General features: G+C 38.7%; 1 protein-coding gene across 8 annotated transcripts; it reads right to left on the bottom strand.

Moving 5' to 3' along the window:
• Positions 1–22,307: 22,307 nt before the first annotated feature.
• On the bottom strand, positions 22,308–103,263 carry casz1 (castor zinc finger 1). Of its 8 annotated transcripts, none has more exons than XM_028451909.1 (19): positions 102,806–103,263; positions 58,629–59,186; positions 51,819–52,719; positions 49,496–49,561; positions 47,045–47,141; positions 44,700–44,864; positions 42,452–42,624; positions 40,515–41,383; positions 35,546–35,678; positions 35,161–35,224; positions 33,682–33,836; positions 33,321–33,443; positions 32,556–32,876; positions 32,265–32,463; positions 31,412–31,583; positions 29,221–29,369; positions 28,213–28,447; positions 25,604–25,963; positions 22,308–23,772 (listed from the first exon to the last, which is right to left on the bottom strand). In XM_028451909.1, exons 1-19 carry the CDS (start codon positions 102,852–102,854, stop codon positions 22,493–22,495), a joined length of 6,069 nt encoding a protein of 2,022 aa, XP_028307710.1. In that variant the 5' UTR covers positions 102,855–103,263; the 3' UTR covers positions 22,308–22,492. The 8 variants fall into 8 exon arrangements, with proteins under 8 accessions (XP_028307710.1, XP_028307711.1, XP_028307708.1 ...); XM_028451910.1 differs by having other exon boundaries at positions 47,051–47,141; XM_028451907.1 differs by lacking the exon at positions 102,806–103,263 and adding an exon at positions 74,852–74,992.
• Between the last annotated feature and the right edge of the window lie 35,912 nt (positions 103,264–139,175).

Genomic DNA, 139,175 nt, shown 5'->3' with positions numbered 1-139,175 from the left:
TAGTTTTTAGGCTCTTGTGATGGCCTTATCTCAAAAAAAAAAAAAATTAAATTTTTTTCAGATTTTTTGCCTTACTATAGCCTTACTTCTGATTGGGGGTGTTTGTCACTTTTTTTCTCATTTTTCATGCCTTACTGCTTTTTCAGATCAGATTGAGTGTGAACATTATATTTGCACTAGTTTGTCGGCTCTCGTGATGGCCTTATCTAAAAAAAAAAAAAAAAAAAAATTTCAGATTTTATGCCTTACTATAGCCTTACTTCTGATTGGGGGTGTTTGTCACTTTTTTCTCATTTTTCATGCCTTACTGCATTTTTACACCAGTTTAAGTGTGCACATCATATTTGAACTAGTTTTTAGGCTCTTGTGATGGCCTTATCTCAAAATAAAAAAAAATTAGATTTTATGCCTTACTATAGCCTTACTTCTGATTGAGGGTATTTGTCACTTGTTTCTCATTTTTCATGCCTTACTGCATTTTCACACCAGTTTAAGTGTGCACATCATATTTGAACTAGTTTTTAGGGTCTTGTGATAGCCTTATCTCAAAAAAAAAAATCCTAATTTTTTCAGATTTTATGCCTTACTATAGCCTTACCTCTGACTGGTGGTGTTTGTCACTTTTTTCTCATTTTTCATGCTTTACTGCATTTTTACACCAGTTTAAGTGTGCACATCATATTTGAACTAGTTTTTAGGCTCTTGTGATAGCCTTATCTCAAAATAAAAAAAAAAAAAAAATTAGATTTTATGCCTTACTATAGCCTTACTTCTGATTGGGGGTATTTGTCACTTTTTTCTCATTTTTCATGCCTTACTGCATTTTTACACCAGTTTAAGTGTGCACATCATATTTGAACTAGTTTTTAGGCTTTTGTGTTAGCCTTATCTCAAAATAAAAAAAATTAAAAAAAATAGATTTTATGCCTTACTATAGCCTTACTTCTGATTGGGGGTGTTTGTCACTTTTTTCTCATTTTTCATGCCTTACTGCATTTTCACACCAGTTTAAGTGTGCACATCATATTTGAACTAGTTTTTAGGCTCTTGTGAAGGCCTTATCTCAAAAAAAATAATTAAATGAAAAATTAGATTTTATGCCTTACTATAGCCTTACTTCTGATTGGGGGTGTTTGTCACTTTTTTCTCATTTTTCATGCCTTACTGCATTTTCACACCAGTTTAAGTGTGCACATCATATTTGAACTAGTTTTTAGGGTCTTGTGATAGCCTTATCTCAAAAAAAAAAAAAATCAAAAATTCTTCAGATTTTATGCCTTACTATAGCCTTACCTCTGACTGGTGGTGTTTGTCACTTTTTTCTCATTTTTCATGCCTTACTGCATTTTCACACCAGTTTAAGTGTGCACATGGTATTTGAACTAGTTTGTAGGCTCTTGTGATGGCCTTATCTCAAAAAAAAAAAAAATTAAATTTTTTTCAGATTTTTTGCCTTACTATAGCCTTACTTCTGATTGGGGTGTTTGTCACTTTTTTCTCATTTTTCATGCCTTACTGCATTTTCAAACCAGTTTAAGTGTGCACATCATATTTAAACTAGTTTTTAGGCTCTTGTGATAGCCTTATCTCAAAAAAAAAAAAATCCTAAATCTTTCAGATTTTATGCCTTACTATAGCCTTACTTCTGACTGGTGGTGTTTGTCACTTTTTTCTCATTTTTCATGCCTTACTGCATTTTTACACCAGTTTAAGTGTGCACATCATATTTGAACTAGTTTTTAGGCTTTTGTGTTAGCCTTATCTCAAAATAAAAAAAAAATAAAAAAAATTAGATTTTATGCCTTACTATAGCCTTACTTCTGATTGGGGGTGTTTGTCACTTTTTTCTCACTTTTCATGCCTTACTGAATTTTCACACCAGTTTAAGTGTGCACATCATATGTGAACTAGTTTTTAGGGTCTTGTGATAGCCTTATCGCAAAAAAAAAAAATCCTAAATTTTTCATATTTTATGCCTTACTATAGCCTTACCTCTGACTGGTGGTGTTTGTCACTTTTTTCTCATTTTTCATGCCTTACTGCATTTTCACACCAGTTTAAGTGTGCACATCATATTTGAACTAGTTTTTAGGCTCTTGTGATAGGATTATCTCAAAAAAAAAAAAAATCAAAAATTTTTCAGATTTTATGCCTTACTATAGCCTTACTTCTGATTGGGGGTGGTTGTCACTATTTTCTCATTTTTCATGCCTTACTGCATTTTTACACCAGTTTAAGTGTGCACATCATATTTGAACTAGTTTTTAGGCTCTTGTGATAGCCTTATCTCAAAATTTTTTTTTTTAAATTTTTCAGATTGTATGCCTTACTATAGCCTTACTTCTGATTGGGGGTGTTGATACTGTGTTTCACTTTTGTAAGTGTTGCTAGTGCTGATGTAGCTCAGTGGTAGAGTTCATGCTTTGCATGAACAAGATTCTGGGTTCAATCCCTGGCATCTTCATGAAACAAAAGATTGGAGCAATTTGTAAGCTGTTTTAGCCTTACCTCTGATTTGGGCTGTTTGTCATTTTTCATGCCTTACTGCTTTTTCACACCAGTTTAATCGTGCACATCATATTTGCACTAGTTTTTTGGCTCTTGTGATAGCCTTATCTCAAAAAATAAAATCCTAAATTTTTCAGATTTTATGCCTTACTATAGCCTTACCTCTGACTGGTGGTGTTTGTCACTTTTTTCTCATTTTTCATGCCTTACTGCATTTTCACACCAGTTTAAGTGTGCACATAATATTTGAACTAGTTTTTAGGCTCTTGTGATAGCCTTATCTCAAAAAAAAAAAAATCAAAAATTTTTCAGATTTTATGCCTTACTATAGCCTTACCTCTGACTGGTGGTGTTTGTCACTTTTTTCTCATTTTTAATGCCTTACTGCATTTTCACACCAGTTTAAGTGTGCACATAATATTTGAATTAGTTTTTAGGCTCTTGTGATAGCCTTATCTCAAAAAAAAAAAAAATCAAAAATTTTTCAGATTTCATGCCTTACTATAACCTTACTTCTGATTGGGGGTGTTTGTCACTTTTTCTCATTTTTCATGGCTTACTGCTTTTTCACACCAGTTTAAGCGTGCACATCATATTTGCACTAGTTTTTAGGCTCTTGTGATAGCCTTATCTCAAAATAAAAAAAATAAAAAAAATTTGATTTTATGCCTTACTATAGCCTTACTTCTGATTGGGGGTATTTGTCACTTTTTTCTCATTTTTTGATGCCTTACTGCATTTTCACACCAGTTTAAGTGTGCACATCATATTTGAACTACTTTTTGGGGTCTTGTGATAGCCTTATCTCAAAAAAAAAATCCTAAATTTTTCAGATTTTATGCCTTACTATAGCCTTACCTCTGACTGGTGGTGTTTGTCACTTTTTTCTCATTTTTCATGCCTTACTGCATTTTCACACCAGTTTAAGTGTGCACATAATATTTGAACTAGTTTTTAGGCTCTTGTGATAGCCTTATCTCCAAAAAAAAAATCCAAATTTTTTCAGATTTTATGCCTTACTATAACCTTACTTCTGTTTGGGGTGTTTGTCACTTTTTTCTCATTTTTCATGCCTTACTGCATTTTTACACCAGTTTAAACGTGCACATCATATTTGCACTAGTTTTTAGGCTCTTGTGATAGCCTTATCTCAAAAAAAAAAAAAATCAAAAATTTTTCAGATTTTATGCCTTACTATAACCTTACTTCTGTTTGGGGGTGTTTGTCACTTTTTTCTCATTTTTCATGCCTTACTGCATTTTTACACCAGTTTATATGTGCACATCATATTTGAACTAGTTTTTAGGCTCTTGTGATAGCCTTATCTCAAAATAAAAAAAATCAAAAACTTTTCAGATTTTAAGCCTTACTATAACCTTACTTCTGTTTGGGGGTGTTTGTCACTTTTTTCTCATTTTTCATGCCTTACTGCATTTTCACACTAGTTTAAGTGTGCACATCATATTTGAACTAGTTTTTAGGCTCTTGTGATAGCCTTATCTCAAAAAAAAATTTCTTAAATTTTTCAGATTTTATGCCTTACTATAGCCTTACTTCTGATTGGGGGTGTTGATACTGTGGTTCACTTTTGTAAGTGTAGCTAGTGCTGATGTAGCTCAGTGGTAGAGTTCATGATTTGCATGAAGGAGATTCTGGGTTCAATCCCTGGCATCTTCATGAAACAGAAGATTGGAGCAATTTGTAAGCTGTTTTAGCCTTACCTCTGATTTGGGCTGTTTGTCATTTTTCATGCCTTACTGCTTTTTCACACCAGTTTAAGCGTGCACATCATATTTGCACTAGTTTTTTGGCTCTTGTGATAGCCTTATCTCAAAAAATAAAATCCTAAATTTTTCAGATTTTATGCCTTACTATAGCCTTACCTCTGACTGGTGGTGTTTGTCACTTTTTTCTCATTTTTCATGCCTTACTGCATTTTCACACCAGTTTAAGTGTGCACATCATATTTGAACTAGTTTTTAGGCTCTTGTGATAGCCTTATCTCAAAAAAAAAAAAATCAAAAATTTTTCAGATTTTATGCCTTACTATAGCCTTACTTCTGATTGGGGGTGTTTGTCACTTTTTTCTCATTTTTCATGCCTTACTGCTTTTTCAGATCAGATTGAGTGTGAACATTATATTTGCACTAGTTTGTCGGCTCTCGTGATGGCCTTATCTAAAAAAAAAAAAAAAAAAAATTTCAGATTTTATGCCTTACTATAACCTTACTTCTGATTGGGGGTGTTTGTCACTTTTTTCTCATTTTTCATGCCTTACTGCATTTTTACACCAGTTTAAGTGTGCACATCATATTTGAACTAGTTTTTAGGCTCTTGTGATGGCCTTATCTCAAAATAAAAAAAAATTAGATTTTTTGCCTTACTATAGCCTTATTTCTGATTGGGGGTGTTTGTCACTTTTTTTTCATTTTTCATGCCTTACTGCATTTTCACACTAGTTTAAGTGTGCACATCATATTTGAACTAGTTTTTAGGCTCTTGTGATGGCCTTATCTCAAAATAAAAAAAAATTACATTTTATGCCTTACTATAGCCTTACTTCTGATTGAGGGTATTTGTCACTTGTTTCTCATTTTTCATGCCTTACTGCATTTTCACACCAGTTTAAGTGTGCACATCATATTTGAACTAGTTTTTAGGGTCTTGTGATAGCCTTATCTCAAAAAAAAAAATCCTAATTTTTTCAGATTTTATGCCTTACTATAGCCTTACCTCTGACTGGTGGTGTTTGTCACTTTTTTCTCATTTTTCATGCTTTACTGCATTTTTACACCAGTTTAAGTGTGCACATCATATTTGAACTAGTTTTTAGGCTCTTGTGATAGCCTTATCTCAAAATAAAAAAAATAAAAAAAATTAGATTTTATGCCTTACTATAGCCTTACTTCTGATTGGGGGTATTTGTCACTTTTTTTCTCATTTTTTGATGCCTTACTGCATTTTCACACCAGTTTAAGTGTGCACATCATATTTGAACTAGTTTTTAGGGTCTTGTGATAGCCTTATCTCAAAATAAAAAAAAATTACATTTTATGCCTTACTATAGCCTTACTTCTGATTGAGGGTATTTGTCACTTGTTTCTCATTTTTCATGCCTTACTGCATTTTCACACCAGTTTAAGTGTGCACATCATATTTGAACTAGTTTTTAGGGTCTTGTGATAGCCTTATCTCAAAAAAAAAAATCCTAATTTTTTCAGATTTTATGCCTTACTATAGCCTTACCTCTGACTGGTGGTGTTTGTCACTTTTTTCTCATTTTTCATGCCTTACTGCATTTTTACACCAGTTTAAGTGTGCACATCATATTTGAACTAGTTTTTAGGCTCTTGTGATAGCCTTATCTCAAAATAAAAAAAATAAAAAAAATTAGATTTTATGTCTTACTATAGCCTTACTTCTGATTGGGGGTATTTGTCACTTTTTTTCTCATTTTTTGATGCCTTACTGCATTTTCACACCAGTTTAAGTGTGCACATCATATTTGAACTAGTTTTTAGGCTCTTGTGATAGGATTATCTCAAAATAAAAAAAAATCAAAAATTTTTCAGATTTTATGCCTTACTATAGCCTTACCTCTGACTGGTGGTGTTTGTCACTTTTTTCTCATTTTTCATGCCTTACTGCATTTTTACACCAGTTTAAGTGTGCACATCATATTTGAACTAGTTTTTAGGCTTTTGTGATAGCCTTATCTCAAATAAAAAAAATAAAAAAATTAGATTTTATGCCTTACTATAGCCTTACTTCTGTTTGGGGGTGTTTGTCACTTTTTTCTCATTTTTCATTCCTTACTGCATTTTTACACCAGTTTAAACGTGCACATCATATTTGCACTAGTTTTTAGGCTCTTGTGATAGCCTTATCTCAAAAAAAAAAAAATCAAAAATTTTTCAGATTTTATGCCTTACTATAACCTTACTTCTGATTGGGGGTGTTTGTCACTTTTTTCTCATTTTTCATGCCTTACTGCATTTTTACACCAGTTTAAGTGTGCACATCATATTTGAACTAGTTTTTAGGCTCTTGTGATGGCCTTATCTCAAAATAAAAAAAAATTAGATTTTTTGCCTTACTATAGCCTTATTTCTGATTGGGGGTGTTTGTCACTTTTTTTTCATTTTTCATGCCTTACTGCATTTTCACACTAGTTTAAGTGTGCACATCATATTTGAACTAGTTTTTAGGCTCTTGTGATAGCCTTATTTCAAAATAAAAAAAATTAAAAAAATCAGATTTTATGCCTTACTATAGCCTTACTTCTGATTGGGGGTATTTGTCACTTTTTTCTCATTTTTTGATGCCTTACTGCATTTTTACACCAGTTTAAGTGTGCACATCATATTTGCACTAGTTTTTAGGCTCTTGTGATAGCCTTATCTCAAAAAAAAAAAATCAAAAATTTTTCAGATTTTATGCCTTACTATAACCTTACTTCTGTTTGGGGGTGTTTGTCACTTTTTTCTCATTTTTCATGCCTTACTGCATTTTGACACCAGTTTAAATGTGCACATCATATTTGAACTAGTTTTTAGGGTCTTGTGATAGCCTTATCTCAAAAAAAAAAATCCTAATTTTTTCAGATTTTATGCCTTACTATAGCCTTACCTCTGACTGGTGGTGTTTGTCACTTTTTTCTCATTTTTCATGCTTTACTGCATTTTTACACCAGTTTAAGTGTGCACATCATATTTGAACTAGTTTTTAGGCTCTTGTGATAGCCTTATCTCAAAATAAAAAAAAAAAAAAAATTAGATTTTATGCCTTACTATAGCCTTACTTCTGATTGGGGGTATTTGTCACTTTTTTTCTCATTTTTTGATGCCTTACTGCATTTTCACACCAGTTTAAGTGTGCACATCATATTTGAACTAGTTTTTAGGCTCTTGTGATAGGATTATCTCAAAAAAAAAAATCAAAAATTTTTCAGATTTTATGCCTTACTATAGCCTTACCTCTGACTGGTGGTGTTTGTCACTTTTTTTCTCATTTTTCATGCCTTACTGCATTTTTACACCAGTTTAAGTGTGCACATCATATTTGAACTAGTTTTTAGGCTTTTGTGATAGCCTTATCTCAAAATAAAAAAAATAAAAAAAATTAGATTTTATGCCTTACTATAGCCTTACTTCTGTTTGGGGGTGTTTGTCACTTTTTTCTCATTTTTCATTCCTTACTGCATTTTTACACCAGTTTAAACGTGCACATCATATTTGCACTAGTTTTTAGGCTCTTGTGATAGCCTTATCTCAAAAAAAAAAAATCAAAAATTTTTCAGATTTTATGCCTTACTATAACCTTACTTCTGATTGGGGGTGTTTGTCACTTTTTTCTCATTTTTCATGCCTTACTGCATTTTTACACCAGTTTAAGTGTGCACATCATATTTGAACTAGTTTTTAGGCTCTTGTGATGGCCTTATCTCAAAATAAAAAAAAATTAGATTTTTTGCCTTACTATAGCCTTATTTCTGATTGGGGGTGTTTGTCACTTTTTTTTCATTTTTCATGCCTTACTGCATTTTCACACTAGTTGAAGTGTGCACATCATATTTGAACTAGTTTTTAGGCTCTTGTGATAGCCTTATTTCAAAATAAAAAAAATTAAAAAAATCAGATTTTATGCCTTACTATAGCCTTACTTCTGATTGGGGGTATTTGTCACTTTTTTCTCATTTTTTGATGCCTTACTGCATTTTTACACCAGTTTAAGTGTGCACATCATATTTGCACTAGTTTTTAGGCTCTTGTGATAGCCTTATCTCAAAAAAAAAAAAATCAAAAATTTTTCAGATTTTATGCCTTACTATAACCTTACTTCTTTTTGGGGGTGTTTGTCACTTTTTTCTCATTTTTCATGCCTTACTGCATTTTGACACCAGTTTAAATGTGCACATCATATTTGAACTAGTTTTTAGGCTCTTGTGATAGCCATATCTCAAAATAAAAAAAATTAAAAAAATTAGATTTTGTGCCTTACTATAGCCTTACTTCTGATTGAGGGTATTTGTCACTTTTTCTCATTTTTCCTGCCTTACTGCATTTTCACACCAGTTTAAGTGTGCACATCATATTTGAACTAGTTTTTAGGGTCTTGTGATAGCCTTATCTCAAAAAAAAAAATCCTAATTTTTTCAGATTTTATGCCTTACTATAGCCTTACCTCTGACTGGTGGTGTTTGTCACTTTTTTCTCATTTTTCATGCCTTACTGCATTTTTACACCAGTTTAAGTGTGCACATCATATTTGAACAAGTTTTTAGGCTTTTGTGTTAGCCTTATCTCAAAATAAAAAAAATGAAAAAAAATAGATTTTATGCCTTACTATAGCCTTACTTCTGATTGGGGGTGTTTGTCACTTTTTTCTCATTTTTCATGCCTTGCTGCATTTTGACACCAGTTTAAATGTGCACATCATATTTGAACTAGTTTTTAGGGTCTTGTGATAGCCTTATCTAAAAAAAAAACAAAAATCAAAAATTCTTCAGATTTTATGCCTTACTATAGCCTTACCTCTGACTGGTGGTGTTTGTCACTTTTTTCTCATTTTTCATGCCTTACTGCATTTTCACACCAGTTTAAGTGTGCACATCATATTTGAACTAGTTTTTAGGCTCTTGTGATAGCCTTATCTCAAAAAAAAAATCCTAAATTTTTCAGATTTTATGCCTTACTATAGCCTTACCTCTGACTGGTGGTGTTTGTCACTTTTTTCTCATTTTTCATGCCTTACTGCATTTTCACACCTGTTTAAGTGTGCACATCATATTTGAACTAGTTTTTAGGCTCTTGTGATAGCCTTATCTCAAAAAAAAAAAAAATCAAAAATTTTTCAGATTTTATGCCTTACTATAGCCTTACCTCTGACTGGTGGTGTTTGTCACTTTTTTCTCATTTTTAATGCCTTACTGCATTTTCACACCAGTTTAAGTGTGCACATCATATTTGAACTAGTTTTTAGGCTCTTGTGATGGCCTTATTACACAACAAAAAAAAATTTAATTTCTTTTCAGATTTTAGGCCTTACTATAGCCTTACCTCTGACTGGTGGTGTTTGTCACTTTTTTCTCATTTTTCATGCCTTACTGCATTTTTACACCAGTTTATATGTGCACATCATATTTGAACTAGTTTTTAGGCTTTTGTGATAGCCTTATCTCAAAATAAAAAAAAATAAAAAAAATTAGATTTTATGCCTTACTATAGCCTTACTTCTGTTTGGGGGTGTTTGTCACTTTTTTCTCATTTTTCATTCCTTACTGCATTTTTACACCAGTTTAAACGTGCACATCATATTTGCACTAGTTTTTAGGCTCTTGTGATAGCCTTATCTCAAAAAAAAAAAAAATCAAAAATTTTTCAGATTTTATGCCTTACTATAACCTTACTTCTGATTGGGGGTGTTTGTCACTTTTTTCTCATTTTTCATGCCTTACTGCATTTTTACACCAGTTTAAGTGTGCACATCATATTTGAACTAGTTTTTAGGCTCTTGTGATGGCCTTATCTCAAAATAAAAAAAAATTAGATTTTTTGCCTTACTATAGCCTTATTTCTGATTGGGGGTGTTTGTCACTTTTTTTTCATTTTTCATGCCTTACTGCATTTTCACACTAGTTTAAGTGTGCACATCATATTTGAACTAGTTTTTAGGCTCTTGTGATAGCCTTATTTCAAAATAAAAAAAATTAAAAAAATCAGATTTTATGCCTTACTATAGCCTTACTTCTGATTGGGGGTATTTGTCACTTTTTTCTCATTTTTTGATGCCTTACTGCATTTTTTACACCAGTTTAAGTGTGCACATCATATTTGCACTAGTTTTTAGGCTCTTGTGATAGCCTTATCTCAAAAAAAAAAAAAATCAAAAATTTTTCAGATTTTATGCCTTACTATAACCTTACTTCTTTTTGGGGGTGTTTGTCACTTTTTTCTCATTTTTCATGCCTTACTGCATTTTGACACCAGTTTAAATGTGCACATCATATTTGAACTAGTTTTTAGGCTCTTGTGATAGCCATATCTCAAAATAAAAAAAATTAAAAAAATTAGATTTTGTGCCTTACTATAGCCTTACTTCTGATTGAGGGTATTTGTCACTTTTTCTCATTTTTCATGCCTTACTGCATTTTCACACCAGTTTAAGTGTGCACATCATATTTGAACTAGTTTTTAGGGTCTTGTGATAGCCTTATCTCAAAAAAAAAAATCCTAATTTTTTCAGATTTTATGCCTTACTATAGCCTTACCTCTGACTGGTGGTGTTTGTCACTTTTTTCTCATTTTCATGCCTTACTGCATTTTTACACCAGTTTAAGTGTGCACATCATATTTGAACAAGTTTTTAGGCTTTTGTGTTAGCCTTATCTCAAAATAAAAAAAATGAAAAAAAATAGATTTTATGCCTTACTATAGCCTTACTTCTGATTGGGGGTGTTTGTCACTTTTTTCTCATTTTTCATGCCTTGCTGCATTTTGACACCAGTTTAAATGTGCACATCATATTTGAACTAGTTTTTAGGGTCTTGTGATAGCCTTATCTCAAAAAAAAAAAAATCAAAAATTCTTCAGATTTTATGCCTTACTATAGCCTTACCTCTGACTGGTGGTGTTTGTCACTTTTTTCTCATTTTTCATGCCTTACTGCATTTTCACACCAGTTTAAGTGTGCACATCATATTTGAACTAGTTTTTAGGCTCTTGTGATAGCCTTATCTCAAAAAAAAAATCCTAAATTTTTCAGATTTTATGCCTTACTATAGCCTTACCTCTGACTGGTGGTGTTTGTCACTTTTTTCTCATTTTTCATGCCTTACTGCATTTTCACACCAGTTTAAGTGTGCACATCATATTTGAACTAGTTTTTAGGCTCTTGTGATAGCCTTATCTCAAAAAAAAAAAAAATTAAAAAAAATTAGATTTTATGCCTTACTATAGCCTTACCTCTGACTGGTGGTGTTTGTCACTTTTTTCTCATTTTTAATGCCTTACTGCATTTTCACACCAGTTTAAGTGTGCACATCATATTTGAACTAGTTTTTAGGCTCTTGTGATGGCCTTATTACACAACAAAAAAAAATTTAATTTCTTTTCAGATTTTAGGCCTTACTATAGCCTTACCTCTGACTGGTGGTGTTTGTCACTTTTTTCTCATTTTTAATGCCTTACTGCATTTTCACACCAGTTTAAGTGTGCACATAATATTTGAACTAGTTTTTAGGCTCTTGTGATAGCCTTATCTCAAAAAAAAAAAAATCAAACATTTTTCAGATTTTATGCCTTACTATAACCTTACTTCTGATTGGGGGTGTTTGTCACTTTTTTCTCATTTTTCATGCCTTACTGCATTTTTACACCAGTTTAAGTGTGCACATCATATTTGAACTAGTTTTTAGACTCTTGTTATAGCCTTATCTCAAAAAAAAAAAAATTAAAAAAATTAGATTTTATGCCTTACTATAGCCTTACTTCTGATTGGGGGTGTTTGTCACTTTTTTCTCATTTTTCATGCCTTACTGCATTTTCACACCAGTTTAAGTGTGCACATCATATTTGAACTAGTTTTTAGGCTCTTGTGATGGCCTTATTACACAAAAAAAAAATTTAATTTCTTTTCAGATTTTTTGCCTTACTTTAGCCTTACTTTTGATTGGGGGTGCTTGTCACTTTTTTCTCATTTTTCATGCCTTACTGCTTTTTCACACCAGTTTAAGTGTGCACATCATATTTGCACTAGTTTTTAGGCTCTTGTGATAGCCTTACCTCAAAAAAAAAAAAAAAATCCAAAATTTTTTAGATTTAATGCCTTACTATAGTCTTACTTCTGATTGGGGGTGTTTGTCACTTTTTTCTCATTTTTTATGCCTTACTGCATTTTCAAACCAGTTTAAGAGTGCGTATCGTATTTGCCCTAGTTTTTCGGCTCTTGTGATGCCTTCTCTCAAAAAAAAAAAAAAAAAATTCAGATTTTATGCCTTACTATATTATGTCTGATTGGGGGTGTTTGACACTTTTTTCTCATTTTTCATGCCTTACTGCATTTTCACACCAGTTTAAGTGTGCACATCATATTTGAACTAGTTTTTAGGCTCTTGTAATAGCCTTATCTCAAAAATAAAATAAAAAAAAACAGATTTGATGCCTTACTATAGCCTTAATTCTGATTGGGGGTGTTTGTCACTTTTTCTCATTTTTCATGCCTTACTGCATTTTTACACAAGTTTAGGTGTGCATAGCATACTTGCACTAGTTTTAAGGTTCTTTTGATTGCCTTACCTCAACAAAAAGAATTCCAAAATTTTTCAGATTTTATGCCTTACTTCTGATTGGTGGTGTTTGACACTTTTTTTTCTCATTTTTCATGCCTTACTGCATTTTCACACCAGTTTAAGTGTGCACATCATTTTTGCACTAGTTTGTTGGCTCTTGTGATGTCCTTTTCTCAAAAACAAAATTCCAAAATTTTTCACATTTTACTCCTTTCTTTTGATTGGGGTGTTTTTCACATATTCTCATTTTTTATGCCTTACTGCAGTTTAAGTGTGCACATCATGTTTGCACTAGTTTTTAGGGTCTTGTGATAGCGTTATCCAAAAAAAATAGTTTATTAGAATTTATGCCTTAGTGCCGTTTTTGTTCACTTTTTCAGTTCAAATGAAACCAAGCCAATCGGGGCCATCCTGAAAGAATGTCATATATCCTGCACCAAGCACTGTCAAATCAAACATTGCGCCCACCACGGAGAAGACGTTTCGATATGCGCTCTTCTTGGTTTTAAAAGACCTGGATATATTGCTGAAACGACAACAAGAAGAGGCTTTAAAACCATACGTTTTCCCTTACTGGCTCCGTTTAGGGAAAAAGGTCACCCTGCTACATTTAATGGTGCTCAGTGGTATTAGAATAATGAATTTAATGATGATTGGAGAGAGGAAAAATTAAAACACAATACTTGTTGAATTATGAGAAGAAGAAAAAAACATCCTCTTCCTGTCTTTCGCACGTGTTTTCCTCCCTGTCCTTAATTGTTGACTGGCCACAGATGAATCCAGTCTTTCTTGTTTTTGTGTTTTTAAAGGTCATCATAAACAACCTTTGTTTGCATTTACTCGCTCAATGTTCCAGCAAAACTGTGAGAAAAGGCTTCTTTGTTTTGAGAAGAAAAAAAAAAAGCATTGATAGCGGGAGATTTCTAGATATGGTTCCATGCAGAGTTGTGATGTGTTAATGTGTTTATGGAAAAAAAGAAGAAAAAAATTCAACCAGACCAGAAAAACACACACAGGTGTTTCACAATAGATTCAGATCTGACGAGTACATAAAGAAACTGAAAAGCGCTTTTGAAGGATAATCATTGATCTGTTCTTTTGCATGAACCATGAAGGAGAACTATGTTAATATTGAGTTCATACATATTTGAGTTTAAATGTGAAAAACGCCAAATGAATTGAGCTGCTGTTAATCCAGCTTTAATGCACAATTTGCCTCTGATTTTCTCTTTTTTCCTGAAAAGCAAACTTTTCATTACGCCAGTGGTTCTCAAACGTTTTTGGCTCAAATACCCCCTTTCTTTTATTTCTGAATCCAAGTACCCCCTTTGTCTGACTACAACATTTTGCTTAGAAAAGCCTTTAAAAACAACTATAGAGTATAATGATGGAATAAACGAGTGAAAACCCATTAAATAAGTGAAAAGAAACATTATTTAATGCAGTGGTTCCCAAAAGTTTTTGGGTCGTGACCAAATTTTAATATCGTCTGGCGACCCCAAAGACATTTTTTTTAATGAGCATTAATTTTTTAAGATTGAGTTTTCATTTTAAAAAAAATTAAAAAAAAAAAAAAAAGAATAACAATAAAAAAAAAAAAATCAAAAATCTATTTTGATTTTTTAGAAATTTCAGACGACCTCATTTAAACTCCAGGGAACCCCACATGGTGTCCCGACCCCAAGGTTGAAAAACAATGATTTAGTGGCTTCTGAATAGAATTATTTCTATAGTTTGGTAGGACCAAGACTGACATTTTATTTGTAATTTTTTCAACTTTCTCTCACTGAAGTACCCCCTGTAGTACCCCTAGGGGTACACGCACCCCCATTTGAGAAACACTACATTATGCAGTCATTATTTATATGATAACGAAGCAGCTTTTTCTTTGTTTGATAGACACAAGATGATGCTGTTATCCAACTTTGATCCAGAATGACGGATGTCAATGGTATCCAACGCCCCAGTCTCACCCACACATCCACTGAGGAGAAACAGCAGAATGCTTAAACAAAGCCACATAAGGCAAAGTCACATGTTTCCAAGGCCCTGCATCCAATAAGGTCTTGTTAATGGTAAATTGGATGAGTGTGTGTCCAATTCTTCCATTTCCTCTAAGGTGTCTCAGCTGCAACAGCTGCTACCAATGGTGGAGAGGTTTTTTTCCCCCACACACACCTCGTTTCTGCAGTGTGACTGAGGGCTTTCCGAAATAAGCTCATAGACATGCAAAAATAGATAAATGAGCATCTATTGCAAAGGGCACAGGATTCAAAGAGAGGTCCCACCATGGTGGAGTGCTGGCAGAGATGAGGGAAACCTCTCATTCAAAAACGTCAACTCTAAATGAACCAATGAAGCAGTAAAATAAGCAGCACAGAGATGTCATATAAAAGGCGAGACATGATGTATTGTACACCTGCTGGGCCCATCAACAACCAGTTTAACTTATGGCTCCTACAACACACTGGAGGTTATTCATTTTATGCAAAAGGCTTCTCTGCTTATGGCCTGAGTCTCACAGGGTGACACAGTAATAGAAGTAATAGAAGAACTTTTCTTTGGTTTGAGTGACGGCAGTGAACCAGATAAACATCAACAGGTGGAGTTAAAACTGCAGCTTGTCTAATCTCTGGAACTCTTACGTTTATATGCAATTTCAGGACAATTAACCCTCTTGATTGTGAAGCGTCATTATTGTTTCAATGTCACAAATGACAGTTTTTGCTGATTGCTTACACACTGACACGTGACTTTAGCAACTCTGGCGACTCTGGCGACTAGATTACATTCAAATTCATGTAAATGATGCAACATCAAGCGACCTCCATTCAAGCGACGCAACTCACGCGATTCCAGTGACTTTCTTTTAGTGAAAGAATAAAAACAGTTACGTTCGACACTAGTGTCATGACATTTAGACAGTTTAGTTCAGTTTAGATGGCAGAGCTTGAGTTTGTGGTTTGTTCTTTAGTGTAGTGTGTAGTAGTGAGCATGTGTGTAGAGTTTTGGCACTAAGAGTCAAACTTTGGAGGTTTCTGTTAAAGCAATCAAAAAAAAAAAAAAAAAAAAAACTGTGATAAAATGAACACAAAAAAAAAGTTAAAAAGGTATACTTTGATCATCCACAACATGAACATCACAGTGTGTGTTTTTCATGTGCTATCAACAGGAACTGGTAGCAGTGTTGCCTCAGGGGAAAAAAAGTTGTCTGTGTGTGTGTGTGTGTGTGTGTGTGTGTGTGTGTGTGTGTGTGTGTGGGTGTGTTTAATTTATCATTTGCTGTTATGTCACTCATGTTTAACAGTATCATAGTTCATTTAGAATAGTTCTTCATTCCATTCTGAGGAACATCACTGTACACCTTCATGCCACATTTTTTTACTTGGAATTTGTCTAGTGCGTGTGCGTGTGCGTGTATGGTGATCAAGCCAATCACAGCCAGCCATTTGATGAAGCTGCCGTTCTGAGATGGTAAACAGAGAGTTTAACAGCAATGAGTGAAGTGTGAGTAAAGTGACAAAAAACGAGCAACGAGTCGCAAAAAATTGTCCAAAAGTGGCAAAAATTGACCAACAGCAGTCAAGAGTGGCCAAAAAATTGACAAAAAAAGAGGAAACAGGTGGTATGTATTCGCAAAATGTTGCTTAAATGAATAAAAGGTGAAAAACAATAGTAAAAAAGGGCAAAAATGTGGACCAAAAAGAGGAAAAATGTAGGGAAAAAGGTAATAAGTATTATCTATTGGGCAAAGGTAGCTTATTTGGATGAAAAGCGGCAAAAAAATGGTTAAATAATCAACAAAAATTTAGTGTGAAAAAGAAAGAAAAAGGGATACTGTATTTATTGTCAAAAGGAAGCTAAAATCTGAAAAAACAAAAAGGGGCAAAAATGGGACAAAGTTAAAAAGGGATTAAAAGTTTCCTCTTTTTAAGGTTTTCTGGGGGCATAATAATTAAAATTAAAACATAAAGAGCCACATGTTGAGCATTACTGACTTAATAACAGCTTTATCATAGTTTTAGTAAGGTTTAGTAGGTTGCCCTACCCTTAGAAGACCCTCACTTTCTCCACCCCTGATTATTGCCACATTCTAGCACATTGTTTTATTTTCAAAATCCAGCCACACGCTTTAAAACAAGTGTTGTTATAGATTACATCACACCTCCACTCATCACCCCAGTATTGGAGAACAGGCGGTGGGTGAGTCCAGGCGAGGCAAATCTCCATAAATCCTTCCACAGTGGCTTCCTTCCTTCTTTTAGACCCTACTGTAAAATATCAGTCTTCATCTAAAGAGAGCACAGTCCCCACCACCTGCTTTTCCTCTGTTCACCCCCCTACCCCCCACCCCTCCACGCTTTGTGAACTTAATAAAAGCTGCCATTAAGCAGCGCTTCATCTGTTTGGGCCTTAATCTGCCTTATAGGCATCATGTGACCACATATGCAAGGCACACCTGTCGTCAATGTTCCAGGCCTTCAACTGTTGCTCCTGCACACACTGCTTTCACTCTCACTCAACCTGTTCCTGGCACATCAACCGACAGCACGTCAGTGGCGGCTGGTGCACAAACACGCACACCAACACACACACACACACACACACTTAAACACAGGAAGTTGTTTGCAAACAGGAGACAAACCCTTTTGGGTTTTTTTTTTATTTCAAAAACAATGTAGACACTAGCAACACACCCAAAAGTTATTCAGTCACTTTTTTTTTTATTCCACTGGAAGCTTGATATTTGCATTAAACATGCATAAAACAGAAAGAGAACTACAGCACATGAACAGCACTGCATCAGAAGAGAAAGAAGCAAGAAATTCAAGCTACAAAAATTGCTTTATTCGTCTCCTTTTCATATTAAAATGTTCCATAGATGGCTTTTAGTCCAAAGTGCAATACATTTTTACAAAGTCTAAAATGTTGCTCCGTTTACTCAGCATTCTGCGGCTTTCCGATGACATTTTTCCCGGCAGTGGAGATGCGAGTGTTTATTTCCTCTCAGCTTTTTTATGCCGTCCTTTTGACTCTGTTAATTAAAGCAGTAAAACGATCCGTCGTTTCAGCAGCAGGATTTGGAGGTCGTTTCCGTCTGGTTTTTGTGTAATATAATTTTCATTTTGATTCTCTTTTTTTCTGGTAGATTATATACAGGATACCAGCTGGCTGGCAGATGGTGATGCCTTTACCAATGTGTGTTTTTTTTCCTCTTTCTTCTTTTTCCTTTTTTTTAATTAAAAAAACATCACAAGGAATAGAAGGAGGAAGGACAAGAACAGCTGGAGCCCAGGGGACAGAGGCGATAGGCTGACCGCTGTGGGCCATGAGGGGAAGTAGCCTCCATCTAATGGTTTCACAGCAACAAAAAAGTAAACATACTATCAAGAATTTGATAGTTTGCTCCTTTTTACGCTGAGTTTTACCCCAAAAAGTGTGGAACTGGTGACCCCAGCATCAAATATTGTCAATTCCTTTACCTGCGTAGATCTTTGTTTTAACAACCTTCGATTTTGAGGTTGCACAAACGGACACAGGGGTCTCAAACTCAGTTCCTGGAGGGCTGTAGTTCTGCATGGTCTGGATCAGGGATGTCTTATTAACTTATTCTAGTTCAAAGGCCAAACACGGACAGGTTCTATCACAAGTGGGCCGCTGGTTTTAGGCGGGAAAACAAACAATTTCAACAATAATGTGCCCAAGTTTGTACTTCCAGTTATACATTAGACAAAGTATGGAAGGCATCAACAATATATGAGCAATTAGTTATTTATTCATTTACTTATTTATTTATTTATTTTTTAATCAATTTTGTTCTGATTTGGGGAGATTTTGTGGATTGAATTAAGAAAAATTGCATTTTTTTCAACACTGAATTGAAAATTGGTAATTCACACAATGATTAATGTTTTCTCTGTCATTTTCTCTTTCTCCTGGGGCCAAATTGGATACTCTGAAAGGGCCTGATTTGGCCCCCGGGCCATGAGTTTGACACATGTGGTCTAAATCAAAGACTCCCAACCTATGATCCCAGGCCCAAAAATGTCTCAAATCTTCTTTTAGTTGGAATTAGAATAAAAAGATTGCTGGCTGGACTTAAATTTTAAATTTGTTGATTTAATCTCTCACAGAATATTGGCATATATTATTTCTTCTATCAATATGCAGCGATAATTTGGTCCATAAATACATTGTGTTGTTTCAATGTTTGAAAGAACCATTTGATTTTGGTCACAGCTTGTTAATAAACAGGGGATCAAATGCCAAAACATTTGAGAAGCATTGATCAATATATTTACCTGATACAATGCACTTTCATAGAAACTAAAATTCATCCCTCTCTTTTTAACAGAGGGATTCATTGTTGAAAAAGTATTGGTCCAGTTATATTGATTGAATGGTGATTAAGCCAATCAGATATTTGACGAAGCCGCCGAAGGTAAACAAAGAGTTAACAGAGATGAGTAAAGTGTGAGTGGCCAAAAGTGGCAAAAAATGTGGCAAGAAAAGAGTGACAAGTGACTAAAATGGGCCAAAAGTAGTCACGAGTGGTTAAAAAAAAACACTGACTAAAAAGAGGAACCAGGTTGTATGTACTGTACTGTACTGTAATGGCAAGGGTAGCTTAAATGAACAAAATGTCACAAATAATAGTGAAACAGGGCAAAAATGTGGAACAAAAAGAGGCAAATTGTAGGGGAAAAAGGAAAAAACAAGTGATATTTATTGGGCGAAAGCTAGCTTATTTCAATGAAAAGTGGCAAAACAATCATTAAAGAATGACAAAAATTGGATAAAAGGGATTTTTATTGGCAAAAGGAAGCTGAAATCTGAAGAAACAAAAAGGGGCAAAACTGGGACAAAGGATGGTGCAAAATGTAGGGAAAAAACCAAACAGAGAAGTGATATTTATTGGACAAAAAGGTAGCTTATTTATATGAAGTGGCAGGCAAAAAATGGTTAAAGAATCTACAAAAATTGGGAAAAAGTTAAAATCTGAAAAAAACTATTAATTTTTTTTGGAAAAGGGGCAAAAATGGGACAAAGAAAATTGCAGAAGGGGTTCAATAGTTTCCCTCTTTTAAGGTTTTCTGGCAAAAGAATAACTAAAATGAAGACATAAAGAGCCACATGTTGAATACCACTGACTTATTCACAGCTTTGTCATTGTTTTAGTAAATTTATTTCATACAGTAAATACAGTAAAAGGTTGCCCTATCCTTAGAACACCCTCACTTTTAAAATCGCTGCTACACCCCTGGCTGCAGAAGCCTTAATAACAAGCCACACCCACATTAAAGAAGAGAAACTTCTTTAATATCAGGTTCTGCTGCTCTCGAGGAACTGGATTTGTTGCACGTGGAGCCTCAACACCTTTGTGCCCCCCCCCCCCCCCCCCCCCCCCCCAACACCCAACACCCAAAAAAAAGAAAAAAGTCCTCAAGCCGCACTACCACACACTGCATGTGTTCTGTCATTATAATAATAGTTTCTTTATTTTCAACTTTTTACAAATCCTGCTATTTTACATCCTCACAGACTCACACACATGACACACACACACAGAGTGAATTCAAGTGCACTAAAGTCTCCCGGCTCCAACAGTTTAGCTCAGCGAGCGATGAGAAAACAAACCAAAATGTCGCCGCTTTTGCTACAGAGTCCCGGGAGACGGTCGAGTCTGTGAACCAACATGCTCACAGCAAAGTCAATACAAACCAAGCCTCTCAGTTAATGAGAAGAAAAAAAACAAAAGCACGCACACACACACACACACACAAAAATGACAATGAGTGAAATAAATTGATAAATAAACAGAAACGTCACTGAGTAAATTCTGAATACCCAGGAATAAAGTCTGTTACTGCAGATGGTGGAATCTGAACCATTTCTGGTGTCTTTTAATAAATTAAAGTCACACACAAGCAAACTATCATGAGGCTAGTTGACTTTTTACCTTTTTATTATTCATTTCTCCTCTTTAACGTTTTCTTTTTAAAGGAAGCTGTTCATCAAAGAGCATTTTGTTCATATATAGTTAATTTTACAGAGAGAGAGAGAAAATACTGTACAAACCTTTTTTTTCTTCTTCTCAAAACAAAACCTGGAGTAGTATAATCAACACTTCTTTATTTCCTCATTGTGATGGTTTCCATTACCGTTAAAATCAGTGAGTAAAAACCAGAGCATGGTCTGACAGTTATAATTTAGAACTACAGTAAGAGAGCGTTGCAGTCCATTTTAGTGTTTGTTTTTGGGTTTCCTTTTTTCTTAAACCGTCCGATCACAGAAGAAGCAAAAGAAACAAAAAAAACAGTTCATAAATAAATCACAGAACAGCAGTTCTTTTTCACACTAACATCTATTTGTGCATCAAAGCAAAAGTGAACTAAAACAACATCTTTAAAGCAAATTCCCTGTTCAAAGTTATATATCATTCTTTTACTTTTTTTTTTTGTTTTATTATCCGACGGTAAAAATTAACCTAAAAAGTGCAATAACACCCTAAAAATGTTTTCTCATCAGAAGGTCACATAAATATTAAATAAAAACCGTTACAATAGGAGCTCAACCACAGCCATAGTCAATGGAAAACAAAAAATGCTGTCGAGACATTTCCCGTCTGTACATTTTTTTTTTATCACAACACACTCTCCTGTCATTTCCCCCGTTATGGCCCCGCCCCTGGCCCCGCCCTCTCAACTGATGACTCATCATTCATCCAACCCACCCCCCAACCCCCCGATCATCACATCTTTACATCGATCGATTAGCATCTCACTGAACAAAGAGAAAAAAAATGATGCTTTAATGCAAATGGTAACAAAAATAATTTTAAATATGATCATGAGATCTTATTCGGTTTCTTTTTTGTTTTTGTTTTTTTTTTTTATTGTCCTAGTTTTGCTAAAACAAAAGTGCAGCGTTCACGCACAAACTTGATCCCCCTCCCACAGACGGAGGAGGGAGCAGTGGGTAAAAAAAAAAATGACAGGGCAAAGCTTGGTTGCAGTGCTACGTGAACTGAATGTTGGAGAGAAGTTACTGGTCCATTTCACATACGCATGTCGCAGAAAATGGAGAAAAACACACTGAAGAGACAGCGAGTGTTACCCCTGCTCTCTCTCCGCTAACAATGATTATAATTATTATTATCGACCAAACTGACGGGAAAACATCCCAGTTCCCCTTCCGTAGTGATTCATGTTTGTTTTTCACATATTCACGACCGTCCGTTTCCTTTTTATACATTTTCATTCATTCACACAGGCATACACAGTTCTATATAGAGATTTTGTTTTTGTTTTTCTAACATGTTTTTTTTTTTCCACACACAAAAAAAAACGTGAGAAACAAAATAATAAATTAAAGTCAAACATGCACGCACACAAAAAAGACTGATGTGTAGTAAAATGCTTTACATTGCTGCCCGAGAAGTAAAACGGGGCCTAAATCTGTGTCTTCGTTCATACATTTAATGCATAATTGAATTAATAATGTTGGTCACCTTGTAAACATTGTCATGAATCATTTCAGGCCATCATTTTCTTCTCCACGGTGGTGTTGGTTGGTGTTTTTTTTTAAAATGTTGTCCAAAGTCTCTAAACGTGATAAATGAGGCCACTTTTGTTTTTGTTTATTCATAGTACACAGGGTTTCTCTGCAGTTGCTACAGTCACAGTTTCTTTATTCTTATGGGTCAGTGTCTTGTTTTTCCAGTTGGGAAGTATCAGTGTGGTTAACGGAAGCATCAAAACTGCCATTGTCCTTGTTGTCGCCGTCCGGTTCCGCCGTCGAATCATCGTTTGAGTCAGAATTGAGGTCGTCCTCTGCCTCCTCCCCTTCCTCTTCCTCCTCCTCGTCGTCCTCGTCTTCCATGTGTCCCTCGTCCTCTGCCGACATGTCATCGTCGGCCTCTCCGGACGTCCCCGTGGTGTCGTCCTGAAGGGTCCCCGGTGGGGTGTCGTGGTTGTTGTGGCCCGATCGAGCCGTGTCGTGCTGCATTTTCTTGCTGAGGTCCAGAGAGTCGTTGAGGCCGAGACCCGCCGCGTTCTTCAGGAAGAACAGGGAGCTGCTGGTGTCGGTGCCCAGGTTCAGGGAGTTGTCCAGGCTGATGGAGGACGGTGGGTACGGTGAGTGGTTGTAGTCGGAAGCGATAGCAGCGGTTGAGTAAAGCATAGAAGGAGGGGCGCTGCTGTTCATGTTGTGGGACATCCCGAGGAAGCCACCAGGGGAGGAAGTGGAGAAACTCAGGGAGGACGGAGGGACCGCAGCCACATTTCCTCCCAGGTGGTGCGCCCCTTCTTGTTTAGGGGAGATGGAAGGAAGTTCGCCACGCTCCTGCTTCTCATGTTTCCTCTTGTGGGAGTCCATCTGCGACATGCCCACGACCGTGTGCTTACACTCGGGGAAGGTGCAGTGAAAGTGCGAACACTTGAGCTTATATTTGCAGTCGGGAACTTCGCAGTCGACGCTGGAGCTGAACTGGCAGAATCCAGCGGCGCTGATCACGTCTTGCTTGCCGTGGTGCTTGCGGTGGGCCGTTACTTTGGTGCTGTCGGTGCAGCGGAAGCCACAGCGCAGACAGTGGAAGTGGGTGCTGTTACCCGAAAACTGGCAGTCTGGGAAGTTGCAGCTGAGCGACGACTTGAAGCGTTTGAAGTCGTCCAGGACCAGGTTGTCCACGCGGTCGTGGTGCTGCGCGTGCTTGTACATGTGCGTGCGACCGCAGAACTTATAGCCGCAGTTCTCCCGGGTGCAGTGGTAGTGGGTGACCTTCAGGGAGAACTGGCAGCTGGAGTCCTTGCAGTTCTCGTACAGGTCGTAACGCCTGAAGCCCTCCAGCATCATCCCCTCGTCCAGCATCTTACGCGAAGATGGAGTCTTGCGACGCTTGCCAAATGGCGACATGTCTTCGATGATCCAAAAGCGCTTCTTTGCACCAGTGGCGGTGGGAATGGAGATGGTGTTTCCTAAAAAAACCACAAGAATGGACATTAAAGAACAACCCGCTGAATCAGAACGTAAAAACCCACAAAGTGCAAACCAAAGCCTGTCCTGGTGGTATCTCTAATGTCCAACATCACTCAGCAGGAGTGCTTCAAAGCTGAGTAAGCAAAAAAGAGCCGCAAGTTTTTTAATTTGTAATTCCCAGAATGATTAAAGAAGAAAGGAAATGATAGATTAACTGTTGGACATGACACTTTTACAGGGTGTCTCCAGCCTGCGTACAAAGGCGGAACTGTGAGTCTTAACCAACCCTCTTATCTCCATGTTGTTTTATGAGGTTCACCCACGTTTTGCAACACCCTGGGGTCACTGTTAATGATGTGATCCCCGTTCAGTGAGACAGAAAGCAGTGAGCCTCGATAAAACTTGAGGCGTGATTAAAATGAGGGAGTGCTGATGCAGTCTTGGTAATGGATGCTAAACAAGGCCCAGGCTTTGTGGAGCAAGTGCCACGTTTAATGCTCCCTCTGTCTAACCTTTTTCTAGTTGTGACCCCATTTTTTATTAAACATTTCTGGTGACTTTTTTTCTCTAAAATTCATTTTTTAACATGCTTATTATACTGTGTTACAAATACAGAATGGCCAGGATTAGTGCACAAAGCGGCAATATGTGCAATTTATTTGAACGAGATTTATATTTGGAAAAAAGTGAAAGTATAGAATACAGTTATTTGAGATTGTGTGTGATATTTTAATTTAAAAAAAGAATAATCATTTTATAATATTTAAGCTATTTGAGCTTTCAGACTCTTCCTGCACTGTATCTAATTCTGTTTTTTTAATTGTGCAAAACAAATAAACACAATTTTTTTTTTTAATTATTACTAGACATTTCAGGCAACCCCATTTTATTTCCAGGTGAACCCACAAGGTTGAAAAATGAATGTATAAATAAAGACATAAGTGACGCAAATGAACACACATTCTACCTGAACAACTTTAAGCATGCATTGTGAAACACTTTAGGATTGCTCTCATTTTGCTCACTAAACAGCCTCTAAAAAATATTTATTTATTCATTTATTTATGATTGATGATTTGAACTATGTCTAAAATTGAAATAAAGTGAAAGTATAGAATGCAGCTGTTTGAGATAGTGTGTGGTGTTTTCATTTATTATTATTTTCTCATATGTACTGTATATAATATTTAAGTTATTTCTTATGCCTCTTCCTGCACTGTATCTATTTCAGTTAAATTATGTATTGTTTTTTTAATTGTGCAAAATAGATAAACACCAAAAAAATATATAAATACAGTTTAAATATATATATTTTATCATTACTAGACATTTCATTGCACTACTTGCATATATGTGTATATATGTTCATATCAATCCTTTATTATTATCATTATTATTATTATTATTATTATTATTATTATTATTATTATTATTATTTTCATTATACTGTTTTTGGTTTGTTTTTCGCACCATCTACCAAGTCACATTCCTCGTATTGTTTTAAACTTTACATGGCCAATAAAACTTTTCTGATTCTGATTTCAGGCGAGCCCACATGGGATCACGATCCCAAGGTTGAAAAATCTAAATCCTCCTGACACTGAGTGAAACTATAAACAATGACATAAGTGAAGCAAATGAACACATTTTTCACTATAACAACTTTAAGCATGCATTGTGAAACACTTTAGTATTGCTCTCTTTCTGCTCTCTGAACAGCCTCTAACATCCTGCAGAGAAAGGTTGGCTCACACAGTTAAACGTTGCACAGGACTCAGTAGTAATGGAGAGTGACAGCTGCAGTGTTGGTTTTGCGCCGGTTATAAGTACCTGCAGCATCCTGCACTATAGGGACGTCATTTTTAACTGGAGACGGAGTGGCAATGATGGGGCTGAAAGCTGGTGTGTTGGTTGGCATGACAACACTCCGAGTGGCTCCCAGAGAGGCGCTGAGCAGAGAGTATGACAGACAGGATGGAGAGAGGAGGTATGGGAGCGAGGGAAGAGGAGGTCGGAGTAGAGCAGGGGAGAGGGATGGGACCTGGGACTGCAGGCCAGGCTGAGGAGCTGAGTGTGGAGGTGGAGGAAAAGGAAGAGGAAGAGGAAGAGGTGGAGGAGTACAGGAGGAGGAAGAAGAAGGTGCGTTTTGAGTTGCACTAGTGTCAGCAGGGGTGGTGGGGCAGCCTTGTCCTGGAGAGACAGGTTGACCACAGGCAAGAGAGGGAACACACACACACACACACGCACACACACACACACACGCACACACACACACACGCACACACACGCACACACACACACACACAGAAGGATGGGAGGTAAAAAAGAAGGGAAAGATAAAAGATAAGAGAATGATACAAAATGAGGCCCATTCAAGACAAGTAACCCCCAAAACAACAACGATGACAGCAGTGAATACAACGTGTTGAAATGTGAAAACAGAGATTCAGAGAAATATCGGTGAAGCATTCTTTTATAATAATAATATTCTATTCTCAGGGTGTCAAACTCATTTTAGTTCAGGGGCCAAATAAGGAGTAGTTTGATCTCAAGTGGGCCACAGATTTTTCTTTTTTGAGGGAAAAACAAGTAATTTTAACATTATTGTGCTCTAGTTTACACGTCTACGTATACATAAAATACTAAATAGGTAAGAAACTGACTAAATCCAAGCAATATGTGACAGATATCAATCCCAACAGGATCTTTACTTTAAATTTCCTAGATTTTGGGAGCAATTTCTATTTAATAAAGGGAAATATTATGTCATAATTTAAGGAAAACTTAAGTTTTTTCAACTTTTAACGTTACAGGAAAAACTGTGTTTCATTTACACAATGATTCATGTTTTCTCTGTCATTTTCATGTTCTCCTGCAGGCCAAATTGGATGCTCCAAAGGGCCGAATTTGTCCCCCGGGCCATGAGTTCAGAGGCCAATAATGGAACAGTTTGATCTCAAGTGGGCCACAGAGTATTTTAGAAAAAACGGGTAATATCAACATTATTGGGCTCTAGTTTGCACTTCTACATATACATGAAAAACTAAATAGGAAAGAAAGTGACAGATATCAGTCCTAACAGAATCTTTACTAACATTTCCTAGATTTTGTGACCAATTTCTATTTAATAAAGGGAAATATTATGTCATAATTTAAGGACATTTTAAGGATTTTGTAAGAACGTTAAAAATGACAACAATTGCAGGGAAAACTGTGAGCCCGTGCAAATATTACAGAGTTTCATTTACACAGTGATTCATGTTTTCTCTGTGATTTTTACTTTCTCCTGCGAGCCAAATTGGATGCTGTAAAGGGCAAAATTTGTCGTGTGAGTTTGACACATTAGTTCAGTTTTAAAAGATAAGATTATGTCTTTTCTTTGTCTTAATCGTACAACTCAAGGTGTCTCAAGAAAGAAAATGCCGTAAAGTACATAGAATGCAGTAACTCATAACACTGAGTTTTAATGAGGATGACAAGGCAAACAATTCCCCAACAAAAGAACACAGCTTTGTCATCAAACTCATATAGTGAGACTGTGAGGACTGAATCATGAGAGCCGTGACTGATGATGAATGAATGAAAGGACAGGGAGTCGCTGCCTTTTCTGGGTAAACTAGGTGAATTTGGATTGAGTGATGAATTTAATGTCAGGATGAAAAGCTTCAATTCGCCTCAGGCTGAACCAGGGTTGTGGTCAATTATAATTGTAATCGTGTAATTGATAATAACAATTATGAATGTAGTTAGAAAAATATGTTGTTACTGAAATCAAAATTAAATTGTAATTGAGTTTAGATAATTGACTTTGTAATTGCAATTGGCAGAGAAATTCTATAAAAACTGTCATTTGAAATTCAAACATAAATCTGTGGGACCATGTTACAGTTCTATGGCTTACACATACATAGTTAACAATTATCAAAACATGTTTCATATCAAATATCACTATCATTTCACCCGTTAGAAAATAAAATAAATAAATCAAGGGATATACTGACAAAAAAGACTGACGCCCACACAGAAAATATTAATACCAATATGTTCATGGATAAGGAACCATAACAAGGTAAGAGATGAAAAACAAATTAAATTTTTGTGTATTTTACAGCTGTGTTAAGACATGGGTCCAAATCGGCCCGTGCTAACAGAAAGCTAACACAAGTGGAAGGTTTTGGTTTATAGGCTTATTTATTAAAGGCTCAGTAATTGTGATTTTTTTTAATTGAAGTAATTGTAATTGTAATTGTAATTGAGAATGTAATTGTAATCGACTTTCAAGGGGAAAATAATAATTGTAATATAATCTTAATTAATGAATTAATCATAACTGAGTTGTAAATGGACATGGATAATTGAAGACATAATTGTAATTGAAAAATGTAATTGACCCCAACCCTGTACTGAACACGTCGCTGAGCTGTGTGCTGGCGTCTCACCTGCGGGGGAGCTGTCGTTTCCCACAGGTGTGCTGGTGCAGCTTCGGTCCTGGGTGGAGGACTCAGAGGAGAGGCCCAGTGGGCTCCCCCCTCCACCCATGTAGTCCATGTAGTCGTCAGTCTCCTCCATGGTGGTGGAGGAGAAGTTGGAGTTGGGACCCGGCTGGTTTCCCATTAGCCCTGATGCCATTCCAGATGTATGCTGATGCATCTCATCTGCCCTCTGGCCCATAACCTGCAAAACAAACAACTGTTATTGTACAGAAACAGGTGAAACACATACTTTGCGTTATAAAAGTGTTATTAATGCAGGTGTTGGCTCTTGGCGTGCAACCAAGCATGTCTCAATACGTCAGAGGTATTTTAAGGAGAATGAACAATGTTCTTTATACTGTTGTTTTTTTAATGACAGCCTTCGTATAATGACAGAGGACGAGAAAATCCGCATGTTTCAGTTTGTGTGTTGTAAAACACAAAGCACAGCAAAGGTTAGGTAAGGAAACGGCGAAAACTCCACTGCAAAAATGTTCTTTAGAAGAATGACACAAGGTTTATGTCATTGAGTGGTATGACAGGATATGAGTGATACTCTCTTCTTTAAACACAGAAGTACAAACCACCAACCTGGTTGTCTTTCTCTTAATCTGACTCACTAAACAGGAAACAACAACAGATGAAAAAAAAAAAACACACAAAAAAAGATTCTATACATTTTTAAGTTTTGCCTGCAGTGTTATTTTGTGGCAAGATTTTCTTTCATTTAATGAAATATGTTTAAGGAATTTAAAGCATGACTTACAGGCAATCAAATAAAAGGAAGAGCGAGAAAAAGAAAACAATGCACACCTGCTATATAATTTTCTGATTAAAAGGGCGGCTTCTGTGTTAGCGTGCGTTTCATTATATTGTTTAACACCTGTAATAGTTCAGGGAGGCGTTGACGGTTATTTTTCACATAATTATGTCTTTAAGTGCAGCGTCCACGTGTCACAGCCATTTCATGCATACCTGGGATGGTACTCTGTCAAAGTTCTTCCCCAGCATCCGCCTCATGTGTTTGCGGGCATGAGATGTCATCTGGTGCTTGAGCAAGAAGGAGAACTGGCAAGCCTCACGTATACAATGGAAGTGGCTGTTGACCTGGTTGTACTTGCAACCTGCGACAAAACAGAAGCAGCTGAAATGTTTTGCGGCCCCTGATCAGTTGGTTGTGATCGGATTAAACAGAATATGGAATATTTTTAAGACTTTTAAAAAATGCATGATTGATATAACTCTAACAGCGGTGGGATTGAGTTTCAGGGTGTTTTGGAGTGTACATGGAGGAGGAATATTAGATCACTTTGGCCTCACACTGAGCAAGTAAAGCCTTCTGTGCGCTAAACCTGTGGAGCTCTTTTATTACTCTGACATGCTTTATTCAATTAAGAATTTACATAAATAAATTCTCATTTTCTGTGGGCCAATAATGCACACACCCCTGCAAACCAAAGTAAATATACAATTATTAGCATATTAAATTCATTTTTCAAAGTATGTCCATTGTCATTTTTCTTTTGTTCTCGCTGCGATGCTCTCTGCTGCTTTTTTCTGCCCATTCTTTTCTCCCCATTTTTACACTGTTGTATAATTGCTTTATGATTTCAAATTAAATGAAGGATCTGTTTTGTGCCTGTTAATCAAATACCATTATATAAAAGCAGGCTGAAATAATTGAAAGAGTAACATGCTGGGCAGGTGCTAGCATGTCAGTAACCATGGCACCCGGTTTAGGAGAAAAACACGTGTGTGTCATCACATAGCTTCTGCGCACACAATGTTTTAAACACGCCAAGTTGAGCAAATAACAGTAACCTCTGTGACACGGAGGCCCCTTTGTGAGACAGAAACCAGGTAACATCATCGGCCGCGTTCAGTTTAATGTTGCTGCCATGGATACTGGCAAGCCATCAATTCTTTATGACTGGAGAGTGAGCGATGGTAATCCTCTCTGTTTTCCCCCCCGTAGCCCAAACAATACAGTTGGCAGATCAGGCCGGGGACAAAAAACAGCTGTTTAGGGCTCGGTTTTGTTTGCTTTGTCTCTGTGCTCTGAAAAGCTTGTGTAACTGCCTAAAAAAAAACAGATCACTTCTAATTCATTTCTGTGTGATGGCAGCGGTGACTGTGAGGCACAGCTTCACAACACAAACAGGCTAAACCAGACAAGCCAGATAATTAACAAACACAAACCTAATTGCTCATTTCTGACAGGGGCAGAAGCAAGAAGAAAACAACCTGGATGTGATTGCCCTCTTTGACATTATTGCTCGTATCGTAAGGGCGAGACTACCTTTGGGATTTCAGATGCCATTGTGAATATGCAAAATTGCAGCAACAAAAGCTGCGAGAGGGACTTGTTTCATGGCTCTTAAACCACACACAATGCACAACACTGTGTTTGCAAACACCGGCCTCTGTTCTTTTGTACAACAGCCAATACATATCAGCCCCTATGTTAGACAGTGTAATGCTGCGTTCACACCGAATGCAGCGCAAATTCTCGTGATACTGGCACCGCGCGAATGCTTCCACTGGATCAGAAAACGTTTACCCCATTTTCGCTTCATATGCGCGTCTGAAGCAAAAATAAAAAAAACGCCAGTCAGACTCCATTTGTTTTCACCATCAACTATGGAGGACCTCCAGTAAAATCGCTGCTCTTTACCTTCTGTGGAAGCTGAAGAGCTTCCACAGAAGGTACGTATCTACGTATCGTAGAGCTCCGGGTAGTTACACACCGCCACGATTACTTCTCCTCCATGCTAAAATGGGTGTAAAGACCGGTTTCCGCGTCATTGACAACAAAGACTCTGATTGGCTTTTGCCTGCGTGTCACGCAAAATATTCACTAAAGTTCAATATTCCAACTCACGCGAATGACGAATGTCACGAAAAAACGGGAGTGCGCATGCAGCGGCCAACGCTCTTGCTGCGCGGATCAAACCACGCTGACCAACAGAATAAGAATTTGCCTTTTGCCACATCTTCCCATTGACTTTGTATGTAATCTGGTCACGCTAACATTTTGCGCCGCGTCCGATGTAAACGCAACATAACATTTCTCTGAAGGCCAAATGACCAGAAATGGTTTCTGTTCAATTTTAAAATTGAAAAAAAAAATCATTCCAGAATCAGAAGCTTTTATTATCGTTCTTACCCATTCTTCCACACTCCTCCCTCTTGGTGAAGTACTTGAAGCCATTGGCCGCTCTGCGCTCTGCCTTCTCGTGCTTCTTGACGTGCCACGGCAGCTTTGTGGTGATGTTAGTGACAAAGAAGCAGCCGGGTCGGAGACAGTGATAGTGGCCCCTCAATCTGAACTCGCAGTGCTGTAGTGGATACACACAGGTTTCCAATTGCATAACTTAGATGTGGTCACAGTGTTTGATTTCATCCCTTTAGTCTATTTCTTTTATTTTTGGAGCATTTACTTCCCACAGACACTGTTCCTGTCTAACATGTCTGTACACCTTTATCTGTTTGTGAAATAAGATCTACGGTACTTAGTACAAGAGATGAAGACTAAAGGGAGAGGAGAGAAAGAATCTTGGGGGGGTGGTGGGGTGTGGTGTGGTGGGGGGACTGTTCGTGAGAGGGGTGATTTTCGACACATTAATGAATTCATTTAAACCGTTTTCCAAATACGGGCTCATGAGAGCAGGCAAGAGCTGCCATTTAGGTTTCATTTGCCAAGCATTCCCCTGATTTTTGCCCTATTCCAGACAGCCTTGTTTACTGTGCAAGTGACAATGATTTATTGGGTAATATCAGCTAAATTGGCCTTTTCTGAGAGGGGAATGCGGCAGTCAAAATGACATCATTGACATATAAACAGGCATTACTGGGGTGAGTCGACTGTCTTTTTCACAAAGATGGAAGACGGGGAGCAGTGGTTGTGAAAGCCTTGAGTCAAATAAGCTCAAATATGGGTCTAATAGATAGCATACTTTGTGTTGATAAACCTCAGGGAGAAAACAGAATATGATTCAGCTCCTGGCTAAGTTTCTCACCTGGTTGGGACAGAGACATTGGAGAGAGTAGTATGAAAACTGGTCTCGAACATTGACCAGGTTGTTGTTGGGGTTGATGTGGTCCAAACAGTGGGACTCAGCCTTTCCAGAGGTCTTGCAAACATATTTGCAGTTGCCAAACAAGCAGTGGAAATGGAACTTGTTTGAGTATTTGCAGTCAGTCGCCAAGCAGGGATCACTGAAAGGGATCAATGAAAGATGTAGTTTAGACTTGTTGTATGAGATGTTCCACGTTCTGCTGCGTGCAATACCAAAAAAGGTTGTACGTACTTTTCTTGAAACTGCAGAAAACCTGGCTTGACTTGTGGCTTAGCGTTTTCTAAAGAGGTGGTAGCCACGGAAGAGTTTGCCGGTAGGTTGGGCATGGAAGCCGACACCTGAGGGATGCTGCCCGTCAGCTGCTTCCAGGCCAGTAAGGATGGAGGGGGAGAGCTGTAACCTCCAGATGAAGTAAGATGTGCCACATCCATGGTGGGGTTTTTGGCCATAGAGACGGGAGTCACAAGCTGCACAGGTGCCCCATCGCCGGACTCTTTGCTCTCACCAAACAGAGGCTCAGATTTCCCTTTCATGGTGGCTCGAAGATGAAAGCTGGACATGATTACACAAAGTCATTTTAACTCATCTATTCTTTTTTTTTTTTTTAATCTTTAATCGTAATCTTATATCAGGAAGTGCTGGGTGTAGAAACTGATCACTCCATTGAAAATATATATGTTAGTAACAGTTTACTTGAAGTTTTATACATTATGCTGTCATTATCTGTCATTATGAATGACAAGGTGTGCATGAATAAGCTGTCATTAAGTGTTGTTTGCTAAATTACGACACCTTTGGAGCTATGTTGGCAATTTTTGGGTTAGGTGGCAGGATCTAGTGGGGTTGTAGTTCAGGGTTAGGGTAACAAACAAGACTTGATGACAGCCTTCATGACACCTTATTCATGCTAATGACAGTGCAATGTCAGCCTTTATGTATAGAACTAAAACAAGTGTTACCTATATTTTTCCTAAATTACAAAACTTATAAACTCACCTTGCATGTTTAATGGCCCCATCCACAGTGCTGAAAAGTGCACCACAGTCTTCTACCAGGCAGTGAAAGTGGACTTTCTGAAGAAAGTCACACTGAGCCTCGCAGAAGTCGTCAGTGTCAAACCTTCACATAAAAACATATGTGGAGTGGTAAATTTGACAGCTCTATAACACTAATAAAAAACAGGGATTTGAACTCCTCTATGAAAAACTGCACTTCCAGGTTCGTTCTACTGTAAGACTATATACACTATGTATGAAAAAGTTTTCACATCAACAACAAACTATAGTAACATGTCGTCATATTTGTATATCCTGACTTAAAATCAATCAAAAGGTGTAGTTGCATGAATTCAGTTTACCTGCGGAGGTATGTCCTCCATATTTCATTGGGTTTTTCTGCCAGGGGCCTCTTGAGCACTCGACTTAGATGCTGGGTAGCCTCAGCGACGTCGCCGCAATGACCTGCATCTAGTTCTGCCTTCATGTTCATGGCATTGAAGAGGGCGGGGTTTATCTGTTTAACACCAAACGACCAGCCGCAGAGTTAGACACTCAAAGATAAGCTAGGCACTTGATTATGTTACTGTAGGTGTGTGAACAACAGGGTTGGGGTTAATTACGATAACCTGACCAGCATTTTTTACAATTACAATTGTTTTCCCCCCTGAAATCAATTACAATTACATTCTCAATTGTTACTGTTCAATTACAAGCCTTTAATAAATAACATTATGAAACGTAACCTTCCTCTTGTGTTAGCTTTCTGTTAGCATCTCTTATGATAAGCTTTTTAAATCAGCTGTAAAATACACTAAAAAACATTATCTGTCATTTAATTTGTTTTTCAACTTTTGGTTACCTTATTAGGCTTCCTAATTAATGAAAATAATTGACATTAATATTGTTGGTGTGGGCGTCTGAATCATTTTTGTGTCTGTATACCCCTCGACTAAACTTAAGTAAAATGATCCTCCAGAGAACTAACAGGTAAACTTGGTATGAAACATATTTTAATAATTGTTAACTACGTATGTGTATTGTGTAAGTCATAGAACTGTAACATGGTTCTATAGGTTCGTGTTTAATTAAATTGTTAATGACAGTTTTCATAGAATATTCATGCCAATTATAATTACTAAGTCAATAATCTGAACCTAATTACAATTCAATTACAAAAGCAACAGATTTTTCAGTTACGATTAAAATTATACTTACATCATAATTGTAATTCATTACATTATAATTAAGCCTGGGTTTAACATTGTTACTGTAAGGCTTTTCAGAGTAGGGTTGAAAAAGGCACGTATTCGCTGATGATTCGTGTTAGAAAAATTCGCTGCCATTACATCATCAATAATATCTGGATCAGCAAGCACATTTATATCAGTCAGATAACATAATATGACTAATAGAGTGCCCGTTTTAATGTGAGACAAAACGTGCATACATTTAAATTTACATACGCCAACATAACAGAAAATGAGATCTGTGCCGCCATAATTTTTTTTTCACTTCAGACTTTTTAATGAAAATAATTTATAAACTCTGTAAATAATTGTAGAGTGAGGTGGGGAAAGTGAAAGTATAAAGGACGAGAAAAAAACAGCTCATCAAAAACAAACATCTCTATATATATTATCTGGCATGGCACCCAGCTATTACTTCATTATATTAATTTGTGAGAGGTGCAGTGAAAATTACACTGTATGAAAAATGGCAGGAAAATTTAAATGATACAAACTCATCTTATTAGTGGTGAAACATGAAAAAACAAACAGGCCCCTCCTTGTCCTGCTAATTTGTCTTGGGATGAAAGGCGTTTGATGGATGGATCTTACCTTATTCATAAGCGAGGATAAAAGAGATGTATTCCCTGGTACAGGGTGTCCGTTTGATTCATTACTGGAACAAGCAAAATGAACAATGTTTAGTCAAGATTTGCATGAGAACAGTAAATATTACTATCTATCACACAAGGTGCGCTTGTATAATGAGGAAATAAAACTACTGGTACAGAGCTGTATGGATTGAGATGAAGGGAAAGCTTTATGTGGGCGATTCTCATGCAAAAATGTACACAGATGATAATGATTTAATTATTTGGAGGAGGAGGAGAAGAGGAGGAGAAGAAAAGGAGGAAGAGGAAGAAGAGGAAGAAAATGAGTAGTAGTAGTAGAAAACTAGGTGTAATATGAACAAGATTCCAGTCTTTCTATGGTCTACCTCTGGTCTTTTCTACTCAGGTCCAGGCTATGCTCCTGTGTCGAGTCTTGGGAAGAACCAGAATGTGTGTCCCCTGGCTCCTGCTTCACTTGAAACAGATTGAACTGGCTGGCTGAAGTCGGCTGCCCATTCCCTGAGGACCAAGCCAAAGAAGCAGAGGAGAGAAGAAGAGACAACACATTTATTGTTGGTCAGCATTATTAGCCTATGATGAGATCCAATCTGACTTCTGTCCTGGCCCGAAAAGAATACTCCGAGTGATAATTATTGCAAAATTATGTCAGGCCGTCATGCCTTTTAGATGGTGATTGAGAGGCGGGAGATATGAGGGAAAAAAACCTCTTTTTCTGCAGCACTTGTCACAACTCATTTGCCAAGCTGCCTCTTAACTGGTCATTAAGTGAGATGCTAATGCTGAGGGAAAGTGGCAGTCTAAGATTGGCCACCCCTCCCTTTTCCACCTTCCCGGGCTCTTGTTGGCCTGACAACGGACGGGCGCCAGTGCCACTGAGCGTACCCACAAGGAACAGGGGGTGCTATGTTGGTCAGATTGGAGCTGACAGCCAATCAGATTGGTTCAAATAGCGTGACCCCTCGATCACATTCTCCTCCAAATAGGTATTCGGCAAAATGTGGTGCGTGTGAACTAGAGCTCTGGATTGAAATAAATAAACACCAGGGGATGACCTGAGGTAAAAATGCTGACAGGAAGGTGAATTCAGCCCTCCCACCCTCCGATCTCAAGGGATTGAAATATTAATTTGTCCTGGGGCAACACAGAGAAGGCCGAGCCTTTAGTAGACAATAAGTGGTGGTTTACTTAAAAAATATATGGGATTGGGGAGGGGGGGCGGGGCGGTCTTTGGTTTAGCCTTGGAGACAATATAACCAAAGTGCATTCCAGGCCTTGATTGGTTTGGTGAGAAATGTGTTGTTTTGGCTCCGGTTGAGGGATAGTGACAGGCAAGGTCATGGGTAGCCAAGTGTATGCCCTTGGCCCTCAGCCTGGTGAGGATCTTGTCATTTTTTCTTCTTGTTAGGGCGAAAACAAGATCCGCCTACGTCAGGAAGAAACCGAGCAGAGTGCCCCTTGCTACAAGATGACCCAAAGACATATCAGGCAGTATAGGAGTGGAAAAGCCAGTCTTGGGCCTTGTCAGATGAAAGCTTGGAGATGGGGAAGTGTCAGTGTCAGTTCAGTTTGACGACGGTGGAGGTTGAAGGGCCACAGGGGGTGGGGCGGGGGCGGAGCAACAGTAAAACACCAGTCAAGCACTTCTGTGTCTCGTAGTTTGAGGTCACTAACTCTTTGTCCAGCTTGTCTTCCCTGCCCCCCAACTTAATACGAGTACACCTAAAATTAACCAGACAGACAAATTTCCCCTTGTCATTGACAATTACATCAACTTTGGAAATTAGAACACACAATACAAAGAACGACTACTCACTATGAGAGACACACACGACAGTAGCTGGGTTTTCATTATAGATTTTCACAAAATAAAAGCAATATTTCTAAATGTTGACAAAGTACAGTATAAATGCACTTTAAACGTGTCTCCATTGAAATTTGTTTTTGGTATAAGCCTCGTAACTCCCGTGAAATCTCATCCGGTGAGACTTCACTGCAGGAAGATGGATGCTCCAAACCTCCTTATAACACTCTGTATTTCTTTGTTGTTTCAAGTCTAATGTGGCAGTAATAATTCTAAAGTATAATGTTAAGAAATGTCCCGGTCTCCTCTTCTGTTTAGAAGTACCGTGCCATGTTTTTTCGAAGAGCAGTGGTCATGTGACCATGTACATCACGTTTAATTGGGTAAAAAGTGTTTCCATGGTGCTTTTGCGACACATTTCACTATTGAAACATGTAACATGAAATTTTTTTCAAAAATCAGGTGTTTCCAATACCAGTCTTTATTGCGCTATTTAGATTTTGCTTATTTCCAAGGGTTATGGAAACACAGCAAGTGAAACATTCCTTCTCCACATCAAAAAGGACAGTTAAACTCTTTCAGGTGGATTAGCAAAAGCTAGATTGTTTCATGTACAAAATGAAGTCGTCTTTTTTTCTAAATACTTCTCAAGGAGGGAGAACAAATGAGTTTGACTCAAAGCAGCTTCTTTCTGGAAATTATCCAGAAATAATGTAGCACCATGTAATTACTTTGGATAAGATACAGAGCTTGTGAAAGATCATTTGTACTGTGTGTCTAATTAGCGAACCCTTTAGATGCTTGAATCTCTTGGAGAAACACTTAGGGGTAAATTAGAGTGGAACATTAATAAAAAGAAATGCTGAAGGCAAAACAAGAATAACTAATTCCACAGCAAAAGAAGCCATGTTCGACAACCCAATTAGAAAAATAAACACTGACTTTTTTTCTCAGCTTTTTGACAGACATGCACAAACCACTTCCTCTGCATTTTGACTCAAACGGTCCTCTTCACACTATTTATGCTACAAATATGAGAAACAAAACCACACGCCACACATTATCCTCTGCATGGAACATTTACTTTAAAAATGTATAGTATGTGACAGAGAAACAGGGGGTTGTTTGCTTCTTTTGCTTCACAGCAAAGCAATCTGAGGGGTGGTGAATGCACCATCTGTGGAGGCCCCCAACCCTCAGTGGGGGCCTTCCTGTGCTCAGACTACCTGCTGGAAGCCCAGAGGTGGAGCTCAGCCTGACAGCCTCGGCTCAACTCGGCTCCCAGGAGCAGCTGCCCCGGCTCTCTCCAAGGGCCCATCCTGCTCCGGGTGCACCACCAGGAATTGTAATCCTTCCCAGTCCCAACATCCGGAGCATTCCCATTTACAATCTGCAGCACACCTGCTCAGACTGAGCATGAGAGCCCTCACTCAACCGGAATGTGAAACTACACTACACTGTAATATCAGCCAGGGTTGGGGTCAATTATATTCAATTACTAGTACAGTGACCAGCATTTCCTCCAATTACAATAAAATTACAATAGTTTTTTTTTTATCTTCAGAAAGTCAACTAGAATTATGGTATCAAATACAATCAATCACAATTACTAAGTCTGAAATAAATAACTCCATTAAACTTAAAGGTTTCAGTTTCATTATTTTTCACCCATCTCCATTTGTTCTAAGAACCCCAAAAACATAGTATTTGAGGTTTATTTTCCCAAACTCGCCTGTTTTAGCCTCTGAAAAGTCACTTTCTGAGCAACTCTACACAAACAGGCTGATTTGAGTGAGTGGGCTTGTCTATAGACGGTACACTGACTCCCTCCTCCCACCCGAGCTCATGCTGCTTTATAAAAACGAGACAGAGCGTGGGGGCGGGGCGTTCCCTGGTGCATACATAGACTGTAGAAAATTCAGACATAGCACTGCACGAAGGACTCTGAAATGCTAACCTTCGTGGGTGTGTCTGTTTACATGTCAATCACGGCAGAGAGCTTCCTGGAGGCGCGGCTTCTCCAGCTCACTGCTGTGTCAAATTCGTCATCAAAGTGGGAACGCGTCATCAAATTGGAGCGAGGTGTTTGTGCTCACCCTGCAGTAAGAAAGGAGCAAATCACCCTCTAACTAACGATTGAGGGAATCAATGAAAAACTTTGGGCCTGTGTATGAAGAACAAATAGCACTTTTATCATGTTTAAAGCACAGAAAAGTTGATTTAGCGTAATATGGCCCTTTAACCTTCCTCTTGTGTTAGCTTTCTGTTAGCATCTCTTATTAAAACGAGTCTTAATTCAGCTCTAAAATACACTAAAAACAAATATCTATCATCTAATGTCTTTCCTATGCATTAGTTACCTTGTTAAGCTTCCTAATCAATGAAAATATAGGTTTTAATATTTTTCGTGTGGGTGTCTGAGCCTTTTTTGTGTCATCAGTATACCTCTAGATTTAAATTATTTAAAAAGGTAAAATGTGGGAAAGCTTGATATGAAACATATTTTAATATTTGTTAACTACATATGTGTAGAACTGTAACTGTCCCCAGTTTTTTGTTAAATTATGATTGACAATTTTTATAGAACTTTCATGTGAATTATCTAAACTCACAATTTAATTACGATTACAACAGCAACAGATTTTTAAAATTACAATTACAAATATAATTACAGCATAATTGTGATTAATTATCAATTACATGATAAAAATCATAATTGACCCCAACCTTGATATCAGCTCTTACTGTTTTTATCAAAGACTTTTGGAGAAATATTACAAACATAGGTAAGGGAAATAATTCATGTTTTATTTTATGCTGGTCAGAAAAACAAGAAATGTAAAGACAATGGAAAAATCTAGGTTGGTGAGAGTTCATGTATCTGTAGAAAAAAGCCTGTTTCTTTGCTCTGCTGTATTGAGTCATTTCTGCCTGAGTGATTTCTGGTTTTTTATCAGTTTCAATAAAGGATACAGTTTTTGTTTTTTTTTGTTCTTGTAATTTCTAAACTTAATTTTATTCCACCTCCATTTGCTCAGAACGGGCGCAGACAGAGATAAGAGGCCAATGATGAGGAAACATGTTCAACACAAACCCCATGTGCCCCCCACTCTGAGCATCATAAGAGACTTTTACAGGCTCTACTCTCCCCTGTCAGCACATTTATCTCCAAATGGATTGGGGGTATCTAACAAACGATCAACACAATAACAGGCCCCAAAGCAGAGGACCAGGCTGCCAGTGGGTCCCTTTGAGCCTGAAAGCAGCAGTTTTTCTGTTTTTCTCTCTGCTGTTGGAGAACTAGAGAAATGACATCTGAGTGCACTCTCTTTTTCTGTCTAAACACACACAGATGTAGCTTTTTTTCTCTTAATTTTACTCAGTGATGAATGTAGATATAGTCACTTTTGATTACTCATTTATGATGTGGACAGTTACAGTTTTGGCCTTTGTTTGCCAGCAAATTATTATTTCCCAGGGTATAATTGTTAGCTGCGCAAATTACGATAATGACTGTTTATAGAGGGACTGACCTGTGTCTGAATTTTTGGAGGGCTTTAGTGCTGCAGCTGCCAGTCGGGCCATCATGGGCGATATCAGCCCCTTGCTTGCAGTAATCTTCTCCATAATTGTGGAGGTGGCAAAAGAAGTTGGGGTCGACGCCATAGCTCCGTCTGCCCCGACTCTGGAGCAGCCTTGGGTCAATGAGTCAGAGGGCATGGAGTGGGCCCCAGAAGATGTGGTTGAGATCAGGCTAGCAGCCGGCGGGGGCGGTTGGAGAGGCATTCGGGGCATGAGGGGGAAGAAAGGGTTGGAGGAGGCCAAAGTGCTGTTGGAGAGCGCCAGTGCCACGGGCATGTTGCTGGGCAGGGCCTGAGACAATATGTTGGACATACGTTGGCCCACGCTGGGCAGCGAGGAGGCGGGTTTGAGGTTGTGACCTGATGGTGAGGAGGAGGAGACCGCCGTGGTGGGCGTGGCCATCAAGTGAGGTACAGTCGTGGACTGCTGGGTGGTAGGCGAGGCACTCAAGCTGGAATTCTTGCTGCTGATGTTGGAGAAGTCTATCAGGTCGTCGTTGCTCGACTCCTCAGGCTCCTCCTTGGCAGCTAGGTAAGTGGAAGAGATGCTCATCACGCCAGAAGAGCGAATGTGTCTGCGCTCGTGCTTGCGCTTGTGGGAGGTCATCTGGCTGGTGGAGGTAAACGTGAAGCCACAGCCTGAGCGGATACAGTGGAAGTGGTTGGTGGCTTTGCTGTACACGCAGCCCTCGTACTTGCATTCCTCGTACTTGTAGAACTTTTTGAAGCCATCTTTGGCATATGCATCATCTTTAATATGGTAGCTCTTGTGCTTCTCAATGTCACATTTGTTCTTGAAGGTAAATGCGCAGCCAGGGCGCCTAAAAAGGAGCAGAAATGAAGAAAAATTAGGATGGAGATTGGGTCACAAAGACTGATCTTCCTCTACAGATACACCTCATAGTGAGTGGGTACATGATTTAAATACTTCTCAATCGAGGAATGCTGAGTAAGATGATTCAATAGTGGCACAGCAGAACCTCATTAACATGTCCCTATCTCTGCAGGAAGGATCACTTACTGAGAAAAACTTGGATCAATCAAGTGACTCTCTGTATCTGGTGTAACCTCTTAAAGTCTCTACATCCAATTATAATAAATAAGATAAAATAATCAGATTTTGCATACAAAATATGTTTTAGGGGGTACTTGAGAGAAAGAGAGTGGAAAATTAACAAATAAAAGCATTAAAGATATGGGGATTTGAAAATGTGTATCTTTGGTAAAAGAAAAATTATGATCATCATGATAATGATGTAATAAAATTATATGAACCCACCCATATGAGACTCCACTCACTCCAAACCAATCTTGTCAATCCCACATTACTGGTTCTTATTTTTTATTTTTTATTTTTTTTTTTTATTTATTTATTTTATTTTATTTTATTTTTGTTGTGTCTCCCCCAACTTTCTTTTTCTTTTTTCTTTGATTAATCCTCACCTGGTTGCCTTTATGAATAACATCACTTTGCTAAAGTAATGTATTTGTGGCTGAAATATGCTCAGATCTACTATTATTAAATGATGATTGATTGTTACCATCTGTCAATCACAACACACTATAGATACAGCTGTAAGTATTTGAAAATGTACCAGTTGTATACTTCGAAAATCAAAAAAATAAGTTCTAATAATAATAATGATGATGAAAATGATCTTGATTAGAACATGAATTGAAAACACAAGGGTCAGTCTTCCTCCCACACTAGGTGGGAGATGACCAGAAATTATTAAAAAAAAAAGTGTTTAAGAGAAAGTGAATAAGAGAAAGGGGGTACTTGAGCCAAAAAAGTCTGAGAACCACTGGTTTAAGATATCTTTTATCATGTTTTATAGGACTTCATTGCAAACTTGTGGTGAAACACCCATTACATCCAATCAACTCACCTGCAGTGGAAGTGCGTGGTCTTCTGCCCGTAGAACTGGCAGACAACTGTCCCACAGTCCTCTGTGGCTCGGAACCTCTGGAAGCCATCGTTGATGAGCTGGGCGTTCTTTTTGTGGAAGTTTTCATGGGTCATAACATCTGAGGTGCTGGTGTACACCTTGCTGCAGCCCACCTGCAATGCAGAAAGATAGAGAATGATGACTAAAAATGTGATTTTTTTGTTTCAGTGTGCAAAAGTCATTGACAATGTCATAAGTTCAATGTAGTTAAGTTAAATCCAATGACCTAAGAACAGGTTAGAGAGGATTGTTTTATCACTTTGATAATTTCATATGTGGTGATGCACAACAGAGCAGTACAAGTTTCATGTTTAAAATCAACTAGAAACTATTTTTGTCTCCGTGACAACCGAGGAACAAGCAGTGAAAGCAGAAGCGGCTGCAGAGAGAAGCCGAAACTCCAGAATGTTCTTATTAGGGTAACTCTTTAGAAAATAACATTTACATTCAGGGTGTGATAAAATGGTTCTCACTAACTGAGGACAATTCAAAGGAAGGTGGGGGAAAAGAAAGAAAGACAGTCTCAGTTTGTAGTTTAAATAATTCTGGCACACAGACAACCTCAGAGACAACACAGGGAGGAAAAAGCAGGTAATGTTTGAAATAAAAGCGGCGACTGTATATCATTTCTGGCACTTTTCAGCCACACAAACCGGGCAACTTCTCCATGTCGAGTCAAACAATGAAAAAAATTTCACTTTTTTCTCCCCCCCCTCGGTTGATGCCAACATCTGCAGGTTCTCAGCTGCTGTTAAAACAAGGCCTGAAATGTCCTAATAACAATTACGCTGTTAGAGCAGCTTTGGGAGAAGGATGGATCTCAGACCATCCTCTGCTGCAGAGAAAGCTCTCTGCACAATGACACGGTGAAAATAAGCAGATGTCAAAAATTAAACAAATCCATAAGGGTGGACAATCTTCAACTGGCTGTGTGGTACTAAAAAAATGAAAAATGTGTAGTTTATATAAACATCGGACTGTATTTTATCCATGCCAATTAAGGAGTGAGAGAGTGAGGAGATGAGAAAAGCAGTAGAAACTTAAAATGGTTTCGAAGCAGGGTTGGGGTCAATTACATTTTTCAGTTACAATTACGTTTTCAACTATCCATATTCAATTACAATTTCATTACGTTCACGGTGGCGTCATTTTTTCCGATTACAATTAAATTACAATCATTAATTTCCCCCGGAAAGTCAATTACAGTTATTTATTATTTGATTTATAGAGCACTCAAAAACAGCCCACATGGGATCACCGTGCTTTATTAATAATCTCATGTAGCACGTATTTTGGTGTACCGTGTATGCTAATAATAATTAATAGGCCTGTTGTGATGATTGTATGTGCTTTGGTGTTTGTATGCAAACACCAAAGCACATACAATTTCAAAATAATTTCAATTTTAAAATAACCTTCGTCATAATTCATGAACACTTTGGTGTGACTGTAAAAAAAAAAAAAAAAAAAAAAAGCAGCAGCCTGATTTTTAAAAACTTGACTCCAACATGGAGATGGGGTTATAATTTCATCTCATTAATCCAGAGGTTCTCAACATTTTTCGGGGTCGTGTCCCCATTTTGATATCACAAATGTCCAGCGACCCCAGAGACAATTTTCCTTTCTGTCTTAGAATTAGTTTTTGATCACGTGTATTACAAACACAGTGTGTGTGTGTGTATTTGAAAAATAACAACTCAAAATATTTAAAAAATATAATTTTAATCTGTTTTTACCTAAGGTTTTTTATTTTTTTAATTACTAGACATTAAAAAATGAATCCCCTATGGCGGAAAATTTACCTCACGTTCACCTATGTGCAATATGTAAATTCAGTATTTATTATCTTTTTTTTGTAGAGTATATTTTTGTTTATTGTTTGTACTTATTTTCAATCTGACTCTGGGACATGCACTATAATTCCATTGTACCTGTTCTTTTTAACTAATAAACTCTATTCTATTCTTCTGTATTTCAGGCGACCCCACATGGGCTCCCGACCCCAAAGTTAAAAAATACTGCATTAATCTATTTTGTCAGTAAAAAGCATTTTATTAGTATTGTCTGTGCGTGGAAGCAGATATGCAGATGTTTCCACATAAGTGAGTGTGTCTACGTCTACTGTACAGTTTGTGGGTTCCTGGTGTGGTTACACGTCCGGGAGAAGCGGCGCCTCTGTGAAGTGTACCTGCATGCAGTGGTAGTGGGTGCTTTTTCCATTGAGGTGGCAGCCGTGGTAGTAAACGCTGCAGTCGTCCAGAGGGCTGAAGCGCATGAAGCCATGCTGCAGGGAGTTGTCCCGCTTCTTGTGCATGTTGTAGTGCCTGATTACATCCTGCTTACTGGTGAACCTCTGCAAAATGGGGGAGGGAGAAGATGTAGAGCAACAGGTTGGTGTTTATATAAAACCGTCACAGAATCAGCAACATCTCTGTCGAGGCAGCAGCTGTTGCATGTGAGAGCCAACTGGCATTTGGAGAGGGAAGTCCATACTGCAATGGAGAGGGTAGTGATGTCTTTAAAGATGGTTTACTTTACATATCTAAAAGTTCACCCCAACTTTACGTAGCAGCAAAGGCTTCTGGGTATGTTTGTGCTTTAGAAGAGACAGCCACATTAAACTCATTAACACTTTCCTTTTTAAATGTCAAATTTCAGTTCTTGTACTTTTTTGCTTTCCTACAAAAGTACTTTTTAAATTAAGGATGAACCAATTGACATGCAAGAACACAGTCAAATGTTTTTGGCTCTGGAAAAATAATGTTCCATGCAGATGGTTTCCCAGACGTGCACACAGGGGGAAAACAAAGACAACAGAAACAAACAAACAAGTCAACCAAAAAACAGCTTCCCTTTCAAGTCGCTGAGATGCGATTCCAGTTTTTAATTAAAACATCAACGCGCATTTCGTTGCAGATTTTTGCCTCTAATAATGAGTGGATATGCTATGGAACCCGCCCTCTAGAATTACAAAATAAATAATTAATTTAGAAAAAATCCCTCCCACTGCCAGGAGTCAGGAAGAGGAAACAGAAAAGTCACTCCATGGAGACGTTCGGCAACCAAATCTGCTGTAATTGGGTTTAAGCTGATGTTACAGAAACTGTAAGAAGAGAAGCTTAAATCAATGAGACATTTGTGTCTTCAATCCATATTTATCTTCAGTTGAGGGAAAAACATCAGAAAGAAGTATTCTACAAAGCAACTAATTGCTGTACAAAGTAGGCTAATTGCTTCGTGTCAAGAGTTTAACGTGGCCCGTTTCCTGAGATGTTTGATTTCATTTTTTTCATTGACTGAGTTTTTCCTACAGGTTCTCAGTTTAACACTCCAAATTGTCTCCCAGTCGTTATCAACCAGTACATACCGAACTGTGTTCATGCTACAATGGATCCATCAAGCTGTCAAAAATAGGCCATGTGGAGAGCTGACTGGGAAAAAAAGATCTCATTTTCAGTTGAGTGGTGATGAAGGTTGGGAGCCACTTGCTACATTTATTTTAGGATTCCCACTAGTGTGGTAAGATGCATACTCTTCCCTCATGTACAAGCCCATGAAAGGAGAATGTTAAGACTCAGCCAATGGCCCAGAGGCTGGCAGTGGGATAATATTCCAGGAGTGTGTGTGTCATGTAACATTTCATGAGTTATCGCTCTGAAAGGGGCAGCTCATCACTGCCTGCTTTTTTTCTTTTTTCTTCACTGTATTGACAACTCCAGGAGCTGGCTTCTAGAGCATATCTGTGTTTCCACGCAACATCAATGCAGCAGAAAAATGTGGGCACGACCGTGGAAATTGCCATGATAACCTGAACTAACGCTCTAAATAATGACAAGAAATGATTTTTCCCTTTGTATTCCTCCCAGATTGTGTCCCATCAGACTGTGAAAGGGGTTCAGGCAGAAAATGAAAGCTTGGATCTGAAACGCTTTTTACCACGCAACGACATTTATTGGGTGGTAATCTCTACTGATCAGGAACAGACAGGAGATTACATCTGAAGATGGCTTTATTCAGAGAGTATTTAACAATGGGGGGAAAACACACAACTCAAGCTGTGCGTGGATTTTATTTTTATTTTTCTTACATCTTTGACAAATTTGAGTACGTTTGTCTGACGGTTGGAACATATGCCGCAGAACACACAAACACTGTGTGCAGATTTGTTCTGTGTTTCTCGCCTTTCTCCGGGGATAAGAGAAATATTATGTGAAAGTGGATTAAAAGCAGGTCTCTTGTGATGAGGGGGTCTTTAGAAATAATGATGAGATGATTAAAAACAACAAATGTATTTTAAACTAACCTTTAAAATTAAAGGCCAACTATCAAACACCAAGAAGAGGGAGATTAAACTTAATTTCCTTATGCCGTATGGGGAACATTTTTACTTTTTTTTTTACCCGAGAATAAAAACATGTATTTTACCATGCTTTGCAAAAAAAAAAAAAAAAAACCAGCTGATGAGTGAATAACAACATTAAATTAAAATTAACATATTAACATGCCATTTAAAAAAAGTGATAAAGTACTCACGCTCACCTGGTAGTTACACTCAGGGTCCATGCAGTGATAATGCTCTCTGTACTGGTAGGCACAGTGCACATGTCCGCAGTGTTGACTCCCAGAGAACCTGAAATGCCAAAATTCAGCACAGATTTTTTACCCTAATGTATTTAAACTCAAAAGCAAAGACAATTAAAAACCTAGGAACAAGTCACAACTCATCATGGGGATGAAAAATACAGATTAATGAAGCAGCTTTGAGATATGTCAGTGTGACTAAAACAAGTAATTATCAAAGAAATTATCTAAAATCCTTGTGAACTCATTAAAAAAAAGAAAAAGAAATAAGGAGTTATAGGAGGAATTGTGCTAATCCATTGTCCTACCGTCAGAGTGACACAGCTCACATGCTTTAAACTCATTCCTACAACAATTTTCTTATTTCATTTCCACAGTCTTTAATAGACTCAAGCCTTCTTTTTACTTCGATCACTTCTTTTTTTCCTAGTGTTGTGAAAATCCTTGTCAAATCAATACACAGTTGTTTCAGGTTAACCACAGTTTTGCTCTGTTATCATATATCCTGGGGTGCAAAAAAAAACCAGAGGAAACCAGATATAAGTCTGCGGCCTGATGCCTTCTTGCTACAGTAGAGCTGCTTTTACAGAGATCATTATAAGCCTGAGGATGATGACTGTTAAAATCCTCCAATTACCAGTGAAAACACACAAATAAACATTTGCACTGCTGCTGCTGCTGCCAAGAACTCCATCTGCTCGAGCAAAGCAAAAGGGGGGAAAGGGGGCTCAGTAAGATCTTTTTTCATCTGTCTTTCTCTATTTTTTTTCTGTTAGGATTATCCCAGAGCTGCATTTATAGATCACTTTGCTGAGTTCATTAAGTTAATTGAACAGCCTAACCACTACTGTTTTTAAGTGCGCAAGGGTCTCTATGTGTGCGTGGTAATCCAGTAACCTTGGCGAGAAAGCGGAGACGTCTAATGGCTCTTTCTGAGATGATAAAAAAAAAAGAAAAAACATATGCATACAATACATCCAACATATGTTCTGACTGTCAATGCCTTCTATACTCCTCTGTCACACGCACACAGAGCCCCCCTCTATGGCCCCCAGTGAGACCGTGGCCCACCCCTCCGCTCATGGCCCAGCTGTATCACTTTGCCTCTGGACAATTCCCACTTGCCGCGTCAGGGGGCCTAATGGGCCTCTGCTCTTCAGCAGCAGATTAAATATTAATATCACCACGATACAGAGATTGCAGCGCATCTCCAGTTACAATAGAGATACACAGATCAAAGTGGCGAGGCAATGGCGGGCGCATGAAAGCATTTAAAAGAGTGAAAACTGCAGCTAAACACGAGAAAGGAAGCTCTTCACAACATCAAACCCTCATATGCTAAACAGTAGAACTATTTTTTTTCCCTCTTTTGCTCGGATTTGTCACAGAGACGTTTACAAGCAGGTATTTTAGCATTGGTGTGCACTCATTAGCCTCAGCTCTTTAAAGTGCCCTCCCCCCACGTCTACCTCCCCTCTTGCTGCTACATTTGCCCTTTTTATGAGCCCTCATTTTCCATTTTTTGCCCCCTCCCTCCACTTCGTTTCTTTCTGTTTTTTCCCAACCCCAACACGGAAATTGAAACTGTATCTGGGCTTATCTGCAACCTCCCCGTGCATCAACTGCCGAGATGTTTAGACAAATTTTATGCATTATGCAGCGCAAATATCAAAACAGTTCTTGGCAGTGCCAGCAGAAGCCTCATTAAAAATTCCTTAATTAAATCTTCTTGCAAAATGTAATCAGTCCAAGGAAGGGGTTTTGTGTGTATGTGTGTATATGTGTGCAGAATGGGACGTGCCTATGTGTGTGCCTGTCAGTGCCAAGGCTTTGATTTGTGCCCTTCATGTTATGGCTTGGAGAAGTAATCATTAACGCCAAAGCCACTTTGGCTTTTTCAAATGCTGTTTTTCTTCCTTTTTAAATGGAATAAACAAACAAGTGATAATCACCTTTCTAGTGCAGCCTCAAGATGAATCAAGAGTGGGGGATATTGTTTTGTGTCCACTGAAACAGGAAATACCTCCCCTTCTCCGAAGCTTCTGTTATTGGTGGTGGGAACGACAGACTTTTTAGATCAGTCACTTTGGCCTCATTTCAAATATTAAACGGTCAATCTCAAGAGGAGCTGGGCCTAATCTCAGATCCTCTCACATCACACCTAGAGCACATATAAATCTGCACCAACTTTTGTTGATCTTAGTGTTTCGGAGCTGCATATATTCATCCTTTCAGTCTTCCCTTAGACTATATATTTCCTGATTAATTTACTGCACATCTAAAATGATTTTAAATACTGTATAAAAGTGCCGCGATGGTAAGCAGTAATAAAAAAAAAAAAATGTGCGTCTCTGTATTCAGTATATTTTTTCATTGGTGGAGCACTTTGAGGGATTTGCATACCTGGCAATATATTTCTGGTAGAGGTTGACGTCGTCGCTGGCGGGTTTATCTGGTGGCAGACCATTCCTAATGCAACAGCAAACACAAAAGAGACAGGATTAATGGTGAGGGTGGCCCGTCTGTTGTTAATAAAAACAAACTGACACTATATTTACTTACACGCCACTCCCAAACTTTAGACTATCAATATACATTTTGCTGTGGCATAGCAGCATTTTCATGTGCCGCATGAATAAAGGATGAAAGGTACACACTTTGATGCATGGGCTCCCAACCAATGAAAGGCAAAATGCAGGAGCAAAAAGACATTAATCTTTTATGGGGGTATTTTACTGAGTGCTCATATGCAAAACTGGATAATGGGGATGTGGAGGAAAAGCTCTGAAAAGGTGTTTTCCGATAACCCCGAGAGACCGTGGCTCTAATGTTGATGTTGAATTGTCTCCTATCAGTCTGGCCTCTGTAAGATAAAAAAAAAAAAACCTGAAGATAACTGCAGAAATAAAAGCATGCAAGTCGAGCTACTGAACTTGATGGTAGTTTTATATCAACCAAGTCATTTTGAAAAAGCAGAATCAAGAAAATTGTGCTTTATTAGAGAATTGGGCTGAGGAACAGCATTTGCCATTCGTCACTGGTGTAGGTCAGCAGTTCTCAAGTACCCCCTTTCTCCTATTTCTAAATCCAAGTAACCCCTTTTTTCTCAGATAAATGACTCAACTCAAATTTTCAAGAATCTCACTTTGTAATTAAGTGAAATGAAACAGTAGTTCCTCCTGAATAGATTTATTTCTATAGTTTTAATCATTTCCAGTCATCTCCGGCCTGGTGTGGGATCCAGACTGACCTTTGTATTTTCAGTTCATGTTCAAATCAAGATTTTTTCTATCAATATTTTTATAATTATCATTTTTAACAAAAAATAAAAATGATAAAATCCCATATTTTTATTGCTTTTGTTTGTAAATTTTCCACTTTCTCTCTCTCTTAAGTTCCCCCTGTAGTGTAATCACGTACCCCTAAGGGTTCACATACCCCCATTTGAGAAACCCTGGTGTAGTTGATCCTGTCATAATGGTGGCAGCGGTTCTGCCCATCAAATAAAGGACTGGTACTGCTCGCTCTCTCTTAGCAAGAGGCATTTAGCTCTATGTGAGCAGCACCACACAGGGGATGACCTGAGGTTAATCTGCCCCAGAGGGCACAATGCACCATCAGACACTCTACTCAGTGCCCTAATTCCTCCCTGTACACAAGTACCAGACTAGGCCAGTTAGCCATGACTGAAGCCCCGCTGAGCCCTAACCTGACAAAGGCCAAAGCCTGAGGGAGAGGTGCCTGAGGGCTCTTGAATCGTGTCTTTGATAGGTCCCCACTAACCAGAGACAAGGTCAAAACCAATCAAACAGACTCTGGGATCTGCTTCTTACTGGTGCGCACACAACTGTAGGTTAGTCCCCCAAACCCCCTGCTCGCTGCCTTTAAAGTGCACTCGTCAGGCAGTGTTGAGTCGGCCCCTGCGACTCGCCGGGAGGTTAGTCATGGCTCCAAAGTAATTAAAGGGAGAGTTGTTACACCCCAGCCAAACGAAAGAAGTCAGTCACTTTGCGATGACTGTGCTAAATCAGTCTCCATGGAGTACTACAACGAGTAAACACTTCATGCGCCTTCGCAACTCATCATGTCGTGGATCTATTGGGCACAGTGCGCTATTTCACACTAGATTCCTGTTGGCTGCTGTGAAGGTAGCAATTACCTTTGCGTTAGCCTAACGGACTCACAGTAGCAGTTAAGTGTATGTGAGCCTCACATTAGCTCCGAGGGGTTCCTCTGAGAGTCCATCAGAGTGTAAAAGACAGAGCTGTGAGCTAGGATTCCTTTCAAACCACCAGTAAACTTAAAATTAGAGCAGCAATGAAAAGGTTTTGGTAATTTATTGGCTGCTTTAAAAGAGCCATAATCTTTTTTTGCAATGAACGCACAATTTTTGGTGTGGAACCACGGCTTTCTCGTGGAGACCTGCTATCATCAATTTCTCACTAAATTCCCAGTATTTTATCACATTTTATTAACTCTAATGGAGGTTTTTATGATAGAGGAGTTTTATGCACTATCAGTCAGTTTTACTGGAGTTGTTGCAGGAACACATTTGCTGAGGGGTCTTAAAGCCATTATTGTCATGCCTTGTACTCTTAACAGCAAAAAGCTTTTTTTTTTTTTCAAAGACATATTCTCAAGTAAATTATATGCTTATATGTCCACGCATATATATTAAAACTAAGTATAAACATTGTGTGGATCTTCAATGGCAGAATAGACTTACTTAACGGAAGACACAGTGCCGGTGGTGATGGAATCAGTCTTGGAAAAGCTGGACTTCAGGTAGTCAGAGGCATTGAAACTGAGGTGTCCTGCCTGGTCCATAGTAAGGCCCGGGGCAATGCTGGCCCCTGCTGTACCTATGGGGGGGACCCCGGCAGCTCCAGGATTCCCTGGTGCTGTAGCAAGGATGTTGGGCATCAACGATGCCTCAGGGTTTCCTGGCATCAACTTCTGAATTGTTCTAATGTCATACTTTGAAGGTCGGCCCACTTTGCCAGTTTTAAATGCAATGGCTCCGCCCATGTCTGGGTTTCCATCACCAGGCTTAAATAGGTGCAGAAACTTGACGTTATCCAGGTCATACTTAGACGGACGCTTGTAAGCATTGCCATTCTGCTGCTGTAAACTCTCCCCCATCTTCAGCTTCTGAATAAAGAAGTCATACTTGGAGGCTCGTGAGGCCATGTTTTGCATTTGGGAAGGATTTGTTGGCTGAGAATTTCCCAGCTGAGTTGCTACTGGCTGCTTGTGGTCCAGATTGGAGGAGTAGATCTGTGCCTCAGCCCCAGTCAAACAGCCGGAGGTCTGGAGCACGGTAGCACTCTTGTCTTGGGCCAGTTTTGAATTGAGGTCATCTGGTTTGGGTGGGGAAGCATGCATGGGCCAAGGTAGAGTCTCGCCAGCTTTTAGCTTGCGAATATACTCTTCATACTTGGAGAAGCGGGCACGCCGTGAGGCCTCCTCACTGCTGAGGGATGAGGGGTCTGAGGTAGCAGCTTTGAGCTTCTCAAAGCTGATCTTCTTGGTCAGTTCATCCCTTACCTGCTGGTCATCATAACCAAACATTCCCAAAAACTCATTCATTGTGTTGGCTGCATAGTCTCGCAAGGCGGATGCTTCCCCTGTACAAAAAGAAAAGCACACACCAAAGGTTCAGGATAACTTGTGTGATTCTAACTCAAACTTATCTCTGTCCTGCGAGTAATGTTGAAAACTTTAAATAAAAAGCTACAAGAACCACATTAGAGCTATCAGGCATCAGTTTAAAAAGCATTTTCTTTAACAATTAGAACATTGCATTCGCAAATCAAATTTCCCCTGTAAATAAACAGCAGTTACTAAATGCACATTATAATTTCACATTTGTAACTGAATGGGACTTTTTTGGCAACAGAAATATGAGTTACAAATGATTTATTCCTGTGTGGAAAGCAGTATTTTATCATTGGATTTTTTCATTAATTCTGTCAACTTAATTAATAAAACACAACGTCAAATGATGCTATGTCATTGTTATTTTCAATGAATAAAGCAAAGTTGGCAAAAGGAAAGCAGCTTTTGCACCGCAAGCTACATTTGTAAGTGCTGTTCTCTTTGATGTATCTCTAAAGAAACATCTTGAGGAAACACACTTCCTTTTTAAGTGCATTACATGTCAGTCTTGCAAAATTTGCAGATATGACTGAGCATTACTCTCTGCACACCCTTTAGACACATATTATAGGCATGAACAGTTAAAGAATGCCATCAATTTCTACATTTTTTGGAGGCTTAACATCAGTATTTTGTGTTAATATTCTTATTAAAAATGATGAGTCAATTTTAAGGCTCACTTTTTGACATTATCTGAGAATACTCTAGGTTTACTGAACTCTACCTTTACCTTCAAAATGAAATAACTCCATTTGTTCCTCTTTTTAGATATTTGCAAACTGAGACATCACTTTCCTTTTAAGAGTCCATTAAAATGGGCAACTTCCCCCAAGGACATAGGCAAAATACAGTCAAAGTATAGTTTAATTGCAGTATGAGGCGATTAATTCTGCCCCATTAACTCTCATCCAGGTTAGCATGAGGGGTAGAGAAGTGGGGGAAAAAAGGAGAAATGATTTTGCCAGAGAGCAAGATCGAGAGGGAGCAAGAAGGAAGAAATTGTCTGCAGATTTTACTCAATTTTGGAAATCTCTATCAAATCAAGGCTAAAGAAACATAAAAACATAAGAGTATGCCGTTGCATTTGATGATGATGATGTTACCTATGGCCCATTTAGCTCCAATCCACTCTCCTTCCCTCCAGCTTAGCAAAAAGTGTCATTAATCTTTTTTAAAGGGTGGTTTTAAGCCTGTTTTCATCATCAGAGCACATGTGAGGAGCTTGTCACCAGAGGTAACTAATACACAAATACTTCCTCTCTTGTCTCATATTTCATGGCTATTGCTAAATAAGTTGCTGTGCCCTGCTTTTCACATCTCCTGCACAGCATGTGAGACAATATATAAGTATCTAGAAATCTAAACATAAACTTAAAACTTTAAGTTCAGAGAAAATACCTCAAAATCAAATCTTTCATGTTAGCTTCATATGCGGATTCAGTTTGTTTGTGTTTACATTATATGAAATAATCTAAAATAATAAAATATATAAATATACTTTATGTCCAAAAGATCCATGTGAGGACATGTGACCAAAGTGTAGGTGTGATCAAATGCACATTTTCAAAGTCACAGGGATAAACATTCCTCCAATTAGATTTATGTGTTGATGACCTTGGTCCTTGGCTTCATTTTAATGCCATTGCTTTTATAGGAACATGTCAGGTCACAGAATATCATATAGCTCTAATTTAGGTCAGACCAATGCTTACTGGTAAGAGTGACAAAGTCTATAAAAATAGAGCAAAGAAAAAAAAATTTAAAAACTCTAAAATAAGAGTGAATAAAGTAAACTAGTATTAGCCAGCGCTGCTGAAAGGCAAAAAAATTGGACATGAAGATAAAAAGACTGTAACCAAATGGGGTTAACCTGTCTAAATACCATTTATGGAGGATTTCTACTCAGACGCCAACTTTGCTGCCCTTTCAATTGTGCCATGTGACAGCAAGTGAGAAAGTTTTGTCCTTTGTTTGGGCTTAGAGTGACCACAATAGATGTATTTCCCATACCCTTGGAAATGCTCAAAATCTAAATAGCGCAATAAAAACTGGTAATGGAAACACCTGAATTTAAAAAAACACGCAAATATCGCAAACAAGTTTTTACGCTTTCATGAGGAGGAATTTCAGACGTTTTGATATTGAAATGTATCGCAAAAGCGCAACGGAAGCACTTTTTCCGCAAATACACGTCACAGAACGTGACGTACGTGGTCACATGACATGACAGACCTGATCACATGACCACTTCTCTCCGAGAAAACATGGCACGGTACGTCTAAACAGAAAAGATCGGGACATTTGTTAGCATTATACTTTAAAATGATTACTGCCACATTATAAAGAATATGGAGTGTTATAAGGAGGTTTTGAGCGTCTGTCTTCTACGGTAAAGTCTTGTGGGATGAGATTTCACAGGAGTTACGAGGCTCCAAAATCAATCTTCAATGGAAACACGTTCAAAGCACAATTATGCTTTGTCGACATTCAGAAATATGGCTCTTATTTTGCGGAAATCTGTAATGGAAACCCAGCTAATGATGGTGCTACCTGCCCTCAGCAAACAAGCTAAACTATAATTTTCTGGTCATCCATTGGTGTACACATGTGACATTTCTTTCAGGAGCTAAACACTTCAACCAGAACAGACCAGCCTTGTCTGTATTTTTGGAATAAGGCTGCATTTTGTTGCTAAGATATGATAAGAGATGGACATTATCTTCTTCTGCTGACCAAACATGGTCCTTAGTGTAGCCCAGGCTCACTCAGAGGCTGAGGTGTTGCTGAAGATAAAGATGCATTCTGGGGGGGCTATATATGGACCAGCCCTGAATCACTGGGTGACTTTGTAGACACTATAAGATGCAGGTTTGTCTCATCAATGAAAGTTTTGAATGGTCATGATCTACAGTACATTAGCTGGAAATTTAAAAGGCTATTCGTGTTCTTGCTGATGATTGAGTTTAAGTGGGTTTTGTTTAAATGGACAGTGTTGTACTCATAAAGAGTTGTATTTGTTTTGAAGTAATTTACCTCTTGTACACATACAAACTTTCTCGGCTTGGTTAATTAACAGGCTATAAATTCAGAGGACTTTGAAATAGCTTGAAATGAACAATAACCTTTTTACAGTTGCAAATGGAAGTACTGGTCAGGCGTATTTGATCCAATGCTACAAGCGTCTCTGTCATTGCTTTCATATTCTTTATTTTTATTTCACTGACTGGCTAATATGGAGACTCTAATGAAACATCTAAATTATCTAAGAAAAGTATTCTGGGGTTTAGCGGTGATTGGAAATCCGCACGATGCTTCAATGTGAAGAGTTAAATGTTTTGAAGGTCGCAGTTTCTCTCATTGATCTTGCAATGTTTGTTAATTACATTGTCACTGATGTTGTGAGAGATAATTAAGCCACTATGTTTATATGCATAATTATGTGCACTCCACATCAGCCTTTGAAAGACAGCAGAGAGAGAGAGAGAGAGAGAGAGAGAGAGAGACAAAGACTGAAAAGGGTGGGGGCGTTAATTGTGAGCAGAGCAAAAAATGTAGAAATGTAGATGCTCTAGTTACAATCAACAAAAAGCAGCTACAGGAAAGAAAAAAAATCTCTAAAGGCAAGATTTGAAACGGATGCATTGTAATTTCCTTGCAGTGTTCAAACATTAGCTTTGTACTGAGAGTTAATACCGCACTCAGAGTATGGCTGCTGCATAAAAGTAACAGATACAGTATTTAGAGAAATGCTTTCCGTGGTCAATCATGAAATAAACACCATGACTAATAAAAACCACAAAGTGTTGGTCATTTGGTTCTGATTTTCTCAAAGGCTGAGCTGAGTTTCTGTTGAAACTGTGGAACAAACTGCTTCACAATATTCTTTTACAAATTCAAAATCAATCAAACTGAGTAAAGCAAAAACAAATGTTGTTTTTGTACTTTTATACTCATATTTACTTGGGTTTCTTTTGTTTACAACTCTGTGTTTTAACTTCTGCCACACTAGGACAATTTCTCATTACAAGGGTCACAAAAAATCACTAAACAACACTATTTTATAAGATTGCTCCATGAACACCAACACTGTCCCCTGGAAGTCAGTTAGCTCTATCGCTTTGATAATCAGTGCATTACACTGAGGCAACGCCGTATGACAATTAAAGAGGGGTTATTGAGAGTATTTTACAAGGGCACATTGAATTAAAGAATTCATTAAAGTATGCTTGTGACTGCAAAGAAAAAATGTAATTCATCAAACCCATACTCATCGAGTGGTGTGGTGCAACATTATAGCTTCCTTAATTCTGAGATTCATTTGACAAGTGAATTGTTGAAAAATGACGACTGCAAAAGATAAAACTGCCCTACAAAATTGTTCTGTGCATTTGTAATAGAGGAGCTGGAAACAGTGGCTACGTTCTAGTGAGCTTAGGAGGGGAAAATCAAAGACTCAATATGTAATCTGAGTGTAATATGAAGCTTAGCCTGGCCCTGCCGTGCACTCTTGGCCCTCAGCTGCTGGTGAAGTGCAGAAACGCAGAAATGCCTCATGCAGCGAGTCTACTCTATTTATGAATTTCTGCACTTAACCTCATAGAAGTTGCAGCCCCCAAACACACCCCCCCCAACCCCCGCCACCCCCACCAAACCTGCCGCCGCACAAACCCTGCCTGTTGAATCTGTCTTTAGAGTAATAATATCACTGGTTATTCATGATGAAACTCTAGAGCCTGTCTTTCCAATAATGAGCACACTTAAGCTTATGTGGAAGGGCCAATGTCACCTCTCTTCTATCTAAGCCTTTGGCCCTTAATACCATGGAGTGGAATATTTGAAGGGCAAAGGTAAACTTGCTTAAAGATGTATAAAGTTAAGTGCAGCCGTGGCTTTTTCCCCTCGCTCTGTCACTTTTGGCTATTTTTGATGTTGGGTGACTGAACACTCTAGGGTGAGTCACCTGAGTTACCTCTCTTTATTTCCACCTTCACTGTCACTGTTGAACCGGATGTTTCTACGTCATTCGATTTCATGGAAATCGTTTGGAAGAGAAAAAAAAAAAAACCTAAATCAAAACTGCATTCACTAAAAAAGACCATCACAGAATGAAACTATGAGCTGAATTAATAACATTTAAAGTACAATCGTCGGCTTTTGGTTTTTATTTTGTACCATCATCAGTTGGACCAAAATTAACATTGTTCTCCTTGGAGTTCAAAGCTGATTGATGAAAGGAATAAAGTAAACCAGTGCACTAATATGTCAAATTCAAATATGGCTATGTAGTTTAGCATTAGCTACTAAACCCAGACAGCACACCATTGGATAAGTCCCACTGTCAAACTCATGGTACGGGGGCCAAATCCGGCCCTTTGGAGCATCCAAATCGGCCCGCAGGAGAAAGTAAAAATGACAGAGAAAACATGAATCATTGTATAAATGAAACTCAACAATATTTACAGGTGTTCAAAGTTTTCCCGGTGCATTTTTTGTATGATTGCAGTCATTTTTTATTTTAAACTGTTGAGAAAACTAAACATTCTAACAAAATCCTTCAATTTTCCTCAACTTATTACAAAAGATTTCTCTTAATTCAATAGAAATTGATGAGAAAATCAGAGAAATTTAAAGTGAAGATCCTGTTGGGACTGATATCTGTCACTTATTGCTTAGGTTGGTTTCTTACATATTTTGTATTTTTTTTTGTATACTTAAAAGTGAAAACTAGAGCAAAATAATGTTGAAATTACTCATTTTCCCACAAAAAATCTGTGGCCCACTTCAGATCAAACTGCTTCATATTTGGCCCCTGAACTAAAATGAGTTTGGCACCTCTGGGTTAAGTGAAGTCACAGAGTATAAATAGTGATGGAAGTACCTGGGGAGGAGAAAGGTGCCTGGCACCTCTGGGTCTCACTCGACGGCATGAAGGCATCATCTTTAGTCGGCCTATCATCACCTTCTTTGTCATCATTGCTTTCTTGTTGCCCCGCTGCTGGCTCTGCCTCCTCCGCATTGTCTTCATCATCACTGCAGCCTTTGGGCTGTACCATGTACACACCCTCAGGAGGACCATCACCGTCATTGTTGACTTTGAAATCGTTCTCCTGCTCATCTTCAGGAGCTGCTGGCGGCTCGTCGCCGTACTCGCCATTGACCCACTTCTCGATGGCTTCGCGTCTCTTCTGATCCTCCTCCAGGCTCTGACTCAGGCTCAGGCTCTCTGGGAAGTTGGTCTCATTGTCATCGTAGCATGAACTTCCACGCTCGCTGTTTTCTGCTACACTCTGGTCTCCCTCGGCATTCTGGGAGCTGCTGTCGAACACCACCTGGCGGCTCAGCTTGGCACAGATAGCATTGAGTTTCAGGCCACCTTTCCTTTTGGCGGCCATCTTGGGTTTTCCTGAGGTCGTTTCAGTGCATAAACTCCTTTCAGCTGATGGAAACAAGAGATAAACAAATCTAAGATTAGTTATGGGTCTTTGATATTTATGAATTATTTCACAGTCAAACAATCAAAAACAGTCTTGCGTTTCCAAAAAGAGCTCAACCTTCTTTGATGACGACCAGATCTAATAGTTAAAAAAACCTTTTAAAAGTCAATAATTTAAATGAAAATCAAGTTGACACAGACCAAAGTGACTTCTTCTATTAATAACATTTAAAAGCACCTCTCAGGAGTGGAAGGACAGAGAGACACTGTACAAATCTCTGTAAGTCACAGTTCCTTGGGCAGCTCGGAGGTGGTAAAAAAAAAAAGGAAGGAAAAGAAGCGCAAACAGCTGAAACCACAAGCAGAAAGCTATCAGACTCCCTCCAGTACTACAAGAGCCAAATACACAGCTACATAATCCTTCACATGACAGCGCTATAGAGACACTGTGAAATGTTATCTTCACTCTCACCTCAAGAGCCTGTGGTCCTGCCTCAGAGTGGGGGGCTGCGCAGCATTAAAAGCTGTCAGAATGAGGAGTGTGAAGCACTTCTTTTTATTTTTTTAAAGCTTTTTTTAAGTTGTGATCTCATTTTGGCTTTCTAGTAGAATTACACCCAACAACTGCTTCTGTAGATGTAGCATTGAGGTTTCACTCTGTTGGACAAATATTCAATGTGTGTATTCAAAAAATGTTGCATTTAAATATCAACAAGGTATTCTTTATACAACTTTAAGCACCCCCCCCCCCCCCCCCCCTCCCACGCACACACACACACACACACACACACACACACACACACACACACACACACACACAGACGCACGCACAACACCTCCCCTGGTGTGGCCTCTCTGAACAATAGCACATGATAGAGCGTGCTTTAGGGCAGGAATGGGTGGCATTATTTCAACCCAAGTGGGGCTATCTTTATAACAGTCCTCTGATGAGGCAGGGACAGCTGCCTGTGGCATTCCATATCCAGAGCTGCCTTTTTAGGGCAGAAACTGCACTCTGTTACCTTTCACTTTATTTTCAGAGCCCCCCAAAGATCCTTTCTTCCAGCCCTAGTTTTCATCAGATCTAAATAATGCTTAAATAAAAACAAGGGGGTGCAAGTGAAGAATGGATCATTTAGAATGTTTATGGGGCCATTCAAGGATTATAGCAAACATATACTTTTAGTGAGTAAAGCTTTGAAACTCTAAGAGAGAAGGTTCAGTAGAAATACTTCTTCTTATGTGGGATTGTATTGAATTTTAACTCAGCCGCACTGTGGTTACGATAATAGACAATATTGACTTTTGCGCGCACTATTTGGCTGGAGAAAAAAATGTGTGACATCAGATGTAACAAAGTTCTATCCTAAAGACTCAATTTACTTTCTGTATCAACGGGTGCAAGGCTCTTCATTTTCCCTCAGCCATAAAGCCAAGCACAATCGTGTGTGAGCCATCTCTGGCATTATGTAAATCACATTGGCGCAACATGAAATCCTGTTTTCATTTTCTTACGCAAAGCTGTGGAATCATTAGTGAATACGCCATTTGAAGGAATTTGCAGATCCACACACATGCTTTCTCAATTGCTGTATTTGCATCGCAAGCTTCCTCTCTGAAACAATGAGCCCAGGAATTATGCCGTTTTAGGAGGACCCTATATAACAGGCGCATTACTGTACAATTTAGTGTTAGAAAATTGCAGGCGGGGGGTGAAGGGGTCACCTTTTCGGAGACGGCAAATATGAAAAAAAAAAAATCAGCTGGAAAAACTATTAGGAAGTGGAAGACATAAATTTTCAAGTTCTTTTCCCCCCAGAAAGACTCTCTGAAGGAAGATTGAGGTCATTTGGCTGTTGATGGGGAGGTCATTTTTCTGTTTACAGTGTTCAGTATTTCATGCTTTAACTACCGATTTCCTTTGTACTGCAATCTCAAACTCCTTGTAGGAAATGACCCCTATACAGTTGTTTCTTTCCATTAGTGCCTATTTATGTATAGCTCTGTGTTAACAATAGGGAGTACAAGTGGATGACCAAGTGCTGCTGCCTGAGAATCTGAAGTGAACATTACATTCTTAGGCACATATACTGTCTTTTTAAAGGCAAAGAGTGAATTAAAACAAATTAAATATTGTCAGAATACCCCTGAAGAGGAACATGCTATGGTTAAGTGGTTGATGGATGCAGTCAGAACCATTACTTAAGCTGTGGGTTTCTGTCTACTGCAGCTTTTTTTTTTCTTGCCATTGCCTACAATAGGAATTGCTATGGTAACACTAAGCTGTTTACTTCAAGTCGTTTGTGTGCATAATAGCGTAGAATGAGTTCAAATCTGCAGGGACTTACATGAAAGAACAACTTTTTCCTCTGGGACTGATTCCCCCACCTCCCTGAGAGTCCAGTAAGCATTCTGCCTTATTAATGAATATCAGACAGAAAAACAACACTGTCACAGGAGTTGGACATTATTTACAGTCTGTTTTAGCCTGGTGTGCTAATTGTCAAGGAGCTGACACCTCAGTAAGCACTGGGAGTTGGGAAAAAAAAGAGGCAGGCCTGAATAGGAACATAAGAAGTGAAAGTAATTTTTCCAACTGCTTACGTTAGCTGTGGCATTATTTTTACTGGAAAGAGAGCAGTCTCATCAAGGAGCAAAGAAATGTGTCTTTATAAGGCAAAAACCTGAGTTAAAGGAAACTATTCCCAATACGTTAATACGTTCAGAGATCAAACAGATGCAAAGGCGCAAACAATAAAGTCCTGCTCCTCCTCAGAGCCAGCTGACATGGCTTGTGTTTGATTCTAACCCTCCGCGGTGACAAATTAACTATTCTACAGCTCCGAGCCTTACAGGTCCTGTTGGTTTTTGATGCAGAGTGTCTGTTTGTGTGCCAGAATGATATCATGCCCAATCAAGGGGTGTTTCAAACCCTAATAACGCTGTTGGAAGTGCATTATTTGTGTTAACGTGCACAGACTGTAATCAAGGCAGCGACAAACAAATGCAAGATCTGGGAGTTAGCAGTTAGCGGTAGTGACTGGCAGGGTCATGGCATTACTTCCCTTTGACATGACAGACCAGGCAAAGGAAATCCTGTTTAAATTGACTAATTCACCCTATTGGAAATGTGAGGTCATGAGTACGACGCGTGCAAGTGAACAACTTGACTTTGATGTTAATCAGAAAGCAGAGCTGCCCCAAATACAGACCACCTTCCTGCAGCGTCTCAGCTTGTATGGAGGGAGCACACAGGAGGGGTTTGTATTGAAGAGTAGATATTACCTGTTTAAACTAAAGCATATCTCTTCAACTAATCAAACAAAGATGCCAGGCCCACTGCAGATTCCTGCTGAGCTCCGACATGACTGACACAGGAACAACCCCCCCTTCTGTAATATCTAAAGTTAATTAATACAAACAGGATCTGGAAGATGTCTATTCAGCTCAGGATTATTTTTACAACATGGGCTGTAAGTGCTGCCACATTACGAGAAAGTTTCTAAAAAGTCCCCTATAACTTTATGAGCCTTCGGTGAATTAATCGACAGCTTCCCGTGAGTGGCTTTGTGAACCTATGATGCACGACGCAACTGTGTTTGTGTTTTACAGAAATCATTTAGCTTTACAAGTTAAGTCACTTTCTAAAAAAAATACTTCATTTCACTTACTCCTTGAAGGATGCTTATTACATTTTTCTTTCTCTTCCTTCTGCTTGGTAGAAGTCAGGCAGAAAGCCACTGATGGACAACTACGCCACCTCACTCAAAGCCCAGCATCTGGCCCCTCTCTCAATTTTATTACAGAAGAATAACAATAAGCAGGTCGCCGACCCCACCATGAGATTTTGCTACAGTTTCCCTACAGTCGGTGCAGTCGTTGCTAAGAAATTTCCATTTTTCCGCATGCATATTTAATTGAGTTTTGTCCCAGTGGTGCGGAAATGATTTGTTTTTTACTCTCTGTTCACTTGACTCCTCTTCGGAGTCGCTAACCCTGATTAAGACGTTCCCGTTAATTTCCCAGCGCACACCTTTTTTTGTGCATTAATGGTTCTGATCGTCTAATTAAAACTTCTCAGCTCGGCTGCTGATCACCGCTCGTTGTGCCTCTGACCTGAAGCTTTAATTGCCGCATCAGAAGCGATAATAATAATTTTAAGGTTCTGATGATTAAAAACAATGCCATTGCCAACTAGTTGATAGATGGGGATTTGGGGTGGGCACATCTGGGGGAAAGTTTATGCAGAGAAGAAGGCTGTAAAGGCACTTTATCAGGAGCTGGGGGAGATCGGGATGGATGGGGACTGATCACTGAGGGGAAAGGGGAGAACATATGGAAATGTCTCAGGCCTGTTGTCCTCTAAGTCTTCTGGGGAAAACAGGTTTTGCTGCAACTGAGAATCAGTTTTCCCCCACTTTCAAATCTAAATCAGCCTCTGACTGAACCACGTTAGAGCTCTACTCACTTGGCAGGTTGGCCAGGTTGAAGTAGAGAGAAAAAGAGACGCAGAAAACTCAGGAGAAAGCACGCTAAAGGCATTGAAAAGATGTCAACACCTTCTGCTAATTTTCATAAAAAGATAATAACAGGGTATGCTCAGTACAAAAGGCACACTGTTCAACATGAACAGAAAAAGGGAACTAAAGGCGCCTCTCGTCTTGTCATAAAAAGGTATTCTTGTGAAATGTGAATGAAAGCTGATTACTGTGAACCAGAAGATGTGGTTTGCTTGTGATCTGAATAAAAACTGTACTTTCACACTGTACTTTTCAGACTACACAAACTACTGTAATAATGGGAAAAGGGAAGTTCCACAGAAACAGTTACCGATACAAATCTGTCACATTGTGATCTTTCATGTTAAAACAATGTACTTCTCATGGGTTTTTATTTTTTCAGAGGAAGATCAATGTTTTAGAGCATGGTTTCTCAAATGGGGGTACGTGTACCCCTAGGGGTACGCACTGGCACTATAGGGGGTACTTGAGAGAGAGAGAGAGAGAGAGAGAGAGAGAGAGAGAGAGAGAGAGAGAGAGAGAGAAATTATCACCCCAGGTGTGATTTGACCAGAAATGATGAAAACTATAGAAATACATTTATTTGAAAAAATTTAAACAGATTTTTGTTATTATTCCTTTCTTTTTGAAAAATAATAAAAACACAATCTTAAACAACTGTATTTATATATTTTCACTTTGTGAATCGAGTTCAACTAAAATGCAGTAAAAATTAAAATAAATTCTGATCTCAAACATGATCAAAAACTAATTCTAAAAAGAAATGTCTTTGGGGTCGGCAGAAATTCTTGATATTAAAATGGGTCCATGATCCAAAAAAGGTTAGGAACCACTGCAGTAAATACTGTTTCTTTTCACTTATTTACAAAGTGAGATTCTTGAAAATGTGTGTTATCACTCAGTCATTCCACCATAATGATCTCGAGATGTTTTTAAATAGTTTTCTAAGCAAAATGTCATGGTCGGACAAAGGGGCTACTTGGATTCAGAAATAAGAGAAAGGGGTACTTGAGCCAAAAAGTTTGAGAACCACTGTTTTAAAGCGAATAATGGTCACACACAGTCAAGAGTAAGCTACCCCCCACCCCACACACAGCCCCTTTCCCCAGCCTCCTTACCCTCTCCATGTCCTCTGCTCTGCCTCTCTCACATCTATTTTTATTATTAATCAGTTGGTTGCACATCTGCTTGCTTGTTGTTTTTATCAATAAAGCACTTATTGCTTTTAAGTCTTGAATGTGACCTTGTGTGTTCCAAACTGTATTTCTGAGACCGCTGACCTTGAAGGACCCATTTGGACCATTTCACTTCAGCTCCGTCCACAGGCTGTTATCAAACACAAGCCCTTAGGCAAGAGCCACGCTCCCGTCACACTGCCGCAAACAAGACACCGCAGGACAACAGGAGCAACATCAACACACTGAATGACTGGATAACAGAAAGGTTAAAGACAACAATGTATAGTTCAGCACAGATAGATAAGGAAAGACATTGAACTTGAGGGCAATTGGGCAACAAAGTTAAGAGCTAAGGACAAATTTGCCCTCTGGCTTCATCACAAACAGCATAATTATGGTATTTTTCGGGACACTAGACAAGCAGTCGAAAATAGTCCAAGGGAGAGAAAAAAAATTCTGACAATTAAGTGACAAGAACCTTTCTGACAGCTCCGCGCCAAAACAGCCAAGTTTTATTCAGATTGCTGCTTAGGGTAATTCATGGGACGCAGCTAACTTGTTAAAATTGTATATCAAATCTGGACTCCCAGCTGGCATCAGATGAGGACTTAATTTGTGTCACAGTGAAAAACTTGGCTTTAAGAAAATATCCCCCAGCACAGTCTCACATTTCTCTGAGATGAAAAGTCCGAAAATGTGCTCTTTCCGGGCCTGTTTAGAAGCTCATGTTCAGTTTCAAGACATTAAGACTGCAATTTGATAAGCCAGCCGCTGGTAAATAAGCAGACGACCCCTGCGTCCCTCCCTCACGGTTGCTCCGCTCTGTGCCGAAGCAAAGCAGTGTGGGTAGTACAGTGAAGAAGGGGCTCAGTGGTGCACCTCTCAAGGGCCCTTGAGCTAATATCTGTACAGATTAACTGCTTCAGTTGTATTTTGGTCACGGGGAACTCGCTTTGCCTCTGTGGCTTGTTGGGAGGGAGGACTCGAGATGGGTGCGCTGCCGGTGTTAACTGCCACGTTCGCCTCTATTGTATTAAATAAAATGAAATAAAAAAACTGTCCTGAGTGTGGATTTGTCCAGATTTAATTATTTGAAATGTCTCACTGAGAGACATTGGCACCCTGTTACCATCACATACCACGTCATCTAGGGGTGCGCATTGCCATGATTGTGACAGTAAGATTCACAAAGATACGTATTATTGTTTAGTATCCCGATACTTAACAATACCATATACATCGTGACATATCGCAATGTCAATGATTACAAATTTCACCTTTACAATTACAAAATGGTATGAAATACAATATATTTAATTGTTTTTTTTTTTTAAATTGTGAGAACAAGTAAATGGTAATTCATGGTAATTCAAGTACAATATCAAAAACAAGTGCTACAGTATGTATATCAAACTGTCAAATTACTTTTTTCAAAAAAGTTAAACTTTTGCTTCTATAACAGATTCTCATTCTCCTAAGTTGTTAAATTAACCACATACATCTATAAAAGTGCTGAGTATGTTTTATGAAAATAAATTGCAATCAACGTCCAAGATAAAATGCATTGAGGAGTGACGTAGTTAAACAAGGTCTTATAATGTTTACTGACACCTAGTGACCTGGTGTCTACATGCTATGTTTATGTTTGCGCAATTAAATAGTTTTTCATTGAAAAACATGATTAAAATGAAAAATCAATTTGGACAGTGTTTTAATCGTGTGGTGAAAAACCGCGATACATCGTCAAACCAATTTTTCTTCTGCATACGCTTGAGGTGTCAAAGCTCCAGGGTCAACCAAATACACACTACATTATACGTTTGTAAATCAGCACCTGGCTTACACATGCAGGTAATGGCATTCTCAACTGGAAGTCAAGGAGACAAAACCATATTTGGCCAAACGTGCAGGTAAGGGTGCATGTTTGTGTGTCTAAATGGGAGGCACTTTTGTCGACGAGGTTAACCTTGATATGAGGCCCTGTCAGGCCAGATAATGTCAATCAATGACAAGCCCTAACAGATAACCCTTAATGTGAAGCCAAAAAAGCAACGCTGTTTAGATCTTTAGACATGCCCTCTTTCACCAGCATATGAATTGCATTACAAGGAAATGAGCTGTGGCATTTCTTTAATAGGACTCTAAAGACAGTTTGACAGCATATACGACACTGTGCAGTTAAAAAAAAAAAAAAAAAAAAGCTGCTGACAATGCTTCCTCACATAAAGGAGAGTTCTGAAACGCAGATCTAAGTTCCTGTTAAGTCGAGGAAAGTAAAAGAAAATTTGGAAAAGGGAAGGGTGGACCTTACCCTTTATTTATCACCATTTCTGGAGACTAAAATTTGATTTTCAAGGTTGTGAAAATAGTTATCCACATTTTGCTTGATAAACAGAAGTGTGAGCAATTTTTCAAAATTATTCCCTCTAAGGAATATTAGCATCTGACGCTCTGGCCTCCTTTACGTTCCACCTTCTCTCTTTCATCCCAGTTCACACTCATTTCTTCTCTATTTTTGAAATAAAGGAAGGAGGTCACATTAGCCTGTTAAAAAAAAAAAAAAAAAGCATGTATTTCCAGACAGGATGCATGCTTTGACAACATCGATCCCTGGCTACCATTAAAACGTTTGCTCTGCCTGACACGACTTTCCTCTTTTGGACTTTACATGCACTAGAATGAATCACAGGTGCCCGTTAAAATGTCATTTCACCACCAGCTTCTCTCCACCTGTTTAAAAATAGCTCATGTCTTGTCCTTTTTCAAAACTCCGACTTACTTTTTATGTGGTTGCACAGACTGTGCGTGAAGTTTTATTTGTGTGAAGCATCATTAAATTTTTATCAAAAAGCACTATTTGTAGAGCAAAGAGAGGAAGTTATTACAATGAGTCTTCCTGCTTGTCGGATTTACATTTTCTAGACCCCGTGGCAGTGGCTGCCTCCAGAAGAACTTCAGTTTGATAAGTTTTACCTCCTTGACAAGCCAAACTTAGACAGTAAAAGTGTGCAAGGGTAAAAGTAATAAGAGGGCTGATAGGGAAAAAACATTAAACACTGTAAACATACTGTAAATTTTAAGAGACTGTAAGTAATTTAAGGTGCGTGTTGCGTTGCTGTGTGTGCTTTAGCGCCTGTTGGCAGGGCTTTAGACAGCTGGGGACTCTGCTCTAAGCTCTCCTTCAACAACTCTCTGCCTCGTGGCTGCAGGTCACGTCATTTGCTCTGAGAAGCACACTGTCAAATATGCACACTGACATTTGCACACAGTAAGAAAAAAAAAGTAAAAAATGGATCCACGGCGGAGATAACAAACATGGCAAAGTGTCAGGAAGAGCAGCTAAAATAATGTTCTTTAGTGAAAAGTTCAAAAGGCAACGAGCAGCACGAGTGAAAGTGGCAGTTTTTTGTCAAAAAAAAAAAAGAAAAGGAAACATTTGTTCCTGAGATGGGAGAAGGCAGAATGGAGCGGTGCTTGAGTTTGAAAGGTGCGATAAAACAAGACTCAATAACGGAGAGAAAAATAAAAACTGACTGTGAGTGTGAGATGATGAAAAGAGCCACGCTGCTTTTACAGGAAAAAAAAGACAAGGCTGTCTATTTTGGGTTTCTGTGTACAAAAAAGAAGTGCTGCTGAGTTGACTCAAACAAATAAATTTGCTTTTGATAAAACCACAGCAGCTACTTGTGCATTCTACACCAAACCCACGTTGTTTCCTGCGTCTTCATCTTCATGACTTGCCACATTTGTGAGAAACCACTCACAAAAAATGTTCAAGCACAAACAACTAGGGATTTTTTTTTCTTTTTGGGTGAAGTTTTGACAGCTCAAAATGTCATTTTATTTGAAAACTGACAGGTTAAAGTAGAGCCTCAGAAGTAAACATGAAGCGCTTACCTATCTGTGCCATAACCAGCTGCCCGTTTTACATTTCTGCAACATTAATATTCCTCTTATTATTATTTTAAAGTGAAAACGGATACTCTGTTGAAGTGCAAATCTGATGAATTACGGGAGCAGATTGCTGCAATTAATTATTAAAACCTATTTTATAAATATTCAGGTCTGTCATGCATCTAATAATGAATGCTTTAGAGGAGGTTACTTCCTGTGCGCATCCTAATGTGTCAGAAATATCACTTTTAATCACACTCGTGTCAGCGCGCCTGTGCCAGGTTCAAACCTGTCAAAAAATATAGCGAATCAAGGACACTGCAATGACCAACTGCTGTGCTCATCACAACTTATTCTTAGTGGCTGTTTCATCTGATCTTTGTTTCCTCCGTCGCCCCAACTTGAGACACAAGCGAACACCTCTCTGCTCCCTGCTGCATTCTCCTCATGGTAATTTGAATGGAGAATAATGCATCGGCAGCACTCTACCTTCTGGACACACCTAGTCCCAGTGCTACTGCTGCCATATGCTGCGTCGATACATATTCATCATGCTTTCTCATGTGTTGAGTGTCTGTGAGAAATCAGGCTTAAATGAGAGTCTCGTAACTTCTAGTGCAAAGAGGGGAATAAACGCACAAGATTGTGATCTAAGAAAGTTGGAAGTAAGTCATCTCATTTCCACGATGTTCCCAGGATTGGCTAGTAGTACTGATATATCCTACTCAACAGCGCTGGGCGATATGGACCAAAACTCATATCTCAATATCTTTTCTCAAAATGGCAATATATGATATTAATCTTGATATTACTTACCAGAAAGACAATTCTGGGTTAAATTTTCTGATGAAAAACACAATATGTGCCACTTTTGGCTTTTTCTCCTGTAAGGGACAGCACGTGTGAGTGAGTTCTATGGCGTGGGTTGTTTAGGGGAAGGTCTGGGTTAGAACACAGTCAGCAATCCATCTAACGAAAGCAGCGACTCCTAAAACGAGTATTTTAATACAAAATAAGCTATAAAATATTTATCTCAGAAATCCTGAAAAATTGTTGAGGACACTGTTTGACTGTACTCTATAAATAATATTAAATACTTGTATGATGTGATTTGTACTGTGTGATTGTATGAATAAAAACTTCAAAACATATGTAATTTCCTGTATATAAAACAGAAAACTCAATATATCTTGAATCTTGATATATTGCCCAGCCCTACTACTCAAGTACAACTACAAGTAAGCTATACATAAAATACTCAAGTACAAGTAAAAAGTAGCTCGATGAAATAGTACTCAAAATGAAAGTTACTAGTTACTTTCACCCCCTACATTTATATTTTTGTAATGAATCTTGCCACGGTTCCCTTACAGTTAAAAATCATCTTTAAATTTAAAAAGGAAGAGGTGTAATCTTGCAAAATTTAGTTCATTATATATATATATATATATATATATATACATATATATATGTTTTTTTTGGGGGTTTTTTTGCGGTGCATTACGTTTAATCTGGTTGGTCGGCTATGATGTGATGCCCGTTGATCATTTTAAACCAAAAAAAAACTATAATTTACTAAGTAACGGTTGGGTGTAGAAATGTAACAAATTACTTCTTTTAAAACGTACTTATGTACAAGTCAAATTACTGATTTAGGAAGTAGCCATAAAAGCAACTCAATTACAGTAACGCGAGTACTTGTGAGTATCTGTTACTTTCACCTCTGGGCACCAACTGTTAGAGAGTAGCTGAAAGGTGGGCCAGGTGGTCCCACTGTTAGCAGTGCTGCGCCTCCAACTCCATACACAGGAGTATTAATGTACTCTAGTCTGCACACACACACATGCACACACACACACACAGTGGAGCACTCTAAGATTAACGCTGTCAGAACTACAATGATACCCCTTCATTATCTGCGCACGGGCCTCCTTCATGCACTCCATTGCCTCACTGTCGTCCACTGTTCCTCTGTGGAGGTAGTAATTACTAAAGCTAACATTTTTTTCCTCATCTCTCTACCTCTGTCCTCCACTTCCTCATCATGTCTGCTTTTACGCCATGCTTTTGTGTGTTTTGGCATCGTTTTATGAACTAGTGACAGAGCTGAACTATGGCGCTGTTGAAGTGCTCTCGTGTCTATATAGACATATTTGGCCCTCAAAGGAAGCACACAAAATGATATTAAAATACACAAAACAGCAATAATACACTAAAATACACAAAAGAAATTACAATATTACAGAAAAATACAGTAAAAGACAAGAAAAAATTCCAGAGACATACACAAAATTACAACAAAAGTACATAAAAAAAAAGAAAAAAGACTGCAAACCCACATTACACAAAAATGACTCAAAGAAACAAATCGACCACACAAATACACAATATGGCTTAAAAAGAGATACATTTTACAGGAAAAAATACACAAAAATACAACAGAAATGCACAAAATAAACACACACACACAGAGTGACAGAAAAACACACAAAATTACTCTGTCTACCTCTGTCCTCCACTTTCTCGTCATTTCTGCTTTCTGTTTTGACATAATTTTATGAACCAGTGACAGAGCTGACCTATGGCACTGTTGAAGGAAGTGCTCTATAGTGTCTATTATGGAAGTTTTTTGGAGCCCAGCTGATGTGCAATAAAGGCACAGTGTGGTATCCAAGAGTCAGATCAGTCACGTGAGTCAACCACTGGTCAGGGAACCACAGAAGAGAAAAGCTTGATCTACCAAAGCAGTATTAGTGTTACCATGTACCATTGTTGGTGTAACATTCTCGAGGATCAGAGGGATGTTCCAGCTTTCATGGCATTTTTCATTACCAACAATGCTCTTCGTCTTGAGCTTTCTTCTTCTTCTTCTTCCTCTCCCACTGGATCCACAGCCTTTATCAAAGGTGATAGCTTGCTCAAGTACATTTTCTAAAACGTCTTCAGTAGCCAGTTAATTCCCACGGTGCTCATGGGTAAACGTCACTCATAAAAACTGAGAAAGATTTGATGGTGAGATCAAAAAGAAAGAAAGAAAGGACAGCGAGGAGATGCTGGGGGGAGTGGTGGGGGAGTGATGGAGCTGAGGGTAATTCCTCCAAGCGAGGCCTGTGTTTTCCGCTGCAAATACAACAAAACGCAGGGCGCTGCCATGAGACGTCAAATTGGGCGATTTTGACTTCAGAGGGTCTTCAGATGCTTGAAGAGATGTCAGTGTTGGGCCAGTGGGATTGAACAGAGGGAACAGAAGGTACCAGCGGGTTGTTAACTACTGATACGGGAACCACGCCAGAAACTCAGACTCCTCCCACAATGCCAAGCTGCACCAGATCACTAAAGGCTTCCACCATATTGTAATATCCCACCTGAGTGCTTTCATCTGTTCAAAGTTAAATGGCTTTAAAGTTTATCAGTCTGCTATAGCATCTTCAGATCCAGAAGAAGACAAAGAAAGAAAAAAAACCCAGAGTGTGACCGATATGACTGATATTCAACAGGTGATTTGAGGGCAAGAATTTGATGTGTTTTGTTGAGAGATTTTCATTCTAAAAGACCTGAGCTGTGTTGTGACACGCTGAGAGGGATGTCCACATTTTCTCTGCTGTTGTTCTTGCTCATTCTTGGAGCATTAGGCTCACTCATAATAGCCTCAAGGAGATTAGGCTGGCTCATATTCAAATGCACTTTGTTTTTTTCTTTTCTAGAACCCACTTCACGAGTGGGCCAAGGAGATCAGTGCAGGAGCCTGGTGAGACGGTCGTCACAGAAGATTGTGTCATGTATAAATCAGAAAAAGAGGTGGAAGAAGAGAGAGAAAGAGAGAGAGAGAGAGAGAAGGGCTGAGGTAAAAGACAAACAAGTGTTGGCTCTGGTATATGAGTTTAGTTAGCTAGAGAGTTAGTGCATGAATTATGGCTAGCAAAAGGCTGAGGGACGCTGTATTTATGAGGGGACTGAGTGAGTGTTAAATCCCTGGTAAGAAATAAAGTTGTCCCTGAGCAAACAGGGGAAACATTTCACTCAGTCTAAGAGGTGCCTTGAAAAAAAATGAAAGCTATCCCTCTTCCGAAGGAGGGACGTCACTGCTCTGTATTCCCTAAAATTGCTTTATTTCTTTAAAACATGCTATACATCACAACCAAGTGGGTTGAATCTCACATTCAAATAAGATTTTGTCAGTGTGTGCATCTTTATTTAGGGACTTTGGGAGCTAAGGAAAAGGAAAAGGATCTAATTCTGCCTAGATTGCATTCAGATTTTCAGAGGAATCTTTGGTTTAGAGAAGCTGCCAAAATACACTGTGCACTTGTTGCAGCTCACAGGTTCATCCAAGAAAGGTTTTCCATTATCATTTACCAAGGGAAAAGAATTCACTTTTCAATTCCAAAAAATATCAATCAAAAAATTGTAAAAATGTGCATTTTTAATCCTCACTAACCATCCAGGAGTGGTTAGTTAAAACTGCCATTGCACCGCTCTACTTTTCTCCAAACCCTGCACTCGTAATAACAATTATTACTTAAAAAGGCAATATTTTTGCATTAACTTAAAAGGCTATATCTTTTTCCTCCCCTTCAGCCTGTGCGGCCTCACTTACCCTAAGTATCTTCATAAATCTCCAGTTACTGTTAACATGTACTCCACAATTCAGTCATCAATCTCCTACCAGGTCAGAGTGAAAACAGAGGGGGAAATGTCTGCTTAGTAAAATGTCTCTCCCGTGAACACTGCTACCACCACCCACTGTCGACACGTGCACGCGCACATACATACACACACACACACACACACACACACACACACAGAGAGAGTAGCGGGTGTGCACATCACTTAAATAACAAACACGCGCCCGCACACTGCTACCAAAGCAGTCCCATGGGACGTAGAAAACGGATGCTAGATTACCACGGTAACGAAAGCCCAATTCAATTCTGACTTCACCTTTTACTCTGATGGTTTGGTTTAGTGTAAAAACAAATAAAGAGCAAGCTTTAAGTTTAGTCAGATAACTTTTTCTCTGACCCTGCCACAGGCTGCATGTGAGACACTCACAGACTGTATGTTGGTCTGTTTTTAAAATGAAGAGTCTGTTTTTTTTTTTAATAGGATTTCACAGATTATTTTTCTTAATTGTGTCTCCAAACAGGAAAAAAAAACTGTTATTTCTACAAATACTAACATGCCTGGATGCAATCATAACCAAACAAAAACTCATATCATCCTGGTTATGGTAGTTTTTATCATAATTTCCTATTTTACATTTAGAAGAAAAAATAAATTAAACTTTTCTCTTTCCAAGACAAATATTGTATGTGGTAATTAGTTGGTTGTAATTGTAGCAATCATATACTGATTAACCTCAGGATATAAAATGTGTTTTATTTATGAAAAATCTGATTTAATTTATAACCACAAAATGTATATAAAAGCTCTCTCTCTCTCACTCACACACACACACACACACACACACACACACACACACACGCACACGCACACAAAAGCAAGCTTTTGCTATGAATTGATGATGATGCCATACGATACAAATTCAATTAATTAATTGTTAATTTGATAAAATCATTTATCAGTCCAAAAATCAGTTTTGTATAAATATTAAAAAATTATATAATAATTCTTATTGGAAAAATAAACACAATCAATTCAAATTAAAAAAAAAAAAAAAAAAAACAGTTAACGTAAATGACTATTTTAAAAGTAACAAGTGGAACAGCTGTGAGGCCACGAAGAGTTAAAAAAAAACTTCTGCAACAACAGTCAGGCATATAAGCATGAAATAATATTTAAACAATTATGAAGAAATTGAAGAAAAAGTTTAACCAGTATTTGCTGACTTTAACAGCACGCACACACACTCAACTCTCTGTGACACACACTTTGACAGCAGCACCCACATCCCTACACACGTGTCTCACTGTGTGTGTGTATGTGTGTGTGTGTGTGTGTGTATGTGTGTGTGTGTGTGTGTGTGTGCAGGGTAGGTGTGTGGGATGGGGTCAGGGTGTGGGGGATGTGTATGTGTGTGGGGGGGTGGGGTCAGGAGGGTGTGAGTGAGTCTTACCTGGCAGCAAACCGCCCTCTGAGCTCTGCCTCACCTCTCCCTCCTGCCCTGGATGAATTCTCTCCACAAAGCAAGGCATTTTCTCCACAACTGCTCCCTGCCAAGGCTCTGCTCTCTCTCTCTCTCTCTCTCCCTCCTCGCCCTCTGTGTCTCTCTCCCTCCCTCGCTCCTTCTCACTCCTTTTCCTCTTTCCCACTCTGTCCTCCTCTCGCGCTGTCTATCTCTCCTCCCTCCCTCCCTCACCCCCCTCTTGCCTCCTCACAGATGTCAAAGCTGTGCAAGTTTACCCACTTTACCAGTAGGGGTCCTTCATCGCCCTTCTCCACCCCAGCACACACACACACACGCGCACACACACACACACACACACATACACACACTGAGGCCCCAGGAACAGAGAGCCACTTAACCGGCGCCCTCCTGTCACTGCTACAATGAGAGTCCCTACGCAGTGTCGCATGGCTGCATGTGCTCATGTGTGTATGAGAGAGAGAGAGAGAAAGAGAGAGAGAGAGAGAGAGAGAGACAGGTGTGTAGTTAGAGCCGTGCTCTGGGAGCTGGCCCTCGGCCCCTTTCCAGCCCCGTTCAGGTCGCTGGCTCCTCAAGTGTATTACACACACACACACACACACACACACACACACACACACACACACACACACACACACACACACACACACACACACACACACACACACACACACACACACACACACACGAGCAGGCAGATTGACTTACAGTGGGTTCCTCAGAGCCAATGTTGCCCGATGAACGCAACGCAGATGCACACGCGCACACGCACACACACCGCCACCCACCCCAGAGGTATAAAGAGTATCCTACTCGATGCAATGACTGTTACTTGATTAAAATTGTACTCAAGTACAAGTAAGTCATACATAAAACACTCAAGTACAAGTAAAAAGTAGCTCAATGAAATTGTATTCAAATTAAAATTTACTAGTTACTTTCACCCCATGTTTATTTTTGGTAATAAATCATATGTATAAACTTTAAAAAGAAGAAACCAAATGCACTATTAGAACTTAATTTATTTTCCACAAAGGGAACTGTATAAAATAAAAGGTTTGACAAAATGTACAATTTCTTTTTAAATAAAATAACACCAATAAATTTGGCTCTAATTATAGTTAAATTCAAGAAGTCTAAACCATGCCGTGTGTAAGTAAAAGTAAAATTCCTGAATTAAAAAAAACTTTAAAAAGTACAAGTACCCATAAAAGCAACACAATTACAGTCACGTGAGTACTTGCTGTTTGCTACTGTCATTGTGATACCATGTGCTTTCTGACACGTGTGTGCGTGTGTGTGTGTGTGTGTGTGAATGTATGTTAAAGTGTGAGGTGAGTGTGTAATCACATGTATGTACGTGCACTCAGAAACTCTGATATTTCAGCTCACTATCCTGTTGGTTTTCTAATTAAAAAAAAAGCTGTGTTCATTGACACTAGAATGTTAGATTTGAAAAGTCAGCGTTGGTGTGCCGTGGGGAATTTCTAGTTTCTCTCCTATACTGGTGGGCCACGTTTAACGTTGTCCTGTTAAAGTAGATTTGATCTCCCCAATTGAATACATGAGCGTTGCCTTGACGTAATAACAGGAAAAACTCATTTTTCTGCAGCACAAACGTAAAAAACTATATTTTTAAAAAATGGAAAAAAGTGAGGTTTTTCTTAAATGAGGTATAAAATTGATCATAACTGTGTGCTTAGCCATAAAAAAATGAGAATGAAAAAGATTATGATCAGAAACTTGATTCCATACTTTGTTAATTTTTGCAAAAACTCATTTTCCATGCAGCACAAATGTAAAAACTATATATATATATATATATATATATTTTTTTTTTTTTTAAATGGAGAGAAGAATGAGGTTTTTCTTCAGTTTTATATACAATTATCAGAACTGTCTGCTAAGCCATAAATGTGAAAATTGTATAAAATATGTTAACATATAACAATCAGAAACTTAATTCCATACTTTATAATTTTTTGCAAAAACTTTGGAAATGGTTCATATTACAGGCAAATGCTGATCCCCATCTGGATTTAATACGTCATTTTCTGATCAACATTCATCTGGCAAAGTTTTTTTTCATTTGTCTGTTCACTTGTTTTTTATTTCATTGCTTTTTGAACAGGATAAGAGCATCTACACATGAGATGTGATATCCCGGACCTGATGCTATCATTTGAACAGAGGGTGGATCCCCTTTATTTGAGTCAAACAAAGTCCTTTAATGACACAAAAAAGTAGTCTCTACTTGACAGACAAGGCTCCAACGCCCTGTCAGATTACCTTGAAAACGTTGACTAAGTGTAATAAAGAAAATAGGATGTGAGGATAACAGGACACGGATGTTGAATAAAGCCACCAGAAAGTGTACATACTTGAGCTCATGATAAGCTAATGAGGAAAACATGCGGCTGCAGCTTATTTTCTCACTCTTATCATTGTTAGTATCAGTTGGAAAATCTCCCTTGAAGGCAAAGACTGATCTGGAACGCAGGGTTTTAGGCAGACGACAGCTAGTCGTTTGTATTTACAGGAAACGATGCACTCAATCATTATTCCCTTGTTGTGCTAACTCCAACGCAGCCCATGTATTAGATGTTGGAGGAGCAGCACAAGGACAAGTAAAACATACCTTAAATAGACTTCAAATGAAGTCACTTAACACCCACTCGTTCCCTCACCAGCCCTTGCTCTGTCTGTCTTCAATAGAAAAAAAGCATGTGTTTGACTATCTGCCTCTGTGCATGGTTCATAGTTGTCTTTTTGCTTTTTTTTTTTAAACAGGCACCTTCGCCTGCCACCGCGCAGGAACGGGTGCATTCCCCTTAAATGGCTCCGTTTGACAACTGATCTGTAAATACAGCCGGATCTCCAACTTCCCTATTTCTCTCTGCCTCACTTTCTCCCTTTACTCTCTCTCTTTTTTCCCCCCCAAACTTCTGACACACACACACACACACGCACATATGATCTCTCTGTGAACCCCCTGCACCACTAACACACACACACACACACACACACACACACACACACACACACACACACACACACACACACACACACACACACACACACACACACACACACACACACACACACACACACACACACACACACACACACACACACACACACACACACACATCCTCCCCCCCTCAACTTCCCCAACTCCATTCCCCCTGCCTCTATAAAAACACAAATATGCCATAACTCAGGCGGTGCTGCCACATAGCCTCCATCTTGCCCTATACGGGGAGGGTGGGGGTGGAGGTGGGGGGGAGCCCTCTCAGGAAGGTCACCAACAAATGGTTTTCCGATTCACTGCCCCTGAAATAATTTTGTGTATTAAAACCTGAATCTGCACTTTCTGGCCTGAAAGCTTTTCTAATTATTCCGGTGTCCTTGGGACAGACACAGATCCTTCACACACTGGGGGGAAACAAGCAATAGAGCAGCCACTACAGCCACAAACATCCCCTCCACCACCCTCTCTCTATCCCTCCATCTCCCCCACCTCCTCTCTCCTCTTTACAGCCACCCCTCTCCCCAATCTGTTTTCAAAGCGTGTCTGTCCTTTATTAAATTGTTTTCTTTTCCACATTATCAGTTGCCATGGAGACCTCATCTCTCGGATTATTTGAATTTCATTATATCTATTGATTTGGGAGCATTTCATCTTTTTTATTGTTTTTCTGTCAATTTTCGAAACGAATAACCATCTAATTTGCGTCAGCGCTGATTACGTTCGTCCCTCAATAGAGGTCGGCAGCTGCGCCGGGGAAACAAATCAATGGAAAAACATCATAAAACTCGAAAGTACAATCAACCAGGATATGGGTGACATTCCGTGGTTGCTGAAACGAAGTCATCAAAAATATATACTTTTTTTTACCCCCCCTGCGTGTCTGCATGAGTGGGGGATGGGGGGGGGGGGTGCAGTGAGGAGGACACATATGTGTCTGGGCAGATATATTACTGTATTTCAGGAGATAATATACAATGGTAAATTTCCATACTGATAACAGCCCCTCCCTGCATGACCAGAACAAAAAAAAATGCTTACTGTATCTAAATAATTTATGCAATTTTAGCATTTCTATATAAATTTTTTAATAAGCTGCTTGGAGCAAAGTGGCCATTAACAAAACACACAGCTGTCCAATGGGCTAAGCCCAGCAGATCAATTGGCCTTTTTATGACATGATAAAATGCTTTTAAAGCAATTTACACAAATATGGAAAAAATGACTTCATGGGCTTCATTTATTCATAAGGACGTGTATTAGGGGTGAAAAAAAAAAGAAAAAGAAAAAAACATTACAAAAGCCAGACAGAGAGGATCGTCCCGGTCCTAACTGGAACGGACTTGCTGCCCTCTCCACAAGGACATAAAGTTTCATTACTGATGCACGCAGTCAAAGGCAATTTAGCAAACATAGTGTGCAAAAGAAAACATCAGCATATTGCAAGTGTTCCTGTATTAAGCGGGCCTTGCATGTTGTTTTCCAATTTTTATTCATTTCTGCGGGGGGCAGGGTGGTAGGTGATAGACTTTTTTTCCCTCCCCCTGCCCAGTGTCACCCTGACCTAAAGCCAAGGAGCCTTGGTTACAGGGATGGCCGTCCTGACTCCTGCCCCATGGAGCAAAGCCCCACCAGGGGCCAATCACCTGGACTGGGATTCATACAGGACAGGGCGGGAAGTAGGGCTGAATTCAACATATGTCAAGTTTTCTATTTTGGTGATACAGAAAATGACAATATCACCTATATCAAGGTATATCTCTTTTTTTTTTACTTGTTTTGATTTATACAATCACACAGTAAAAATCATACAAGTAATTAATATTATTCATGAAGTACAGTCAGTGTCCTTTGTCCTTTCTGAGATATAATTTTTATACCTTATTTTGTATTAAAATACTTGTTTTATGAGTCGCTGCTTTCATTAATTCTACAGATCAGCATGAAAAGCACAGTTTGATGGATTTCAGAGTCTTCCATAAACTAGTCACACTACGGAAGTCACTCACACGTGCTGTCCATTGTAGGAGAAAAAGCCAGAAGTGGCACATATTGTATAGCTGTTTGCTAATGAATGTGCCTGTGTGGCATTTTTCATTAGCAAATTTTCCCTAGAATTGTGTTTCTGGTAAAATTGTGTTGATTTAAAAAAAAAATTTAAAAAAATTGAGATATCAGTTTTGGTTCATATCGCCCAGCCCTAATAGGAAGGTTCCTCATGAAAGCAAAAACCAACTCAGATCATTTAGCATTTTGGTGCATATGCACACATTTGGAAGAGGGGAGGCAGTAGGCTAATCCTGTTACAAAGAAGCCCCTTCATGTGATGACAGAAGGCCCCTATGCTTCTAACATATGTCAACATTTGACAAAGCATTACTTTACCCCCAACAACATTTTCCTGCTCAGGTCTTTAAAATGAGGGAGCTAACAAATTAGTTTATTATGTTTATTTGTATATGTGGCTGTGTCAAGGATGGGGAGGGGGGGTGGTCCTTATTTTCTAAGGCAGCATTTTACACCCAGAGAGATGGAAGGCAGAGAAAGTGAGGAGGAAATAAAAAGAAAAGCAAAAGCTAAACGTTTCAGAGTCACGATTCTTCCCCTGATTGTCCTCGCTGTGTCATTTGTGCACAACATTGGGCGACTGGATAAACACTATTTTATGCAGTGACTAGATGAATCGCCAGACAGTAATTACAGTCTTCTCCATAGCCTCAAAAAAACTGTGCCGTACAGGCTTTTTTTTTTTTTGTCTGACACTGAACTCCACAAGCAAACACTAAAAAGTGCAGGTGTGTGACATGTTTGTCACTGCCTCTCCCCACTAAATAAATATAAATATTAGACCCAGTAATAACAAGGAAACTCTCTCCACAGCTTCAAGTGATGTGTTCATAATGTGGAGCTGAAAGAGATGATTTTTTCATGTGCAGGAGAAAAGTTTAGTTAATTTTTTTTTTCCCGTCACCATTGCATTTTAGGCTTTTCGCCTCTCCAATGTAACAAAAATAACACGCTTGCATCCCAAACTAAACATTCCCACACGTTGGCGGGCAGTCGGCTAATCTCAGAGATTAACAAACCTACCACTGATAACATGGCCCGGATGCAATGCTACGGGAACAAATTCTAACCAACACCCAATTGAGCAAACTTTACTGATGGAAAGAAGTGATTTTACCATTTATGCTGTTTATATTGGAACAAATTTGACAACTTTAAGCTGTTACTTGGAGAAAGAGCAGTGAAAGACACTAAAGACACTCTTTCTGATACTCTACACTGGTTCATCCGGTCAGAGCGAGGCCCAAAAGTGGTGCAGTAAACCATGTTGTCAATGTCCGAGCTCTAAAAAGCGCAATTACAGAAGACCTCGACTGAATAATTTACAAAGTATAATTACTGACCTCTATCCAAATTCCTTTTGAAAGGTACATTAAGATAAAGAAAAGCAGCAAAGGTGGAAGTGAAACTATGGGGAAGACAAAGTATGTGTCTCACTAGGCCTCACTAATGCACTTTCCCTCTGTACTCTAACTTCCTGTGGACCCCTAATGTGCCCGCTACTCGCTACATGGCCTGATGAGGACTGCAGTTAATGAGGCTCCTGATTCTGAAATAAAGTATCTCTAAAACCATCAATGTGCATTACTTATAAACTGCTGCCAGCCCTTACCAATCCACACACGTGTATCTATGCATAAACACATATTGACATGACCCCAAACATCCCCCACATGCACACGCACACACACGCACGCACACAGCTGGGGTCGGAGTTTCTAAGTGACATCCAAAAATCCGTTTTCTATTAAATTTGGCTCAACGCACATTATTGTGCATGTGTGTGTGTGTTGTGTGTGTGTGCGCATGCTATAGTGGGGGGTTGTTGTGAGCTGGCAGCAGGGTCGGGGGAGGATACAGCGAGATGAGGCCTTTTTAATTAAAGGAAAATATTTGTGTTTGCTCACTATCGTAGTTAGAACCTGGAATAATTCAGAGAACTCTGCTTGTAAAATGGTTTCCTCTACAAAGCTGATAGGGTGTACTTCCCTACCTTTTTTCCAGTCATGCATTTCTTTTTTTTTTTCCAAACCTAATTTTAATTTCCCCGTTTTTTTTTATTTCCCTTTTTTTTTTTTTTTTTTTTTTTGGGGTGTGTTTAAACATAAATTACAGCGTTTGTTTCATTATGATGGATTTGTATCCCTGTTGTGTTTCAACAGAGATAAATAGAGGGCACTGCACTGAAATAATTAGGAGACTTCTGCAACATCCTGAATGCCAAGGACAGGTGGATTAAAGTATTAAAACAATCGCATTTCAGTCTTGAAATAGTCCTGTGCACGACTCAGCACCACGCGCATCCGTTCAAGTTCAGCTTCCAGTTCCATAACACTACAGGAGAGAAAAAAAAGTCCAATCCCATTAGTGAGCATACATCTCAGCAGACCTGCTGGAAACGTGAGCAAATCTCAGTGACAATAATCCCTCAAAGCTCTCAGATGATAACACACAATCAAACAATAGTGAAATGCACACTCTAATCACACGCCATTCCTGTTTCTCTTTTTGATGATAAATGTTTTGTTTTCCTCCAAAAAAGAAAGAGACAAAATGGGAAGAATTACTTCAAATCCCATGGGACTAATTTTACTGCCGTGTCCCTCATTAGGAAGGAGAAAAAACTGCTTATGGAAGGAGAAGAAAAATATTTAAGATATAGGTTAAGACAGGAGTTGACTTTTTTTCTATTTACAATGTAAAACTGTTAAGGTGTGCAAAGAGTTCAGCAGTGATATTTCACTAATATTTGAGGGCTTAAACTTCTGTTTAACACAACTCAACATTTTTTAACAAATGATTAAAAGCTAACAATTAAAAAAATAATAATCATTTTGATGCACCCAGCTGTCCTGAAGCATTATGTTTTACAAATTTACAGCACGACAACAAAGTCTATTAAATATGGACTTTAAAAAAGTTGCATTCTTATATAATGTAGTGCATGCTTTTAATTCATTTTACCTGATGAGACGGTGCAAACACAAGCAGGCGAAAAACGACCTTTTTCCACCAAGTGACTATAATTAAGGTGAGCTCTTTGATGAAATCTAAGCCTCTTAGCCCACCTCCTGCCATCTGTGGCTCTGATATTAGCGCTCAACAAGGTTCACTCTTTAGCTTTTGGCTAAGAGTGGAGCACAAATAACTATATTTCATATTACAATTTCACAGGTGGAGTCTGAAGAGCAACTTTTTTCACAGTTTTTGCCTTGAAGGTGGTAGGAACTATAAGTGAAGAAAGAGAAACCGGATGCTAAAAAGAGAGAAACCTGTGGCGTTCACTCTTCCTTGGTAATAAGGTCTGACAGCTAACAGCTCCTTGGCAATTGGGGTCAGGTAAAGGAAAAGTAGCTCAAGTTTTGTTGCGGCTTTGGCTCCGTGGATGTTGAGGAGAAGCTGCCCATCGCAGCATCAAAGGGGATTATAGGGACAGGGCCATCTGTCATCTGTAGCATGAGCTCTTTTATGTCTTTGGCTGTTTGTTTTAGTGCAAGGTGTTCATTTGTTTAAAAAAAATTCTATATAGTGGTACCAGGGCAGCTGTGGGGTGTGGTGGGGGAGGTCAATGGGTGTACACTGGGACTTGTAGCGCTAAAGGTTATAATTATACCAGTATGGCCACGTTTACATGAAAGCTTTAATTCAGAATAAAAGTTACATCCTCTAAACTGACCTTGTAATCACTTAATTACAAATGAAAATGGTAATTTCAAATTAAATTTAAATTTGATTCCGAATAGAATAATTTCTCAATCTTGTAAATGTTTAATTCCGCTTTAAATTAATTCCGGTCCTTCTGTGCACGCTCGTCCTGTTGCAATGATGCACTGATGATGATATAATCCAAGATGGCTGCCAGAAGCAAGCAGAACTCGAGCTAAAACTATTTATTTAATAAAAGCCTTAGAAGACATGGATATCATGAAAAGAGAGGATGGACGGAAGCATAAACATGCGGACACAGCTGCTGCTTCAAAACTACAATCAAAATAAAAGTGAAAATAGTTCTTATTCTGTGGTCTTCTATGTTGTAGCCAAAAAGAAATGGTTTGTTGTGTGTTTTTTCCTGATAGACGTGATACGTCACGTTTGCCCCCTGTCCAATCGGAACCCTTCCCAACCCCCAGACCTAACGCAGAATTTAATAAAGCCAAATAAATCTGTTTTTCATGTAAACCTCAATTCGGAATTACTATTTCCATGCAAACAAGAAGTGTGGCCTCTGTGATGACTCAATGGGTGCTCTGCCAGTGTTGGAACTTTCACAGAAGTAACATAGAAAGGATATTTAAAACAGTTGTTTTTTTGTTTTTTTTAAACAATGCCCTTAAATCATTAACAGTCTTTCGTCATTTAGTTAAAACACAAAACTTGACTCAGTTTGTTCACTAGCAATGCACACCATTGTTTCCTGTTTACCACTTTAATTTGTTTTAGGTCTAGTTACTGGCCTCTGCCTGGGAATGTTTTCTACTTAATAATTTGCTACCTTTTAACTGAGCCGCCCAGTGCTTGACCTACTGCTGACACTTATTTTCGGCACAGTAATTGTCGTGTAATCACATATCAAACTGTCAATTTAGAACCTTCTTTTTTCAACAGGGGGTTGGGGGGGGGGCATTTGCATATGCTGTAAAACTAATTTCTTTCTGAGGCTCCAGTAGCTGTGAAAGCGGGCGCTCAGTTTCTCTCTTTAACTTTCACACTCGTGTAGACACAGTTAAGCACAGGAGGGAGTAACTAACACACACACACACACATACACACATGCACACACACCCTACTGTCTCAATTTAACTGACAAAAACACACAGAATTACGCCATACCTGATATTCTCGATTCAGGTGGTTTTATCACATTTGTTAACAGTGTGTGGTGACACGTAACGTGTTAGCATAGGGACAGCGACGAGACTGATTCAGGGCGCGTGTACTCGTGCAAGCCAAAGTGAAGGTGACAGTAAATGTATAGTGTTATAAAGGAATCAATTAGAGTTAATAATGTATCACTCCTCCAAACATTGCATTCATTTGTTCACACTTAGATAAAGCTACAGCAAAATAGGTTGTGCTGGGGTTTTGCCTGGCACACTACACTACATTTACATTATCACCCTTATACATCGAGGAGCCATGTTCTGCTTGAGTGGTGGCAGCAGAGTGGTGGTGGGGGGGGGGGGGTTGGTGAGACTCGTGTTTTTCAGGCCCAAGGAATGCCAGTCCTCTGGAGATCTTCCCCTCTAATTACAGTGTGTGAGAAAGACAGCTCTTTGTTCTACCTTTTATTACATTAATTGATAAAACAGAGCTGGGGTGGAGAAATCTGATGGGGGCTGGGACCAGGATAAAATGAGGGGGTTTCTTCTTTGGGCAGATGAAGCTGGGTGAGAGGCATGTGGAGTTGAGGTCCTGTTTTCAGAGGATTCCTAATCCCTTTAGGGGCACCAACAGCAGCCGAGTCCTGCTCTCCCAGAGGAGCGATGCAGACTGTGGTGTGGTGGGTGAGAGGCTTGGCACTAATATCTGGGACCAGGCCTTAATTAACTATCTCTTTAGGGGGTACTGGGAGCCACACTGAGAACCTATGACACAAACGCCTAGCCCTGAAAACCTTTAAGAGAAAGTGGCATCCTATTCACAGTGAAATCATGGGCAAATCTGAGGGCCTTTAATATGGACCACATACTACTCAAAGCTATATAGATGCCACAGGAAATTAGGAAAACAATTTTATGACTGGTTATTATCTGAGCTCAAAACACACAGTTGAATTTTTTTTTCTTCTCATTGTCACCAAAGTTTATAATAAAAATGAGACATTTTAAAACACCAAGAAAGACAATCTATACCAGGACTGACTTTAATAAGGATTTCAATGTTATTACTTTTCAGAAAGAAAAGATCAATAAATTCCATTTCTATTTGTGTGGGATTGGCCAGTCTTATTTGTCAGTGCTTAAGTAGCTGTAACAGGCTTTGTCATGGCTGTAATCTGCTTCTGCTTGTTTAGGCTACCTGCTGACAACAGAGGCTGAGAAGTGCTGCAACAGCGGCCAAATGGAGTCTCAATGTGTTATAGCGGCAATTAAATCTGTTGATGTGCGTGCGCACAAAACAATGTCAGAGGTGCAAAACCCGGGCCAAACACGCCTCATTGAAATGTCCATCTTAGAGCCACCAGAGTTCCTCATCAAACCCCCCCTATGCCGCCGTCCCACATCCAAGATGCTTGAAGACTGTCAAAAGCGTTTTCCACAAAGCTGAGGAGAGGGCAAAGGAAAAAAAATGGACCTGCCACTGTCACATGCATGCAGGCACGCGCACACGCACTCGCGAGGCTGTCAGGTAAATTAGATCTGAAAGCTGACAATTTCTGACCATATTTCCTTGATTATTTCAAACAAATGCACACCAGCCGCTCTAAGGAGATTAAAGTGACATAAAAGTCCCGAGTGGGAGGAGGGAGGGCAGAGAATCCAGGTCACCCCCATTTGTCCCCCTGCCTGACAGCAGCTATATCGCTATCCAATCCAATAAAAGTCCCCCCTCCTTTTGCTTTAATTAATTTTACAGCTAGCTTGCTTAATTACTTTCAATCAAAATCCTCTTGCCATCACAAAATTAGAAATGGTTCAACTCCATTAGTCTAAATTCTTCATTTACATACACAAAGACTGTCAGCTCTTGCTAAGCAAACGGGTTCCTGCTTGATGAGATTGTTTTTTCCACACACTCTATCACTCTCTCAGTTACACACACACACACACACAGGCGACTGGGGTGTTAATTTTTTTGAAAGGAGAAAAAAAAATGGCATTAAATAATTTGAGCCCCTTACTTAAGACATCGTCTGCCTAATCAGGGTTCAGGTAAGCTGGGGCGAATCATCCAGAGTTCTTTGACAGCCCCCGCTCTGTGTCAACAAGAAGCTCCATCTTTAAACAAAGCAGCACAAAATGTATGCTCTGCAATAGGGATGGACAGAGTTGGTTAAAAGTGGTCATGTTAATGAAGCTAACTAGTTTTCTCCTGCCTGATAACACAAGGCTCCCAATTAATCTGCAACTTTTGCAGCACGGTGTCACTGTACCTGACTAGCCTGTTGAAGCCAATGACATCACACACACGCACGCACACACACACACACACACACACACACACACACACACACACACACACACACACACACACACACACACACACACACACACACACACACACACACACACACACACACACACACACACACACACACACACACACACACACACGAGAGTGGTGAGCAGAGCAAAGAGGCTGGGTTTCTCTGTCCTGCTGCCCAATCACTTCAACTTGGCACACACACATCCTCTCCATCACATACACAGAGCCTAGGGCCTGCACATCATCAAGAATTAAGGACATGCAGATAGGGTTTGTGCACTGACCAAAGTGAAAACCCAGGCACACAAGCACACACACACACACACTACTAGTGTCAGAACTAGGCCCTGAGATGGGTGCATTAAACTGGTGTAATGCACTTGCTGTTGCTGCTGCAGAGTATCTCAAAACTGAACCTAACATGCTTATCAGTTTTCACTACTGCTTTTTTCCTACCTATAGTTTATGCGCATGGTGCTCAGCAGGCCTGCTTAAAACCACACAAGACACCAGATTTTGATCAGCGTAGCTTATTCAATGCAACAGTTACCTCTCGAGTTTAAAGGGACCCTCCACTGTTTTTACAAATGCGGCCTAAAATCTTTGAAATGTTCTCAGTAGAAGATCTATGCCTAACAAAGTGCACTATTTAGAAAAAAAAAAAATGTTTTTATTAAGTTTTAAAAATGGGACTACCTTACCGTTTTAAAACCTGTATTCCTCCATTTTTAAATCACTTAATTGATGCCATCACACACACCAATTTGCCTTTAAACATCCCATTGTTTTAAATGGAGTGAAGCATTCAACCTGTTTTTTAGTTAATTTAGCAGCTTTTTCTGTCAAAATGTCAATTTGTGCTGTTTTGGTTGCTCTAAATAATCAGAAAAAGTTAAAGATATCGATGTAAACCTCTTTTTTTACCGAAAGAGGATAAAAACTGTTGTGACCCAAAAACTAATCTATGACCGCAGGGAGCGCAGTTCTAACTCCCACCCAAAAGGACTTCTATCATCAGGGTTTGTGCGTCTTCAACAGTCCGTGATTACTCGCTAACTTCAGCCACCAGAGCGTGTCAGCGCACTGAGCTCTTCTTCTCTGCTTCATTGTCTACTACGAAACCGCAGAGCCGGAACTGTCGCCCCTTGCGGTAGATAATTTTTCAGGTCACAACTGTTTTTATCCTCTTTCGGTAAACAAAAAAGGTTTAGGGGAGGTGACGTTATCAATCACGTGATTTGAAGACAGTGGAATACAGGTTTTTAAATGGTAAAATATTTCAATTTTTAAAAGTTAATAAAACAAATATGGTGCAAAATAATGCGTTTTGTTAGGCACAGATCTTCTATTGACATTTCAAAGACAGTGGAGGATCCCATTAAGGGTAAAGTGCTGCAGTACGGGGACAAACAATTTGTAATGGGGATCTGTCTGGAAACCCCTTTTTGAAAAAGCTACAAAGTGATCAATCATTGGAGCGAAAAAAAGAAAAAAAGAGAGCATGTACATGTTTGGCCAGCATGAACAGCACAGTGAGGATCTGACATGGCCTCTTTACTCGGTGACTGCACCCACTGGTTTCTTGCGCCCTCTTTAACCAGTCCCCCATTAACACTGGTAATTATCCAAATCCATCATTCTTGGGGTAAATGAAGACTGCCTCTTTAATTCAATTTAATAAGATAATTTTCCAACTCGTGTTCACTATAGCCCCAGCTGCCCGCCCACTCGTGCCCAACTGTGTCTCCCCACGGTGTATCTGTGACTCCTTTGGCACTGGCGTTTGTGGTCTGGCTCTCTCTCATTGGTGGACGGGGAGGGTGATGATGGCAGTGATGGGCCGACACGCTGTTGATCTCCCATGTCTTGTCTTGGCTCGGCTGGTGGTGAGCAGCAGTTCTGGGTTCCCAGTCTGCTGCGTGTGTGCACACACACCCACAGACACACACACAGGCTCACAGTACCAGCCATGTTCACCCGGGCTTAGCTAATCCTGTCACATCAGGCCACGTCGGCTGAGTTGAGTTCTACTGCACCCCCCCATGCACACATACTCACACTTCTACTCACACCACAAACTACCTTTGTGCACATCCACACTGTCACTCAATCACTTTTTCGTGTTTATTTCACAAGGTCACAGATGGTTAGTGCATGTGAATGATGAGACAATGACAAATCTCTATTCAAGCTGTAATAATAGTATTTCACTTTTTAATAAATAAATAAACAAAAATAATTACTGTAGTAAATAAATTTGTTTGTACAAAATGTAATTTTTTTTAAATTGTGAAATTCACTTCAACAATTACAGTTTAAGTTAAATAAATAAAAAAAGATTCACATGTGCTCAGAGTGACCTCAGGCACTGGTACATAGATGCCACTTGTGATATTGGCAACTCCCAGAAAATGTGTTTATAAAACACTGGGATGTCATTATTTTTCTTTCTCTGTCTGCCGTGTCATCACGGTATCAGTACTAAAACACGTTTTTCAGGCAACAAATGTTGAGTTGTTGAAAATCGACACCCATGTCCTTTAATCTTCTGTTGTATCTACAAAAGTGCAGCATTATCAGGACTGTGACCAATGTTGCTCTGACTGATTGTAATTTCTTACTCACTTGGGATGGATTTAGAATAAATAAATGAACACTGTTGTTTCTAACAAAAATGTGTATTGGGTGAGAGCCTTTGTAAAACATTAGTACCTAATCTCCACCAAACAGCCCCCAGCCCACAGGACTAAATACACTCCAACCCAGAATTCACTGTTAACTTTCCGCCTTTCCCAGACTTTCATTTGAGACAGACTCTGAGAGAGTTTCAAATGATTTTAGCCCTGATTAAATTCAGTTTGTTAAAGGGTGATGTCAACACAATGAGAGACAAGCCCCTAAATCCACCACATTCACCCAAAATGCCCAGATGAGATAATCAGTGGTGACGTCTACAAAAACACTTATTATATTTGCCCATCGCCCGGCTGAAGCTGTTAAAACTCATCAGCGTTATTCCTTTTTTCTCTACTCTGGGAAAGTGAAATGAAAATAGCTCAACTTATAGTCAGAACTGTCACCCCTTTTAAAGAGACACTGCCATGTTGTTGTGACCTTGGACTGAGTTTAACAGTTTACAATACCTGTTGGCTACCACCACTCACACATTAAAACCATGTACTGTACGCGCACAGATGATTTTCTCTGTGGCAAGTGGCAACTAAACCAGACCTAACTGTGCAGGTGGTAAATGGTAAACATACCTAATCTAGTGAGTGTGCTGTATTTAGTACACCTTTTATACACAAAGGAAGAGGTCAGAATATGAAACACAGAGGCTATCTGGCTCCCGACAGGATATCCTCATGGATCAGCAGAGGTAGCCATGTTGACCCGCCCAGTTATTAAAGAGGCTAATCTGTTCAACATGTCAATGTTAGCACTTTTAGCTGCGATTAATAAAAGAAGACCCCAAGAGTGCTGTGTGTGCTCTTTTGGAGCCCCAGGTTGTTTTCATTTAGTTTGTATTTTTAGCGTTTTTTTTGCTGTTTGCTAATTCAACAGTCCTTTTTTTTTCCTTTATTAGCATAAACACTGTGAATTATTAACTTTGTTAAAAGAATTATAATCCTCCATGAATACTGAGCTCAGTGGTTTCTCGGTATGTTTTCCCTTTCTCCCACTGGCAAAGAGTCGCTATGGCATTGTAGAAATCATTAAAGCAAAAGCAACTTTGTAGTTTATAGATGCGGAACAATGCTCATGTGATGCCCGACTTTGCGGCCATTTATGTAATGCTTAAAATGTATGGCCCAGTGACTTTCACAGGCTAGTAGTAATAGAAATGCTCCCTGAAAGACTTGCTTTCTACATGCCGGGTGCTGTGTCTTAATTTGTAATCTAGTCAAACCAATTGTCCGCTAGCTAAAAAGGTCACCGAGACAATAGACTACACAGTGTTGAAAAAGCCCAGGGTGTCTTTTGTAGCTTTTTAACCAAAGATGTAATTAAGACACCTTCATCTTCTGGGGTGAGAAGGGCACTGAAGCGCGTCTCTGTGTGAAGATGGGAGAAAGTTATTGCAAACAAAACTCAGGCTTTTGCTTAGAAAGACATACTGGTTACAAGTCTCCACAGTCACCTCTGAGGAATGTCTCTGACTTTTACCTGCATGTGCAGTTAGTGCTTGATTATTTACATTGTCATCATGAACGGGGACAAAAAGGCTTGTTGGGGGAAAAGATTCGGCAGTGAAACGCTACACAGGAGAGGCAGAGGGGGGACTTAAAGGACGTGATTTATCTGGGCTTGATTGCGTGTTAATCGAGGTTACGTGTATTAAGTGGAATCTAATTGGAACAGACACTGGCAGTCTGACAGATCGACATGATGCAGATGGATTGAGGGGGAAGGAAAAGGGGAGTAAAGGGAGACCAGAAAAAGAAACAGGCAATGAGCGAGAGATTTGTGTTACAGTCGTGATGAGAAAGAACAGATGCAGATGAACAAAAAACTTGTTTTTAGTTTGTTTTTTTTGGAAGTCAATATTAGCAGAAATCTCTGAACCACGATAGAGTGTGTTTCTGCTGATTGGTGGCTGATGGAAGGTGTAGGGGAGGACACACACCAGCAAGATTTTGAGTGACAGGACACAACGCTGGAGTTTCACCCCCTCCCCCAACAGTTGCCACAAACATTCATTTCTGCTTTATTGGATAAGAGGGGGAAAAAAATAATACCCCTTTCAAAACTCACGAGGTAAAAAGGTCGAGTGGCAGCTGGCGGAAAATTTCTCACCTCAGTGAAGAACGAGCAACTGCTCCACGGTTCCCTCTGACTACTTTTCCTGACAGGCGACAACTGTTTTGAAGGCCCTCTTCCTAAATCTGAGGTATTTTCGCCAGCGGACTGAATGACGCTTTCAAATGTTAGCAGAGTAAAAGATTGTAAAAGAGAACCACCTGTTAAGGTCAAGCAACTGCTAACATATCTAATATCTGCACTCTGTACCGACTCAAGTTAGGTTTTAAGGGTAGAAGTAAAAACATTGAATTAAATGTCAGAACTGCAGTGACACAATTTCTGTTCTAGAGTTCCTTTGAAAATAGATTGCTTTGGCTCGATGGTTGGAAAGTGTGGCGGACATGACTTGTGCCTCAAAGCATCAGAAAGCCCAGGAGTCAAACGTGCTATATCTGACACAGGCAGGGTAACTATGAAATAGACCTTCACACAAAGGTTTATTATGGTGCTAAGAATAGCTAGCCATCATCAATGATGCCAACAACAGAGGTAGAAATTAGCTTTAATTACATTTAATTTGCAATAAACTGATGTAAATTTGTGAAAAGATAAACAGTCAGAAGGAAAAAAAAAAGAATGAGTGCAACAATGAGCATAATTTAAGGGTGGTTTGCAGGACACGACAGCACTAGAAACTTCATTCATCAACACAAAAAGCCTAAATTGTTCCTGACATGATCCCGTCACAGCACAGAGACAGGGGAGTTGCTTCGGTCATCCGTTGATTTGATCCATTGTGACTGTTACACTAATGGCATTAATAAGGGCAAAATTGCTATTTTAAAGCAGAATTTTCATCCTATTCGTTTAGCATAAACTCGTTGTGAGTTTGTATGAATGTCTGGTGTTCGTGTGTGTGTGTGTGTGTGTGTGTGTGTGTGTGTGAGTCTTTTCACCTGTCGTGTAATGGCTATAAGGTCATCTCTATTTTTCAGGCCTGGTGTACAATGTCATAGGATTGCAACATTTTGGACAGTTAAAAACAACAACATGAGCTTTGAAATTGAACTCCCTGCTATTTTGGAAGTATTACAACCAACTGGGTGTGCCATAAAAATATTTACCTTGTTTCACAAGGTTTAAAAACCAACAACCCTTAAGTCTATTATGTTGTGCAATAATAACATACTTGAAAAATTGTAATAAAATGTATTTTTAAATTTAAAAAAAGAAAAAAAAAGAAAAGAAAAGAAATATACAATTGCTGAGTTTTTTTTTTTCCTTCTTTTTTTAAAAAAGTATAATCTAAAGTACCCTAAATGTAAATATCTGCGATTCTAATCGCTATATTTGCCATTAGTGTGAGTTTTGTGTCTATGTATCATCAGCCTCTCACATTGAGAGGAATGACACTTTGTGATCAAGGACATGAATTGCTCATTGATTTTTAGGGGCCAGCTTAACTATCCATTCCAATTGATTTTTAGCTTTGCTTGGTGTGCGAGTTATGGCAGTTTTAATGTATCATCTGTATGTGTACTCATCACCCACCGCAGGAAGATTTACAATAGTCTTTGGAAAATGCATATACAGCACTGTGTCCAAATGAGGGAAAGGACTTTATCCTTTATTCTCTTCATTTTCAATTATAAATTTACAGAAGCTATAAAACGTTCTACGTTATATAACAGGGAGGGGGGATAAAAAAAAAAATAAAAAAAAAAAAATCACCTTTACCATGGGTTTTATAACTTAGATATTATCTGGCTTTGAACTTAGTAAATGATCAATCGAGAATCATCAGTATTCTTTTATCTTGTTAGGTTCATGGAAAATAAAATGAAAGCCTGCGAATGAACTAAAGGTCCTTTTAATGCTGATCAGTGTTCTTTAGAGCATTACCTGTAAATTCTCAGAGTGATACTGAAAAGAAGAATGACTAGTCAGCCCACACTTTAGTTACAGAACATCATCATACAGTCTATGTTCTTTTAGTTTGTGTAATTTGAGTTAATCTGTTTGTTATTTCTTTTTTGTTTTTTAAAAGACACCAACATAAAAACTCATATTACATAAATTAACTATTCATATGAACTATTAATAATCGATGATTTGATGAGTTAAAAGACAAAGTCAAAGCAATGTGATACAAAAGGCAACCTAAAGTCATCTGTCAGGTAGAAAGTCATTAAAATAGAGGCTCGTTTTTCTGAGCCAAGCTTAGGTTTCACTGAGACAGGGATACATTTCTATTCTTCAGCAAATGGCTCATATGATATCATCTCGTTTAGGTTTTTTTATTCTCTTGTCTTTCTTGTTTCAATACAATTCAAATTGCCCCTTTTTTCTAACCAAATGGTTTGGGTGAAGCAGTCTTCTGTGTGATGGAACTGTCTTTTGTTCAGTGAGAAGGACAGAATAAAGCACACTTTACTTCATCCTTTAAAAAAACAACTCTGCTTAATTAATGTTTTACAAGTGCTGCTGTATTCTCAGTGCACCCCACCCCCCAACCTCCAAAAAAAAAGCCTTTATCAAAGCCGGCAGGTTCAGATTACGTACGTTAATTGAAATTCTGAATTTCTAAGCCAACTTCTCCCCCCCCCCCCCCACCCTCACTCTTTCTCCCAGCGCACATGCACAAAAAAGACGAGCATTTTGTAGTCTGCAAATGACATCAAATTATCCAAGTAATGCAGGCTTTTCTTTTTTCTCTGTTTTTTCATGTTCTGGTGATGGGTTGATGAGACAGCTTAATAAAGCAGTTACTGCTTGGGGAAGCCCGAGAGCCTAAATGCTCCTGTGCGCGCGCGCACACGCACACGCACACGCACACACACACACACACACACACACACACACACACACACACACACACACACACACACTCTGATGTTCTACCTTCATCGGGGACCTCAAAGCAAAAGGCAAAGCCTGGTTTTACACACTCAACCAGCTCTAGCCAAAGAATAAAGCAGAAATAAAGCTTGTGAACTCATGAAAATGGCTAATTGTGAAACTAAAGCCTGTGGTAAGACGTTAGACTGATGGGATGACTTTCATGAAGCAGTGTAGGATGAATGAACATAGCCTCATTTACTGGTTGCACAAACATCTGGTAGATGAAGAAGATGGGCTGTGTGAACAGCTGCAGCTGTATAGAAGCACCTGAAATTGAGTTTGGACAAGCATCAGAGCCACCACTAAGCACAAAAGAGGTAACAAAGCTTTCTACACGCCGGTGGCAAAGATCTAAGACGTGGCTGAAGATTAGATCAATGGGTCTAGTAAGGTGGGAAACTGTTTTTGCACAGCTTTCATGCGTACACAAACTTAAGAGCTGAAAATGTTCAACCTTTTAATCACCGTTTAGCTCACAAAGAAACTCTCGCAGGTGGTTCTATCAAATTACAGAGTTTAAAAATGTCAGCCTTGATAACCTTTGGATCCAAGCTAATCATTGCAGGGGAAGGAAAACATTCTTCTTTCTTGTGTTTTATATTTACCCAAACTGCCTCTTTCCAGCAAGGTATTATTTTATTGGCCTGTTTTGCAGGCATTATAACGTTGCATTCCTCTGCCAAGGTCAGTTTCTAGTGCGCCGCAAGGAGTATTTACACATGGGGCTTTTCAGGTCAGTTTAATTGTATTTACTTCAAATAATTTTTGATAAGGGATGTAAAAGGCCTATAAACCCAACATCATAAAAAGGAGAGGTGTTGCTGAAATAAGGACAAAAGATCAACGACTGAAGTTTTTTTCTCTTATCTTGGACACGTTTTGGTTTTTGAGTTGGCTCTTGTCACTTCCTTCCCCATCCAACCACCCCCACTTTTGCTAAGTATTAATGTGAACTTGTTTGATTTAGACCAATGGCTTCCCAGTGCGGCCAGCAAGCAAGCTCTTGTTTCATAGAGAAGTACCTCCGCTGTTATCTCCCAAGCACTATAATCACTTAACAAAGACTTGGGCATTCGCACAAATTAAAACATCAATAATGCATAAGTGCTTTTCAGTTTTGAGCTATACTGTCCTGGTATGGGGAAGAAATACCTACTTCACTAGTGGAAACGCCTGCTATCTTTTGTCCCGCAAACAACAACGTAGAAAAGCCACGTCCCAGCTTTGAGTAACAGCACACCTATTGGTTTAAAGTTGAGGCTTCGGTAGCGGTACGCATCCGCCAAAATGGCTAAGCAAAGTCAAAGGCAGCAGTAGTTTTAAAGCACGTGGTTGTAAGTTGTGGTGGTGCATCAATGCAAACAGGCAACACCCTTGAGTGGCGCAGCGTGGCATCCGTCCATAAACAACACCACCACAGCCGTGTCCCCGACATTTATGATTTGTGGTCAGCATGGTAACACAGGCCTAACTCTCATCCAGGGTTGTGTGTTTACACATTACAAGGCTAAATCGGCCAAACCAAGTCCCCCAGATGGAAACACCAGACGCTTCATGTAGTTGTCAGAGCTTTGCCTGACACACTGAACGGAAAGGGTGAAAAACTTCGTAACAACTCCAAACTAGCACGCTGCTGCTTCTGCTGCTGTTTAAATTGAGACGAAAACCTCCTTCATATTTATTACTGCGGTTGTGCTGACTGTGGAAGAGTTACGTATCATTATTGGACTAGTAAATCCATGACCAGTACCATTCTAACACCAATAGAGGACGAGCCATTCTATACAGATGGCCTCAAGGACAATTAGCAGTAATGATTGGTTGCCACATAAATGAGGAAAATTCTATTTGCTGCTGCACTTGCTGATGATCACAGACGAAATGCCTCCGACAATAGCAGGGATGACTGCTTTAAACCTACTCTTAAGTGCAAGTAAATACACGATATTCAGGAAAAGACACTATCCATGTGTTGTCTTGGTCTTGTACTTTTTAAATAGAAAAAATATAGATTAGTGTTTAAATCCTGTGGGAAAAAAAAAAAATCACATGACTGAGGAAATAAAGCGATGAGACAAACAGCAGATAGCGCTAAAATATTATCTCTTCAATCATATCCTTTTCCCCAGATATCTTCATTTCCCCTCTCTACACTGTCAGTTAGTCTTGCAAACAATCCCCTTGTTAGCAAACTGTTAAGACAGCCGCTTGGTACACAAATTGCGCTCGACCAAGCGAATTTGTTTTGCAAGGGTGACCTGTTTAATCATCTCATTTTCTTTGGCGGACATTTATTCATCTGGTTTCCACGGTTACAGAGAACATTAAGGGGCTACAGTAATAAGGCTGGAGAGTCAAACAGGTAATAAAAAAATTAACGCCATTTTCCAGCAGCCGAGGACAGTGGGTGAAATGAATCAAGGGAGAGGGGAGAGAAGCAGCGGGGGGAGAGGGGGGGTGGAGGGGTAGCGTCGTGGTGGGGGGCTTCAATATTGTCCAAACAATAAGCCTTAGCGGTTATTTTACTCTGAAGATCAGGTGGTGCTGTTATGGACATGACACTTTGGGCACAGAGCAGGAGAGATAAAGCTTTTAGAGTGGCCCTGCTCCTTTTTTATTGTCATTTAGCGATTACATATCAGAACAATTAAAAGTTAGACAGCGATATCTATTAACTTTGCTCCTTTTTTATTCCTCCTGTGCTTCAGAGGGAAGATAATTTTACACTTCTCGCAATGCTATGTGTCAATAACATGCAAGGGACAGCGTGACATTTAGAAACCCTGGTGAGAAATGTTACATAGTCCTCCCAAGTTGAATCACATTTTCATCTAATGGCATCACAAAAGAATGAAACGGAAAAAAATACAGCCTTCCAAATGACAAGTTTGTTGCTCACAAACAATTGTAAACTGTGACCTAATCGCAATTTAAGGGAGTCCAGCTTCTTTCCAAATATAGAAAATTCCAGCACAATGGGGGAACAGGTGCTCAGGGCCCATAGAAAGTGACGAAGAGATGGGGGTTGTTGCTGAAAGCCAAATAAGGCAGTGAGACAAGATGCACCGAGGCACAATATGTCCTACAGTAACGTGGTTTTCTAAGTCTGATGTCTGTCACTGACTGATTCCCCTCTCTGCTCCGTTTGAGAGCCGTTTTATCCCCAATAAAACCTCAACAAGAGAAAACAAGCAACACATTTCACGCATTACTCATTTCTCCACTCCTTCCTCAAGTATTTGTAATTGACAGTACAGCTTTGGCACTCCTAAAATATGCTGAAAACATCTCAACCTAACCCTTCATCAAATAGTCTGGTTTAACAGGTATTCGAGCATTTTGCGGCTCTGCCAACCGCTTATCGCCACTCTTGTGGAAAAACAAAACGCAATTGAAAACTTCCGTTCTTTTGCTCGTGTTCCTCTGTTGTTGCCGGTGAGGCTCTGATGTCGTCTGAGGTTGTAGCAGGACGCGCAACTGCTGGCCGCCTCCATCTCTCAAGAGAGTGAGGCGGGGGGGGACAGATGCCAGCCTACCCTGCCTCAAACACACATACAAGCACACACACTTCTTCCTCTTGCATGCTGCTGGATTCCCGAGAAACAAACACTAGTCATGCATGTAGGATAAAATCCCCAAAAGAGGATAGTGAACGGACAGCAAAAAGGCTAAGCTTGGGCTATGGGACTGCCAACTGTTCTGCTAACAGCCTCTTAACAGGTGTGGGCCCTCGAACCATGAAATCCTATCAAGTTACCAAGTAAAAAAAAAAAAAAAAAAGGAGAAGAGAAGGAGGGGGAGAAAGAAAAATGGCAAACTGCTCTTCCCTCTTCTCTTCTCTCCCCCCTTTCTACCTTCTCTTTTCCCCACTCACTGTGTTGTGACAGAAATGAACAGCTGGGCTTCAGATTTATCATGTACAGACAGTAATTATTGCTGGTGTGCCTGCTACTGACCCAAGTGAAAAGAGTTTCACATGAAAAAACACATGGCAGGAGAAGGGCTGAGGGTGAAGGGGACAGCGTGAAAGATAGGGTTGACACAAAGAGACGAAGCGGCCAGTGTTTGAACGTCACCAGGCTTCTGTTTGCCTCAAAACAGGGGTACTGACTCAGGTACAGACAGAAGACCAACTTTACACACTTTTTTTTCAGAAATAAAGGCAGTTTTATAACAAGTAAAGTCAATTTTTTTTAGATATGTAAAAGGTATGAACAGGTAAACTTTTGACAATTACTGCCAAACGTTTAAAAAAAAATACCCTCTGATCTTGCGTTGACTACACAAAGTATGCTTTTTAATCTCGCACCAGTTTGACCACACCTGCTGTTATTTATACTGATAAGAGGGTAAAGAGATAAACTATTAATATTTTACCCATGTCCAATCACCGCACTGTCTGCCATCTTCACCCTCAGCCTTTGCGTCTCGCCTTTGCCTTTTCCACTCACACATTCACAAAGTTTTTGGTCCGTCACATCCAATCTCCCACGAACCCCACGTACGGACTCGTTCACACCTTAAAGACCCCCGCCACATTTAAAAGGATTAGTCACCACATTTTGTGCCGGCTTAATCTCTCTTTCAGCTGCCCTAATAAGAGCGCTTCGATAAGCAGAGCATGCAAATTCATTCATGGCCAGCGGAGACCATGCTTTCAGACAATCGCGTCAAAGACTTTCACTCACTAATTACCTCTTTATTTTCCTCCCTTTTCCCCTCTTATATAGCATATAAACGACTGGAGATTATTACACTTCCCCTCACTTTGCATGAAATTATAATTTCATATGCGAGATTAAAAAATGGAGTCAAAGTAAAAAAAAAAAAAAAACTTTTTCGAAGCTCTGCACATGCAGAAGAAATGACATGGCAGAATTAACATCAGAATAAAGACTGAATTTCTTGAAAAATCTTGAAGGAATAATATAAAATAAAATAAAAATATATGGAAAATATCATTTAAAATTGATAACCAGAATTTTCTCCACCTGCTTAACAAACGTGCATTATGTGCCCAGTGAAATGTTATTTTGTGTGTTTTTCCATTTAATAAAGCCCATAAAAACGCAAGATGCCACCTGTTTATCATCATGGAATACTTCTTCCACAAGTATTAAAAAGGTCATTACTCCAGATTGGTGACGGGGTGCTTTGAGGATTTAATTAGGTGTCGGCCCCTGCATGAATGCACAGGAGTGAGGGAAAGGGGTGGTGATGCCACTCGCCTTGCTCCTGGCCCATATCAAGTAGCCCTGAATTATTTGGCTACCGCCATATGATGCATGGCAGCCCATGTGCATCTGGAGTTTATTTGATCATTTAATCTGTGTTGTTCTCTCTTCATGCCACTGAAGGAAGAAGAAAGAAAAAAGGCATTTGGTGTGATATGGGTATTAAAAGCTACGGGTTAAAGCAATTACAAAGGTTTGTGTCCGATGACTGGGCACAAGCTCAACTAGGGCTCAGCTGTCCCCCATTTTACCCCCGTATGCACACGCACGCACACAAGCACGCACACAAGCACGCACACACACACACACAACATCAATCAAATTCTAAACCATTCATACCAAATATACAAACATATATGTTAATACTAACTGATGTATTTTATACTTTGTGAAACAAGAAACAGAATTTAAGAATAAAATAAAATAAAAAAAGATTTAGACGTGAAAATTAAAAAAATCAGGTGTGACAAAAATGACATTTTTCAGCAAAAAAAGAAGAATAAACTACACAACTCTTTAATATAAAAATATTAACATTATTATAACATTTTCTATTTGGATAGCAATAATATATTTATTTAATCTAACCTTTTTTATTGTTTTCACATGAGTGGAAATCTTTCACGTTGAAAATATAACATTTGTGGCAGAATCTACACAAAGTGCAAAATAAATGTATGTGTTTTGCTCAGTTGACAAGGCGATACTAATCACCTGGTTGCTGAGAAGCACTCTCCCTGACAAGGCTCCTCAGAACACAAGGATCCCCCAGGAGGAAACGGCATGAAAGAGGTTAAAGACAATGACTCGCATTCCGCCCCCCCTCCCACTCCAAATGTCTCCCTGTTAAATTTATTTCAAAACTCTGTTAATCTGCTGTACACAACATTTCCATTAGCATAGCCCAGCCCCCTAATAAAAATTCCAGCTAGTTTAATTAAAAAATGTAAATTTACTGTCATCCGAGGAGCAGCAGAAACAGCATATTTTATTGCTTAAGACATCAAATTGATTCAGGTTATTGCTAAATTGCGATAAAAGGTTATTGAGAGCCTTCGGACTCTGGCTTGTTTTTCTCCCTCATTTCATCCCGGTTTTGTTGGAAGGCCGTAAAAGGATGGAGAAGAGCACGAAGGGTTAATGAGACAAGTCAGGGGGAGAGAAGGCAATCAACAATTATGAGTCATAAGAGGGGACAAAAAAGTTTGAAATTAGGGTGTGTCACAATAACAGTCAAAACTTGTGTGTTATCTTAAACTAAAATTGCAAGAGTCCTTAAATAACCAGGGATAATGACTGGGCTCACACTTCAATGTGTTTGTGAAATCTTGTGCTGCCTTTGCAGCCTGATAGACATATTTATCAATTAATCAATATTAACGCTTCATTTATGTTTTATTTAGAATGCGGAATAAAGGAGGGCATAAAGGTCTACAGTGTCGAAACTAAAGAGAAGAAAATGAAAATATAAAAAAAAAAAAAACAGAAAGAAACAACTGACAACAGAATTAAAATAAAACAGCTCATAAGGCAAATATACACACACGTTCAAAGAATAGAAATCAATTGTCTAAGTATGATTTGCTTTACTTTTTATGTATTTATTATAATGTTTATTTATCTACTAAAATGTTTTTTTTTTTTTTTTAACATGGCACATTTTAAATAATTAACATTTAAAATAATTAACAGCTATGTTAAGGTAAACCGGCACCATCACAATCTTTTTTTTGTGTTGCAGTTTCCATTACGAGATATCAAATATGTGTATAGATATATTAAATGTATTGAAAACATCTTTTACACACATTTATACATTTAAAGACATAATTTTTAGGTATGCAGAACACACACATCGACAGATTTTGTACGCTTCAGACAAAGGTGAATGTATTTTTATTTTTAAATGCAGGAAATAATTCTTTTTTTAGAGTTAAAGTGGTGTGAATAGTGAGAATTTGCACGGTGAGGTGTAATCCAGTTACAACGGGATGAGTTTTCTTAAAAAAGCGCACAGGATAAATGCTGGTATGCTGGCAGCTACAGGTTTAAACACTAATAAAACTCATTTATTGTTGAAGGTATTTGAGCATAAAAGCCTGATTTGGTTTGATTCTCTTTTATCAATTACTTTTACACAAACTTTTTATAGTTTAATTTTCACCTCACCTATAGAAAATAAGTCTGATTACATTATTTTTTTGCTGTACATAAGCACTAATTACGAGTACCTGAAAAGGTGCAAGCACTGCTCCAGTTCCCTTTACATGTGAGACCCACATAAGCAACACAACAGTTTGTTTGCTTTGTCCCCTTGGCAACAAACCCTTGGGCCATTCATGTTATACTCTCGTGGCAGCGCAAGTGCCTCTGTGGGTCAGAGCAATACCTGAGTTTCTACAGAAACAGAAAGCGGATTTGTTCAAATAAAGTTCAAGTGAAGAAGTGAAAGGACTAAACAAGCATTGGGTTGAAGATTAAAGAAGAAGAGACCTGACTGCAGAGTTGTGCTGCTCTTTTTAGTCAAAAGAAGAATGTAAAGCTTGACATGTAAACTGCTTTACTTGTGGTGGAGAAACGCGTACTAATATTTGATATTGCAGTCACCTTTGGGCCATGTCAAAGAGCTATAAATAAAGCTGTCGCAACACTTGGGTATACATATACGCTCTGGCACAGTTTAATCATGAACAACTTCCCCTCTCCTGTATATTTAGTGAGAGATAAAGGCACACCTAAAACTGTCAGCTAATAAAACATACCTGACATGGATATAAAAGTAGAAGAAGAGTAAAGAGTACTCACCATATTCAGGGAAGTCGAAGTTAAATCCTCTCAGACATGTAACTTTCATAATATTACTCAACTCTGTTAGAAAGTCATTCGAATGCTGGCTGGTGAAGGGGAAGTGGAGCAGAAAAGTAACTATAGGTAAAAAAAAAAGGGCTTCCTTCAATCAAGCACTAAACTCCTTGACATGTAATCTGTCAATAGTTTGTTGCTGAGATAATGCCGGCTGCCACGAGCGGATTTGATTGGCAGCTTAGGGTCTGGCCCCTCCTTCCTGTGGTTTGATGGGGGGGGGTTAGGTGAAAAATAGGGAGCCTCCCCCTTCCCTGCTCTCTCTCTCTCTCTCTCTCTCTCTCTCTGTCGCTCTCTCTGCCTCTTGTGCGCTTGCCGCTCTTGCTGCTCTGCTCCCGCACACACACACATTAACACACACACGTACACAGACCTAGCTGTTGGTGATGTTGTCTGAATAGGCTGATAGGAAATTATGGCAGAGGAGCCGGAGCAGTTTTTTTTCCTCCCTCCCTCGGTGGGCTGGCCTTTCCATCTTTGTGGTCTTCTAGCCTTTCAACTCTCTCGGGGTGGAGTCTGCGCTGCCTCTTTTCAAAGGAGGGGGACATGACACTTTTTTAAAAAAAAGGAGATTTCTGAGGGGAAAGACTAAAAAAAACAAGGATTTTATGAACTCCATACAATAATCTTTTTCAGGGTTTGAAGCAGGGTGTGATTTTCTTCGCAATTTGACTCAATTCTAAATTAAAACCTGAGAAAATAAATTATATTAGGAGGGGGACACAACACAAAAAAAAGAGAGAGAGAGATTTCAAAAGGATCAGATTAAAAAATAAGGATTTTATAAACCACGTACTATATTTTTTTCAGGATTTTAAACAGGGTGTGATTTTCTTCTCAATTTGACTCAATTTTAAATTCAAACCTGGAAAATGTATGACATTCTGAAAGTTTTTTTACTACTACTACTACTACTACTACTACTAATAACTTACTCATTAACGCATACGGGTATTTACATTTGAAAAAGATAACTAGGTAAAAAGAAATTATTCTCCTGCTAAAAAAGTAAAATATTTGGCCACGACTTTTGTGTATAGCACTCTCTTTTTAAAAGCAATAACTCATTCACAGATTGTCTCTATTTCAGCTGGGTATTGTATACTTTTTTTGCTTCTCTGCCTCGGTGAACACTCTCCACCCATTCCCTCCATTTGATAAGCTATCAGTTTTCATTGTAATTTCAGGTGAAATGATAAACGGCAGCCGTTACCAGGTGACAATGAATACTTCATAAGACAAAACCCCTTATTTGCCTGGCAGTTTCTTCCAGGGTGGCATGCAAAGTGCCTCTGCACAAATAATGCTCATATACTGTAAAACATGACACATTGTCATGAATATGAAATTTAAAAAAAGTGGCACAATATGACAAAAGTTATTCTTTTTCCTTTTGGTAAAGTAAAACACAGTCATTGGTTATTGAAATGAGGAAATGAGCAACTTTATGTCGGAACTTTTATACAGTGATACAAAGTTCTGGCTTTAGTTCCTGAGTGTTATCAGGATCTATGAACTATGTACGGTACATAAAACAGGTTTTGGTTGATTCTGAAATTATGATGACTCACCCAGGTTAATAAAGGAGAAAATCCTTTTGTCTCCTCCTCTTTAACTCACATAAAGGAAATGCCCTTAAAAGAGTTTCTGTTAAAAAGGTCCCACCCTTTACCTCATGCTGTATTGCAAACAAGGTTTCAGTTTTTTTTTTTTTTTCCATCAGCCACGATAAAAATCCGATTGTTTTTGTTGAACATGACCTGACTTGGGAACCAACCCTACCATACTAGGGCAAATATGGTGGATACAGTCTTTTGTAAAGCGTCAGGGCCCTTATGCATCAATCACTCCTTGTGCAAACAAACATTTTTCTGGTCAGTGGATTACTGAGGTTAGCTAAGGTAAGGTAAAGCAAGGCAATAATGGATAAGGCTTTACAAGTACATGAGTACATGCAAAACATGTGCATTTCAAAATCTGCTGCTGGATATTTTTAAAATATGGATTTCTTTTCTTTACCGCACATGTGTGAAACTCATGGCCCGGGGGCCAAATCTGGCCCTTTGGAGCATCCAATTCGGCCCGCAGGAGAAAGCAAACATGATAGAGAAAACATAAATCATCATTGTGTAAATGAAACTCAACAATGTTTGCAGGTGCTCACAGTTTTCCCGGTGCTTATATCGCATCATTGGAGTCATTTCTTCCAAAATCATTCAACTTTCCTCAAACAATGACATGATATTACCCTTAATTAAATAAAACATTGGTCACAAAATCTAGGAAAAATAAAGTGAAACTCCTGTTGGGACTGATATCTGTCACTTATTGCTTGGATATTGTCAGTTTCTTACATATTTTGTATTTTATGTATGCGCAGAAGTGCAAACTAGAGCACAATAATGTAGAAAATACTCTTTTTCGTGCACAAATTGCTCCGTATTTAGAACCTGAACTAAAATAAGTTTGACATCCCTGCTTTAGAGGGGTCGTCTTTTGATCAAGAGGTTGGGGGTTCGATCCCAGTCTATACCTGTCTATGTGTTGAAGTGTCCTTGGGCAAGACACTGAACCCTAAGTTGCTCCCAGTGGTTGACCAGCGCCTTGCATGGCAGCTCAGTCCCATTGGTGTGTGAATTGGTGAATGAGTTGATATTGCAAAGCCCTTTTGGACTACTTCAGTGTAGGCATAAAAGTCCATTTACCATTCCTAGTGACCTTACAGTCACTTTAAAAATCTGTTTGAAATGACTAAAAGAGCGTCATTCTCATATTCAGGTACAGTATAATGAATCATACCTCAGTAACACTGATGACTTGTGTGATGGTGAATGCTATTTGTGTAACAAAGTCAACAGGAGGGAGTTTGTTGTCCATCCACTGCAGCCCTCTGGCCCTCGGGGCTGCCGTCTTTGGGGCCAAACTGTCACTTTTCAAAAAGAGCCGTGGGCCTTTTTGTTTGATGTGGTCTGAGCGTATTGTCTGATGCACGCGGGAGAACGTTGAGGGCAAGGTGCAGTGTATACATGTGTGAGCGTGTGTGCGCGCTGCTGTGCGTGTGACATGGCAGGGGATACATCAGTCAAAGGGCTGCCGGGGCCAGACGTTTGGCTGCCCCTGACAGTGCACTCCAGGAGGGGCTGGTCTGGTGCAGGGCCCACTCCGGGTCCTCCGTCCTCAGGACAAAAGCGATGGCCTAGTTGAAAGATGTGAATTCAGTGGCTTTTGTGCCCAAAGCCTAGAGACATGCCGAGTAAGAAATCTGACCTTTGCCAAAAGTCAGATTGTGTTTTTGAACCCCTCTTGCTGTTTCTGGAAAGAAGCGAGTGAGCGAAATGGGATGAAGTGGTTGTGTGGAGTAGGGCTGGGCAATATGGACCAAAACTTATATCTCAATATATTTTCTCAAAATAGCGATATACGATATAAATCTCGATTATTTTATTTCAAATGAAGATTTACCAGAAAGACAATTATGGGTTAAATTTGCTGATTCAAAATGCCACACAGGCACATTTACGAACAAACAGCTGCACAATATGTGCCACTTTAGTCTTTGCACAAAACAACAACAAAAACGCACTAAATAAGAGAAAATTACACAAGATCACGACAAAATACACAAAATAACAAAAAAACATACAAAACAACCACACGACACCAAAAACACACACACTGAGAGAATGATTTAAATAAAACCAATAACACATAAAAATGACAACAAAAAAACCCACAAAATAAGAGAAAAATATACTGAATAATAAAATGAACAAACAACAAAATACACAAAATGACACAAAATAATGATATAAATTATCTTGATTTATAAAAAGCTATAGAAATAAATCTAATCAGGAGGCATTAAATACTGTTTCATTTGCTTATTTACCAATTTATATTGTTTAAAATGTGTGTTTTCACTCATTCATTCCATCATTATGCTTTATTTGTTTTTATATAGTTTTCTAAGCAAAATGTTGTAGTCGGACATAAGGGGGTACTTTGAGTCAGAAATAAGAGAAAGGAGGTACTCGAGCCAAAAAAGTTTGAGAACCACTGCTCTAAGGGACAGCACATGTGAGTGAGTTATGTAGTGTGGCTTAGGACGCACTCAGTAATCCATCTAACTGAGCTTTTCATGCTGTTCTGAGAAGTAGTGAAAGCATTTTAAAACAAAATAAACTATAATATATATATATATTGATATAGGCAATATTATAATTTTTTATATCCCCAAAATAGAAAACTCGATATATCTTGAAACTCGATATATCGCTCAGCTCTAAAGTAGAGTTGGTGTGAGGCGGAGGTCTGATCTTACTGGTGGAGAGTACAGGTGGGGGTGTGTAGAAGGAGGGGCATAGATAAGCACTGTAGGATCAAACTTTGGGAGACAACAAATTAAAAAAAAGCTTGTGTTTTTTCAGAGTGCAACAGATGAAGTTTATTCTTTATATTCACTGGCATGTTGTTTAAAATTGGCAGGAAATTGAACGTGTAAAAGCTTAATTCTGAAGCAGGAGCTTTTAAAGTGGGGATCCGACTCGGGTTCAGCGTGGTGTTATTCCAGGGTGTCTGTGATGTGGAATATTATTCCATCTCACGTCTGTTTATATTGCATTATATATTTATTTTTAGGCAGAGAAAGGAGCTGAATATTAAACTCGCACACAAGTAAAGCCGTCGCACTGTTGTCGACACTTCACCACACTTTGATGATCATCATTTGCATTACTCATGACAATGATTCTTTAAAATCTCATTTAATTTTCATAATTGCTCCGTGGTCGTATACGCGTATACATACTGTAAATACAAAAAGAAAATCGTGTGCAAAAATCTCATTATAGGTACACACTTGAAACTAATTAACATGGGTTATTTTATGGAGAATAAGGTATTTGTATGTCAACATACAGCACACCGTATCTGTGTGTGTGCGCGTGTGTGTGTGTGTGTTTTACGCTGCTGATATTACATGAATCATGATACAGTGTGCTACTTGGCGGCAGTGTGCTGAGAGCAGAGATTTTGTAGATAGAATAGGCCTATGTTTTTCAGTCATACATTTTTCTTGACACTGCTTTCATCCCCCGGCCGTAATCATCATATCTCTCCCATTGCTCTCCCGGATGCAGACATCCATAATGCAATCTTCCTAATTTTGATCCCTAGCAATCTGGTTTTAAAAGGGAGGAGAAAAAAAGGGACATATTTCTGAAGGCTTGCTCAGTAATCATTTTAGACAGATAGCCTTTCCCATCCCAGATGAGCAAATATTTGTAAACCAGCTATCTAATGGAAAATTATAGTGAAATTAGAGTGAAATTCATGACAGTGAAATGTGATTATCTGTAATTCTATTATGCCATCTTAGCCCACACAGCATATTTTTGTGGAGTTTTTTCCATAAATACCTATGCCAGGGGTCCTGCTAATCAAATAAAATTGAAATTCATCTTCCCATTAAATTCAATTAGCTGCAATTTCTAAAGCCTTACAAAGATTTTAATTACTAAATTATAAAATTCTCCCTAGCCAAATTGGGGGGGGAAAAGTGCATGCCCTGCATCTGAAAAACAAACCCATGAAAGGAAATTGTTGATCAAAAAAGATATCCAGGGGAAAATAACATTAGGGGAGAGCACTGGGGCCCTTATTCAGCGAGTCTGGGTGGGGAGTGACGTGTGCCAAGCGTTAGGCTCCTGGGCTGGAGGAAATGAACTTAGCAGAGGTTCTCTTTGTCTCTAAATGTCTGCCCTCAGAGTTATTATGCTATAATTGACTAATTGACACCTTAATTTCATTTATGGGGCTCCTGTGTTCATAAAGCAACCTCTGGGTGGGGCAGTGGTCTTGAGCGGAAGCAAGAAAGTCAAGATTCAGGACAGCAGGTATAGGGCCTAGGGCAAAGGTGGGCAACAACACACAGCGGGGGCCATGAAAATATGTTTGTTTGATCAAAGGGCCACATTATCAACATTCATGTCACCATTTAGAATAATGACCCATCTGAGCATTAGCACAGGAAACAACAGTGTTGATACAGTTATTTTGTGCATTTCTGATGTCGTTTTGTGTATTTTTCCTGTAAATATGTGTTATTTTTTAGTCATATTGTGTATATGTGCAGTCATTTTGCATTTTTGGAGTAATGTTTCTGGATTTCTGTTGTAGTTTTGCTTGTTTGTTAGTATTGTGGGTTTGCAGATTATATTTTTCTGTATTTTTGTTGTTTTGTGTTATTTGGTGTAAGTTTGTGTATTACTGTACTCATTTTGTTCTTTTTTTTTTAGTAGTTTCTGTAATTTTGTATGTTTACTTTGGGGGCCGTATAACATTAGACCGAGGGCCGTATGTGGCCCCCTGGCTGCCATTTGCCTATGTCTGTCCTAGGGCCTTCAGCGCTATCTCAGGCAGAGGACTATCATGTATTTGATAATGAAGCGGTCAGGAAGAGCACAGTAACTTAGTAGGGGCTTAAGGAACATCTTACTTGTATGTTTAAATCCCTCTGATGCATGCTGATGGCTAATAATCATGCTTGTCCAGCCGCACAATCTGTCACTGCAGACATGAATGACCTCCCTCAAGGTCAAAGGCGTTTATTGTCAGAAAGCGTGTGAGCAAAACTGTGTAAACACTTCACAGGAGACATTATGATAGTATTAAATAGGGCTGGGCGATATAGACCAAAACTCATATCTTAATATTTGTTCTCAAAATGGCGATGTACGATATAAATCTTGATATTTTTAATTCAAATGAAGTCTTTTGCTGATGCAAAATGTCACACAGGCCTATTTATTAATAAACCACTGCACAATATGTGCCACTTTTGGTTTTTTCTCCTATAAGGGACAGCACGTGTGAGTGAGTTCTGTAATGTGGCTTGTTTAGGGGAAGGTTTAGGTTAGGACGCTCTCAGCAAACTATCCAACTGTGCTTTTCATGCTTTTCTGAGAAGGAGCAACTACTAAAATTGGTATTTTATTGCTAAATAAGTATTAAAATATATATATATTGATATAGGCGATATTGTAATAGAAAACTCGATATAGCTTGACTCTCGATACATCAGAATCAGAAAAAAAGTTTTATTTGCCAAGTACAGTTTAAAAAACAATACAAGGAATTTAACTTGGTGAATGGTGCAAAGAACAAAAAACAAAAAACAAAAAACAAAAAAAACAATTAAAACCAGGCTCAGGCAAAGCTCACATCCACCCATATTGTGATCAGGAGTGGTATTTGCTCATTTTTGGCAAGCCAGAATTGTATCACCTGTTCCTTGTCCCATTATCAAGATTTGCAAAAAATTTCATCCAAATCCATTCATAACCTTTCAAGATATCTTGCTTACAGTCAAACAGACGGATAAACGCAGGGAAAAAGAAAACCTTCTGCTCTGTGCTTGGCGGAGGTAATAATAAATATAAAGGATAAAGGATGGATATATACATATATACAAATGCTACAGGTAATATTGCCCAGCCCTAGTATTAAAATGCATTTCCAGCTCTGATTTATTAACTAAAAGTAGGAATTAATGACTGTCTGTAAGGTTTTGCAGAGGGAATAGTGATAATAAGACAGCTCGGGGGTCTCAGGTCAGCTACCAGGGCCATTTCCCAGCCACCACCAAAATAACAGCTCAGCACCCTCTGCAGACTACAAAGCCCCATTTGAAAAGGCACCTGCTGCTGTTATTCACTTTAGCCGCTTTGGGAGCTCTCTGTCTGTTTAAGGGGGCAAGTAGAAGAAAAGGAATGACTGCATATAATGGATTGTTAAAGTATGATGTCTAAATTACTCAAAGACCAACACCTTACTTTGTGAAGGTAAAGTTTTGGGTGGGTATGGGTGCACGTGTGTGTGTGTGGAGGGAGATTCTGTCAACTATGCAATGTATGCAGCCTCGCACTTGAAATAGCTGCGTAAATATGACCAAACTGAAACTTTAATCTGCTTTTTCCACACCCAAGCTGGCTGGGTATTAACGATAATCTTTTTTGTGTGTCATATGGCGGAAGATATAGATGGAGCTAATTTTTTTTAGAGACAAATCTGATATTTGTCAACCGGTTGGGGAAAAAAACCTGGGGATTTTCTTGTAATCCTCCTTTGGATGTGAAGGCACGTTAACAGCTAAATGCAGATGGTGTTGTGCGCATTGAGAGTACCCAGCAATGCATATGGAAAGGTGCAGCTAGCCTCGCAAGAGCTCAATGCAACCTGCAAAAAGTGAACATCTCATGTTTACCTTCACCACGTTGAATTAAAAAGCACCTCCAGAAAGATAATTCCAAGGCACAAACTTCGCAAAACACCTTCTTTGTTGTTTTTCTTTACTTTTTGTTTCCTTTGCTGACATAACATTCTTTCTGTTAGGCATGGCTTCATTAAACATTCATTTGTAACTCAATTCCAATAAGGAAAAGGCAACAAAGTATAAATAAAATGCAGGCATAAATCTTTCACTATCCTAATTCTAACTTTCTGTGTGTGTGTCTTTCTTTTGTCACAATAAGCAGTTTTAATTTCCGTTCCAACTGCAAGGTGTGGCTGATTTCACACTGGTGGTAACATTTAGTTTCTCTCTTCTTTGTGTTCAATGCATTTTGCAGTGTTACTATTTTAGTGCTTCACAATAAGCACGTGTCTTTGTTTCTGATCACACGAGGTGTGCTGTAAGTGTTCGGTAACATAGGGCATATCTACAGCTTTAACACAGTGCCCTGATACAAAGCTTTCTCTCACTGACTTATCTTATCCAGTATTTTGGGAAGATATTTGCTCTGGTCTTTTTAGCACGGGAACGCAACATGGCAGGGAGCTCGAGTCGCATTCCTCAACTGCTTTGTGGCTCAGCATTACATTTGACATTGTATTGACAGTCATTCTGTGGCCTTTAGCAGACATTATGTCCAACATACCTCACACAGTGTACTCGCTTTCAAAGGGGGACTGAACAACTTTGAAAAAACTCACCTGAGAGGAGCATATGGTGTAAGCGCTAAAACACAGTACACCTCATTATTGTGTGGACGGGCTTAACGTTGTGTACTTCTAAACCAATTACTGAATATGTAGCTGTGAGTACGAAGGTTGACAGTATGGGACGGAGCAGATTAATGTCAGGAGGATGTGGAAGATGCTGACAGCATAAAAGTTAAAATTGGCAAAGTGGGAGGAACCAATCTGACCAACTCACTCAATGTTTGCATATAGGACATTTATGCTAAATGTATTGTTACTTAACCTCTTTCTGCTTCTTAAGCATTAAAAACTAAAGAGAAGATCACCTAATTAAAGACTCAGAATATACAATAATATCTTATTTACTCCTAGATTAAATGTTCATAACAAAACTGCCCTCTTTGAACCGTTTGTATGACTTTAGTGACGCTACTGTGTCCTTTTATACATTTAAGTGGTGAGGGCAGTATTGTAATGCAACAGGCGAGGAAGCTATATTAGTCTGTTGTGTGTGTGTGTGTATTTGTTCAGTGCAAGATAAAGTGGTCTTCTATTGATTAGTCCCACTATGAAGAAAAGTTGACATTATACGCACAATGAAATTCAGCATTTTTTTAACCTTCAGCAATGCTTGTCATTCGCTTGTAAAATAAATATATTAATACACGCCACAAAGAAGAGAAGGGGGTGGGAAAAAAAAAATTGCTAAAGCTTTTTTGCTGTAATTGGCTGAATAGCAAGGGCAGCAGAAAATTTACAGGCAGACAACAGTGTGAAGGGGACTCGGTCACGATGCAAAACTAAGCCCTCAGCACCAGCGAGGGAGTAAGCAATCCAGCGCAGGCGAGTAAAGTGTCGATGTGCCTGTCTGGCATATCTTAACTACCATGAGGCACTCCTCTCCGCCTGGCTTTGGCGGTAAGCTGCAGATCACAGTCCATTTTCTGGACAAGTTAAGTAAAAAAAACCAAGCAACCATGCAGACGACAGTGACAGGGAAAGAGAAATCCCCCAAAGTCACGGTGGTGACACTCTACTAAATCCAATCAAACTGAGGCAAGAGAGAGCAAAAGAGAGAGAGAGAGAGAGAGAGAGAGAGAGAGAGAGAGAGAGAGAAGGAAGAAGGAGGATATCTTTGGTGCCGCTGTGTGTCCGACAGCATTGATGCTGTAACACCTCATTCAGTGTTTAGCCCTTCTCAAAGGACAGGCAGGGATAACACTTTAAACCCTGTGGCTTTATCTCCTGCAGATTTTCCATAAAATGCCAAGCCAGGGAGCCGGGGCCATGTGACTACCATGTAGGTCAAAGCGGATGGGGGGTAGAGAGTGTGGGAGGTGAAGAGAGAGAGAGACAAAGTAGGAAAGGATGGGAGTTTTCTAATGGAACTGTTGAAAATAGCAAGCAGTAACTAGATTAGATGAATTAGAGGTCCGACTGTAGCTGCCACGGAATAAATCAAGACAGGAAAGAGACACCTGAAGATAGAGCCGCCAATAGGCTCAAAAAATAGAATAATGTAGCAAATGTGATAATGAGGAGCCCATTTTACCATATCTACCTTTCACCAGTACATATATATATATATATATATATATATATATATATATATATATATATATACGTAAAATACACACACACACGTTTTCCTGAACCTTTAGGTCTTTTGCACGATGTTTTTCCCAATTCTGTATGTGGAGGAAATAATCCCTCTACAGCCATTAATTGTTAATGGAAATTACTACTCTATAACAATATCATGTAACCTCTATTGAATTGTGCAATCGGTCATTACTTGGCTTTCTGCCGATCTGATCAGCTATATCGGACCGGCCGATAGTTCGCATTTTACACAATTAGTGTGATAGGCTGTAATGTCTTAAAGGAACTTAGGCAGGATCAAGAAATAAGACTGTGACATGACGGCCACTATGGTAACTGCAGCAATCAGCCAAGCTGGCGCGGGAGCATCAAAGTATGCAGTAAAAGGTAAATGGACTTGATTTATATAGGGCTTTATAACCACCAAGGTAGTCCCAAAGCGCTTCACGTTATCATCTCATTCACTCATTCACACTCATATTCACACACCAATGAGACTGAGCAAGGCGCTAATCAGTACTTGGGGTTCAGTGTCTTGCCCACTTTGACAAATAGACAAGTATAGAATCAAACCCCCAACCTCTTAATCAGAAGACGACCCCTCTACCACCTAAGCCATGGTCATCCAGTACATCATGTAGCACACGGCCTGTTCAAGGCAATGGGGAGATACGTGTATGAGCTCATTCTTTTTGGTTTTTAACTTCATCACCCATTAGCATTAAAAGACTTAAACTGAATGTTTTTTTTTCACAAATCCTGCCCCAAGTTCTTTTAATTTGTCGATCCGATCAATGACGTCACTGTCGTGTTGAAACGTTTTGTAGATGCTCCCATTGCATTATTTTATCCGTCTCATTTACTCCGAAAACGTTCCACACCCCATAGTACAAACATTTCACTAACATTTGTGCACATAGGTGAAAACCTATGCGCGAATGGCAAAAATGAACTTATAGCTAAGTCAGAGCGAAGCAACTGGCCCAGGCCTGCTTCTCGAATCTACCGGCTCTGAATGCAGAGTCAGCATCTTGTGTGTGTGTTGAGGAGCTTGTTTTGTTTATTCGGCCCGTGCACCCGAAGGGTGGTGAGAGACTTTGATTAAAGAGCTGATCAAGGCGCTCCCATGCACTCTCTCTTTAATACCGGACAAGTGCATGTGTGTGTGCACCCCACCTCTGCTGTGCACCTGTGAATAGGGCAACAGTGGGTTTTGCGATGCCACAGAATCTGGACATATTGCTGCGCTCTGCTGATGGAGGCTTCACGCTAATTAGGGGAGTATATTAAATGGTTTTGAAGTGCTGGAGGTAAGCTCACATTTACACCTGTCATGTTTTTTGCGTGGGGGTTTGGCAGGTGCTTGGTCTGCATTGCATTTTAAAAAGCGGTGCCATACTTCCGACTGCTTACTATCAGCCATGTTTATTGAACCCACAGCTACTGACGTCATAACGCTCATGTGCGTGCAATGTTGTGTTCCACTCCCTTACAGTCACAAGGATGCGTTTCGGCGTTGAAACATTGTACTGTTTGATTTTACGTGAATCGGTACCAGGTAATATCTAAGGAATTTGGTCAGTACCTAAAAAGTACCAAATTTGGTATCCATCCCTACTCACATGATCGATCGGTGATCGTTTTCTTTTTAAACTTACTGAAAGGGCCCAAAAATCCTGATTGTGTAAACCCTAGTCATCACTGCCTTAAAAATCCCTTCACTTTCAATTGCTTGTTAAAAAGTATAGAAATGAAACATGTGGCACCCCATTGAACAGGTATCTTGACCTTATAGCAGGTCTACAAATTCAATACAGGCTCCATCTGTCTCCAAATCTTTGTTTCTACGAAAGCCTTTTCTGGTAAAATGCTTGATCATTATCCATGACATTTTCAGAAAACAGAAATATGTCAATATTCTGAAGCTCGATCTGCTTCTATAATTGAACTAGGCGCTCTTGGTTTCCATATGCTGAGGGCACTGAGCTTCCCGGAGGAATACCACTGGCGCTTGATAGAATACAAAAGATGGACAGAATCATGCTTTGTGCTGTTGACCGACCTTGACTTCCTTTTTGACCTACATATTCATTCAATCACATGATTCTCCAATGATCAATAAAGCTCAGGTGGATGTACCTAAAAGATGCACAAAAGTGATGTCTACTTTTAAATAAATCTACATTTCTATATTGGTGCAGTGCACTGCTGGTCTGTTTGGTATAACCTGATCTCAGTCAAACTTGAGGTCCCATTCTGTTGAAAACAGTATTGATCAAAACTAGATTTATTCATGCATAAAAGCTCGTTTCAATTGATTTTTCCTGTTTTAGTTGAAAAATATAAAAGGATTTCTGTGAAATAGATGGTGGTTGCGTCAGTTCATCAACCCAACTCAAGAAAATACTACGGAAACAGGACAGCCAAATCTGTCTGTTTTTAAAAATCAATTATGCATTTAAGCTAATATTTACAGTGGAAAAAACAACTGCAGGCTGTGCAAGTCAACAACAAAACAACTAGGTTTTAAATAGCAGTAAACACATGGGGTTATGTTCAACAACATGTCATTCCACTGCAAGTGGATAACATCTCAGCAATAATATGCACTTACGCACAGCACAATACTGGTTGTTGACAATATCCGAGGAAATACAGTATTCTTAGAGAGAACACAATACTGTATTTAACAGCTTATAAAAAGTGAAGGTTTAAGGAAAGTTTGCTGCACTCTTGTATTCCCAATTCTTCCACTGATCACATTTTGCTTAAAACATTCGCTATAAATCCAAAGCTCAAGGCTAATCAGTGTTATTCAACTGACACTTCCCCTAAAGCCTTCTGACATTAAGCCTTTATAAGACAGTTATGGGTATTACATTGGTCTTGCAACATGAACTACTTTTTATTCCTTTAACATGTGTTTAAATAGGATAACTACAGCAACAAATTTACCTCAATAAGGCCAACAGGCTTGTACAAAATTAAAAAAAAAACACTTGATTTGTGGTCATGTCCTCTGGTTTGGATATGAGGCTGCACAATTGATCACATTTTAATCGTAATCAAGATTGTTTTTAATTATAATTCTATTTTAAAGCTTATTTTTACACTGTTAACTGTATACCTATTGTTTGTTTAAAAGTAGTGCATTAAAAACACTTATATGATAAATAATTGTGATAATAATCGTAATTGCAATATTGATCAAAATAGTCATGATAATCATTTTGGCAATAATCGTGCAGCCCTATTTGGATGTACATTTTTTATGAATGTCATATTGTTTACACCAGTACCAGTAACGGTCTGTGGTCTGATGGTTGGTTCCCAGGTATAAAACAATACCAACTTCAATAGTTACGTTGTGTGTTATTAGGTTATTTGGCCTTCAATGGAATACCTTTGTGACTGATCACAATAAAAATGATTTTTCATTGTAGAGCCACAAATAAGTCAAATTATTTTCTACCAAAAGCAACAATGTTGACGTTTCTAGACGATTGGCATTACCGTAACACATCAATCCCACCTGGGCATTTCTCAAGTTTTTAAATGTGTTGGTCTAGTATTAAAAACTAACTTTACTGGCAATATCCTCCATCTTTTACATAGTAAATGGAATAAACCAGCATAAAGTGTATTAACCCAGACAGAGGGCCACAAATCCAGTAGATTTGTTCATTTTCCTGCACAAAAAACAAAAAAAAAACTATTTTGCATAGCATTACGGCCTAATCTCAATGGGCTGTGTTAAATTCAAAGGACATCTTTAAATGAAACACGTTTAGACACCCTTAGTTTAACAAACAGAAGCCTGGGTATCTCTGCTTGTATGTCACCATCAATAAAGTATTCCGAATCTGAATCACCAACAAAATGAACCCTAACTGAATTCATAGGGAAAGAAACTGGATCCAGTACAACTGAGTTTAACTCGTCACTAAAATAAACACATTCCACCATTTTATGGTTAAACATGATAAGGAACCACTTTGTTGTTGCTGCCCAAGTGACCTCTTGGTCAGCAGCTGTTTTTTATTTGATGGTTGAGAGACTTTTAAATCTTAACCAAACCCCACACACACGCACACAGATACGCACACGCACACGCACACACACACACACACACACACACACAGAACGACACTATTTCATTGTCTCCTTCAGCATCTCCACTGTCAGGTGACGCAAGCGGCAAGATAAAAAGAGCATAATAGACTTCAAGTATGGTTTCACCTTTAATATATTATTGCTACACTCTAAGCATACATGTTCGCAGCACTTTTTTCATTATGGGCCGTAGCTTGTGCCTATTGACAACAAACACAATATTCAACAGAACTCTGCTACCTTTCTCACAATATCATGTGACTGTAAAACATTTCGCTAGAGGACATAATGCATCAGTTTACTCTGGTAAACAGAATTTAGATACAAATGAGTAGCTTCACTTAAAGCCAAGATTATTGTACATAATGTATATCAGGGGTAACTAAAATTCAAGAAATGCCAGTGAGCAACAATCTCTTGAAGCAAAGATCTAATAATAATAATAATTTATCAATGGCCATGGTTACATGATGTTTTTTAATTCGGAATTAGCTATTCCAAATTAAATCATTCGGAATTAAAGTGTTTTGCGTCGTGTTTACATGGAACTTGTTATTCCAAATTAATGGAAACATGGAAAACCGGATTATTCGGCTTTAGTTAATTCCGCTTTAGGTCTGGGGATTGGAAGGCTCTGATTGGACAGGGGGAGAACGTGACGTATCACATCTATCGGGAAAAACACAACAAACCTTTTATTGTCGGCTGTAACACACACGACCACATGATAACTGTTTTCACCTTTATTTTGATTGTAGTTTTGAAGCAGCAGCTTGACAATAACACACTTTGGTTCACAGAGCAGAAAGCAGATATGACTTAATCACTGGTAAATAAAGCCCAGTAAAACTCCGGAAAGCAATAACCAGGAATAAATAGTTGATCCCTGGTAAAGATAGTAGTTCTAACAACCGTTACAATGATAAACTTGGTGATATTACAGCCTGTGCAGTAGTATGGGGACGCATTTACTCCATCTCCGGGTTTTAGTATCACCGGTCCGGTGAAGCCTGTTCTGTTTCCTGATCGTGTTAATTCCAGCACATTAATGCCTCCGTCCATCCACTCTTTTTAATAGATCCATGTCTATTATTATAATGTCGGCTCTAGTCCGGGCGGCCATGTTGGATTATGTCGTCACCAAACGCGTCATTGCCGCAACTCGCGCATACGCAAAACAACCGGAATTAACTTAAAGCGGTTTTAAGTGTTGTTAATTGTTTACAACATAGAGGAATTATTTAATTCGGAATTAAAAAAGGAATAAACCAGCCACCCAATTCAGAATAAAGATTATTTTGGAATTAAATTAGCTTTAGGAATTAAGTGTTTACGAGGTCAGGTTAAAGAGGAATTAACTTTTATTCCGCTTTAAAGAGGAATTAAAGCTCCCATGTAAACGTGGCCAATAACTGGCAATTCTGATGGTTTTTTTTTTTTTTACAATATTTATTGTCACATAATATAACTGAACATCTAAATACTGTATAACTCTTGGCACAATGTTCTCCCATTTACAAAATAAAAATACAAGCTGTGTTTCAAATTAAGACAATTTGTTCCTTATTTTTCATTACTGCTCCCTCTTACTGTCTCTTTCTCAACTTTCTCTGACACCCTTTCTCCAACTACATTATCTGTTTCTTTTACTTTTTTGTTTTTGACCGACTGTGCTTGCGAAAGTGTAGAAGCATGGCTTCAACAAGTAAGTAAGTACATTTTATTTATAAAGCGCTTTTCACAGATAAAAATCACAAAGCGCTAAAACATAGGTAAATTAAAACAAAAGTTAAAAATCCATTAACCAAAAGCTTTTCTGAAAAGTCAAGTCTTTGAATGCTTTTTTTTTTAAAAAGTCCACACTGTCAAGCTCACAGAGGGACTGGTGCAAGTCATTCCAGAGTCTGGGGGCTACAGCCTGGAACGCCAGGTCTTCCCGGGTATTAAAAAGAGTTTTGGGGATCTTCAGGAGACCGAAGGGTGCGTCCTGAAGTGTATGGGCACAACAAATTAGCGACATACTGATGGGCCTGACCATGCAACGCACGGAAAGTCAGGACAAAAATTTAGAAATTTTCATCTTATAATGGGGGGCCGCTCTTGTGCCAAGCTACAGTTCTCCCGCTCCTGTCTCCCCATATTATAAGAGTCATATATATATGATTGTCTTTTCATGTTTTTCTTGGACAGGATAAAACTGAAATGAAATTTCATTGCTCTGTTATGTGTGCAATGACAAATAAAGCTATTAATTCATTCATTCATTCATTCAAAATTTTAAACTTAATGCGAAATTTGACTGAAAGCCAATGAAGACTTGATAGAATGGGGGTGCTGTTCTGAGTGCACACAAAAATGGACACAAACCTGCAAAACCTTACTAAGCCTACCACACTTTTCAAAAGTTAAAACATTTTGACTCAAATTGAATTGAATGAACATTTGTGACGCTCCATGAGAAAACCAGGCAGTCGGCCAGGGAGACTAAAAGTGTGGATTTTAGGCTTTCCATTGGTGTCACACACACAAATAAAGTAAAGAATATTTGAAGAAGTTATAGCCATTTGAATGTTGGCAATTACCAAACTACATAATGGAGAAAAGGGGCCTGGAAGATTCTGAAGCATTTGTGTCAGCCTAACGCAGCTGACACAATGTTAAAGGCACTATACAGGGAATGGATAGGAGACTTACCTATTGCACCACAAACAGGAACTACATAAAGGTAGTTTTATTGTTACTAACTAATCAGGTGAAAAAACTAGTGGTGAGAGGGATTATTCAGAGGGTGACCATTTTGACCATCTGGAAGAATGTGCCAAGCAAGCATGCTTTTTAAAGTCTTAAAAATAAGCACAAACTAGAGTTTAAAACTAACTATATATCATTACAGCATTGTGTTCTCTTTCTGAGGCAGTCTATGTGTTTTTGTTTCAGAATTCCTTGATAAGATGGCAAAAACATACTGTGACGACAACTTGCAAAAGAGCTTCTCTGCGTGCTGGGTAACAGAATATTTTCCTATTACCAGTTTTATTTGTAAATAACTAAATTTCTGTGTAATATCAGTGTCTTGATACATACAGTAACTGTTTGAAAGCCCATCGTATCCAAAAAGATAAGAACTAACTTTTGCGTTGGTTTTTGGACCAAGAAAAGCAGTACTAGTAAAACGTATCTAATAAATGATAGAAAAGTTTCCTGAGGGCCAAAAGTCTTGCACTGTTAAGTTCTTTGGAGTGAAAATAATATGATATTCCATCTTCCAAAGATGTACTTTTCGTAAAGCATTGTTGATTGCCCTGTGTCCATTACTTGGAAGGATTATGATAATATTCCACATTGTGCTCGGCGTGATGCACAGGAAATTCAATACTCAAAAGGTTAATGCAATCAATTAGGATGACAAAGGAGTAAAGTAAAACCCTCCTGCTCGTGGAAAAAAGGAGACAGGAGAAGAGAGGGGAAAAGGGTATTGAAAGCTTGAATGGATCCAAAGAGAAAAGAGGCACTTGAAACGGCTGAAAAATGGCATTTAGTCAAGGTGCATCAACGAAGGCCAACTCAATGAAAAACACAGTGTATACAAAAAAAGAAAAACTGGCTCTCAGATGGAGAATTGTATCATTCGACACTCGACCAGTTGTAATTGAACAATACAGAGGCAATATTTTTGTTTGAAGGTAATCAGATACCAAAGCTGAGGGAAAAGCATCCAGTAGTGGATTCTCCAGCATCGATTCATGAAGCTCATAATGTTCTATGGACTTTTCCTCCGTTCTGAGTCAAGTTTTATATCAGCTCTCTATTCCCATGTGCATTGTTGCATGGGCTGAATATTAACGGCACAACAACCGTGTACGGGAAGAGATATCCTTTGTTATTTAGATAGATGTTACAATGCCATACAACACAAAGGAGTCTCATCATTGCAGATAAATGGATAAACGTGGATGGCAGTATTGAGCTCTACAACCATTGTAATAATCCATATTACCTTTTCTGGCTCACTCTGTCAAAATGGTGATGTATTAATCACATTTCAGCAATCCTCCATGGCTAATGATAATGTTATGAGAATCTGGGTGGCAATATTTCGTTAACGTCTGCAACGCCTATTTTCTGCTGATAAGTTGTGCAAGGAGAAAAGCCTAAAACCTTGTAATCCACTTAAGGAGGGCAGTAGACTTACCTACTTCTACAAACACACTACCTCATAAATCTACTGCGTCTTCATTTGTAAGGACTGCAGTGCTTAGAAAAATTACATGGATCTTTCATCGCACTGTGTTTTGTTTGTGCCATTGCACAAGTCGAGGAACGGAGCGTGCACAGGCCATGACGCATACTGTGGCTGCTCATGAGCCTTGTTTACAGTCACAGGTCAAATCTGAAATTGTTAGTACACTCTCCAACTTGTAATTTACAACACATCTTCATAAAGTATGTTTTTATAAGGAGAAAAATCAGCCAAGAAAGCCTTTAAAAATATTTTCTTCGATTCATCTTTTTTTTAAAAAAGGGGACGAATGTGGAGAACATACAATAAGTGTTGGGCAGAAACTCTTGCTTTATCTGGCAATAAAGTGCTACCTTTTTTTAAGGGACACTAAGCAATTTGACCTACATCCCATTTTTCTGGTTGAGCATTTTCAGGTCCAGCAGCCACGTCAGAGAGACAAAAAGACCAAATGGGCTTTGAAGTCCGCCCTGAATGCAAACTGAGGCCCTCACAGCTGGGCTGCCCTCAGTCAAAAGAAAAACAAATACTTTGGATAAGAGGGGGACACGCCACTCCTGTCTGAGCTTCCTACGGCCTTGAGCCACTGCCGGGAGGTGGGCTTTCACGATATGCCCGTAATGATGGATGGATTGGTTAGAAAGTCTATTCACATGGAGATGCTACATCATAAATATTTACACAGGGCTGCCTTCTCCATGTAGCCTTTGCTTGTTTTGACACACTGGAAAAAATTCAAAGGACAAAAAGGGGTTGGCGAAAGAAAAAGTGCTGAAAACGAGGGGGCTGCCGCTCATTTTTTGTTATTACACTACGCTGAGTGATACAATAAAGTTAAATTGAGTTTCATGAGTAGTTGCTCTTTTTTTCTCAGCAAGACAAATTATCTATCCTAGGGCAAATTGTGGGCTTTATTTACTTTTAGCCATGACTGAAAGACCTCTTGTTTATTAGAGAATCATTGGCCACCCACGCACACACTCACAGAAGCCAACTAAACACTGAACAAAAATAGTCTCGGTTTCAATTATCGATCATTATCAAACACCAACTACGTCACAACCTTGGCACAATTCTCCACAATAAAGCAGAGAGGAAATTTTGCCATATCCTTGTTTATCTAGCAATCATAATGAATCTAAGTCATCTTTCACAGAGGCCAATGAGATACAAGAGGAAGACATTGGTGTTGGGAGCTCGATTAAAAGCCCCCGAGGTCCCCTGAGATTGTCCCTGAAACCAATAAAAACAATTTTGGCATTTTAATTTTCTTCCCACTGTCTGAGAGACGGACTCCAGCTTTACACCTCAGTATGTGGGATCCAACAGAAGAGAGCGGGGCTGATGTGGCAGCTCTGAGCTGGAACGAGCAAATCATTATCATTAGTTTCATTAACATACATCCGAAGCCAATTAAACTACCTGGACTTGGCAATATGATAATCTTAACGTTAAATTAGACTGAGGCCAGTCAAAAGATATCGTCTGTGTGTGTTTATCTTTGAGAAGATTAGAAGGATCCACGTATAATCCCTATATAAGGGTGTGCATTGCCATGAATCTGACGAAACCATTCACGATTTGTATGTCACAATACGATATATCCCGATACTAAACAATATGATATACTGTACATACAGTATACATTGCGATATATCGCGATATCCATCCATCTTCTGTTCCTGTTTTCAGGGTCTGCTGGTGCCTATCTCTAGCTCTCAATGGATGTTAGGCGGTGGTCCATCCTGAACAGGGCGCCAGTCCATCGCAGGGCAACGTACAGACAGACCACTCACACTCACATTCATTCCTACAGGCAATTTAGAGACTCCAATCTAACAGTCATATTTTTGATATCGCAATATCAATAATTACAAATTTCATCTTTACAAGTAGAAAATGGTAATTCTTAAATGATTTTAAAAAGTAACCATATACATCTATAAAGGTGCCCAGTATGTTTTATGAAAATAAAGTGCAATTAACTTCCAAGCTAAAATCATTGAGGATTCACTCAATTAATTTTAGCATTAGTGCAATTAAATGTTTTTTTCCCTTAAAAAACCTGATTTAAAAAAAAAACAAATTCGGACATTTTTTCTATTGATACGATAATCGAATGGTGAAATATCGTGATATCACTAATTACACATTTACAAGTACAGAATGGTATGAAATACAATTTGTTTAATTTTTTTTAACTTGCAAGAACAAGTTAATGGTAACTAACTGTAATTCAAGTATAAATATAAAAAAACAAGTGGTATGTTTATCAAACTGTCAAATTACATCTTTCAAAAAAGTTTAACTTTTGCTTAAATTTGCTTAAACTTTTGAATTCTTAAATTCTTTTTTTTTTTTTAATAAGTAACCACATACATCTATTCTATAAAAGTGCCCAGTATGTTTTATGAAAAATAAAGTGCAATCAACTTCCAAGCTAAAATGCATTGAGGAGTGTGGTAGTTTAATGTTTTCCTTAAAAAAATTAAAAAAACAGATTTAAAAAATCAATTTGGATATTTTTTGGATCAATGCAATGTTTGTCAAGTAGATTTTTTCTCACAACCTTACCCCTAACAGTGCTGTATATGTTTGTATCTGTGTGAAAACCAGCTTTACATTGCAGGTATGAATTTCTCTCTGAATCCCTGATTGATGCGCGTGCATGCGTGCCCTCCTCTCTCCAGTGTGTGAGTGACATCACCAGAAACAAAAGAGAGTGGTATGGTCCCCTTGCCTAAATTGGCTGGCCATGATGCCCCCGCCCCCCCCTTAGTGATAGCAAAGGTCTCTGGTTTGACATGAGACAGCCCAGATTGTCACTTCTGGATATTTAGATCCCTCTTGACTAGGAGGCCAGGGGCAAGGACTGTCGTCTGCATCCTCATGACAGACTTCCACATCAGCATTGTGCTCATACCAGCTAACATCATTAGCACCGAAGGTTTCATCTCAGGGAGAGAAGAAAAAAGCAACCCAGTTTCTTCAAGTCACAAGTCATTAGTGTCCGCTGGGGAGTCAAATTATACAGAGGCAGATTTTTTATCAGCAACAAAAGGTTTTATACTCTCGGTAATTTGGTGAATGTCATCTGTACTTAGATGTCTGTGTCTAATGTCTGTTACAGTAATAAATGCCAGATAGTGGAAAAAATTATATTATTTTGTCAAGCTGATGTTGTGGGATGCTGGTGGAACAACTTCCGAGACATAAAGCAGGCATAAAAGAGCATCAGAATACAATTAACAACCAAGATGATAACAGCGCGACGGAGGCAAAAAAAATTCCTTTCATTACTATAAACACAGTGCAGTGTCAAGCTAAATATCTGCTATATATCTGCAAAAAACTGCAGCTTTGTGTATCAAAGGCACCTTTTTGTCCTTGTAGTTTTGTAATGTGGCAGCCTGGCAGTCTTTCTAACACACAATGATAGGGGTGCATTTCATTTGGTATGGATTCGTCATTGTAAGATGGGGAAAGAGAGACACAGAGAGAGGGACACAGAGACGCAGAGAGCGAGGCCCCCCTTTGGAAAACAGATACATCAGTGAGCCTGTATAGTGTACAACATTGCTGTGAGTTAATCAGTTGGAAAATAAAACGGTGGGATTCTAATAAGTCATTTGTCAATTTTTACAACCGCTGGACACATTGATCCACGGGGATTAATGAAGATGCCTGATATTGTTCAAGATATGAACAGGGGAGATGGTGGGGACAGTAATCAGTCATGTTAGAGATTTGTCCTACCTCGTTTTCTCTTCCTGGGGAGTCACTCCAGAGAGGGGCTCACCTCATCTGAGACAGAGAGCAAAGAGAAAACATGAAAAAAAACCCGACACTGATTATTCTAATGTAGATGAATGCACATACTTCTTCAAGTGAAATCAGATATTTATTTTTCAGCTCATCTCATCTACAATGGGATGACATGACATGAAAAACCTCAATATAATGCAAAAAAAAAAGACGTGCACTAGTGTTTCCTCCTGTCCTTTTGATGCATGGAATAAAAGCGCGCATGCACAGACCCAGGCCCCCGTGTCCCAGCTGGGGCTGAAGGATCGGTGACTGAAGGATTGTAAAGCCCACTGAAGCATGGGGAGCAATTGTACAGAGTACTGTTCATATTTCAGCAGTTGGCCAGAAATAATTTATACACATGGCTCATACCTCATTGGTAATAAACCCCTTCTTCACAAAGAATCAATACATTTATCACATTCATCAAACTCTCAAGACCAGAAGATAAAGGTCTGTATTCCCGAACAGAAAGAAGAGTTCTGAGGGCGTAAAGTAGCTTAAAAAAGAGATGATAATAGTTTTAAATATTTAGTTTTACAATAAAAATCAGATGATTTTGGTGAGGCTTTTTGAAACTGAAAGAAAAAAGTTAGTTCTCTTTTATAATATTTATTAATCAAGACTAGAGCTGGGCGATGTGGACCAAAAACTCATATCTTGATTTTTTTTGTCAAAATAGCAATATACGATATAAATCTCAATATATTTAGTTCAAATAAAATCAGACCAATTCTTGGTTAAATTTGCTGATGCAAAATGCAACAAAGGCACATTTATTAACAACCAGCTTCACAATATGTGCCACTTTTGTTTTTTCTCCTAAAAGAGACAGCATGTGTGAGTGAGGCCTGTAGTGTGGCTTGTTTAGGGGAAGGTCTGGGTTAGGAGGCACTCAGTAATCCATCTAACTGTGCTTTTCATGCTGTTCTGAGAAGTAACAAAAGCAGTGATTCCTAAAACGAGTATTTTAATATAAATCGATATAGGCGATATTGTAATTTTCTATTTCACCAAATTGGTAAACTTGATATATCTTGAATCTTGATATATTGCCCAAACCTAATCAAGACTAAGTTTTACATAAAGACAGACACTAACTTTGGCAGAACCAGTTGAGGCAGTCCTAAATACTCTGAAAAGTTTGCTAACCTTGAGAGCCTTCTGCGTCCAAGAAAAAGTAATAATAATTCTAACCTGATCTTCGTACTTATTTTATATCTCCCCTCAGCAACCTAACTTCTTCTCAGCAACAGTGCAGTTATTAATTCATGAGGCACTAATTAGTTCTTTGTTTAATTTTGTGTTAAACAGACTGACCGGAATGATAACGACTCGCGCTGTAGCGCTTCGGTCCCATGCCACTCCTGTTTGCTACAACAAGGGAGCATCGTGCGACTAGCATGATGAACCCAATTCCCTTCTAAGTTGCACTTCATTAAGTCAAAATGTGACAAGGAGCTTAGAGGAAAAACTGGCAGATCTGATCATACATAACAATGCAGACCCGGTAAGTTTTGAGGGGGTGGAAGCTGGGGACGGGGACGAGGAGGGGGGTGTTGTCGAGGCTGTAGTGATTTCCACCATGCATGTTGATAATTTTCTATTTTTAACCCTTGGGGGCCGCCTTTCATTTTCCTTTAATTGTTTTTTGTTCAGAGCCGCAGTGTCCTCTTTTTAAATTGCAGCTCCTATCAACTGCGCTGATCAAGCCCCTGTGCAACATTGCACACAGACAAGTAAACAACAGGGTTACCCATTTCCAAATGCACCAGCAACAAGGGTGACACTTTTTTTTTTTTTTTAACAGCCCAGTTAAGGTCACATACAGTCACCCACTTAAAGAAGAAGTAATGACATTTTGAAATGGGAAGCTGTGAACTTTAAAATTAACGTTTTTTGGCCTCGTAAGTTGAAAAACCTGTTAAGTGAAAACAAAGGTAACCATGCTCATTCATAATGTAACAATGCATTAAGGTGGGTCCATCTGCCCAAATGTGACATGCCTTTACGTCTCAACCAAAGAATTTATTGTTCAGGTTGAGTCCAAAATTGTTGTTGTTGCTTTTCTTTTCTTTGTGAATCATCAGCTGACGAGCTTTACAAAGATGTTTAGCCCCTCCAAGTATCCTTCCACTGGATTAAGATACGATAAAATCAAAAAGCAGACAAGTAATTACACTGTATAATAGGCCAGATTGGCATTTTCAAAATCATTTTCTTGAGGATGGAAATGACATTGCATGGACTATTCTGTATTCACTGGTGCAGATAAATAAACAAGGCATGAAGAAGGGGTGGGGTGGGGGGGTGGGGGGTGGTAGGGGGTGGCATACAGAACGCACAGTACAATGGCAAGCAGGTCAGTAATTAGAAACTCTGTTTGCACAGTAATAATTTTAATATATTCATCAGGAAACAGAGCATGCCTGGCATGATAAATTCCCATCAAGAAACATATCCCAACTGCCTTAACCTTTTAAACAGCCTGGAAGCACAGTGTTGAGAGCCTGAGAGCAAAAATAAAAGAAGAAATATGCAGATAATGTAAAAAAAACAAAAAAACAACAAGCATTGGACAATTTCTGTCTGCTGTTTGCATCACAGTGTAACAGAGTGTCTTACATCATGGCTTAATCTTTCAACTCTTAATGTGTGAGGTCAAGGTGCTTCTGATGCTTTTTGACCTTTATAGACCAAGTGTGAACAGGTGAAAGCCCTCCAACACCAAAGCACCTTTGGCTCTGATTGTGTGAGCATAACAGTGCCACACACGTGTGTAACCTTGTTTGTTATTGAGGGTCGAAGAGCTGATGCGATGGAAATGATTGCAAATTGCTTAAAGGAGGGACATTAAAAAAAAAAAAAAAAATTGTCGACCTCGTGATGACAAGACTAAAGAACAGGTAGGTGTTGAAATTAAACAAGGTGAGGCACAAACGGAATGACTACGAGCAGCATACTTAGTGAGGTGACAGCTTGGCGCAACTTACATATGAATTGTTACGTTAATAATACATTTTTCAAATACAATTGAGATACAAACCAGAGCCACATCCAGCCAAAGTTTTTCAAACATAAAAACTACAATAGTAAGCAAGATAACTAATAGATCACTTCTCACTAAGGTCACATTGTAATTTATATAATAGGAACTGACAAAGAGGCACTTAGCTGAAAAAAAAAACAGTTTTGAATAACAACCCTGTTTGCTGTCTGCCAATCTATTGTTTAAGTTTCCTGGTTTCATTTCCCACACATAAACTAAGAAACGTTCAAGTTTACGTGACCTCATTCTGCACAAAAAACACTGTGATCACATGAAGCGGAAGCCACAACAAGTCCATACTTCTCGATATATATCTCCAAACTTAGTCTCGTGGTTCTCTTCTAAACATGCACAGATAATTTACCAATGCATCAGTGACAGCAGCGTAAAAAAGGCCCCTTTTTTGTTCCGTCACTTTTGGCTCCTATTCTCCTTGTCTCCATAGGAGAGGAAAGAGTCAGGGGCTTGAGGGCAGCTACCTCCACAGTCCTGCTGTCCCCTCCTTGCCTAATTTTTGTTGTCCACCCCTTTGAAACCTCAATCTCACGCAGAACCAAAGAATGGTGGTCCATGTGCAACAAGTGCCAGTGCCATGGAAACCCCCGTTTTACCCAAAAAATATTCCTTTTCATCCCTTTTGAAGACCTGTCACTAGGCTGAGCAGGCATCACACGACCCCAGGCCTGGCCATGACAAAGCCTATTTTCTGCCTGCTCCTTGATTGATTAAAAAGGACTTTTGAGGAAAACCATGTTAAAGGACACAAAAACTGACACACAGAAGAAAGAGGGTGTTGGGGGGAAGGCTGAATCAGGTGGGTTGCCTAGCACTAAAGCACAGAATGGAGCGCAATATCATAATTGAGACAATGGAAGGGTCAGGCCAAGCATGAAACTTAACAAAAGTAATTACTTTAATGAAAAGAAATGCAACATTACGACAGAAAAGTACAAAACAAAACTTGAGGGCTTTCATGTTCCATTGCAAGATTTCCGCTTTTTTTTTTTAACAAGCTTAATTATCCATCGATTTTATACATTTCAGCAGTGTTTCTCAATTGGGGGTACGTGATGAGAGAGAAAGTGGAAAATTAACAAATTAAAACATAAAAAATATGGAGTTTTGTAATATAATGATGATAAAAATTATCTTGAAAAGAACATGAACTGAAAATACAAGGGTCAGTGTTGGCCTCACACAAGGTGGGAGATGACCAGAACTGATCAAAACTATAGAAATACATTAATTCAAGAGGCACTAAATAATGTTTAATTCTACTTTTTTTACAATGAGATTCTTTAAAATGTGTATTATCACGCAAATATTTCATCATTATACTCTATAGTTTTTTTCGTACAATTTTGAGCAAAATGTTGAAGTTGGAAAAGGGGGTACTTGGATTCAGAAATAAGAGAAAGGGGGTACTTGAGCCAAAAAAGTTTGAAAACCACAGCATTTGACGATGCATTAGCTTTTCTTTTGAATATTATTATTATTATTATTTTCTTTATATTGGCCACCTGACAACAAAAAATGATTTCATGTAGCATGTGTCATGTATCATATGAGGTCATTATTCCATATGTTGGATTGTTTTACCCTGTCAGGAGACACTTTAGTGACAAGCTCAGATACTCTGCATGAGGCCGAAGGGAGTCATTACTAATTTATCAGAAAGGTTCAATAAGCAGAAGCATTTTTAGTTGGTCGTACACATCGGGCTAAAGAATTCTGAGCTGTTTCTGTAATTATTACCAATTAGAGCAGCCAACAGAGCTAAAGGTGTTGATAAAACTCTTTAAACTGTAGTTAGTTTTGTGAGATTGGAGGGTTACGATACTATTTCCAGTGTTAAAGTGAAAAGGCTGCTCTAATTCAGTCCTTAACCCTTTCAGTCTAAAGATGTGAGAAAGATATTTACCAAGATGATAGCTGGCGGTGGGGGTGCGGAGACGAGAGGCATTAGGAGCGTCCACACATGAGCAATTAGTATTCCAGATCCTGATGGTTCTAAACACAAAAAGGCCTCACCAAATCCCCACGGCGGAGGTGTCAGACAGAAAATGACGAAAATCTGCTCCTTGACAGGGAGTCATTTATATTTTAGCTTCGTTCCATTATCTTAACGAATCCATCATCAGCCAATGCAATATTAACAGCAGAAAATCAACTCATTAGATCCAGGGGGATTTAATCAAGATTGCAATCATGTATGCGGTTCCTGGAGAGTTGGCGTCTTCTTTTTTTTTTCCTTTTTGTTCCTTTCCACATAATTGCTGCATCTCAGATCTTAATAAATTATTCTCGATCTGAGATTGATGCATTTTTTCCCCCTCGCCTCTCACGCCATGCACTCACTGTCTCCAACTATAATATTTACCATAAACATTATTATGTCATGGGCACACAGTTTAAAATGGCCTTTAGCTAACTCGCACAAGTAATTGGCTTCTCCATTTCTCTCTCGTTTCCTTGCTAATTGCCTGGTGATATTGCTAACAGTTGTCTGTGGAAGAAAGAAAAGTCCTCTTTGGCACGGGCAAGCATGGGTTGCTAGGATTTTTCAACCTTTATGTGTGCATATAGAAAGAATGTTATATGTTTGATATTGCTTAACTAGACACGTAAGCAGATGAAAGAACGTTACACTTTTGATATGTAAAACTTTAAATGGAACCCTGGCAGTGTATATATATATATTTATATTTATATTTATCCTATTTATCCTTTATTCTCTATCTATCCTTTATTTATCCCTCATCCTTTATATTTATCATTATTATTATTATTATTGTTGCTGGGTTGTGCTTTGTTGTTCTGTTTTTATTTCTTTTATTTCTTTTTGTTGCTTGTTTTGTGCACCAACCACCAAGTCAAATTCCTTGTACTGTCCTCAAAACTGTACATGGCAAATAAAACATTTCTGATTCTGATTCTGATTCTGATTCTGAAGAAAAGATGGAAGAACTTCTAGTGAAAAAACTAGGAATATGACACAGATACATGATTCCTATCATTTATTTTTAAGGTGTTTTGTGCTTTACTGCTTAACCCAGTGTCATGGTCTGACTTCACATTGTACTGAGATTATATATGCGCACTACCGAAAAATGAATTTTTGCTAAAAAAGATATTGTATTTTTGTCTATTTTTGTTTTCAATGTGAACGGATGCGTGTTTTATTTGTTTGTTGGATTATGTTCATGTTAGGGTTAGGGATGTAATCTCAGTATGGAGGTAAACTCAGACCGTGACACCGGGGTTCTCACTGAATACGTCTCTGCTGCGCCACGGCTCCGATCCGGTTTTGCTCCACTTTCCACCATGCCCTGCAATCCCCACCGGTTGCATTTTGAGGGCGCCACGATGCAGTCCGGTTGACGTCACGAGACTGAGGCGTTCTCGCGATATTTACATAATCACGCGAGAACACAGTTAAAGGAAGTGTTATAAACTTTTTTTTTTTTTAAATAGTGAGTTACAATGACATATACAATAATAAAGTGCGGCAATATTCACGAACAAGTACAGATATAAACGGACATTTGTGGTTTATAGAGCCAGGGAAATAGATTGAATGACATATATAATTTAAGAGAGAGAAAAGAGAGAGAAAGGAGAGGAAACACAAATTAATAAAGATAAATAAATAACGATAAGGGGGTGACAGGGAAACACATTAACACTTTTCAGACATTTATGTATATATTACATTATTTAGTTTCACAGCTTTTTTGTTTGTTACATGTTTTAAGGTATTAAAATATAAAGTTTACCTTTTGTTGTCGTTGTCCTAGCCACATTTTTTAGCTACAGCCAACAGGAGAGGAGATAATATGATGAAATATGATCTGAGGTGTGTTATTTTGAAAAGTAAACGGATGTTTTAATGTTTAGTATGTGTTTAACTTCCTGTTTCACTGTATTTGCTCTGTGCTGACTTGTTACTTGTGCTCTGGCATCGCCCAGAAACAGAAGTCCTGCGTATCTCTGCCGGAGGGCTCCGGACTGTCGGAGCTGGAACGCAGCAGATACGCAGCGCACGGGACCCGGTGGAAATTAACACATGGACTAAAGTGAAACCTATCAGCTCCGGTGGCGTGGTGGAGACGTAACGCAGCGGACCCGCATCCAGTGGAAATTGGCGGTAAGTGTAAAACACAATAAGTTATCAAAAAACAACATTCAAAGCCACATATAAGTGATTGAGATGTCAACGATTCTCTCTCTCATAATGTGCTCAGAATACGTTTGCTGCAGATCCTGCTGACAGTACAATCCTTGGACATTTGAATATTCATTTAATCTATTAATACAAATCAGAATTAGTATTAAAGAGTAGGCCTGGGCAATATATCGAGATTCAATATATTTCGAGATTTCTATTTTGAGATATTGAAAACTACAATATTGCTTATAACAATACATTGTTTTCTTTTAATTTTTCCTTTGTAGTTGCACCAGGAAAGTTGTCTCTTACTTTCGTAATAACAATAAAAACATTCTATTCTATTCCACATTTTTATTTTATTGCTTATTTTGTTTTAAAATACTAGTTTCAGGAGTCGCTGCTTTCACTACTTCTCAGAACAACATGAAAAGCTTAGTTAAATGGATTTCTGAGTGTGTTCTAATCCAGACCTTCCCCTAAACAAGCCCCACTCCAGAACTCACTCACACGTGCTGTCCCTTAGAGGAGAAAAAGACAAAAGTGGAACTTATTGTGCGACTGTTTGTTAGTAAATGTGCCTTTGTGGCATTTTGCAAATGAAAACTATTGACATTCATATCGTGTATCGACATTTTGAGAAAAACTATTGACATATGAGTTTTGTTTCATATCGCCCAGCCCTATTAAGAAGTCATTAAAATAAAATATTTCACTTTTACTGATTTTTTTTAAATTTCTTTCTGAAAAAAAAATTATTGTATTTTATATTCAAACTGATCTTAAGTAGGTTTTCAGTAGATTTACATTGTCGCCAAAAAAAAAAAAAAAAAAGGTTCCTCTTATTATGACATGACAAACTATTTTCTGGTTCTCATGTATCAATTTAACTTTTATAAAATTTGACAGAAAAACAGTCGGAGAAACTTAACACATTCATACATTTTTGGTTTTCTGTATTTCTGTATCGGGAAAATGTATCTTGAGTGTTAAAATCATATAGAACTGTATATTGTGTTGTATTTAGTTGTCATAAAAAAACACAACTTGTGTATTCCTGAGTCTAGAAATAGTTTATGGAAAACCTGAACAGGATTTTTAACCAAAAATCATATTTATGCAAATTGTGTAATATTGTGCTCTCACTCTTCATCGCGGCGCTCGCTCACTGGTGTGGTCACAGGGCTTTTTCCTCTCATAGAGAGGGATTATCTCCTAACGTGTTCAACATGATCCAAAAGTGTAAAAACTGTCAAAGAGACCTTTAATCGGCCTATGGAACAAAGCCTTTTGTACGAGGACTAACCTGACCTTGTCACTGAGAGTTTTACTTGCTGTCTGTTAGGCAGTATAAAACTCATGTGAGGCCTTTTCCTCGACTCCCTCCACCATGCTCTCTCTCTCTCTCTCTCTCTCCCCCTCCCTATGCATTGAATTGGGGGGTGTAACTACAGCACCAAGTGCTGCGTTAATCCCTGTTTCTCTGAGATGGCCAATAGTAAATCCCAGCCCTCTGTAAACCAATCTCAGAGTTTTTTATCTTGATTTATTAGATTACGTGTCCCGGGTCCCTGAGCCCCTGCTACACATACTAATCCTAATCGGAATAGACAAGTATTAGCCCAGTTCAAGGGGAGCTAAACAGCAGCAGTAGCCAACTTTCAGTCAGAAGGAAACTACAAGCTTATAGGCTTGATGGGGCTTTTTATGTGTTTTCCTTTTTTTTCCACTTACATTAGTGGAATGAGTGTGTAATTAAATACATAAATCCTGACACACCAACCCTCAAAAGGCTTAAAACCACTGAACCCCGTCCAGTTTGGCTTTCTTTTCCCTGCACAATGAAGTTACTGAGCCAAGCCCAATCATTTGTATTTTTCTCAGATTTTTACCAGTGAGCAGAGCAAACATGAAAGTCCCATTGAAAACAACTGCAAGAATTAATTTTACATCTCAGTGAATTCAAGGCAGTGTTGTCAAATTATAAGCAACAGGGCTACGTAACTAATTTCCCTTGGTCCAAAGACTGTAAGTAATCGCTTTTCATGTGTGATAATAAATCGCATATAATAAGTGAGGTGTCTACTTTCTCTGTTTGTGTTAGTGGGCAAACGGACGCCACAAACATGTCTGAATGGTCACTTTATTGTTACTAACCTTAAGCTAAGTGGAGTGGAAAGTGTGGAGCATAGACGCCAGACTGGGGGGGTAAAGGGTACTGAGAACCCAGGGCACAAGGCAGGGGGGACCCTCAGAAGTCTGTTTTATATATACTAGTACAGTGCCTGTCGGAAGTATGTATTCATATAGTAGGTCCTTAAATAGAGTTGTCAATTATGTGTTTGAAGGTTGGATGTACAAAGAGGTGTACATACTCTGTACTCTGTAGTGTTATAAAAGGCTATATTTACGAGTGCAAAGTAAAATAGCGTGTGCAATTTCCCTGGTTTAATTCTATGGGACATGCGCATGATACATTGATAAATAAAGTTTACACCAATGTTCATTGGACTTAAGTAAATGGATAATAAATGTCCCAAAGCATCTCCTGTCCTTAGACCCTATTTTGGCAAGGAAAAACTCAAAAAACCCAGTGGGAAAATTATTTACACACGAACATGTCGTGTACATCCAAAGTGCGCACTACGTTATAAGTTTATACTTCTTCCCACTGCTTTTCGAACATGTACATTACATTTATATAGAAAGTATTTGAGAGCTTGTTTGTATGATCTCATTCAGTGTTTGTCCATATTATATTTATTTATTTTTTTGCTTTCTTCTCTTTTTTCTTTATTTTTACTTTTTACATGTTCAAAATAAGCTAAACACGTGGTGAAAATATCAGCATTTATAATGTCGTGTTCGTGGAGAAATGTGCATGTTTTGCTGTTCGCTTTGAGCACAGCCACTGCCACTGGTCGACAATAACTTCCGGGAACTATTTCAGTCTATTTCAAAGTTCCAAAGTTGCAACTCTCTCTCTAAACGGCTCTATGTGCGTGAGGCTATGACGTCCCTCCCCCCGCTCATGTCCCGTCCGAAAATCAATGCAGTTATTGACAACAAAATAACTAAAATCCCAGTTATGTCACTCGGAATCAAAAGATTTGAATTGGCCGCCAATAACTTCCTGAAACTATTTGAGTCTCTCGAAACGGCTTTGTGTGCGTGCGGCCGCGTGACGTCCTAAACCGTAACCGGAAGTACCACGCTCGATACCGAGAGGGAGCCGTAATCTCAAAATAAAATGAAAATAAACATTTTGAAACGTAACTAAAAAAGTCCAAAATAATGCATGCACACACTCGGCCTATGTGCAAGCGGTTAAAAAAGTTTCATTTCCAACAGGGAGAAATTTGCTCTACACACACACATACACATACACAGACGGTCCTTACTTTTATAAAAAAAAAATGTACAAAAATGCATTTTAAATTATTTTAGATTATTTATGTAGGAAGGTTATTAAGCACAGTTTTGCACTAAAAACAATTATTCATGCTGCATCAGGGCCCTAGATACCACCCCCTTTAAAACAGTGCAAATAGAGATAGACAGCAGCAGGAAACCATGTCTTTCCTCAAGAAAGGAAAACCAGGTTTGCCAAAAACGCAAGAAAAGAAAGGAGAGGGAGAGAAAGTGAAATGATGTGAGCTTTGCCAGAAAATATCCAAAACATGTTCTTCGAAAGAGAGGGGAGCTACAAATTAAGTGAAAAGTTATATTTAAAGGTTTAAAGTGTCTGAACAACTCAATTTGTGGAGTAAAATTATGGAACAGAATGAGTTTGGAGCTAAAACAATGTTCAAAATTCAGTTTAAAAACTGTTATCGAGAAATGATTTTCACAAGGTACAGGAATGAATCCTATCACAAATCAGTTGTTTTTTCTGTTTTGATGATTAGCTATGGATTATTTTTGAATATGTAGATTGTTTGTATAATGATATATGGGTAAATATTTGTATTATTAGTAGGGCCAGGAAAATGTGTGTTTTAATTTGAGTACATTTTTTTGAATTTAACGTGTTAAAATTAATTGACGCATCGATTAATTTGACCACCGCTCCTTCCCTAGGCAAAGAGACACTTCCATTTCCTGTAGCTAATGCTGCTACAGCCTGAGCTAGCAATGGAAAACTCAAAATATGCGCTTCTAAATGGACAGTTTAGCTTTAAATGATTGCCAGAAGGGGATGTGGACAAGACAAAAGTTATATGAGTGCAGCATCCGGGTTCAGCGGCAGTGGCGTCAGGCAGACCCGGCGGACTACGGCAAATGACTCTGGAGGAAAAGTTGGTGTGAGAGGGGGACCGCTTTCCAAACAGATTAATGACAAGTTAACCAACGCAATTGCTTGTTAGATAGATACAAATTGCCGCTTTACAAATATTCTTGAAGATGTGGGATTGCGTCAGCTACTTCAAACTGCAACGGGGGACACCACGCATAAACTGCCTGCCAGAAAAACGAGTCTTTCCAAAATCGACACGCTGTACAACAAACCCCAGAAGACAGGTGGTTATTTTGTTTGCAGAGGGTTTTGTGCTGCCAAAAGATTCCAGTCTTTGCATGAATTTACTGATAGGAACCAACGCATTTTTGTTACTGATGTTTTACTGCTGCTGTGATAAATGACTGTACATTGTTTACATTACATAATTGCATTTCAAACAAAGTTTTGAATAAGCTTATTGAGCCAGCTTTACAGCTAAGGTTTTCATTTTCTGTTCATCGTTTGCATTATAGAAAAGCACAATGTTGCACAAACAATGTTGTGAATTACAAGAAATGTATTTGTTATAATCTTTGTCTTTTGAAGACACATTAAGTTATTTTTGTTACACCTCAGAGTTATGCACTTTCTATGCATATATGAAGTTAAAATAAACCTTTTGTTTTCTTCATTTTTGCGTGTTTATTAGAAGCTGACAATGCAATAAACTGCAATTAATTGTTGGCATTTTTTTATTTGATTTTTAAATTTTTTTCAGATTTGCGATTGATTTGTAATTTTTTTATTATTTGTACTGTACTTAAAAAAGCAAAAGCAGAAGTGATTTAAAGCTGATACATGGAGTTTCTGAGAAATCTATGTTTATATATGATTCTTTTGAAATGCAAAAAAATACCTAACTAGTCTTTTACTATGGTCTAGTGCCGGTGGTCATTCTTATACACTAATGTATATAAGTCCCGCCTCCGTCCTGTAGACCCCTATACAAATGAAAACGATCCCCAATTGCGCCTAGCCAATAGGCTTCAACTTCCTGTTTTAGAGACTGTCAATCAAAGTGAATGTAGAACTGTGCACGGAAACAAGGCCGTGCGTCACAAACAGGTAAATATGATTTTGGCTCTTACCTGACCCATAGACCTATATCAATGTGACCTTGTTATGTTCCGCAATGCACGTACAGAAAAGTAGAGGCGTGGCTTCAGGTAGATTGACAGAGGCAGTTGGAGGAAGTGGAACTGTTGAGGGCGGGACATTGAGACGTTTCTCAGAAACTCCGGATATCAGCTTTAAGAGGTGGGATTAAATAAGTTTACACTTCTTCCTACTCCTTCACGCGCATGTACAGTAAGTTGAGAAGTTAAAGTGTTTGTGCAATCAGTATTAAGTAATTCATCATTTTTTGTTTTTTTTGTTTTCTAAACTGTTCTTTTATCATTTTACATGTTCGAAATTAAGACATTAATTAATCAATCAAAAGTCTTTAAAACATATTTTTTAGGCAATATATTATTTCAGTTGAGCACTCTAGTGCATTTAAATGCTGGAACATTCCTTTTGCAATCTGAATTGGAAATAAAATTATTAAAAAATATATATTTTGAAGACTAAATTTTGCTGCCACCAAGTCTTAAGTAGGTGGTCAGAGTGTCCCATGATTCTAATCATTTTATATTTACCTTTTATTAAGTAGATAATTTTTTTAGCCACTAAATTGTAGCAAAAGTATGTTCACAAATACAATATTCAATAAACCAGTGTTTCGCAAATGGGGAGAGAGAGAGTTTCTAATGTTGATTTTTAGTCAAAAAAATGCTAATCATACTAAATATTATTAGCAACTCACAAAATGACAACAAAAACACACAAAATGATATATATATATATATATATATATATATATATATATATATATAATATTAAATAATAAAAACAACAGACACAAAAAACACACAAAATCATCATAGAAATGATCTTGGTTAGAACATGAACTGAAAATACAAGGCTCAGTCTTGGTTCCACATCTGGAGGGAAATGACCAGAAATGATAAAAAACTACAGAAATAAATCTATTCAGGAGGCACTAAATACTATTTCATTCAACTTATTTGCATA

The sequence above is a fragment of the Gouania willdenowi genome, chromosome 7 (genome assembly GCF_900634775.1).
Source record: "Gouania willdenowi chromosome 7, fGouWil2.1, whole genome shotgun sequence".
In the NCBI taxonomy this organism is placed as follows: Eukaryota; Metazoa; Chordata; class Actinopteri; order Blenniiformes; family Gobiesocidae; genus Gouania; species Gouania willdenowi.
Note: the sequence above shows the minus strand (reverse complement) of the source record. Positions and strands in the feature narration are given on the sequence as shown.

Excerpts from the sequence above, each read along its gene's own strand:
- casz1 (XM_028451907.1), bottom strand. The coding sequence starts at position 74,930 with ATGCCTTGCTTTGTGGAGAGAATTCATCCAGGGCAGGAGGGAGAGGTG. Across the intron at positions 49,562-51,818 it reads GGCACTGTGTCTTCCGTTAA|GAATGGTCTGCCACCAGATA; the intron begins GTAAGTCTATTC and ends CTGTTGCATTAG. Across the intron at positions 28,448-29,220 it reads TTGACAGAGTACCATCCCAG|GTTATGGGCCAGAGGGCAGA; the intron begins GTATGCATGAAA and ends TTTGTTTTGCAG.